The sequence below is a fragment of the Limanda limanda genome, chromosome 13 (assembly GCF_963576545.1).
Source record: "Limanda limanda chromosome 13, fLimLim1.1, whole genome shotgun sequence".
NCBI lineage: Eukaryota > Metazoa > Chordata > Actinopteri > Pleuronectiformes > Pleuronectidae > Limanda > Limanda limanda.
This window is the reverse complement of record NC_083648.1, coordinates 15,937,696-16,081,874: the sequence shown is the minus strand read 5'-3', so window position 1 is coordinate 16,081,874 and position 144,179 is coordinate 15,937,696. Positions and strand designations below refer to the sequence as shown.

General features: G+C 43.5%; 2 protein-coding genes across 3 annotated transcripts; one reads left to right on the top strand and one right to left on the bottom strand.

Moving 5' to 3' along the window:
* Positions 1-47,462: 47,462 nt before the first annotated feature.
* On the bottom strand, positions 47,463-127,713 carry epha4b (eph receptor A4b). Of its 2 annotated transcripts, XM_061083843.1 has the most exons (19): positions 127,599-127,713; positions 112,191-112,255; positions 106,023-106,223; positions 104,327-104,434; positions 103,549-103,900; positions 85,479-85,634; positions 81,701-82,036; positions 80,654-80,766; positions 79,464-79,626; positions 77,393-77,501; positions 64,487-64,554; positions 63,304-63,429; positions 62,862-63,047; positions 54,258-54,319; positions 51,307-51,516; positions 49,269-49,418; positions 48,809-49,002; positions 47,742-47,882; positions 47,463-47,562 (listed from the first exon to the last, which is right to left on the bottom strand). In XM_061083843.1, the coding sequence occupies exons 1-19, from the start codon at positions 127,711-127,713 to the stop codon at positions 47,463-47,465; spliced, it is 2,955 nt and encodes a 984-aa protein (XP_060939826.1). The 2 variants fall into 2 exon arrangements, with proteins under 2 accessions (XP_060939826.1, XP_060939827.1); XM_061083844.1 differs by lacking the exon at positions 127,599-127,713 and having other exon boundaries at positions 47,742-47,879; positions 112,191-112,247.
* Positions 127,714-140,692: 12,979 nt separating this feature from the next.
* Positions 140,693-142,381, top strand: LOC133017693 (integumentary mucin A.1-like). The gene is made up of 3 exons (XM_061083845.1): positions 140,693-140,815; positions 140,904-141,018; positions 141,423-142,381. Exons 1-3 carry the CDS (start codon positions 140,752-140,754, stop codon positions 142,096-142,098), a joined length of 855 nt encoding a protein of 284 aa, XP_060939828.1. The 5' UTR covers positions 140,693-140,751; the 3' UTR covers positions 142,099-142,381.
* The last annotated feature ends 1,798 nt before the right edge of the window (positions 142,382-144,179 follow it).

Below are 144,179 nucleotides of genomic sequence, written 5' to 3'. Positions count from 1 at the left end.
TGGCTATGAGGCTCATAAATAGTTTAGCCACCCAGAGCAGATTCATCAAGTCGCGTGAGGGATAAATCATATTCCTCCCCTCCTCCTCTTTTACCCCTCCTCACCCATCCTTGGCTTCTCCCTCACCCCGAAGAGAAGGATGGAATAAAAGATGCTGGATGGTAATCCTGAGACTGTGGAAATTGAGATAAAGCACATCACAACTTCCATCCAGTCTGGAACACGAGTGGTGCTCCGTTTATTTAGCATCAGTTAGCCTTTTATCAAAACAAACAAGATGGCGTTAAATACCCCCCAGCATGCCCCGGGGTCCCGGACGTCATTACGTTCCCGTCGCGCCGGGCCCCTGACGTCATCACGCCACCCGGCATGCACTGGGGTCGGCGTCATCACCCACGCAGGAGCCTGACGCCGACCGCATTAAGTAAACAATGGTACGAACACAAACTGAGCGCGGAGGTTGAATTATGTAAGTCCCCCACTCACTACACACGTCCCCCCAGAATTCAACATAGCAGACAAAAAATATCACCACACAGGTGGTTGTATTAACCGGCCAAAACGACTGCGTTTTACAGGGGGTGGAGGAGACACTACCGTGGCAGGTATCCCGCCCTGACAGGAGTGTGGGGCATGGAGTGTGGGAGGTTTGATAAGGGGAACAGGGGGTGGATGCCTAACTGGAGGCCGCCCGCGTCGTGGGGGCTGGGCTACTTCAACGGGCTTAGCCACGTCCAGATGAGCTGGTTTGAGGCGGTCAATGGAGAGTCGCTCCGGCTTGCCTCCCATGTCCACCACAAAATGTTTGTCCCCCTTCTCCAACACGCGAAATGGGCCCTCGTAGGGCGGCCTTAGTGGTCCCCTATGAGCGTCGTGGCGAACAAAAACGTATTCAGCCTTCTGAAGCCCAGCGGGGATGTGCGACTGAGGGAGGCCGTGCCGGGAAGTAGGGACAGGTGCGAAAAGCCTCGCGTTGTCCAGTAGCGTGGCCCGCTGGGGAGCCGCAGACCAAGGGACGTTGGAGGTAGGAACAAAATCCCCTGGGACCCGCAGAGGCTGGCCATAGACAAGCTCCGCGGATGAGGATTGCAGGTCTTCCTTTGGTGCAGTTCTGATGCCCAGCATCACCCACGGGAGCTTGTCGACCCAGTTGCAGTCTTTGAGGCAAGCCCGAAGTGAAGCCTTCATCGACCTGTGAAACCGCTCACAGAGTCCGTTAGCCTGCGGGTGATATGCAGTCGTGCGGTGGAGTTTCACTCCGAGGCTCTGGGCCACCGTGTTCCACAGCTCAGACGTGAACTGCGCACCCCGGTCAGAGGATATGTCCGAAGGGGTGCCGAAGCGGGCAACCCAGGTGCCGATAAATGCCCGTGTCATCTCCACGGATGTCAGTGATGTCAGTGGCACAGCCTCAGGCCAACGGGTGGTCCTGTCAACCATGGTGAACAGGTAGGTGAAACCATGAGAGGAGGGTAGAGGGCCAACCAGATCCACGTTGACATGATCAAACCGCCTCTCTGGCACCGGAAACAACTCTAACGGGGCTTTAGTGTGTCGGTGCACTTTGGCCCGTTGGCACTCCAGACAAGTGGCAGCCCAGTCTCTAACGTCCTTTTTGAGGCCGTGCCAAACAAACTTCGCCGCCACCAGTCTCTGCGACGCTTTTGACCCAGGATGGGAGAGGCCATGGATGGCATCAAAAACGCGGCGTCTCCATCCCGTGGGCACGATCGGCCGAGGCCTGCCTGTGGAGACGTCACACAGGAGCGTGGTGTCAGCCTCCCCAAACACGACGTCCTCTATCCTCAAACCTGTAGTCGAGGTCATCAGGGTGTGTAAGTCTGGGTCTGTGGTCTGGTCCGCTGCCATGCGGCCGTAATCCAGGCCAAGATGGACTGCTCCTGCCACAGCCCGTGACAGGCAGTCCGCCACCTGGTTGTCCTTACCGGCCACGTGCTGTAAATCCGTGGTGAACTCGGAGATGTAGGACAGGTGACGTTGCTGGCGGGCGGACCACGGCTCAGCCACTTTGGCCATGGCGAAAACCAGCGGCTTGTGGTCAACGAAAGCGGTGAAGTGCCGACCTTCCAGCAGGAAACGGAAGTGTCTGATGGCGAGGTAGAGACCCAACAGCTCCCGATCGAACGTGCTGTATTTCCGCTCGTTGGTGCGCAGTTGTCGACTGAAGAAAGCAAGCGGCTGCCAGGCCCCGCCTACCCACTGCTCGTAGACAGCCCCGACAGCGTAATCCGAGGCGTCTGAGGTGATGGCGATGGAGGCTGTGGCAGAAGGATGTGCCAGCATAGCGGCGTGCGCAAGGGCTGCCTTAGTGTCAGCAAAAGCCTTATCCCTGCCCTCAGTCCAGGCCACAGCGTGCATGGGCTTGCCTTTCAAGGCCTCGTGCAGGGGCTGCATGAGCTGAGCGGCTCGAGGGATGAACCGATGATAAAAGTTCACCATGCCAAGGAATTCCTGCAGGGCTTTCACGGTGAGCGGGCGTGGAAAACGTGTGACCGCCTCCACCTTTGATGGGAGAGGGACTGCGCCGTCCTTAGTGACTCTGTGTCCCAGGAAATCAATGGTGGAGCGACCAAACTGGCACTTAGCAGGGTTAACAATCAGGCCATGTTGGTTGAGCCGCTCAAAAAGCATTCGGAGGTGCGACCGGTGCTGAGATTCGGACGTGCTTGCCACCAGAATGTCGTCCAAATACACAAAAAGAAAAGGCAGGTCACGTAAAACAGAGTCCATGAGGCGTTGAAAAGCTTGGGCTGCGTTTTTAAGTCCGAACGGCATCCTTAGGAACTCAAAAAGCCCGAACGGCGTAATCACCGCTGTTTTTGGAATGTCCAGTGAGTGCATAGGCACCTGATGATAGCCCCGGACGAGGTCTACCTTAGAAAAAATCACCATCCCGGCCAGGTGTGCTGAAAAATCCTGTATGTGCGGGACTGGGTATCGGTCAGGCGTTGTTGCCTCATTAAGCCGCCTGTAGTCGCCACATGGGCGCCAGCCACCACCAGGCTTGGGGACGATGTGAAGGGGTGACGCCCACGGGCTGTCGGATCGGCGGACTATTCCCAGGCGTTCCATGTTGGAAAACTCGGCCTTAGCCACGGCAAGCTTGGTCGGGTCGAGGCGGCGAGCACGGGCGTAGACGGGTGGACCAGTAGTGGCGATGTGGTGCTCCACACCATGCTTCACGGCAGACGCGGAGAAAGTGGGCTGAGTGAGTGATGGAAAACTAGCCAGTAAACGGTGGAAGTCATCCGGTGTGGACAGCATGCTAGACAGTCCTATGGAGCCAGCCCCGCCGAGTGTGCACGTATAAGAACAGAACGTGACGGCGTCGATCAAACGGCGGTTCTTTACATCCACCAACAGTCCATGCGCACACAAAAAATCAGCGCCAAGGAGGGGAATGGCGACCTTTGCCGTGACAAACTCCCAGCCAAACCGATGCCCCCCGAAACACAACTCAACGTACCTCAGTCCATACGTGCGGATGGGGGTCCCATTAGCCGCTTCCATAGGGGGCCCGTGGCTGTCGGTCACCATATCCAAACGGGATGCAGGCAGGACGCTCCTCTGTGCTCCCGTGTCGCACAGGAAACGTCGTCCGGAGATGTTGTCCCGGATAAACAGCAGCCTGCCGATGTGGCCGACACTCATGGCCACTACTGAGCGCCGGCCCTGGCGTTTCCCGACCCGCCGAACCTGCAGGGCGGCCGACATCTATAAGCCTTCGGTCCAAACTTCTCGTGGTAGAAGCACAAGCCTAAAGAAGACTGCTGGGGGCCTGAAGGTTGCTGCCGACCTGAAGACTGCTGGGGGCCTGAAGGTTGCTGCCGACCTGAAGACTGCTGGTAGCCTGAAGGTAGCTGCCGACGAGAAGAGGTTGCTGCGATGAGTGTGGAATCCTCCATTGTCACTGTATCGCCGTGCTGTGCCAGAAACGCGGCCATTACATAGCGCTCTTGACTCGCCACAAAAAATTTATCAGCCTCTTCAGCCAGTTGTCTACAGTCTGTGATTGTGGTGTTGGCCAACGCAGCTCTGACTTGGGAAGGCAGCTGACGCAGGAAAAGCTGGGTGAAAAGAAAATGGGGGCTGTGCTCCCCCAGGAGATCCAGCATATGGTCCATGAGCTCAGATGGTTTGCTATCACCCAGTCCTTGGAGGGAGAAAAGCCTGCTGGCTCTCTCAGCGTCTGACAGTTCAAAAGTCTTTAACAGGTGAGCTTTGAGTGCCTCATACTTGTCCGTAGCTGGAGGGTGTTTCAGCAGACTCACCACCCGGGATGCTGTTGAACTTCCAAGAGCTGACACAACGTAGTAGAAACGTGTTGTGTCAGCTGTTATGTCCCGCAGGGCAAACTGCGCCTCCGTCTGGGCAAACCATGCTGAAGCTGATGCTTCCCAGAATTCGGGGAGTTTGAGGGCCACAGCGTGCACAGCCATGGTCAGGTCCCGTTTGTGAAAAACGTCAATCAAACGAACGTCAGGGTCACCAGTGTGGAAATTGAGATAAAGCACATCACAACTTCCATCCAGTCTGGAACACGAGTGGTGCTCCGTTTATTTAGCATCAGTTAGCCTTTTATCAAAACAAACAAGATGGCGTTAAATACCCCCCAGCATGCCCCGGGGTCCCGGACGTCATTACGTTCCCGTCGCGCCGGGCCCCTGACGTCATCACGCCACCCGGCATGCACTGGGGTCGGCGTCATCACCCACGCAGGAGCCTGACGCCGACCGCATTAAGTAAACAATGGTATGAACACAAACTGAGCGCGGAGGTTGAATTATGTAAGTCCCCCACTCACTACAAGACTTCAGAGAACCTAATACCTACTGACACTTTGGCTACGCTGATTCAAGATAGGAATTTAATTGCACAGTCCGACCTGCTTAACACATGCATACACACAAGCAAGTGCACACATATGAGTTACACATCCACATCCACACACAAATTGAACAAGCTGGATCAGCGCCCCTTCTGACTTTGCATATCTGTATCAGGGAATGGAAGCAGACAATATTGACAGTAATGAAAGACCATCATCAGCATTTAGGTTAATTTACTTCAGTCTCTCCTCACACACATATTTGAGCTGACATTCTCACAGCAACACCTCGAGCCGTGTCACATAAAACCCGAACCGTCCAATCGATAGTGATCTGTTGCTCTGGATCGTCTGGTGACGTGAAAAATATCCTCGTAGGCTGCCGCGAGCAACAATTTCCCCCAAATTGAAAGGCCCCGAGGCCCTTCAGGCACGGGTGTTATTTGGCTGCTGTTTTCTCCTCATGGCCATCCGTGAAGGATGAACCTCTGTATAGATCATCTGTCTCTTTGGATAGAGCCCAAGCTCCATCACCATAGCAATGGGTGTTTAGCCTACACCCCAAGAGACAGTCATTCCACAGATTGCCTGAAAGAATGAGATTGTGTGTGTGGCAGTGGATTTTCAAAGCTTTATCAATGTGTGTGTGTGTGTGTAGACGTGATTTTTGTGTTCCTTCTCGTGTGTCACCTCCATTTGTCGGTATGAATTATAGATCGTGGTTGCCTTGGGATTTATGATAAAGGCCGAAGAGTCTCCCAGTCACACACCTGAGCCCTCCTCTCAATTTTGAAACAAGCAGAAAACAACTTTGAAAAAACCTGTTCCATAACAAACAGCTCAGGTGGACACCTCCCTGCGTCCAAACAAGATATTGCTTTCCTGCGAATCTTCATGTACCCTGACCTCCTGCTTCGTCGTGAATGTGTAATGCATGCAAATGTCTTTCTATCCATCATGGCTCCTGTCTTACCACAGTGTCCACCCAGCCCCCACTGCTCTCTAAGCCACAATCTCCCCTCTTTCTCTAGTTCCTCCTCTCTTTCTTTACCTCCCCGACTCAGCCCCTTCACAGAGGGAACTCTACCCCCGAGAGACGCCCCTCTCGCCAAAGTGCGAGTCTCGTAGCCGTTTGCTCCTTCATTACTTCACTCTCTCGTCCCCCTTCTTTGCTCTGTCTCTCCGGGGGGGGTGGGGTTTCATTATTCAACAAGTCAATCTTCATCAAGGTGTCCTCTGTGTGCTCTCATTGGCTCAAACATGCATTGTGTCTTGTGCACACACGCAAACACACACTTAAACAGGTGTGTGCCGCCTGCATCCTACCTGTACTTCAAAAGAATCTTCAAGGCAAATCTTTACTCACTGTCTGTTAATGACTTTGCTTTACCTTTTGATTAGATCCAGAGGGAACAGTAGATACGGAAATAGATGAGAAAATGGCCGCTATTATGGTCTGAATGCTGTGAAAAAAAAAGGAACCAACTGTGGAGGCTTATGCAGTTACACTAGATAATATAATAGATAATATGCTAATGTGAAGCTTGCTGTCTTGTCCCTGAAACCCATTGTTAAGTTGTGGTTGCAGGCTTACTTATCTGCATCGGGCCTGTGGGAAGGTAAAGCTGCCATGCAGAATATCAAGTAAGGGCATATGCATGTTTACACTTATTCACCCCTGTTATCTGCCTGCAAAAACCACCATTGCCTAGGCTTATTGTTGAATCAGGGAGCTGATTTCACTGCCTGTATGATTATACATGCAGCGTGTTGTGTCTGTGTTAGCTGCAGCAAAACATATTTCCCACCCCAGCCTTTTGTGTGCTTGTATGATACGAGCAATATATTTCTCTTCTCTACCTTCTCTACCAATTACTGATGGAGAAAAAATAAATTCTGACTAGTCCCTTTTTTCAATCTGACTGAGCGGTTGGGGTCGTGAAAATGAGAAGAGGTTTTACTGAGCTCGTTTCCCCTTTCCCCAATCTTAACTAGGACCTCAGAAATTACATTTTGTTCTATTAGATCAGGGATTTGGACCCCATTAGGACTACGTGTTCTGATGAGGTTAGTGTTTATACCTGATAAGGTCCCAAAGAGGCAACAAAAACATGTATTCACTCACACACACACACACACACACACACACACACACACACACACACACACACACACACACACACACACACATGCACATTCATTTTTATGTCCCCTTGTTGAGTGCCTCTAGAGAAGAGACAGTCTGCAGCCAGCCAGTAGTTTACTCCTGAGACAGATTCTTGTTTAGCATTTAGATTGGCTTGATCAACCACCAGTTAGCCAATATACGTGAGTGTGCATGTCCATGTGTGTGTTAGTGCATGTGTATAGGCATCTGTAAATGTGTGTGTGTGTGAGTGCAGATGCCTTCTTGTGTATGTGTGTGCACTTGTCTGAGGTATGTGTGTTTGAATATGTGCATCTTTTGTGAGTCCACTTTATGTATGTGTGTGTGTGTGTGTGTGTGTGTGTGTGTGTGTGTGTGTGTGTGTGTGTGTGTGTGTGTGCATGCTTGTGTGTGATGAGCCATGGCTAACGGCTCTTGGTGAACACTTCAGGCCAAGGTTGCCAATGAGACGTGGTGAGGCAGTGAGCCAGGGTCACACAAAGTTACACATTAATCTTTTAGAGGGAATCCCGCCGCCATTACCACTACCACCACCACCACCATGACCAAAGTATCCCAATATAACAACTGCCCACATCATCATTCATCTTAATCACATATAGGAATAAAAAATAGTACAATTGTTCAAGTAATAAATACATTACATTATTTTTAATTATAATTTTTTACCATTACATTTGGGAGTTGACAAACCCTTATGTTTCTGATGTATCAGGAGAAATTTGTGGTGCCCTGGTTTGCTCAATAATTTAAAGAAGATTTCAGAAACACTCAGTCAGTCAAACTGTATCTAAGGAGGCAGTTCTAAAAGACTTAAGGGATCCTGACTGTTAGCACTGACATCACATGTGTACACACACACACAGGGTCGAACCAAGTGTGTGTTTTCCGGTCTTGTTAGATATTAAAGTCAGGATCATATTCTTTAAGCATAAATTGTCAAACACCATCTGTATATTGTTTTTGAGCAAACTATATACCTTTGCTGCAGGTCCCACTGTTATGATACTAGTTTGTGTGTATGTATCCGTCTGTGCATGTGAGTAGCACTGCCTCTCACCTCGCTTTTACCCCGAGTTCAACCAGAGTTCACAGTCCCCCCCATGCCACTTAATGTGTGTGTTGGGGAAAAGAGAGAGAGAGAAAGATACTGTGTGTGTGTGTGTGTGTGTCTTCAGTTCTGCGCCTTGAGTCTCCCCAAAAGCCACTTATGTGCTCAGAAAGTTATGACTGTGTAGAAAGAGAGAGACAATTAGTTGGTGTATGCGTGTTCACATGTTTTTATGCCTCGCCCAAATGTGCTTGTGTGCATTTATGACAGATGTCCGGTCTCTGATGACTGGGGGTTCTGTGATGTTGTTGCCCCTGAGCGTCTGTTTTATAGCCCGCTGTGACATTATGATTTCAGCTCTATTTCCCGCTATTACACAGGTGAGGGATATGTGGTGACAAACTACATTACCCGTGCTACTAAAACAGCATTCAACCTGCTAACTACATAGAAATCTCACACGAAGGGAGGACAATGCATTTACTACATGTGCACATATGTGTGTATTGAGCCTTAAATAATTCAGTGAGGGTGTGATGTGCTGGTAATGGTGCCCCCAAGAGCAAGCTGCTTTTCTCTTTCCTTCAGAAAAACACAGAGAACTGATGCACACCTGTTGTGGTCTGAGAGAAGTCAGCATTGTGTGTCGATGTGTGCGTGACTGCAGCGGTGTGCAGAGAGGACGGAGAACTAAAGCAGATTTGACAGGCTGTCCCAGGCACTAGCGCTACAAATGGCTGCCTGGATGGAAATATCTTCATCATCCCGAACAAATGTGCTGTCACTCAGCCCTCCGAACTCCTGTTCAGTGCCATCTCTTACAGATGCGCACATTTTGTTGATGTCATCACTTCAATTTTTTCTATTTTGTCTTTCCTTCCACCGGATAGAGCAAGAGCAGACAGTTTTCTGTCTCTGAATGTCTGTAAGTGTGTGTAACTGTGAGAGGAAGTGTATGTGTGAGCAAGACCATGAATGAGGCTGACGCTTGGCCTTTGTTTGAAATATGAAACTGCTCTCAGATGTGTAATATTACAGCAATAGAACAGCAATCAGACGTTAATTGAATCTGGGTTATGACTTTTCGATGTTCTTGCTCAGCTGAGTGTCTCTCCAGCTTTCCCGCTGTCTTTCACCCTCCCTCCCCATCTTTTTTCTCTCAATGACTCTCATTTTCTTATTCCTCCTATATGACTGACTACACCACTTTATTCTTTAGAGTGGCTGGATCTCTCTCGTGTATTTATCATAATTTGTGCAGGCCCACTCCCAGAAAAAAATTATGACTACGGGTGCATCTAAAATTTGTGGAGATCCTCTAGTGCAGACACCTAAAAGATGAGATGTTGGGCATGCTTCTGATGCTGTCTAAAATGCACAGTTCAGTATCAGCCACATCATGAAAGTATATTAGTTTCCACAAGATAAAACGGCAATTTTCCTTTTCTGGAAATCACTTCTTCTTCACCTCTCTAAAACAGCAGTTGTGCTTTACTGCCACTGGCAAGTTCTTCTTTTTTTGAGCCGTGAAGAAGAAGTGATTTCCTGGAGTGTAGTGTTGGCCAGTGCAGCAGCAAATTTAAGAGGCAACATTAAAAAGATGTGATAAATTTCACCATAGACAGCTCCAAAGAAAGAAGGATAACCGACATACTTATCGAGTTTGAGTTGTTCTGGATGATCAACATCTGTCGAGTGTTGAAATTCTGGGACTTGGCTGCTTACTAGAACAAGTTGAGCCACAGTACAGTTAGACAAATCTTGAAGTAGCTCTTGCACAATTGTTTTCTCCTATTACTGTGAAAGATACAGGAATTAAAAAAAATAAATGTGGCAATACTTTAATTTTTTTTAAAGAATTGTTATAACTGTACACTCTACTGTTTAAAACCTAGATGTATTTATTTTTGTTATGCATAGTCCATGTATAGGAATCAGTGTCAACTGTTATCGTTCTCTAAAAGCCGATAATCACCCAATTCATATTCATCTACAGCTGCTCTCATCCGGGAGAAACATTCATAACGTGCAAACACAAATAAAATTATGTTGATCTTTGGTAATGGCAAAATAATGTTTTTTTAATAATTCTTTGAACCAAATGATCAAAATTAAAGAATGATGAGATTACAGCATAATCAGACTTGAAATTGAGGATTGATAATTGACAGTTCAATAGTATTGTTCGTAATCAACTGATCGTCAGATAGGCAGCTGGTTTAACAAATAAATTCAGCAGAGGTGACAGCAGCTGACAATTATGAGTTTTTTCATAAGGTGTTCTGCAATGATTGAAGAGTGGAAATCTCCATCCTATTCACATCTCTCACACATCTCTCCTTGCACAATGCTGATTGATTGCTTTCATGTTCTCATCTTTGCTGCTGGTGTCTGACTATGGCCTCCCCAACCATTTCTGAATATCCGTGAAACCATATTTGGACAGTCACCAAAACCAAGTAGATTGAAGTTATCCAGCTGTGACCAAAGGTGCGGCTGCACAGGCTGACAAAATGCGGCAGTTTTCACTCTCCACTCACAATTAAATGAAGAGCATGCCACATTTTAAACTAAGGGCGCAACGCATGTTGGTAAATCCCAGGAGGACCGAGCCTGAATTCTTGTAGCATGTTTCACCTTGTGCAGCCTAACAACCCCCCCGCCAGCCCCTTTCTCTGCTGTTAACTGATGCCACAGCATGCAGCAGGATCCCCCTCTCTGCTTCAGTTACACCATTCACGTCTCATTAAAAGACCTTCTGGTGAAATGTCACCATCTTAACTACCCTTCGACATGGGACACTGGCTTTCAAATATAGAAATGTGATGTGCATCTTTGTGCAAGTAAGTGTGTGTGTGAGTGTGTCGCTGAACCTACGCTGCCACACTATCTGTTGTTCTGCATCTACATATGTGTGTGTGTCATTTTTATGAGGACAAAGCTCACAAAAATATAATGCAAGTAATATCACTTACTCTGTGTGTGTGTGTGTGTGTGTGTGTGTGTGTGTGTGTGTGTGTGTGTGCGTGTTCATGTTCATGTTCTTGTGTGTGCTTCTCCTCCTCCATGAAATGGGAGACCATCTATCCAGCCTGACCTTCTCCTTAATTGCTTGGTTTGGGTTCTGTCTGTGCTCATTTCAGGAACAGCAGTCTCCCTGAAATAACTGCTGACTCCCAATTGTCTCTGGCAAAACCTCGCTTTTACCTGTCGCCGCTGACAACCTACAGACCCACATTTTGAAAATGCAAACGTTTAAGCATAGGTGCCAAGACACATACATGTGTATCAGCCGTTGCTAAGGAAACTGGAAAGTAATGCAATTTGTCCTTAAATGTCACTCAAGGTCAGGTGGAAGTAAACGCTTGGTGCGTTTGCAGGGACTAATGTCGCCTCTATGTCCTTGTGGTCAGAGACATTCTCAGTGCAGTAACATGTTTAGGAAACCTCCGTATCTTGATACGTCTTACACTGCTTGTCTCTGAGTCACCTCACTTAAACATGGACTTCTCATACATGGACAGTTTGATCTTTGAAAAGAACCAGCTATTAGAAGATAAACTGATCCCAATCAGAGGAATTGAACAGCGGGGGTTCATTTACTGGGGACCTCTCATGGGAACCACACGTGCAATTTTAGAATCTGGGAAATACCACTTATTGCAGGGAGAAGATCAATATTTCTCTCCTGGCTGTAAGCAAAGTATGTTACTACTGCCAGGCGCCAGATAGCTTAGCATAAGAAGGGGAAACATGAAGAAATGGCTCGACTACCATCAATCATTATCAGTTACGCTGGATGAAAATGTCTGAAATCAAGAACCAATGTATACAAAATTTGTTGATGATTAGTAGTGTACGTGCAGTGCTGGAACGCTAATGTTAATGGACAACAGCAACATAGTCTATGGAGGGCGGGGCTGAAAAAATGGCCAATTTGTATCATTTAATCACTTATGCTCCTCAGCCAGCAAGTATAATGATAAAATGTAGCTATAAGTTCATTTAAATGAGTCATTTAACAAAACACCAAAACAGAAACAAACTACGTAAGTGGATATTGAAATTAATTTCCTTAATTTAAACCGTGGCAATATGTTGTCTAAAAAAAACAACCTTAAAATATGAACGGCACCTTTCAAATAAAAGTAATAGAGGAAAAAGTAAACTTTTACTCTGAAATGTAGTGTAGTCAATGCATGAAAAGGAAATCACAGATTTGATATTGCAAGAATGACAGAGAGACTACTGATGGGGAGCAAGTACAACTGTCAGTTCAATCAGATTTAGTTTTATTCATTCTAAAATATCTCTTGTGCTCCATCAGTAATTATTTCGTAATGTCTGAATCCTGCCCACCCTTATATCTGCTCAATTCTGTATGGCCTGTTGGCTTCAGCTTCAATAGGCAACTGCCCCCTTGTTCCTGTTGTCTTTTTTATAAAGTAAGCCTAGAAGAAACCCTCCCCTGTCTGAGCTCACACAGCAGACGCTCACTAATAAGCTGGCCTTTTATTAACCCTGTTAGCTGCACCTGTAGCACGCTGCCTCCTAATCATTGGCTCCGCACCAATGTTTAAGCAGCAGCACAACCACTGGGAGATGATGTAATGCTTCCAACTGATCATGAGGTTCATCTGAGATTATGAGCATTAATTACTAATGGAAAAATGTAACCTACTTTTAACCGACATCATTTTATATCTTTATTATTCTCTCATGCAGGACATGTCTTACTCTATTGAGACATTGTGAGATTACTTGCTTAGTCGTTGCAGGATCTATTCCCTGTGTGTCTGGACGGCTTATGCCGACCTCACAATCAGGTGGTGACATGTTGGAACACACTTTAAACAAACTATTTCTAAGTGGCAATTCCAGAGACTAAGGAACTCTCAGAAACTCGCATATTCAATCATAACAGCAGAATAAAAACCATCATCAGGTTGACTACCAGCATCGCAGACAGAACTTTTGTCGGGTCTGGTCACTGCATCCTGATATAATGCACATCACTTTGGACCATTATCATTACAATATTGATAAAAACACTACAACGGTTGTTTGCCACAGCACATTCCGGCATTAGCAAGAAATGAAGTAGAACAAATATGATCACTGATGTGAGCGCTTTAGAGTAATCCTTCATATTTGTGTGCACATTCACACTGTGCATCCTACAAAATAACATTGGTAAAACAAGAAAAGACTCTGGATTTAAACTGCAATTTCCTCATCCTCACACAGCCATCTAACATCGTAACAGCATTGGGATGCTTTCCAAAAACTTCCTTTGTTTGGACATCTGCAGACTGTAGACTTTCCCAGCGGTCATTCATCAGTCAACTAAATTACTGCAGCGAGTCTCACTCTAAATATTTTCTCTGACTGTTAACATTTTTCATACTTCAGTGTTTTTGGGGTCGTCGTCTGTGAAAGCCATAATTCTGGGCTCTTAGACAGATTTTCTCCCTGATTAATTCTTCAGTAGAGACGTTACGAACTCTTTTGCACTCATCATGAATTTATTTCCTCTGTGGCAGCTGAACATGTTACAGCAGCCTTCAGAAACCCCTAAAAGACCAGGGTTACACTGTCTCCTTGAAAGAGCTGTATTGTGCTTTTATAAGATTTCCCGTCCCCCTGGTGTGTTATATAGGTTTTGTGTGCATGTAAAAGTTCTTCAAAGTTAAAAAGCCCAAAGTCCTCAGTAAAGGGAGCTCCTGTCTCACAGAAAACTGCTACTGAATCTCCTCAAATACCTCGTCATTATTTCGACTGATACTTTTGTATAATGCATATAGCGGTTACTCTTGCATGCCTTCTAACAAAGCCAGGTAAAGCATGTGGAGAGTGGAAGTTTTCTACACACTCTGAAAGCAGTTCAGTCCAGTCACAACAGAGTGTGTCAGCTGGCCAGTTAGAGGAGACTGGGCTTTATAGGGGGAGGGGGCGCCGCCTTAGACAGACAGGAGCTTAAACCAAGCGTTTGAGACAGAGGCTGAAAAGAAGAGCTTCAGCAATGGACATTATTAGGAAAGTAATTAGAGCATGTAAACCTTTTTTTCATGAAATAGCTCAAATTAAAATGATTAAGGTGAATATTAGCAGGTAATCCTTGGGAGCTGCACCCCAGTGTTATAGTGGTTGGGAAAACCCTGGTTAGACTGAGATGTGATTATTAAAATGTTGGCTTTAAATGAGAGTTTGCTGGTAATCTGAGCCGAATGTGGTCTCAAAGAACTACAAAGCACCGGGTCTGGCATATTGTGCGGGTTTTGGTTTACTGCCCGAAATGAGAATTTCAGCACTGCCAACTTACCTGGGCTGTGTTCACTATCTCGTCTTCCCCTCTTTCTCTATCTGGTTGACAGTCTAATTGTCATGTGGGCAGCCTTTGCCGCATGGATTTAGTGTCGTGCTTGCCTTAATTTAATTGAAAAGCGGTGGAAAGGAAGGAGGAGGGAAAGGAGGGAGGGGATGGAAAACAGATAAATAAGAAGTGGAACCAATCTTTGCCGCGTGCGCTGGGCGGTAAAATGGCTGTGCGCGGTGAATAATGCATGGGGGAGATGGATAGGTCCGCGTGGTTAGAGCCCAGGACTGCCGGAGCTTCATTACCGAGGCGTTTGTATGCTGATGCTTTGATGCCGGCTCCTTTGCTCGGTGACAGAGAAGTGGCTGCAGAGGTCCCACCTCCCTAAGCTATCTAATATTTTTGTCATTCATTTTCCTTTTTAGGCTCTTTCTCCCTCACTCTCCCTCTGTAAATTTTAACGCTTGAAAACCCCCAACACACCCTTTCCCAATGTCTATCTGTGTATGTGTGTGTGTCTGACTCATCTCCCTTATGGTTACGATAGCCAAGCACAGGCAGATGGTATTTCAGCCTCCCTCTTCTTGGAAGCAGCACACACACATACATCCACAGAGTTATAGCTGGCTGCTCACAGAGCTGGTTTACATGAGAGACAACTTTTGCACTTGACCTTTGACCCATGCTGCACCTACCCTGTCCATCATACAAGTGTCTTGTTAATGCAGACCTCTACCCATTATTGTTCTCTTATTTGTTATGTTAGACCCTTCAACCTCTTGTTTGCTCATGCTTGGTGCCAATGTTTGAACAAATCAACCAAAATATCATTATTATATTTTGTAGAGCTCAAATATGAGTAGCAGCTGCAAGAATCTACCTTTAGTTGGGCTTTCGGAGGTACCCATTTACCGTGTGTAGTATTACTGTTTTCATTAATATGACTGCTACAAATAAGCAGGGAATTCCATGTGTTAGTCAGATGTATAAAAACAAACAACCCACAGTGCACCCTCTCTGGGGATTTCTGCAGTTGTGGGGTGACGTTGTTCCAGTGTTGTTGAGGTTTCCAGGATCTCCCATCTCTCTGTACATGAAAGTAAAATTCCAAGGAGCTAAATGCAAATTTAGAGAAGAATGTCACTCTGTATGTGCTCTGTTCACATGCGTTGCTTTTAATTACCTTAGGTGCTGGATAATTTTCTGTACCTGGCAGAAGATGAAACAAACCTGCAAGAGTGGAATTTTTTCCCTCAGTATTTATTCTGGGAGCAGCACAACATCAACAGTCACATCACAGACTCTTGTGAGGTAGTAACTCTGTCCTAAAAGAATAGATTTGAATAAAAAATAAAATCTATCCTGTAATGGCAGCAGAATTTGGCACAAAGCTCTCGACATGTGATGGCAGGGGCTCTGGAAGGCCAGGCCTATGGTGCTCCGGCATCCTGTTATGTATTCTATTTCATTACATTCAACCTCGCAGCCTGCTCTCATCAGTGGATCAGGAGTGTGGCGTCTCGCAGGCACACTGAGATATAATTACTTTCTTACACACGAAGAGCGGCGTGTGAGAGAGAGAGCGGCAAAAAGACAGACAAAGGGTGAAGGAATGAACAATGAAGTTTAATTATGCTTCATGGCAACAATTACGGAATGAAACATAGCGTAAATTGGCAGAAACAGTCTAATTTTCTCTGCTTTGGTGGACTGCGCTTTGCATGAGGCTTGAGGCAACCCAAAACAAGAAACAGTTGAAACAGGAAACAGAAAAGGCCTGATCATATTTATTAGAGAAAGAGAAGCGCTGGTGCAACTCCAAATCCTCCTGTGATTTCCTTTCCCCCCCTCTCATATTTCCTTTTGCAAGCCCAGTGCACTATTTCACTAATTGCAACCTTTGCAAGTAATTAGGAGAGTGTAATGAATTCCACTTGCACTCTCATCACCTTGATAATTGTGGATGCATAGGTTTGCCCTGTTTTTGAGGTCAGTGAAGATGTAGAATTCAAGGAGCTCCTCATGCTGCGTGAAACTCAGCCTGACATTTTGTTTCCTATCACTTACTCAGAGAGTATCAGGATCAGTGGGATTAGCAGTTTGATTATCATGCCTCATTGGCGCAGACACACAAACACACACAAAGCACACACACTCACACAAAAAAACACAAGCTCAATCAAGGACAGATTAATTAAAGGGAACAGTCTAATTAGCTTCATTAAGGAAGGAATAATAGAAAGGCTTGTACATAGGGACAAGAACTGAGGAAAGCTGTCAATGTGTTTACACACACACACACGCACACACAAACGTACACACGTACGCCTCTTTTAGGAACTAAAACACAAACTATTCGGTCATTGATGTCCTCATGAACCAATAGTATGTGAGTTTGTTGAGGTTTTAATGGTGTAAATCAATATTTCACCGCTGAACATATTACCTGGAGCACAAAACGCTTCCTTTTTGCTCTTTGTCTGTGATCTCGTCTTTTAAACGACGAAAGGAGAAGACAAAAGTGGACACAGCTGAGTTGCCATGAGCAACAAGCTCCTCATGGTAACCCGGAATTACTCCAAATTCAACACCAAAAATGCCTTGAGTGGATTGTTGGGAACCAAGGAGCCAATCATTAATTTGTTGTAACACACACATTCACGCTTGCACAAAAATACACATGAATACACACACACACACACACACACACACACACACACACACACACACACACACACACACACACACACATGAGCTGTGATTGCAAGAGCCAAAATTTATAAGAAAGTAAGTGGTTGAATGCCCCGTAGCAAAAAACCTCTGAATACCATTTTTTCTCCTCTTTTTCTCGTAATCCCTCTCCGACACACATGGCACAGAAAAACGGAACATCACACACACACTCTCATGCACGTACATACACCTGATTTTATGCTAGAGGCTGCATAAATATGAATCAAGGGTTACAATGGCGTGCCGAGTGGAGCCCTGTGCATCCTATTCTCATCATTTACCTAAGGCTAAATGGATTTGGAACACTGTAGGATGGCTCACCCCTCACACTGGTTTTCCTACTTAAATGGGAAAAATGGTACATTTCCAAATCCAACCTTACCTTCTTAGATTTTTTCAAACTTGCATCCACTCACTACTAGAGACTCTATGACTGAAAATTGCATAGTTTTTATCACTACAATAATATGCTTTCACTCTGATGGCAGTGGTTGTGCCATCAAGTGTTTACTTTTTCATATAGTTACTTTTTTTTGAAAAATGGTTACGAAGCAAATCATTTGTTTCATGGTCACACCATGTTAAAGTCTTGATCTCACTTGGTCCTATTGGGCTTTCTAGTGCTTTATTTCCCCAAATTTAGAACTATGTCTTTCTGAGATTGATGCCTTCACCACAATACACTGGATGTGAATATAACATTTTCTTTGGCCACAGCTTTCTGAAAAGAAAAACAAACCCAATGGTGTTGGGCCTTTGAGAGTCAGTGACTGGATTCCTCCTGCTACACTTCACTGCGATCACTTTCAGTCTAAGTTTCTTTCCTGTTGAAATCCATATGGAAGTTGTTAGAAGTGAGGTCTGTGGATTATATCTTAATGGAAGGGAACATTGTTTTTGGGGGAAACAACCAAGTTACTGTTGATTTTTATCTGTGAACATCACAAACTAAAAAGTTTTTACCTCTTTTGTATTGGCAACAATTCTGAGCAATAACAGTGTTTGGTGGGGGGCTTCAGGTTTGAAATATGATCGTCAAAATCCAGGTTGAGCAGTAGATTAATTCTGCAGCTGTATCGTAGCTTTGCAGCGTTTCCCTTGTTGTTGGGGTTGATCAAAAGTGGATCACATTGCCTTCAAAAAGAAATAGCTCAAGACCTAGCTTGTGACCTGGTATTTTTTTAGTTCTGCACCTAATTAATTACTGTTTTCAGATCTGCCCAAATTAATCATATCAAGGGAGGAAACCACAGTCAGATTCCTGTGGACAAAAAAAATGCAGTTTTAAAAGCACTGTTAGAGGGGCTTGAGAAATCTAAGAGAGAGAGATCAAGAGCTCAAATCTTTCATCTAAGTTGTATTTGATGTAAAACCCGGGATTGCAAATCAGATTATTCGGTGCAAAATCTACACATAGAGAACACATGTATCTGTCCCTGCACCCACAAAAATTATTAATTTAAAGTATAAAAATAGATGTTAATATTTTATACCAAATTAGAATGGCCTAATATAATAAAACAAGAAGTCATTGTCTCCAAATTCTGAGTCCAAATGCCGCCAATGGCCAAGTTCGAGACCAAATTTGAGTCTTCTGTGTCCAAGTCTGCATCACGAGTCCTGAGAAGCAGGATTCCTGGACCAGAAAACAGCTCCTGGGCAGATCAACTTTTTGCATGGTCAGCCATCACGTGAGATAAGTAAGAAAATACGTTTTCCTGATTTTGGTGAACTGATCCTTTAAAAGCTGAAGCTCTTGGTGCATCTACTTTCAGTCCTCTGTCTTTCTCTCCTCTTGTCCTTTGTTCTCACTCTCTACCCTTTCACTCAGGTCATCTCTCCCTCTCTCCACATCTCCCTCAGTCCCTCCTGATGGCAACATGTTTATCCATTATTGATATTCTGACTGGGCTCGCTTCCCGCCCCCGTCGCCCCACTTTCATACAGCCTGCCCTACTTCACCAGAGTCCTCACGAGACACTTGCACACACTCTAGATGCACAAGTTTGTGTGAGACAAAAGTTGTGTTAGTGCTTATTGAGGTGTGTGTGTGTGTGTGTGTGTGTGTGTGTGTGTGTGTGTGTGTTTTTGTGTGTGTGTGTTCAAGTCGGTGAGACAGAAAAAGAGAGACTAAGTGAGCGTCCACACATATCGAGTTCCTATATTTAGATCCATATAAGAGACTGTTCCCAGCATCCAACTGTGCATCCACAGGGCTCAGCAAGGTATTACAGTCTCTCAGGCATTCAATTTCTAGTAGTCGACTATATAGCCCTGTAGCACTTTTTATATGGGCCTGTGTTTACCTACATGTTTTGAAGTAACATCAGCCTCCGTTTTCTGTGTTTTTACTGTTGAATCTCTTCAGCTTCTTTTTCCACATGAGATCTGTGTTTAGTGTGGTTCACAAAACGTCCTTCATTAAAGGACACACATAATGCTGACATTCAGGTTTGATCACTTTAATTAAGGTCTATACTTGAACGTGTAAACATGCTCTAATGTTCAGAAAATGCTTTGCTTTTCTCTGTCCATTGCTGCAGCTCCTTTCTTCAGCCTCTGTCTGAAACACTTGGTTTTAGCTCCTGTCTCTTTAAGGCAACCCTCCCACTAAAGCCCAGTCTGCTGTGATTGGCCAGTTGGGCCACTCTGTTGCGATTGGTCATCTACTTCCGGTGCTTTAAGGAAATGTCAGACTTCGTTCTTGCTTTACCTGACCTGTCAATGGGCGAGCCACAGAAGCTACTTGGTGTCCATTATGCAAATTCTGGGGTTTTTGTGACATCACAATGCTTTAGAAGTATTGGCTGTACTACTGGTGAGACGTTTCAGAAGCTTCTGGAGCAGTGGTTTCTGTGGGGAAGAGGAGCTCCCTTCACCGCTGACTTTCACCTCCCTTTACTAAGGCAGATCTATCAGAACATGATTATTTGCCTCTCTACTCGGCTGCTTCCCTTCTTATATTCAAGAACGTGTGTATTTGATTCATGTATATACTGTACGTGAGGCTCGGGAAGCATAGATATAAATATAGCATGTGTACATGCAATCACATGCTACACACATACAGTACTGACTTCTGTGTCTAACACAGTCTGAGAGCTTTGATCGGGCAGACTGGGGAGTGTATTAGCGTGTGATCCTTTTGAAGAGAAAACATGAAAATGTTTGTTATGCTTGGAGCAGAGGTTTGTTTGGTGCTGTCGCTCGACTCGGCTCCGTGGGGCTCTCGCAGTCGTAAGCTGTTTTGAAGCCGTTATCGAAAAATATTTCTCGTGTGCTAACTTCCTTTAGCGCCACACTGGCTTTAAACTCAGTTGAATCCTCTTCCAATCCATGATGTTTGTATGTTTTCACCTTGAATCTGCCCTTGTATGTGTGTGTGTTTAGTCATGCATGTCTGCTGAATAATTCCATCCGTGTAATCTGACACGTGTGTAAGCACTTGTTAATTTCTGCGCACGAGCATATTCATGTTAGTGTGCTGTTCCAAGTTTATTTGTGTGTGTGTGTGTTTGTGAATGTACGTGACTATGTGTCCATGTTAGTGTGTGCAGGGTTTTCCCCTGTGATGACTTTTAATTGTTCTGTGCTTCTGAGAGTGTGTGTGTTCAGTTTAGTCCACAGCAATTGATCCGGAGAATAATGGTTGGTGGAGAATCCCAGGTCTCCTGAAGCATTGTCTGAAACTGCTTGTAATTACCTCAGGGAACACTGACAGTGACGATGGGAGAGAAAGAGAGGAAACTGTCAGAAAAAACGACTAGGAGAAAGCAATAATATGTGAGCAAATACACCTTTGACATTTACCTAATATGAAATCTGTAAAATGATACCTTCACCCAGGATGTTGCTTAAAAAAAGAAAAATAATAATTCATAGCCTTGTCAAAGGGGCCTTGTCTACACTACTGGGGATCTTTTTGGAATGGATATTTTCCAATCCATTTTTAAAAGGATCTTCATTTAATAAAATGTCTCCATCCAAACGAGTACGCAAAAGCAACAACAGACAACTCTCAATTTGGTGGCAATAAAGTTTACATCAACCATCCATCCATCACCAGGGAAGAACATTGTGAGCATTCTCAGTCAGTCTATTCTTCTTTGACGTTGCGGGGACCGGACACTGTTTGTGTGGGGAAAAGAGTCTCGAACGCAGGTAGAAACGTCTGGTTTGCAAAATATTTAGAATGGAAAGGGCATAAATATACCAAAGGTCTATGGGTCTATGTTAGATGCTGCTTATCATTAATTTTGTGCCGTAGTCAGCCTGAGTCAATTTAAAGATCTGCAGTCTGTCCCATAAGTTGTTAAGCTGTTAGCAGCAGAGCAGCTCAGCCATTATCTGCTTGTGTGTGTCTGTGTGTGTGGTGATTCAATAAACAGGAGACATGCTCGCCAAGAGCAGAGGCCAGACACAAACACACATGCTTCAGATGGCGCTAACAAGTACAAGGCTGTGGTGATCTCCCAGCAGCCTTTCGAAAATCATTTATGGTCATCGTTATTTCTTTTGTCTGCCTGAACACGTCCTTTTCATCCTGAAGCACGGCATCCATATCTGATGATCAAATGAAATAGATAAAGGAAAGAATTGATTTAATGTTTCTTGCAAAGTGATGATGCTCATTTCAGGAACATATAGTCTTGCATTCACATGCTCATGCAGACAAAAGCACACACGCAAGCTCATATTCACCTGCAAACATTGGGAGATGAACATGATCAGTATAGCAAATAGCTTTGTGTCGTTGTTAAGGTACCATCATTGCTCTTTCTCATTCCATATCCACAAAAAGATTAAATCGGAAAGCGTGCAGATGAAACTGGGGAGCAAGAGAGCAGGGGAATAGGGGTTAGAGAAAGCGGTGGCGCTAAAATGAAAACAGGAGATTACTGATCAACGGGTAACACCGGATGAATATTTGATTCAGCCTGTTGTGATGGTTTTTTTATCTGAAAACACATATTGCCGTATTATTGGTGCGTAAAGAACACGCAGAGCTTGGGTTCAACGCAGGTTCAAAGGATTATTACAAGATTGAACATAACAGCCAGCAATTCTTAATGTTAGTGTGCCACAGGAGAGTCTGTTGGTATCAGGGTGAAATTTATTTTCAGCTGACAAAGATTCAAGTTAGTGCCTTTTTTCCGTTTTGAATGGAGCAAAACCTTTTTGTCTGTTTGAGTCACTTAACGCTGAATCCTATTCTTGTTTGAATTTCACAGTTAATGAGTAAACATTTTTAAATAATCCACAAAACACATTAAAGAAACTTTACTGGAAAGTATTGTGCTATGTGTGTGTTAATGTTTGGATTACACTGGATGGATGAGGATTATGTCCTGGTACTGGAGATCATCGGTAGGCAGTGGTGCATGTCCGATGGCTGATAACATTTTAAACATTGATGCGACTTTGAAAATAACCCATTAGGAGTTTATTGGCTTTGAGAGGTAAATGCTGGAAGGTATGTTTGCGTGCGTGGTCGCACACACACATTAGGACACTCACACACTACATATCCCTGTCCTTGTAATTGCTCCTCTCATTGCCTGGAGGCAGCGTGAGCTGGCATATAAGCTATATAATAAAGCATATTATCGTGGCTGGTAATGCATTTCTGCCTCCTCCAGCCTGATGACAGCTGAAATTGAGCTCTGCGTGTTGCAGAAGGTGATCCATACTAAATTCCTCCAGGCAGCTTGGAGGTCTGTGTCAAACCGCTGACCTTCTCCTGACAACTAGCATAATGAGTTTTGGAATAGCAGCGTCTTCCATGAATGAGCAAGGTTGCTGTTTAGGCTCTACTTTGATTTCTATACATTGAAGATGCTGTATTTGGGGTTTCAAGCAGAGACAGTCCAAAAAATGTTTATTGTGCAGCTGTATGTGGTCCAGAGGTATACTATGCAACCATATTCATCTGTAACAGGCCGTTTGTCTGTCCATCCGTCATCCATCAATCCAAGTGTATAACAGAGCCAACATACAGAGACAAACAACCATTCACTGTCACATTCACACCTACATTCGACCTAACCTCAGTCTGCATGTCTTTGGACTGAGGGAGGAAGCAGAAGAAAACCCAAATAGACACAGAGAGAACATGCAGACTCCAAACAGAAAGACAATGCTAACCACCAAACCACTGTGCCACCATTCCATTGAATCAGCTTCAAATCAAGTTCCGCCTCCCTTTTCTTTATTCTTTTTTTTTTTACAGTGGGGTATTTTTTGTGTAGGCGCTAAGTCACTCATGACTTACAAACAAAAAAAGCAGCAGCAGGCAGGTGAACAACGTAATGTGTACCACTTCCTTCTGGCCTATATTTATTGAATCAGAAACAGTGCCAATCTGTCTGTCAAGTTGTAAAGGGAGCAATTGCTTATGTTTTCCTGACTCTCACTCTGAATCCACCTGTACTCATACTAAACAGCTGTGCTTAGACAAAACACAACACTTGTCACTGCATTGTGGGGATTCTTTTAATCTGAGCTCTGACAGACTGAGATATTTGTGAGTGTTACGACAGGTGAAACCTGCCACAGCCTGTTGGAATATTGCAATAAATTAAGAAATGATATACTGTCAGCTCTCCAGGAAAAAAGGATAAAATACTTTGTCTAAATATTTGCTGTGTGTAAACCTGCTTCATTATAGAGACTTCAGAAATTTTCCTGTGGGGGTTTATGTCATAATGCAAAAATCTTTTTCTCTGGACATTTTCCAGAGCTTTTTCTGTAAGCCTCCTAGTAAAAAGTCTTGAAAATATCCACCAGTAGTGTTTAAGTGGGTCTGTCAACGACGTTTCTAACAAGTGATGGATAGAAAACTGGAAGAAACAAAAAAAACACAACTATGCTAAAATGAAAAAGAGGTACCATACACGTAGAAGAAGCAGATGAAGATGCTGGAAAGACAAAGATATTCGAGAGCCTTTGCTGATAAGGACCAAAGCCATTATTGATTTCCGCTGCAAAATTGATTTTTTTTGTCCTGCCTCCATCATTCTTTACCTACAGTCCACATGAATGTTCCCAACAATTTTCTGTTGTAAACACGGCTCACGTGGAAAACCTCCTGCAGCTCTTCATGACTGAAAGGAAACCTCTGGAAAATGTCTGGGATCCAATTCTCAGATGTCTGTAAATGGCTTAAATGTAGGATTTACATAGGTATGTCCCTCCAAGTTGCTGCTTATTAGTGCAACACATTCAGGACCTAAATCCATATCTGAACAGCAGGTAGTGAAAAGATGCTGATGAAGAATAAGTAGTTTTTTTCCCATTGCCTATTCATGCTAGACCTCCACTGATTTAATTAACACTTATTTTTACATATGCAGTGAACGTACTTTGTGCACACAATTAATGAAAAATAAAAAATGAACTGTCATGTATACAGTACATGGAGTATTCCCCTGATACACAGGGTGGTTGTGGTCTCTAAAAGAGAAACTAAAGCCTTGTTGGATCACTGAGCCTCACTATAAGCAATGGAAGGATTATCACAGGGGGGGGGAGTATGTGTAAAAAGTATTCTATAAAAAGAAGTGTGGCCGACACCAAGTCTGTTAAAATTTCAGAAGTTGTGGAGGTGTGTGAATCTCGTGCCATCGTACATTGGGGTCTGTGTGGGCTGCAGCTCGTGTGTGAACCCGTGGTGTAATTTCAGCGTGCACAGTAAGAAAGTGTTGGGCGTTTTCAAAGAGCGATGGAAGCAGGAGAGAGAAAGTGTCTGAGAGAGAGAACAGGGGTTATTTAATGATCAGAGCAGTGTAATTACCTCCCAGCGAGGTTCAGCCTTTTAGACAGATGATTATTCAAGGGGAGAAATCTCATTTGCATCTTGTACAGTAATATGTAGAAGTGTTCAGTCTACACTAAATTATACTACCAAAGTGATCTCTTTCCTCTCCTCACTAAAAGTACATTTATGTCCTTTTTCAGCAGAATTATGGTTTTCACATGTAGATGAATTTATCCGCTAGCATAAAGGAGAAGATGGTCTTTCTGTGTCCTGCAGCACTTGTATCCACTCATGTCTCTGGGGTTCAGCTTGAAGCTCATTAACAAGTTGTTAGACATTGTACCCTGTCCTGTGTAATAAGGGGCTGAGAGAAGAGAGGCCATGCAGTGTCACAGCCTCACACTATCACTCTCTGAAACAAGCCAGAGAGTCTCGGTATAAATGAAAATTGTCTTGAAGTAATTATCCAAATATTTGCAGCACTTTACTCCGCGAGTCCACCGGTCTTCACTCTTTTCTTTTTATTATTACAGATTCATCATAACCCCCACCACACACACACACACACACACACACACACACACACACACACACACACACACACACACACACACCACCCATTGGCAAGCACACAGCTATCACTGTCTTCAAAGTATGAAATCAAGGACCCTACTTTCATTTACAGCACCTCCAATTATGTCAGGAGTGAAATAGCCCAGAGTGAGTGTAATGACCGCAATCTACGCCGTGTGGGGGAGGGGAGAGCAGTGGAACACCTGACTGAGCTCGTGTCACATTTGCTGCTGTACCACCCGGGGACAAATGCAGAGATAGAGGAGAAGATAACGATTTGGTCGAAGCGATACAAGATTTATAACAATATATTGGATTGTCTGGGTAAGAAGAGAATGAGTAAATGAAGGTGTGGAATTGAGAGAAGCAACAGAAAAAAGAAAGATGATGATTGACAGAGAGCCATCTGTTGATCTTTATTCACGTTTGTGTTGCTTTGAGCCTTTCCCCTCCCAACTAGTCCCTTACGAGGCTGACTTGGGGTCAGCTGTGACTGATAGCCTGCGCTCCTGTTTTTCGTCTGACAGATGGGCGCGAGGACAGTCTGGTGCAGCCTGAAAACGGATTCGCTATGCCTCTGTGTGCTGCCACAGCCATTTTACCCAGCTGTCAGTCACAGACAGCATGGTTGACGTTATCAGTTGTATCCCGCTTAACAGTGGAGGTTTGCTCAGAACTGCTGCTGGGTAGGAGTCAGATGGAAGGGAGGGGACGGAGGAGATGGAGGCAAGGAGCAAGCTGATGGAAGTAAAAAAAAAAGAAGGGAAAATGGATTCTGTGAAAGGTTTGAAACATGAAGACAGGGAAGTAAAGTGAGGAATTAAAAGGAAAACGAAGGATAGCTTTGTCATGCCAGATATGAGTGCAGGGTAATTAAAAGGAGATCAGATGAAGGGCCACTAACATCGTCTTGGCCTGTAGATTGACACATAATGAAGATGGCTTCTGAGGCCCCCTGGCTCGGCACCAAGAGCAGAGAGGTTATAGATGAAGTACAACAAGAGAATCAATTCTCTTGTCCCTCCTCTCCTCTTCCACTCAGGGAGAGATTTACAGGCTCAGTTATGACAGCGCACAATAACGACAGCCATATTTTTACTCCTGTGGCCTGACAACAGCATCCGCAGCCAATCAAATCCACCACAGAACAAAAGTTGCTATCTTCTAGTCTCTTTCTGTGTGTGTGTGTGTGTGTGTGTGTGTGTGTGTGTGTGTGCGTCTGCCCCATGCGATTGGGTGTTGAAAACTGCTTGTCAACGCAAAATGTGTGCTACATTGAGGTGATCCATTCAATTTGTTGCTGTCAGACATAAGGGATTTTGAGGATAAGGAGAGAGACTTTTATGGGAGACACATGAGAAAAATAAACACCCATAAAAGAACCGGTTTCAATCACTCAGAGATGAAGTGCATGGAAACGTGATCAGGAAATACTGTATGCTCTTAAAAGTTCACCTAATTCCTAAAAGGGTGTCAAGGGAGATGGATGAAAAGAAATACGAGACTGAGAGAGGGAAAATAAGGGACACTTTAGGCCTGGAAATGCGCAACAGGCTGAGGAGAAAATAAAGGATGAGACAAAGAGATGCAGAAAAAAGAAGGTTAGCAACCAGAGAGTTACTTAAAGCAGGATGAAAGTGTGCATGAATCGATAGATATGGATGTGAATAGGGAGACTTTTAAATAAGGCTCTCACTGGTGTTCTCAGATCCTGTTTCACATAGAAACTAAAACTATATAGATCAATACCCAGCTCTTCTCTCTGGCCTGAGTCCTGTACAGCCCGTAGCCACTGGCTCCTCATGCTGCCCTACACTGCTGTCTGTCTGTCTGTTGCTTTTCACTGCACTTGAAACCCACTCAAAAAGGCTATCCAACAGTCTCTTTATCTTTGCTGTCCCAAACTCCCCCAACATCTACACCACCTTTGCGTTGCTTCAATTTTTCTGCCAAATCAGAGCAATCTGCCATGTTTTCATTTCCATTACAAAAAACACCAGTTCTGCTTCTTTCTATTGCAATTTGATATAACAATAGCAAAACACATAGGGATTTAATATATACCCAATTTAAGAAACCTTTTATATTTGGTTTGCTGAACATCTGGTACTGGTTAATGTTTTTCCTGGAAGAATTTCTTCATCCGTTGTTTTTTTTCCTGGCCTGATAGACACTACTGAAACTCAAGAAAAGTTAACTCAATGGACTTTTTTAAGGAGCAATAGGTTAATGTTCTTGTTTAAAACATTAAATATAACTCAAATTAATGACAGTATGTGAAGAAATAACAGTCTTGACATTATTCTAAAGACGACTTTATATTTGCAGCAGCGGATTTAGCATGGTGACTCGCTAGCCCTGGCCTGTCTTGTAATTAGGGCTGGGCAACGATTAAAAGTTTTAATCGCGATTAATCGCATGATTTCCCTGATTAATCACGATTAATCGCATTTGTATACGCAAAATCCAATAATTAATTAAAAAGTAGTGTATAGCGCAATTTTATTTTCAATGTTCTGCCATATGAATGAACGTACCATAACATTTGTTGTGCAAACACTTTTAACATCAGCATTTAATACAGTAGCAGTTAAATAAAATATTCAGTGTAAATCTCAACTTAACAATGTTATCAAAGCAAATACAAAATTAAAGCTCAATGCCACTGCCAGGGCATTAATGTTATCCTCTTCGTTATGAAAAATCTATACTCCTCCCTGCGTCTAACGTAGTCTGCCGAAGCCTCGCTCCGCTCGCTGTTTCGTTGAGTGATTTGCTGATATCAACTGTGTGTTTTGCATTCAGGTGATATTTTAGACTGGAAGTACTCGGGTGATAAGAAATTTCACCTTGGCAGTGGCTACAAATAACTTTGGTTCTGTCGACTCCGCCGTCTGGAAGAACTTTAAAATGAAAATGGCCATGTAAAAGCTCCGTACCCTTATCCATGGTTGTTTATTCGCCAATTATTTTATTTTTTCCGGTTCCGCAGCAGTCAGCAACAGACTTTCACAAAATAAAAGCCTGACTTTCACAATAAAACAATAACTAATCAAACCTGAGTTAATGCGAGATAAAATAATTGTCTGAGTTAAATAAGTGATGAGTTAACTCGAAATTAACTAGTTAACTTGCCCAGCCCTACTTGTAATACCACTCTTTACCTCAAGAGGAGATAGTGAGTCAGTGTGCCCTTAGTTCAATATAAGAGGATGAAAAAGTGTTCGACTTACATTGGCTATAAACCTGTGTTAAAGTCGTCCTCTGCTCCTGCCACCACATCACCCCGGTCTGTCTGAGAGGGCAGACTGGGTGTGAAATTGTCCCCGTCAAGGCAAAGTGAACATGTGAAAAAATATTATCCGAATATAGCGAATTGCGAGCGATCTCCGTCCCAGTTGGGTGTCATGACAGATATCCTTAAAACACTAAGTTGCCCTCAGTTAAGAATGTGCCCATTATAATTTTCTCAGAGTTTTCAGTTTATTTAGACCTATAGCATGTTCTCTCCCACTCATTACCACCAAACTACATATCAAAGCATGACCAACGTCTGAATTCAACACTGATGAGCTGTCTGTTTGTCGATCAATCAATGTGTTGTTGTCAAGGTTGTTGCTGCCAATGAGTTATCGGCATGGTAGATATGGGTAAACTTGTATCCATCAAGGGCTGTTTCCATTTTTATAGTATCTGTAATTACTGATCACATGTCGTATATATATCGTCAATCTCTTTGATGCAATGACTTGAATGTTTTCTATTGCGTCTCTTTCTGAGGTTTCTGAGGTTTCAGCCTCTTGGCTATTAGCTTGTTCACTGCAAAACTAGCCTCATCATTGTCTTGTGAAAGCAGCTTGTTGTGAACACAAACTGTTCAGCAAAGCAGCAAAGAGAAACAACGAACCAGACACAAGGACTTGTCTTTCACTCTACTCCAAAGATGCAGAAAGATGACCCTCACACTGATTCATTTATATAAACAGACAGACAGACAGACACACACACACAAGCAGACACACACACACACACACCCAACACACACTCATGCACAGACGCACACACTTTTCATTAATTCCTGATCAGCAAGTGTGAGTCATCGACAGCCCTGGGACATCTGTTATTGAGATGCAGAGAGACTGCCTATGCTCCACTGCTTCACAGCAGCCATTGGTCAAGTGTGTGTCGACACACAGAGAATTAGAGCTTTGTTTGACCGGAGGGCTTTTGAATTGGTTAAGGTTTAATTGTGTGTTGTTTTGTTGTTTTTTTGCCAAAGAAAAGTTGTGTGTATTGTTGATATATCCTAAACCTGAAACAATGAATGAATCCATTATCTGTATCAAATTTGAATTACACAGTCAATGAGACTGTATGTCACGGACAAAAAAGTGTGAACATTTGAATTGAAGCACGTATTGATTGAGTGTGAGCATGCAGATGTCAGAGTGGCTCTCTGCTCACATCCGGCTAGTTTTTCTCATTAGTAAAAGCAGACCTTGTTCTTTGTTATGCTGTGATGGCCGGTTCCCACTGTGCAAATGTCACCAGAGTCCTCTCCCTGCATCACCTCTGTCTGCTTCCTGCTGTCCCCTCTAACACCTCTGGGACCCTCTGTGCCCTTTCTCTGACAAGGAACCCTGGTGATTACAGTCACACAGACACACTCACACATGCACGCTGCACTACACAATGTGCACACAGATGCACACAGTCAGACACACACACAAAAATGTTGTCAAAAACATCACACATTATATGAGATGACACCTGATAAGATTGTGCTCCTGGTTCTGCACTGTATATACTGTACATTTACTGATATCTAAAAAGGGTATGCAGAACACGCTCTCTCACTCTTTTGAATCCTACCAATCAGTTGGAAGCTCTGCATTACGGCACATCTGACAATGTTATGATCCCAACAAGCACATTATTCACTATGAACCACTGCAGCTATTCACACAAATGCTGTATCCTAGCTTCACAGATGCATTTACGATCGCAGCAGTAGCTATTGTACCTCCATTAGTTACGACGCATAGATTTGCAGCGTGATTTAGATGCACTCCATCCCACTTTGATTGCCATCTCTTGAACAACATAGAGCAGATTTGCATACTGTATGGGGATGAGGTAAGAAGTTAGAAGCTTTTTAGCAGGATGGGTGCTGTATGGATATGAATAAGTAATTGCTTTTTCAGTTTAACAGGCTCACATAATGTAATGTCGATTATACCATTTCCACACAAACCTTACATGTTTGGGCTGCATTCAAACCACCACAAGTTTCCAACCGTAGAACAAACGAAAGGAATGATGGGGAGTCAGGAAAGTTCAATTTACAGTAACTTTTCCTCACTATACACCAACCACTCAGCGAGCTTTACAACAACGCCCACAGCCTGATAACAGTAAATGAAAATGGCACTACTGTGATGTTAGACTGGCAGCGACAACGCAGAAAAAAACCTCCCACAGCCTCAGCAGGAAATAACAGGTCCTGTTCTCTGATCCTCGTGTTGAGCGGGGGAAGAAGAAGAGAGCCGCTGTTATTGTGAGGCTGTGAAATATTAGCAGTAGATAAAAAACACATTTGTTTTTTAACATTCTGGTTACAGGTTTTGATATGTTAATAAAGGAGCAGGGTAATCGCTTTAATAAGGTGGTGAATATATGAAAGGATTTGTGTATTTAATAAGCACTTAAAAGGATAAATCAACATCTCAATTCGTTCAATTTATGCAAACTAATTACACCACAATTTCCTTTCAAAATGAATAAAATGCATAAATGGAAGATATTGTTTTGGCGCGAGTCAGATAGTGGCCCTGAAGTAGAGAGCAGAGCAGCTCTAACGATAAAACCTCAGATAAACAAGATTTTATTATTATTTCACCATTTTATTTTCCTTTCAACATTTGCAGCCGTATTTTTTTCTGATAATAGTACGTTGAGAGAAGGCGCTGTATACACCTGAGCTGACACCCCCTGGTTACTCAGGGGAGACGAGTGTATTTGACTCAGAGAGTTGATCAAAGCCCAGCTGCTGGGCACCATGCCCTTACTGTAGTCTGCTTTATACCTTCCATCTTGTTCATCTCTGCGGTGAAGCGGATGCCCAGAGCAGAGTACAGAAGACAAGACAGCTGTAGAGGGAACATTTTGCTGAGAGCGAACTTGCGGCAGACTGTGGTTTAACTAAAGATTTAGACATCGGAGAAAAAACTTACCAGAGGGTTATAAAGAAACAACTGTTTAAAATTGCTGTATTTTTCCTCGGAGTCCGAAACTATGATAAAAAAAAGATGAATTCCTATGTTGAAGAAGCAAGCGCACGTAGAAATGAATCAAGCTTCTTCAGGGTTTTAACAACCATCGTAAGACAATGAAAGCTTAAACTTAATGGCACTAATATATCATAATATTTATAATATATAACATTATTTATTAATTACGCTAAGATTAAAAAACTGGTTGTCCTATATTTAAAAATAGTTCACAAAAACGTAACGGATTATTACAGGACATAGTTCTTACTTCATGAATGTACGTGTTTGTCTCAACGATAAAAAAACTATTGAATTTCAGTCAGTTTCTCACTCACTGGTCACAGGACTCACACACATACCCATTAGAGGCTTTAACTGAATCGCTGCTCATTTACTTTGAATGGGGTAATGTCATGTGTTGCTGAATTGCATTGTGCCTCTATTTTGTCGGCAGAAGATTAAAGTTCACAACTCAACGCTATGTAGGTGCCAGCCAATCAAATCAAGTTTAAACAAAACACTCAAGTGCAGGCGCTAGCCAGTCAAACCGCATTAATGTGAAAGAGGGGGCAGAAGCAGCTGGTCTGGTTGTGGATTTCTTTCCCCCATGCACATTGAGCATTGTATAGATAGCTAGCATGGCACGTTAACATGAAAGCCAGCTGTGTTGTGTGTCCCAAGCATGAAATTGTCGTTATGTAGAATTGCACTGACACCAAGCTTGATCTCAACCCATACATGTGCATTTCGTAGGGTTTGCAGGGTAAATTTTGGTCGATACTGTTGTTGGAGTAAGCATGCTTAATAAAATGTCAAGTAAAAAAAATATGTTGGCGGCATTCTAGCGGCGTCCCCTGATAATCTGCATTCCAGGCAACCACTAACGCAGCTTCAAACCACGAGCCTCGCTCTGATTGCAGGTGCTGTGTTCAGGGTCAAATGTCCCTTGAAGAGACAAAAGAGAGAGCTTTGTGAACTTCAAATGAATTTAACGGTCTATCAGGGTTTTGTATGAGTCTATTAACCTTTCAACTCCAGGCAATTATTAATTTCCCTATAGCATGTTTAATCAATGATATTGATTGCTCTTGTTAGGTCTGTATTAATTAGACTTGTCAAAAGCCATAATCCCAGTCACCGTGGTGCTGTGTCTGCCCAGGAGAGGTTATCATCAAGGATCAGAGCTGAATGTTAATGAGGGTGTATGGTCACAAAAGATAATACCTGTGTGTGTGTGTGTGTGTGTGTGTTTGTGTGGGTGTGTGTGGGTGTGCATGCGTGTGTGAGGAAGAGGGTCATGTGGTTTTGTGTGTGCTTGTGTGGTGTGGAAGTGCACTGTGGTTTGTGTGTGTGTGTTTGGAATGTTAATGATGTCACCACCTACTGCAGAATACACTATTGTTCACAATCACAATACGTCTTCTAAATACGTTTCCTTGCTCATTGTTCATTTCTCTATTTTTTGAGCATGTGTATTAATCACAATGTGGTTGCACAAATTGGATCACATGGTCCCCATGAGATAAACCATTACATAACTTATCATGAGGTCTTTACTTGTGACTGTATAATCAATACTTTTATATAGTGTGCACCACATGAGAACTTGTATATGAAAGGTATCGCTTGCACTGAAGAAATCCAAATCTGCAGCCACCCCCAGCTCTACTGAGTGATTTGGCTTCTTTAAGTTCATTCTTTATCTGTTTGATACATTTTCATCAGTCTCTTCACTGTTGTTTCCTGCACCAGCAGCTGTTTTCAGCCAAAATCATGTCCTGTATATTTGGACGGATGACACACTATCTCCCAAAAAAGTGTCTCTCACAGTATTTCTTGCCACACTGATTCTGATTTAGTTAGTTATTTGATACTATGAAACAGGGTGATATGTCATGAATGACTGATGAAGCCGACTTGTATCCTGGATATTTTTGCCTCATTTCTGGATAGTGGGTGGATATGGGGCCGCGCCACCCACAGTCGCTGGCTACAAGATGCAACCTTCGCGGCACCAAGGGAACACATTTGGTTACTAGCTACTGAGTGAAGCAGCCTTTTTTTTGGTTAGAATTATTTCAAGGTTCGCACAAGAGTTGGAATTCTGTCTGGAACGGCTATGGTTAATGTCAGTGAAGATTCATGGGAATGAACACATACACCTATATGAGTGTCTTGGACCATACGGTATGATGGTATACAACCCCACATCTGCTGAACAGCTGGAGTTTTACACTTTCCACTCTATGGCATCAGCAGAGAGGCATATTGACTGCATACAGGTACAAAACAGTATACGCGGAGCAAAACATGTACATACATTGATTTCTCAGTCAATTTACCATTAGTTATTGATTGAGGCAAGAAAAACAACGAACCGGTCTCTTGTTGTCTTAAATGGAATTAATCTTATACGCTGAAAAATTATATAATTCCATAGGGTAAAATAACATAGCTGGTATTCTTGTAGTTTGATCAGTTTTATCTAATTCCCATGGTTTCCAGCTGATAATAATAGGCTTCTGTTCCTGTATTGGAATAACTTGGGTGAGAACCATTCCATCTTAAGGCTTTGCTCCTGCTCTTTGTTCTCATACAGCCGACAAAACCCTCTCTGCCTCGCACACATACACAAAAAAATTACACAAACATGACTGATACCTGATCAGGTGCAGGGCTCTAAAATCTGCCCTCACCATCCATCATACTTTATCGTGCATCACGCATAATGCCCTGACAACGAACAGAGAGAGACGGAGAGAAGGAGGGACATTCTGAGAGAGCCCAGGAGGGAGGCAGAGTATTAAATACAGCGGGGGGGGGGGAGAAGAAAAAAAAAAGAAGTGAGGGGGAGGGAAAAAAAGCATCAACCTTTTCTAATCAATATCCATTTCCCGCAGCTGTCATGTTGTTGTGAGAGTGGCTGTTGCATTACCAAACAGAGAGCGTCTGATCCTAAATAAAATATCACCTTCATTCCAAACCATCACATTCATCTTCATTTAACAAACACTCAGCTTTTGGCAATACCTTTTATGCACCCTCTTTGCCATAGTCAGAATGAATATGTCAGAATGACAGCGCCTGGCACCTGCATACAGGAACATTTCTCCACTGAAAGCCTTCCCACTGTTAGCGTTATTGTTGCACTGCAACAATTCAGACGGCTGATCCCAATAGGGCTGAATCGCAACGGGCAATTGAATAAACAGTTTATGACTCATGAGATTATGACGGGTAGATTTCAAGAGGCGGATTTTTAGAATACACGTTGACTATGATGTCAATCCAAAGCAGAACGAGAGAAAAGAGGTGAATCTCTTTCAACACAGTCCTTTCCTGAAAGTATGAGTAGCTATGCTGTCATCACATTAAACAAAATACAAATGTTTAAGACACAAAAATGGGTTTTAGTTTGTTTTTATGTGCTGTGATGATGCTCAATCAGTTTAATAATCAGTTTGTGCATACAGCACCGTATGTGTGTGTTTGTGCATAGCAATTTTTTAAAACACGTCTAGACTGACAGCTGACCTTATCAGCAGAAAGCAGGACCTAATTTGCACGATGATAAGTCTGATAAAAACGTGAACGCACAAATTGTCTCTCTCTGTCTTTTCATCCCTCATGTGTTTTTTTTCCCTCTTTTCCCATCCTCTCTTCCCCCTCTCAGTATCTGTCGGTCATGAGTCTACGGACGGCATTAAGCAAATCATCTGACTGTGTATCAGATGAAGAAAAGCGCAATGCCATGTCTGATGCACTGCTCATCTCTGGGATTCTCATGGCTCACCCTCAATGGACTCTTAGTTTTCTGGCTGTGAGAAAAGAAGAGGAATGACTCTTGTACTGTTTTGCACTGGTTTGCCTCTATCAGTGAATATTCAAAATACACTTTTCCCCCCTCCATTTTGGCCCACAGACGGGACTGGGTAAATTTTCCTAGAGAGATAAATGACCTTGCATTTAAGTGTGGAGACAAACAGAGCTTTGAGAGAGAAACGATGTGAGTCTGCTCAGAGAGAGTCAGTGGCTTTTTACCTCCAACTAACTCTTAAAAATGATTGTTTCAGAGAATGTTGAAACCCAGGGAAATCCACAATTATATTCAAGGTAATGGCAAGTTTGGTCGCCTTTTTAATTATATCACATGCACTTGAGCTGTGGCGTTTCTGCAGTAACTTCTGGGGCGAAGGATGTATGATGAAGGAAACTGTTATAAAGTCGGCTGTTTTTACCCTTCACTGTTTGCATCGATCATTAATCAGGATTATTTGTGAGGAATGGTTGTGTTAAAACATTGAATATAAGTAACAGCCCAGACTCAAGATTGTATTTGTCCTGGTCCTCGCCAGATGTTGGCTGTGATGCACAGTGTAGTTTGCCATCTGTAGTAGGGGCTCAGCTGTAATCTTGTCATTTGGAGAGGACATGAGATCATTGGCAAAAAAGACTTGAAAGTGCTTATATGGATGTTTTGTTTTCCAGTTTGACTTTGTGGACATAATCAGGAAAACGAGAGGGCGAGGATAATAACCTTGTGTGGAGAAAGTCCTCTGTCATCTCATTTGTCTGTCTCTGCCCTCTCCTCCTCTCTCATGGCATCCCATCGCTCTGTGCTCTGATCTGTGGAGCCATGACACGCGTCTGATCCTCAGAGCCGCATCTCCACTTCAAACACTGAGGCAAATGACCCGCTACAGTGCGGGAGGGTAGCACACGGGATTACATGCTTGCAGACAGACACCCACTTACACACACACACACACACACACACACACGCACACACACACACACGCACACAGTTATATCTGTGCTTAGGATGTCTTAACTTGTCCTTTGGGTTTGCCTGAGATGTCATCTCCTCCAGAAGCCGCTAACTGTCCATTTCAGCCTCTAACCCTGCCTGGGGCCAGCGCCTTACAGCAGAGTACTAATGATATCTGGGCTTCAGTCTGTCTCTCCTTTTCCACCTCAGTTATTGCACCCCCTCTCTGTTTTTTATTGGATCTCTTTTTTTAACCACGCCCGTCACTACCTGCACTGCTTTAGTATTCTTGATTGTGCGCACGCCTGTAATTGTGCGCACAGCCGTGTATTTGCAGCTGAACATATCTCTGTAAACTCAGTGTCCATTAACATTGTGTTTACTGTCTCTGTATCATTAAAAACTCCAGACATGTGTCCTAGTAAAAGACTGGGACATAAACTGAAGTGAATGGGCACGGTCAGACTCACATTATTCTCTGTTCTACTTCCATGGCTGCCTGGTAGCCTAAAAGCCTTCATAAATTACAGTGTTATTTGGGTCAAACCTCTGTTAGTAAGCATGTGTCTCTGATGTAGAGCCTCTACCGCCTCCCTTCAGCTCCGTGCCTGTGCTCTACACTGTACGTGGGCACATAGCCACACACGTGCACAAACAAAATGCTCAATTAACACTCATTCATATCACACATATGACATTAAGAGGTGACGTAAAGATATAATCAGATTTTTTTGGATTAAACCACAAGAAGAGGCCCACATGGTTTTAGTAACATCTTGTGTGGTCAAACATCAGCCATCAGTGTGTGTATGTGCTCACATGTGGTTATGGATAGTGTGTGTCTGTGTGTGCATGCACATGTCTGCTTGTGTTGGTGTGCCTTCAAAGTTGCTTTTCCATGAAATCTTACAAACCACGTTATTGGGGTTTTACACTACTAAAACCAACCAACTGTTTTTTCACTTCCACTTATAATCTGTTCGTCCTGCCGGTTCTCCCAGTCTCCTCTCAGTGTTTATTTTATTGAGCTCTACCCGAGAGGTCTTAAATACTGTGTTTGTGCATATGTTTGCTCTGCATAATGTTTGGGTTTTTATAAATTCTTAGTGATAAATACATAAAAACATTAGTTTTGCAGGTGTTTGGTCATAAACCAAAGAATAAATATTTACAAGTGCCTCAGATGGTCTTCTCTAGAAATGCATGTGAAGAACCTTATGTCTTCGATAGGATCTTGACCCTTGACCCCAAAATATAAATATTAAAGAAAGTGTCATCAACCTCAACTCATTGACCAGTCTGTCGATTCTCCTTTTTTGTCATCCTCGTAATTCTTTTGGTAGTCACAGGAAAGTCACTGATGGCTACTTGTTCTTATGTGAGGGTTATTTACTACAGACATGCCCACCTGTCAATGGCAGCCATTGCATAAATGACAGAGTGCCTGGAGACACCGAAGGCGTATCTCTCCGAAGGGCATTAGAGGAGAGAAAAGGTGGTCTTTTAATCGTTCAAAGAAATCCAGCATGTGCCTGTTATGTAATTCAAGGATCATCTCAGTCCCTCGTTTCTTTCCACAATCTAGGTTCCAGACATAACCAGAATGAAACCACAATATGGATGATCTTCAAGTTTTTAAGCCACAGTGGCAGTTTCTCTCAGTATAATGATGCTCTAGTGAGACCGTCCTTTTTCATGTCACTCCAACCCACCACTAAAATGTTCTGTGCTTTCCATTCAAAACCCTGGAAAAAACATCAGCCATTATCTTTGGAATATGGTGTGATAGTGTCCTGCCAAACCTTTTCTCCTGAGGTTTCATAGCTTTGATAAAGAAATGGGGCTTTCTCTCAAAGATAATAATGGTTCAAATGATTTTTGGCAAAGAAATTCTAATGGGTATCCTTTTATTTTGTTTTAAACACGGAGTACAAATAGGTGGTGACGTTTTTTGATACTAATACATTTCTATGATGTTTTAACTTAATAACAAAAAAATCTGATATTTCTACATCGCCAATCACACACTTTAGTTTTTTGGCTCTGTCTCAGGAACAGATTTTAACACTGTTGTCTTAGCGTGTGAGTGTGTACTTGTGCTTATATCTGAATGAGGACAATTTGAGAATAGACTTTATGGAGGAAGGACATTTTTAGAAGTTCTGAATGAGTGCTTCAAGGGGCACAGGTAGACAGGGAATGTGGACGTTAAAAAACACTGAAAGTCCCTTTTTGTTTTAAATCCCACCATAGAAGGAAGGAATCAATGAAAAGGTAAATAAAATAATGAAATAAGAGAAGGTTCAACAGCCAAAGGTGAGACAACTGGAGCTTCACTTCTTATGAATACTCTCTATACCTCCAAGGACTCTCCCCAGCTGTTAAATAAATATTTATAATAAAATAACAGCAATAATAATAGTAACACAAATTTCCTAACAGAAGAGGTATATTTAAGATAAGTGTTAATCAAAGTCAAGTTCTTAGGGATGAAGTGCTTGTGAATATTAAAGAACACACAAATTATTAAAGAACACAAACAACACAAGTGCATTTTTGTATCTAAGTACTATAAACATAAGTGCTGGTGCATGTGCATTAAGTTGTTATGGACTCATGGTTAGGGTTAGCCTGGGGGGTTAGGGAATGCATTATGCCAATGAGTGTTCTCACCAAGATAGGTGTGTGTGTGTGTGTGTGTGTGTGTGGCTGGTAGTGGGAGGCATATTTCTAAAAACTATATAAATATAGTTAGTTAACAGTTATTCTACTGTCCAACAACAGTATTTTCTATTTTATAGACTGGATCTGTAATTATATACCCAACACTCTCCCACACGTACGTTGGTGTTGTGAATGCAACCTCATGGCTCTGTGTCCTCCTTAGAGGAGAAATAAAGCAATAGTTAAGTACTGTGGCAAATGAAGAAGAGAAAGAACAGGATGATGAAAGGAGCGTGAGTATGGAGAGCGACGTGTAGAACACAACCATATTGTTTAGATGCTTTGATGTTGCAGAAAACTGTGCAGATGAGAACCACAGAAACATCTATTTTCCCCAACCCGAGACATTACAGAGCACATTTCTGATGAGTTCCATAATGTGCATGGTTAGTTACAGGCACCTACTCTTGGTTTAGAAAGCATTTCCCATGTTTCCAGCGGCACTGGAGCCGCCCGGCCTCGGCGCATGGAGGGGGCTGCTGTGGTTCCTTGACTCTCCCCTGAAACATCAAAGCTTGATTGATGGCACTTGAAGAGCTGCGTTTGATTATACAGGAAAGAAGACACACATAAACACAGCACGTACAAAGGAACACTCATGTCTCTCCATCTTACAGCATGTACACATGTACACACACAGGCTACAGGCGACGGCAAATCATGCAATCTTCTGCAATCAGCTGTCACACCGGGTTCAAAATGGGGTTTCACAGAAAGGTAGATGTCGTCCTGTATCTCTAGGAAGACATTAGCTAAATTATTACTCTTTAACACAGTAAAGAAAAGGCTTCTATTCAAACTATCACTTCATATGAGTCACTGAGCCTTGTAGAGCTGTTCAGCCAGTGTGTTTCTTTGTGTGTAATTTATAGTCCAGCAGATGTGGCTATCCTACGATTGCTCTAAATTTGGATTTTCATCGTCTTTTCTCCATCAATAGCAGACTTGACAGAGAGTGAGTTTGTCTTTGGTCAGAGTCCCTCTTGAGTCATCCAATAGCAGTTCAGCATGTCATGTCTGCCAAGCATTAAACTGTGATTTCCACATCTGTAAGGGATTATGTGGTCAATATTATCTCAGTTCCTCCAAAACTTTTTCTTCACCTTTTTTTCCCCCCAGTCCCAAAACACTATTTGTTCTCCTCTCTCTCCCCGTCTGTTCATACTCTCGTCGCTTTCTGCTCCATTTTCCAATGTATTACTGATTCTAGCTGGTGACTGCTTCCATCACAGGCAGTGTCTGTGCTTTTTCACTTTGCCTGGTTACACATTTGACTTGGGACGACAACATTTAGAAATATTACAGTTTTTAGCTCCACTGTTGCCAAAAATTATGAATGGATTATGAGACAATGGGCCTCTGGACACAGCCTGTTATCAGTCATTATCTTGTTAGATTTATTTCTCATTCCTTCAGTAAGTCACTTTTATTTCAAATTCAAACATTAATTTATACTTGTGAGGGGAGGGGGGCTGTTTGAATTCTAAATATATACCGTGTACAAGCGCGTCAGTCTCTATCTCCATAGTTATTCTCACGATCCAACAGAGGGCGCTCACTATCAGCTTGATCTATTGCATCTCTTCTTGACCGATCAGTAAAGTAAGAATACATTTGAACGAATTGCGTTGCATGTCAAATTCGTTCTAACTTGATTTTTGGAATAAGTACAGCGCAGAGTGCACTAATGTATTATAATGAGAGTAGGGATGTGCATCTCCACCACTTAAGCCAATGTGATAAACGTCTCAATGTATTGCCAATGATCTCATACATTAAAGATACAGATGACTGCTAATACTATACAATATAATTCCACCTTATTACGATGTAGTGTGCTCAACACTGTTTAAAATACACAATGTGGGATATGATGCAATGCAAAGGAATCGGATACTGTGAAAAAAATATGACCGTTTCTTTTATTTGGACAGCAAATAATACATTGACCAACAAGTGCAAGATTATTTCAAAATATGTAATAGAAAACTAAGGAAAAAGGAAAATGTTGGATTGGACCTGGTCCCTAATCCTTTTGTCAATCGGACCTGCAACCGTTAGGCCAATTTATTATTTCATCCATACTACAACAAAGGCATCCAACAGTTTGTTTCAAAAAATTCACTTGATTTGAGTCGTACAGATCAAATAAAAACTAATATGGATATTTGCTTGATACTAAAATAAATTACAAACTCTTTCCACTCACAATCTGACCCAGATGTGTTATCTCTACTGTTATTTTACCATTCCTCTACCCTTTATCTATCATCTGCCCCTATAAAAAAGCAGCATGGATCAAATCACACCTCTGCAAACATCCATTTTCCAGATCCACAGCAAACACCACACACACACACACACACACGCGCACACACGCACACACACACACACACACACCTAGCCTAGCCGTACACCCAGGGTGGCGTCTCGTTCCTGTGGCTGATGAGAGCAGGCATGATGGGAGTGAGGCATGTAATGTGATTTATAGAGACTGGCTCACTTTTCAAATTCAATCAGGAACTTTGATTACTGATGAAAATTTGAGACAGGAAATCGCTTTGATAGCAAACTAAAACCTCATGAGACAGAAGAGGACTGATGTGTGTGTGTGCGGACTCGGAAACACTGAGCCTGTCTGAACTTGGCCATATTTGATTAGCAAGGACACGCAATGCAATCAAGAGCGACAAAGCAGGAACTACAGCAAATTTAACCAATGACTGATGAAATTTTACCTCTGGTTGAGATTTTATCAACTTCTCTCCATTTGTCTATTTAATACTCACACTGCTCACTCATTTATCCGTGAACATTAGTTTGGCTTCCACAAGCATTACATACACCCGGAAGTAACAGTCACACATCTGTGAGCAAACACACTTAAACACACACACACACACACACACACACACATACACATACACACATGGCTAACCCCTGCAGAGGTCACGGTGGCAGTTTGCTCTCTTGTGTTATTTTAATGTCTGCTGTTGCACATGAGGGGACACTCAAACCCACACCTGACAGCATGACGGAGGGGCCCAATTACCAATCCCACGGGAGTGTGAATGTGTGTGTCACGGAGAGAGAGAGCGGAGAGTAGAGGAACAGAGGGAACGTCGGAGAAAGAGTGAGAGAGCGCTTGTGCATGTATGTGATACAAACATGACAGGCTCATCAGTCACCAATGGCCTTTTAAAGTGTTCTCCATAGGGACTCCTGACCTTTTCACATGATGCCAATAGCAGCTGCATGATGAATCAATTGCCCAAGCCTTTGGCTCTCTGTCGCCTCCATGTTATCAAGAGGAAATACGTGAGATGACATTCTCCTTGTTGAGACACCTGGAGACAAAAGCCCCAAGTTATGGATTGGCCTTTAATCGTGAAGCGAGACCCAGTGGTGGTAGCAGTGGGACAGAAAGAGGCAATGGACCTCAAAAAGAGTGCTGCATGAGGGGAAAATCTTCGGATGGATGGATGGACAGATGGATGGATGGAGGTAGGGGAAATTAGAAAGAGGGAGATAATGGGGTAGTCAAGGTCAGAGGACTAGCCACAACCTCTGTCTGCACAGGATTGATAGAAAAGGAGAGAAGAAAAAAAATGGGGGTGCACAAGGCCAGCAGAAAGATAAAGAGGAGGCCGGTGGGAGGAGATAGATACTGAGGAAATGGAGAACAGCCCTGAGTTGTGTGTGTGTTTGTGTGTGAGAAAGAAAGAAATGGAGGGAGAGGTAGCGAGCGATAGGGGAATATGGAACCTAATATGATGGGCTAAATGAGGTGTAATGGCAGTAACATAGAGTGACAGCAACTGGGCCAGCGCATTAAGGGGTTAACCAAGGCCAGGAGTCATTGACCTTCCTTCTCCCCTGAGACAGAATTATCTCTTGGTAAGGAACATACACACACCACACACACACACACACACACACACACAAACACACACACTAATGATGAAAACATGGTTTCAGCCATATTTTGCCATTCAAGAATGTAATGATAGGAATTTCACCACCACAGCCAGCATCGGGGCAGAGCTGAGGACAAATGAGACTACGCTTGAATTGTCCAATCAGTCACTGGTTTTCTGCAACACTGGTCAGATGCGCAACATAACAAAAATAGCTGACCTCAGGCTTTGTTACAGGCGGCATTAAAAAAATTGTGTTTTTTATTTCAAAACATAATATTCTGTAAGTCCCAGCGTAATTCTACTGTGGAATTGTGCACTGAAATACATTTACGTCTTATGTGTATGTGTGTGAGAGAGATCGAAAGAAAGAAGCGCAGGGGATGTGTGAGGAGAAAAGGACACTGCAGGCGTCAGGTGAGAAATTAGAAATATTAGCATATTTATTACAGCGACATGAAAGACATTAGAATGCCTACACCCTTTACAACAAGCAACGCAGAGGAGACTGGCATGGGGACAAGTAAGCACTGTACGGTGGCCAAAGAAAGAGAGAGGGCAGTAGAGAAAGAGACAGAGAGCCGAAAGTCCCAAATGAGAATCACTCATGAACATTGACACTACAGGCCTGGTGGGCAAATGGAGAACAGATGCCCTATTGCAGATCAAGCAAAACAACCCACATATTTATAGGGTGAACAGTGGCACAAACCTGGGATTTTGAGTGTGTGGGTTTGACTTTTGTATTCTTCATTCTTCTAAATTGGAAGTGTTGAACAAGCTTGAAAAAAAAAGAAACACGATTAACCATTTTTTTTGGCAATACTTTATCTCTTTCTAACCTTGACTTTGTATGAGGAGTTTTGTACATCAACACAATTAAGCAAATGAAAGAAATGTAAGCCAATCACAATTATCACTGATTATATTGTTACTTAATAAATAAGGACAATATTGCCATTTTCTCTTTCAACTTGACTGGTGAACAGCTTTTAGATTTATTTTATTTCAGTACAAAATGACTTTCATCTGCGTAGAGAGTGAAGGTGCAGTTGGAGGGTGTCTCAATGGGGGGTTATGGGATGTTACAAAACCAGGGTGTTGATGTGAGGTCATATTAAGAACACAGATAAATACTACCTGGACATACACTTTACTCTTAATATCGCCTCTATAGGGCAACGGAAAAGAAGAATAGCTCATCTAAAATAAGGCATCTAAAAGGCCAGCGGTCAAGGGTAGTCCGCTAGAGTGGAATCATAGAGTTAGCAAGAGTAGAATGAACAATATCAGACTGTCTGAATTGTACATTTGTCTGGGATTTATGATACAAAACAGCAAAGAGGTTTGGCAGGAAGATTTTGATCTTTGAATTAGGTGATTTCAGCTATAAATGTATCTGTATGCTTTTTTATATTCAAACACATTTTCCAAGCTAGTAGAGGTGAAGGTTTTGGCATTTTTTCTTTATCTTGATAGGCCTCTGCCCTTAGTTGCATTTGCCTGGCACATTTGACCTAAGTACTTAAGCTCACCTATCCTTTCATTCATATTTCCAACTTAAATATGCACTTGATGGTTTTGTACAGGATATTCTACTAAAAGATTGAGGATAAAGCTGCATGCCCTCGAAATATATTAATATCCTCACCAACTGACAATCCACATAGAGAAAATGGAAATAAAAACTGCATTGTACTTGTAGTACCTTGTAATTACTTATTCTAATAATGGGTTTCTCTCCTGCTAACCATTTCTCATCCAGAACTGGATCCAACCAAGTGCAGAAATAGAACATAGTAGACGTGCTACGTTCTTCGTTTTTACATAATTAATAACCCCATAACCTATCTTAGACCTACAAGGTTGCTGCTTCTTGACCTTTTGGAGTATTGCTTGGGTACCACTGTAGATAGTCAGCCAGTTAGCCAAACAGACGGCAATTGTAGGTTATGTAAGAAAAACATAGTTACATTTTTTTCCTATATATTTTGGGAAGGCTAAAAATTAAGTCTTTAAAAATGCTTGTACTCTGACCACAACTCCATTCACACCACTTCCGCTTGTAAAGTAATTTAAAGCTTGACAGGTCTGCAATGCCTAGGTTGGGTACAGTTCTTAAACTAAAGTTAATAAAATCACTGTTTTGGGCGAGGGGGTTTCATGAATATTCAATTTGTGCCGAAATCTCATCTGAGGATTTATCTCATTTCAACCTCACTCTGCCCCTTCCCTCCTCATCCAACCAAGCATTTTCAAACATAATGCTGTATGTGAAGGAAATGTACATGTTATTACTGTTTGAGGTGGAGTATGCCAGTGTATCAATAAAAATAGTACATTCTACTCATTCTAACGCTATGGAATAAACTGCAGTCACTGTCACCTGTCAATCAAAGCTGAAGCTTTGCACCATGCTACATTCCTTTGTTCAGACCAACAAATAACCTCCCTTCGCTTTTCTCCCGTACGACCTGCCGCTGAACAAGTACTTCAGAAATCTCTTTTTCACAATAAAAGTACATCATAGTTCATCATCATCATCATCATCGTTATCATTACAAACATTCTAACATTGGAAATCAACACTGTACATATTTTACACTATGATACAATCATATATACTGTACTTTTATGTCACCGTTGGTCCTATAGAGTACCACATATATTAAAAATGGGTTTGGGATTACACTCAAAGCAGGTTCAGTGCCATTAATGCAGTGAAGACAAAACGGGTCCCATCATATCTAACCTTGTAATTAACGTGATAAGTAGCTGCTTCCTTCTGCAAGGAAAAAAACATCAAATCAATTTATTTATTTTTTTGCTGTAAACATTGTGATTTGAAAAATTGACTTAAGGGTGTTGGTTTGAAACAAGGGATGCTTTAAATAGGTTTACCTGACTTATAACAATAATTTGAGATGATAAAAGACACACAAATCGCAATTTTTTAAAAGTAAGTTTTACCCTCTATGGTGGCTCCACTGAAAATGATCACTTCATATATTCCATCTTGCTTAAAAGGTTTCAGTGCTCTTTTTTTATCTGTCAAACTATTCGGGACAAAATACTGTCAATTGTGATTGGTCTAGTGATTGGTGCAACCATCGAGCCATTGGAGCTGTTGTAAAGGAAAGTGAATAGGGAGAATGTTGGTATGTTGCCCAGATGGACATCTCAATGTTACCTTACTGTACATGGCACAACACTGGGAAAACAAGTTACACTTTCTTAACAGTGTCAACTCTATCATGACCTTTGTGTCACCTTTGCTCTCCACAAAACACCATGTATTTCTTCACACACCTGAAACATGGGAAGGCAAACTCTTAGGCTGAAATATCCCGAGCAATATCATACCGTGCTGACTGAACAGACAAGGTTGTTTGGAATAGACAGTTATGGAAGAGTGGGAAAAATGTTCTCTGTGCTCTCTTCACCTTAAGCAGTTCCTGCTCTGACTTTGCACTGAGTTACATCATAGGTGCAAGCAGACAAGCAAACGTGCTCTGGGTCTAGTTGCTATGGAAGTGAGTCTGAGAGCAGTCGGCAGGGAAGCCCTTGTTCTGGTCAAATACTTTAATACTTCCATCCTACATGAACTAGCGGAATCTACATCTCTCTCTATCTCTAAAGGTCCTTTTTTCGTCCCCCTCACCCCCTCACACATTCATGCCATTCAGAATCTCGGTTCGTTCACTGGCGTTCTATGTACAGAGAGCATTGGAAGGGGCCATACATAAACCAGGTAATAACTCATATTAAGGTTGAGTGATATAAACCTCACCACCAATACAAACGTTAGGTCCATCTCTACGGTTGTGGGACACACAGCCCATATAAACATATATCTACACATATACATATCTTCTGACCCAGTTTAAACTCTTCATCGTGAAAACTCAAAACAAACAAAATGACAGTAAAAACCAACTGTACACCTCACAGACAGTGATAATCATATTCTAATTTGTTTTTGTCATTTCTTTTGTTAAAAATCTTTTTTTTTTAAACTTTTCTTGAGCTGTTATGGTGTGAAATGATCTGGGATGCTCTACATGTTGTCGTGTCTCTCAGTTGCTCCGTAATGGTGGCTGTGTTGTTGGGACTCTTGAGTGCTAAAGCTGGTAGTGCCCATCGAGGATGGGAAGAATGGTGAAAACTGCGAGAAGGTGATGGAGTCAAGCGTCCATGTTGTCTTCATCACGGTGTGTTTCAAAATCAATGGAGGCCCAAGCACAGAGTATCCGTTGCAACTCCATATCAGGGGGTGTGAAACTCGTCACAGGAGCATCCATTTTGGCTCTGTCTCATTGTGTTTATGTGGACACTGTTATACTTGGACGTGCGCCCCCTGGGTCTGCAGACTCTGGACAGTGGATAAAATCTTCTTCTGGTGGCCAGCCAGAGTCACGCCCATCTTAGCCAATTCACTACAAGGAGGACACAAAAAAAAGGGTTTCTTTATATATTCTGAGCAAAATTCATCTACAGTGTCTAAGATACTTGTGCAAATCCTTCAATTGTAAATGACACTCAAGTGGAATATAATACCATCTTTTACTGGCAATCTTGATGGATTTAACAAGGATGAGACTCAAGCCGCCTGTACCTGACACTGATGTAGAGGATTGAGTCCAAGCTGACGTATCCAGAACTGGAAAAGTTCTCCTTATACTGGCCCATTTTGATGGCCTCCAACCACTCATCCACTGTGTTTACGCTGAACTCTGGGGGGGACAGGTCCTCCCTGCTGGAATACAAAGCCACACTCACGTCTCAATCATGTTTCAGCCTGTTGAGAGGCTGAATAACAGCTTCCGACTTGTGCTGATGTCAGTCATTTGTCCTTGGAACTGTTATTAAATCTGAGTGGACGGTTAACACTTATTCATGCTGCTGGTTGTGGATTTGGACAGAATGGTTTGAATTATCCTATAGCCGCAGCATCAGAGACTCAAAACCACAATAAAATAAATAAAAATAAACCCTAAACTTTAAACCTACCCATTAGTGGGTAAGTATGATTAATGACCTCTCTCCCTTCCCCCGTTTTGCTTGCTTCCTTTTGTTAGAAATTGTAATAAATGATCTCTGTGTTTATTCATTTTCACGCTGAAACTTGATTAATTCTATGCACAGAACTAATACACAGAACTAATTACATCTGCATTATATGAAATATGGTCTTACATACAGTGCTGTTTGTGCTTTATGTAGAGCCCTACATGTCTACAAGTTTTCTGTATGAGAATCTTCTTCCTTGTCACATTATTAATTCTGCTTATAGGTTTTCTGTTTAAAGTCTCTTCGGTCGCCTCTAAAGCTGACAGAAATATCTTGTGTTTTCTGGTCTGTTTGAGGACTAAAATTTAAATGTGAAAATAATGATAGTCTGGATGTAAAACAGTAGTACAACTTGGGAGGCACAGTTTCGAAACTGAATTTTTAGACTTTGGATATGCCAAGCCACAAACCTATATTTATATCATTTCACTGACAAAAAGAAGAAAAGAATGTGATTTTACCTAAAAAAAATTGCAACCGACATAGATTTACAGTGTAGATGTAAGGCAGTGATCTCGTCTTCAATGCATGTCTCATCCACCAGTCTAACCAGTCAATCTCAAGCCTATATGCATGTTTCAGCTGTCAGAATCATAGCTTTCTCCCACTGACCATTCTGAGCTGTTGGCCAGCTCCCTGAGGCTGGCAGGGTTTCTGATGAGCTTGTCGAGGATTGTGACAATCTGTCCAAACTTTGGCCTGTCGCTCCGTCCCTTCTCCCAGCAGTCCAACATGAGCTGGTGCAGCACCACAGGACAATCCATTGGAGCGGGAAGACGGTAGCCCTCATCTATTGCTTTGATAACCTATTGGGAGATAGAGGCGGATGTTAAGATCTGTAAACAATAAATGAATGAGAGATAAAAATGTCCAGGGAAATTGATTATCATATTTTAATTGAATAGTTGTATTTGTAACGTCAGATTACAACATGTATGGTCTCAAGGCCGTTCACGTAGTAGGATCGAGATCTAACAATAATATACAGAGTCAAGGCCAACAGTTGAGGTCTGAGGGAAAATAAGGTTGTTATTGCTGAAGCTGAGACGTGAGGCATGTGTTTGTGACTCACGTCCTGGTTGGACATCTCCCAGTAGGGTCTCTCTCCATATGAGATCACCTCCCACATGACGATACCGTAACTCCACACATCGCTGGCTGAGGTGAACTTCCTGTACGCTATAGCCTCCGGAGCCGTCCATCTGATGGGGATCTTCCCTCCCTGTAAAAGGTTCACATCACAGTTTGCACATTGTTGGCATGCTGATTACGAACTTGATGTTTTAATCTGTTGGTAATAGTTTAAATATTTAAAGGTTGTTTTATATTGTTATTTTTCTTGCCAAGTGTTGAGGTAAATCGAGAGTTAGATCTGAAAAAGCAGATTACAAGATTGTGCCCACGAGGAAGCCTGGTGCGATAACCATGGAGGTGAGATTATACACCACCTTGACAACAGCACTTCTCTCTGATGTACCCACAACATAAGGTGACTTTTGAATTTCGTTTGACATCAGTTTCCTTTTTTTACTTCAACGCAGCTTCTGCCTTTGTTGTTGATGCACAGATCAAAAGGATTCCATAGAGCCCACTGTATAGACACATTGGGCAGTGCAGTACCACCACTCACTCACTCTCTCTCTCTCTCTCCCTCTCTCTCTTGTCTAGCCACAGGCTGTACCTCTATAGGGCCCGTTTCAGCTTTTTAACATGCGGCAGTTGCCTCTGCACCACCTAGCATTCCCCATCTCTGCTCGGTCAAAGTCAAATAAAAGACAAAGCTGCCAAGTCACTCAGCACTGTACTTTTGTTTCCGCCGCCCCCTGTCCACCCCTACACCATCTTCTCTTTTCTCTTAACTGCTCTCTCTGGATCCTTACCCTGCCTTCCCTTATTCTCTCTCTCACTCTCAGCCTCCCTAGATCTCGGTCTTATTTGATATCCACTCCTTTCTCCTCGTCTCTTTCTCATCTCCACCTCGGCCTCTCCCTTTTCTCTCCCCCTCCTCCTCCTTGCCTGCAGCTCTCCATCTAGGTCTCCTGACATCAGTCGGAGGCTGTGTGCGATTGCAATAGAGCAGTCAGCGGCTGATACACTCCTCCCAGGGCAATGCTAATGCCATATTAAAAATAACATCCCGACACTTCCTATGAATATGAATAATGCCATCTCCTTGTGGGCATTTTAGATGAGTTACTCCGCAGTGGTTTAAGTCACTGACGTTTGAGTTTGTTCATTCTCTCGGAACTCTGTGGGAGGAGGGTGATGTTATCAAAGACTTCTTCTGTACAACTATACTGCACATACACACTACTGTAAAAAACGACCGTTCATATATTGGGTACATATCTTTTGTAGTTGAAACTTGACAAGTTGAACGAATGTCCTGCTTCCTCTGGTAGTTGCACATTGATATACTGTATCTTTAAATGACCTTAACTCAGTGATCCACTTAACTGACTTGACTCACTAACTTGTTTCTATACGCCCTGACATCCTCACTGCTATTGTAGATATTTACAATATGGAGAGTTTTTATCCCATCATTTATTACCATACACTATTGCCATTATTTATCCATGTACTCTCATAACAGAGGCAGTGTTGTAGTACAACATGAATTGTTTGATTTAATGTCAGCTGTCATCTCAGGGGTCGGGCCTGGTCGCTGCCAAGATGACAGGTTGGTATAACCTTGCAAGTGGATCCTCCATAAGCATTATGGTATTAAATCAACAATATATTTAAATATCTAGATGGTTCGTTTTTCAGCTGAAAAAACTACAACAAGGGAGAACGTATGTGTCTCTCTAGACTGAGTGCAGGTCAAACTGCAACTGCGTGCTTGTGTACCTGCTTTATCTACACAGATGGAATCTATTCTGCAGGAAACACTGCATGACTTACATGACACCAATTTCCATAGGTATATTTCTTTTACTCTTACTGGCTGTTTTCGAGCCCCCATAGGAGTGGGTCCCTTAATTTAAAGAACTTAATTTATGCACATATGGTTTTCATTCGGGTTCAGGCACAGTGATGTAGAGGTCAATTTGGTATCTGTAATCAGAAACGATGCGACAGAAGCAGCATGTGAAAAAGTGTCTCACCCTTGTAGTGTAGGCAGCTTCTGGGTCGTCCTCCAGAACCCGACTCAGGCCAAAGTCCGACACCTTACACACCAGGTTGCTGTTGACCAGGATGTTCCGAGCTGCCAGGTCTCTGTGAACGTAGCTCATGTCTGACAGGTACTTCATACCGGAGGCGATACCGCGCAGCATGCCGACCAGCTGGATCACCGTGAACTGGCCGTCATGTTTCTGCAGAGAGACAAGGAGAAAGATGAATTAATACAGAGTGCACAATGTAAATGCTGACATGAAGCTGCAGTACGGGTGGCATGGTGATCAGTGCCAGGTCCTTCAACAACCTCAGCTGGAGGGGAAAGTTCAAGCCAGGATTCAAGTGCCTGCGATGGCAGGACTCCATGCCTCTTAAGACTCCCTGAGCAGGAGTCTGAATCCCTTCCAGCCGCTGCTAACTCTGCACTTTGACCTCTCTCTGGAGGGTGGCGAGCAAAAGATGAATTAGTCCTTCATGGGATCAATCGCGGATCACAAAAAAATCCTGCTAGCAGAGGATCGTTTGTGACAGAGACAGAACTCTCCTCTCTAGCTCTGACCATGTGCCCAAGCAGGGCTCACTGGATTTCAGATTTGAGCTGTCTTTGGCAAAGAGCAGGGCCTGTTGATCGATGGTGGTCCAACTCACCTTCTCCTGCCAATTATTTCTGCCCTGGGCCAACGGTCCCCATTGAAATGTTATCACTCACCTTCTCTTCTTTATATCATCTCTCCTTCTCTCTGTCTCTTTGTTCTCTCCATCTCTCTCCTCAATCTTTGTCTCAGACAGAGAGAACTCTGTATTACTTTGATTCACTCTATCTATCTCCCTTCATCTTTCTGCATCTGTGCGGCCCCCTGCACTCCCCTTCCTCTATCGTTCTTTTGCTGTCTCTCCCTCGGCAGCTGTGGAGTAAGTTAATTAGCCGGTGGTTTTGTGAGATGCTGATTGATTGGACTGTCTAACAAACCTACAGACTTCCTCTATCAATCTGCCCACCACACCGCCTTGCCAGGAAGGAGGAGGGAGGGTGTGCAGGGCAGGGGAAGAGACAAATGTGGGGCAGAGAGGTTTGATATAGAGACAAATGAGAACATTTGGATTTTATTTGGCAAATTTCTGGCATATTAGCAAAGTTATTCCCTCAAAACTGAGGTGGAAAAGATAGAAAGGTTAGATAAAGACAGTGACAGGGAGACTAAGAGAAGATTCTCCCTGACGGAGCAGTGGTTTTGTTATTTCTAAGGGAGAGCTGCTTGATAAATGGACGGCATAATTAAAGACATATGGATGCCAGAAGCACGGATGAGCTGTAAAACCCATAAAAGTGAGGCTATAATTGTATTGAGCCACTGCAGACGCGATCTATGACCCTCATTATAATGCATACTGTAATACATAACATGTCTGTGTCTGTATACAAGGGTTGTTTGTGTGTGTGGGTGTGTGTGTTTCAAGGCACGCTTCAGCCATTTTTCATTTGTCAGGTTTAATTTAATTTTGCTTCGGTGTTGCTGATGGAATTGGCGTCTATTTAGTGATGGGCCTATCATCGCAGGTTTAACGGCTTTGGAGCTCTGTAGTGATTTTAGTGGCTGATAACAACTGTGAACAGGAATCAGGGGGACTTTAAACATGACACACACAAGGGCTGTAACCATCTACTCATCCAGGTGTATGCAAATCTCAATTCACAGTGTTATTGTCACCTGTGCTACGTGTTGTATCCGAGCGTCATAAATCACTTGTTTAGATGCATCTCACATTAAATTAATGAAAGTACAAAATTGACATTTTAAGAGATGCTTAAAAACCTTCTGTCAAATCTGAGAGAATATTTTTTAGATGAAGTAATTCTTTAAAAACATCAACTCTTGATAATGACGCATAAAGTGACAGCCTCTTCTATGATGTAAGCTACTTTTTCTGCCTTCATTTTGCAAAACTCTTTCCAGAATTTAAACTATGCTACATAACCTGCTCTTCAAAACATTTATGTCAACCAGTCTCTTTGTTTTCAGACTCTGTATGTGTCTCTACAGTATATTCTCGCTGACTATATTCCTCTGTTTATTCACGGTAGTGTTGATATATTTTGAATCTGATTGTGGCGGTGGTGTTTTTATTTGATTTGCTACCTTGACACTTAACAATATGACTGCAGAGGTATTAAATTTCATTTGAATTGAACTGTTAATTGTCAGGTCCCCTGACAGTGCATATATCGCACACAAAGCAATACACTTTCTTTGTTTAATAGCCTGTTTGTCAGCAGACTCCTGCTTCTGTTATGTGCTCTGAAGAGCATGTGGTCAGAGTGTTTGTAGGATATGCATCTGACTGAATGTTTCTCACCTCCCCTCAGTCCAAACTAACAAAAGGAAAAGTGTATTGTGTGCGATTGTGAATGACTCCTTGTAGTGCAGAATATTGGCATGATCCAGAAACTTGTCCCCATATTCCTGAATCTGAATTTTTTTTTAGAATGCGAACATTCTGACCTGTTGTTCCCAGCTGCACACATTTCATGTTTTAAACAATAATCACGCCTCAGCAATGAAATATTTTACTCTCTTTATGTGTTTAATACATATAAAAATGTAACCACCTCAAAATCTCCCATCAGCTATAATAGTGTGGTTTCTTTTTAAGAATAATGTTAAAATAAGTCCTTGTAAGACTGAACTTAAGGCCTTGGTGAACTTTATAGATTCAATTCTCCAGATCTGAGGGATGAGAGAGATTTTTCATCAGGTGTTTTTACATATTCTCAAAAGAATGTGTCTGTGAGTAAAGCAATTTGGGGGGATAAAGTCAACTATTTTAAACACTTTACAGCTGTGGCATACTTTTCCACAGGGCTTGACTGAAGACTCGCGGCCCTGAACTTTGGGGCACAGCAGAGCGCTGTTTTCCTTCCATCTCAGCAGTGACTCACCTTGAGGAAAGTGTCCAGGGATCCGTTTTCCATGAACTCTGTTATGATCATCACTGGTTTACCTACAGAGACACAGAGCAGGGCAGCTGTTAGTTGGAGCGTAATTACAAGGAAAAGAGACACAAAACTAAGAGAAGAGGACAAGAGAAGAAGTGGAGTCCACAGCTGTGACCAGCCTTCCTTTCTGTCTCCCTGCGACTCTCTGGGGGATTACATGGCATGTCGTCATCAGTCACACTGACAGCTTCTAATCAGCGCTCTCCATAAATGCCAGGAGATAATTAGAATGGACCAATCCACTAGAATATGTGTGTGGGTGAGTTGGTGTGTATAAGGGGGGCCTCCTGAGATCTCATGAATACTAATCAGCCTCAAGGGGAAGGGGGTTGTGGTCAGATCACAGTGCACCTGCACCTGCATGAGTGTGTGTGTGTGTGTGTGTGTGTGCGCACGTGTGCGATGAAGGGGTGTTTGACTGACGGGCCCTGTGCACTATGGTCCCCTGCATGGCATCTGGTGGGGCTTACAAATGATTAACAAAGTACCTGCAATCAAACTACACACACACACACACACACACACACACACACACACACACACACACACACACACACACACAGAAACACACACACACACAAACACCAAAACCCTCAAAACAGCAGTTATCCCTAGTTTACAGGCTTCTTATAAGTACCACCCCCTACAGCTGAGCTTTACCAATAACAAACCAACAGGCTACATGTTATGTATGTATGTGTGTGTGTGTGTGTGTGTGTGTGTGTGTTTTGTGTGTGTGTGTGGCTGTGGCTGTGGCTTGTAAACACACTGTCTATGTCAGCTGTGATGAATAGGTCAAATTTCCCCAATCAGACCTCAGAGATCCTGGGAAAAAACTTGGGGGAGATTTAAAGGCAGCGCACACAAGAGGGGAAGAGAGACAGGAAATCGTACTTTAATTCAAAGTCTCCTGATTCAGCATCTTTTTATAAAATATGATGCTTTCATTTTTTCTTTCTTTCTTTCCTTGTGGAGTACCCTATGTATTTAATATGTATAATGTAAAACACCATTAAGCTTTATTTAGTTAGACAGAAAAAGAAAGGGACACATGAAGGCAAACTTATATATACATAAAGAAGTGAAAGGAACATAAGTATAAATATATAGTGTACATGTTAATTTAAATGAGATGCCAAGGGGTTGTGAGATGAGGGTGAACAAAGGAATTCTGATCAGAGAAGAGGAAGAAAGGTCAAAAGCTTGTCACGGGAAGGCAGGAACAACACCACCAAGGCCTACAGTGAAAATGTAGGTAAAGACAGCAATACATCACCTTAAATGAATTCACTATCTCACTGCAGCACGCATACACACACACACACACACACACACACACACACAGAGTCGGCTGGTCTCTGGTGGCGGTGTCTTCTATGACAGTAACATTAGTCTCAGGGATAAAAGTGAAAGAGAATTGGATTTTCCTCTGCTTGGGGTGAAGACTGCCGGTCACATTTATCTCCACAAGGGGCCTGTGTTGTGTGTCAGTGTGTGTGCTCGTGTGTGTGTGTGATAGAGAGACGGCTGGTTTCAGGGCATTGAAGGTGGAGAGGGACGGCGCAATGATAACTGCCTGATTTCCGCTCTGATCAGAGGCGGAGAACACATGTATGCTTTGTGTGTGTGTGTTTGTCACAGCAGATTTAACAGCTGTCAGGCCGGAGTGGAAGGAGTCTTCACACCCTCTTTCTACCTATAGGAGAGATAGAGAGAAAGAGAGGTAGAGTGTGTGTGTGTGTATATCTTTAATTGTGTCACAGATTGTAGACCCCATGAACGTTGTGGTTCTGTGTGCCTGTGTGTATCCATACAGAAAAGCCAGGCATAAATGTCATATTGTACAAAGTAGACAACCATGATATGGAAAAGAGGTATGAAAAAAACTCAGAAAATCAATTATGTGTGTGAGTGTGTATATGTGTGTGTGTGTGTGTGTGTGTGTGTGTGTGTGTGTGTGTGTGTGTGTGTGTGTGTGTGTGTGTGTGTGTGTGTGCGCTTCATGTGTATGTATGCCTATGTATGTTATCAAGGATGGAGAATATTACCTTCAGTGTTGCATGCAGTCAAGAGAGAAACACAATGATGAAACACATTCATCCTGTTGTCTTGGCTTAGAGGAGCATGTGAGCCTGGCATGTAGTCACACGCACACACACACACACACACACACACACACACACACACACACACACACACACACACACACACACACACACACACACACACACACACACAGACTATCACCAGCCACCATCTAGACACCTGCCATACAAGATTATCCCTGCAACTGTGAAAGATAACAGAAGTTACCAATATACCAGACCACATGCACTCATGCTGTATATTAGCTCATTCTGTCTCGATGTCAGGTGCCAGTGCAAACACACACACACACACACACTCAACAACACAATAAACCCCTTTTACTCCTTGTTAGGACTTCTTCACACGTTACCCACACTCCAGAGACACACTCACTGGCAAGACGAAGCCTCTCTGGCTCATCGTGGAGCTGAAACATTCAGAAGAGCGCTCCTCAATTTCCTCCTGAAAGCGCATAATTAACTAATCACATTCGCATTCATTGCAATGTATTGCCTCTCATCGCCTTCAGGAATAACACACAGCCGCTTAAACCACCAACTCTGTGTGTGTGTGCCCGCAGATTGGGTATTGATGTTCTGCCAGGTGGAGTGTGTTATGGAATGGATCAGAGAGGAGTTTGCTCCCTTTTACAGCTCTTCATTAAGTGAAGGTAGAAAGTGATGCCTCTGCTTTATCCAGGATCATTCCGTGCCTCCTGTGTGTGTCTGTGTTCCTGTACATATATCTTTATGTAGACCATTTCAAGCATAGACCCCGAAAAACATTTTTGGAGAGTGAGGACATTTTGACCGGTCCTCACTTTTTCTATGAGCTGTTTGTGGGTTAAGACTTGGTTTTAGGGTTAGAATCAGGTTTAGGTTTGGGCTAGGCATTTCATTTGGATGGTTAGAGTAAGGGGCCACGGATTGTATTGTGTCGATGAGTGTCCCTAGAAGTACAAACGTGTGTGTCAATTACTGTGTATGTGCATGAAAGTGATATCAAACACTTATAGTATATCTAGGACATTCACTATGAGAGGCTGTTTGGTTGTATGCTGGTGTGGATGTATAAAATAGTGGTAGACTCTGTATATACATCTGGACAATAACATCTAGTGGCCATCACTGTTTGGGTGTGTGTGTGTGTGTGTGTGTGTGTGTGTGTGTGTGTGTGTGTGTGTGTGTGTGTGTGTGTGTGTGTGTGTGTGTGTGTGAGCGAGCGGGCGCACTGGTGGGCTAAATTAGCCCATTATTGAATGAGGCAACCCAAGGTACAAACGAGAAAATGAAATAACTGCTGTATTGATTAATGTTAAAGGTCTGAACTAAATGATACAATGCTTTTAACACAGGACAGATCTGTGTTCTGGGAAGTGCCATGTGAGGATGCAGGGGTGCGTAGAAACAGGGAGACAGAAACTCAATAACCTTATCCTGGGCACCGACATACACTCCACACCCCTCGCTTCTTCTTCTGCGCTCATTTCCTCACGTTTGTCTCTTCGTCGTCTCTCCCCTCATCCATCCGCCCCTCTTTTCCTCAAATCTTCGCACACATCTTTCCCCCCTCTCTGCCTCATTTGTTCTCAAGCCTCATCTTCTCTCATTTCCTCACTCTTGTATCCTATCTCATCCATCCATCTCCCCCCTTGTCCCCCTACATCCCGCCACCATCGTCACCTTTTATCCACTTTCCCCTCCTGTTACTCCTCTTGCTCATTTGTCTCAAGATCTGCATACATATTCAAAATCGGAATCGTTGGGCATATGTGTGACTCCACGTGTGTGCGCGTGTGTGTGTGTGGTTGTGTGAGTGTGAGTGTGTGTGCAGTGGGGGCAGATGAGATGGAGCTTGGTAATTGAGGGTTTTCCAAACGAGCCGATTGTTGCAGTGATTGTAAAACACATAAAGGACGGATGGATAAAATGAGGGAAGGGGGAGATGAAGGGATGATAAGGGGATGGAGTAGGGGAAAGGGGAGGGTGGGAGGAAAGAAGGGGCAGATTGCTGCACTCTCCTGATGTGTAGAGAGACAGATAAAGAAAAGAGATCTATTTTTTCTCCCCTCCTCTCCTGCATGTGGCACTCCAATTAGCATGACAATAGCAACAATCAGGTGACAGACAACGGAGTCGGTTATTAGAGTGGCACATGGCGGGTGCTTGAGTCCTATGAGGTTTAGAACGCTTGCTCGCTCACTCACTCACTCACTAACTACTTACTAACCTTAACTATCACAATTAAACCCCAACACCAGAAGCCGAGTCTTTCCCCTAACAAACTGTCTACTGTCTGGACAATTTCAATTTCTGTCCCCATAGTGTCATGAGTCCTGATGGGTAAGTTTGTGTTAACATTGAGTTCCCCTCTTGAACATTGAGAGGGCATGCAGACATCCAAAAGTAATTCATGCCAATACAACCATTTGTACTTTTATTGCTGCTACAAATAATACAATCCTGACAGTGTTACTTTAACTACTTTTTCTCTCACATCAACAAGAACAAGAACTACAACTGTCCACTAACATTACTGCTCCCTGCACTGTTCTGCTTCAGAGCTTAAATGATTATTCTAATTAATTGACTGTTTGGATAATTGCACAGCTTGAAAACAGTCAGATCTCACTGGGGAAACTGCAGGAAACCCCACAGACCATTTGGACCTTTTCATGCCACAGATGTCCTTGCAATTTAAGGCGACCTTTTTGATCTAGTGCTATGTTGTTGTACTGTAACTTACTTTATTTTACGGTAAGGTACATTTTATAAAGCCCCAAAGAGAAACTTGTCGTGGGCTCCAAGCCACTGCATTATACAACATACAGCACAATAGTGCACGTCAAATAAATACATCTACAGTTGCGGACAGCTAAAAGCTATGAGACAGTGGTAATGATGGAATATGGAGATCTTCCAATACCATGTTTTGCTTCCAGATACCAAATCAAATACTTGGACTTTGAGCATCAGCCGATACAGAGTACCGGTGCAATACCAGTCCATTTAAGAACATAGGAACATGTATAACGTAAGTTAACAGCTGTTTGCTACTAACCCTGTATGGATGTTATAGTTTCTATCATTGTTGGCCTAGCTCAGGTGAACTCCTAGTGCTCTTTCATTTGATGGTTCTTCAAATTCGTATTGCCAGTGTTGTAATTGGCTACACTACTGCCACCCCTAGTGAAGACTTGCATACGGTACACAACACAGTTTCAAGTGGAAAATATTAAAGCTATCTCTGGCTAAGGAGACACGACAACTGCTGCAGCAGCTTTTGTGTAGCAGCAGAGCAAAAGTGATTTCCGGGAAAAGAAAATTGCAGTTTTATCTGGGTGAAACTAATATACTTTAAAGATGTGGTTTTGGATCAATAGAATCACTTATTTCTCTATGCCCGACCCGGCATTTTACAGAATCTGTATTAGACCATCTCTATTTAAGAGTTACTCAACTAATCATCTTTAGGTTTTGGATTAATAATCACACAAAACACTACTACTACTACTACTAGTACTACTACTACTAGGGCTGATTCTACTACAAGAGTTATTTCTGCCGTTGCTGATCCTACGGTTGCTCCCACTTGCACAAACCAGTCCAACACCTGAGCCCAGAGCAGTCAGGGTCAGTCTGCCTGATTAGACTGAGGGCGGTGTGAAGGGACCAGCTGGTGCTTGAGAGAAAAAAAAAAGCCTGAAGGAATTATTGACCCATCTCAACTCTCACCCCCTCGCTCGCACATACACACTCTGGGCTGTGACCTGTGAAATTACTGCTCCGCTAGTGAGATTTGTTTCTGAGGAGCTCTATCAGCTTCTCAATGTGCCGTGAAGACAGGTGAGAGGAGAGGCACAGAAAGAAACGCATTTAGAAGTAGACACAGACACTCACTACATGCATACGCCATAAACACAACACAGACACACATTTTTTTTTATCACAGAAAACAGAGAAGTTAAGAGCTCCTTGATTTATGGAAGAAATTTGCTTGAGAAAGCCAGGGTTCTACAGTTTAGCTGTGCTATTGTCCCTTGTCAGGAAACGTAAAGTATTTTGTGGCAATTTGTAAATGTATTGGGGTGTTTTGAATCAGAATAGAGTGTGCCAGAAAAAGGAGAAAAGAAAGTGCCATAATTACGTGTTGGCCTGTCAGAATAAAATAAACCCATTTGTTTGTTGCTGCATTACTTTTGCAAACTGCCTGAATCCTGCGAACCAAAGGTCACAGTCATTAAGCATCAAGCATCATTTCGACAATGAGAGAGAGAGTTAGAGTGAGAGAGAGAGGATGACGGAGGAAAGGAAATGAATAAGAAATGCAGAGGGGTCTCATTGTTAATATGCCTGCTGCTGAATATTCATGAGGCTAAAAAACACATCCAATTAACTTTATGAATTATTAATATTCATGATAAAAGCCCATGCATATGCATTTGCTCTTTTGTTGTTGGCCTAAGTGCCACTGAGAACCACCGGGTGATGGACAAAAAATCTTTGCGTGTATGTGTGTGCGTGTGCGTGCGTCCGCGTGTGACAGAGGGAGAAAGCAGGGAGGCAGAGGTTTATTTGTCTACCTGCATGTTTACATTTCTATTTCTCTGTACAAACTCTCTCTGTCCTTTTTGCTCGCCCGTAGATCTCCTGACAAACAAGTGCATAGCAAGGTGTCAGACCAGTTGCAGTGAGGAAGGTGAATACGAGGGAGGAGGGAGGCCAGCTGATGTGAAAACACATTTTATGCGTGAAAAGGTTACATGTCCACACAGGCGTCTCTCCCTCGTCAGAATGAGCAGGAAGCAGGGTTTTGATCGAAGGTATTAAATGTTAAACACGTGTTAACGAGTTGCTACTGCGCTGAACGTACAGCTGTTGTGACGACACCTGTTCTAAGCGATCCCTTGTTTTGACACTTAAAATTAGGGATGGAAGAATGAATTACTTTAATGAATTGCCACACAGCCTGTGACCATCCAGCCTCACATAATCTTTTTCCAAAAGCTCTGACTCTTAATTGATAAACTATTTTCAAAAAGGGAATAATCCAGACTAGCACCACATGCTTAATACCAGGCATTGTTAGATCAACAGAGACTAATTGAATTAATTCCAATGAAGGCTGAATCACCAACCATCGACACTACTGGGGAGTTTTTGGAAGCACTGCTGGGCCAGTTTTGGTTTGAAATGTCCAGGGCAGCGCGACAACATGCATGGGTAAAAACAGAGACACTTGGAAATGAGGATGCTGACACGTTGGGTTTTTATCAGTCACAACTCAATTTCTAGCGGTAAAAGCAAAACATCACCAACCATCCAACTCGTATGGAACGATATCACTTCGAAGAAGATTGTTTCAGTTTGGATTACCTAAGAAGTGGGTGATGCCCATTGCTTTTCATCCCAAAAACTTGAATCAGGGTTGATGATGATGATTATAATGCATCACGTTTTTTTTCCAATCTGTGTTCTCCAAAATCTATCTCTGCTGCTATCTGTCAACTAATAACAAATCAAGCTTTGCATGTTGGTCTCATAGTGACTGTCTGTGGTTTGGCCCTGATCGCAGGGATGTCTAGATAGAGCAAGGATTCAGCTTTCCTCCGTATTTCATTGTTCAACTTTGTAAAAGCTCCGGTGTTGTTGGAGATTGGATCAACAAAAGTGGTCGAAACAAGCAGAGCGAGCTGTGTGTGCTGTGTAAGTGCGGATGTGAGATGAAAACCAGCGGAAAAGGTGAAAAGGATGTGTTTATGTGGCTTAGTGTTGATGTACTTTGAGATTTAGTGAAAGCAATCGAGGCAGAGAAGAGAAGAAAAAGGAGATTAGATGGACACTGACTGAGAGAGAGAGAGAGAGAGAGAGAGAGAGCGAGAGGAGAGTGAGATAGGGACATTAGAGGAGAGCAGGATAATGTGTGTGTGTGTGTGTGTGTGTGTGTGTGTGTGTGTGTGTGTGTGTGTGTGTGTGTGTGTGTGTGTGTGTGTGTGTGTGTGTGTGTGTGTGTGTGTGTGTGTGTGTGTGTGTGTGTGTGTGTGTGTGTGCGTGCGTGCGTGCGTGCGTGTGCGTGCATGTGAGTGTGCGTGTGTCTGAGAGATCGAGAGAGCGAGACCCAACGATAACAAATCAGCTCTTTTGTTGAACCAGGATGTCTATCTCACCTACATGAACAAAAACCCACTCTAATTGCCTAACACAATCATGTGAAGTACACAAGTGGCTGTTTGGGTTGCGAATGGACGCCATTCACATGTACACTGCCATGCGTCATCAGTTTGTTACCATGGTAATGGAGCTTTTATCTGATCAAGGATCCCCGCCAACATCGCCATCACACACACACTTGCACACCATTATTACACCACACTCAGAGAAGAGAAAAGGGAGAGTACACAGACCACACACCTCCTTCAATCAGCCACCCACCCATGCAGGACGGTTTTATAAGACTCACATCTCGTCACGACGCCTTCCAGCCTGATGATGTTCGGATGGTCAAACTGTCCCATGATGGAGGCCTCGGACAGGAAGTCCCTCCTCTGTTTGTCAGAGTATCCCGCCTTCAGACTCTTGATGGCCACGTAGATCTCCCTCTTTCCCTGCACACGCAGCCGGCCGCTGCACACCTCCCCAAACTCTCCTACACACAGGGAGAAGATACAAGCTTATATTATGAGAAATTATTTTACATGACTAAAATAGTTTAATTTTAAAGGTGCTTCTTTGATATTTAATCATCAGTTTCCGGATATAAGGTAGACTGTCTGAGCATTTAAATACGACTAAAAGGAGTCCCTAAAATGAACCACAGTTTAAGTTCTTGAATTCACAAGTTGCATTTTTAATACTCTTTTGAGTTATTAATACAGCCCACTGCTGTTTTACTGCCAACTCACCAGCTCCAATGACTCTCTCTATGCGGATATTGGAAGCATCGATCTCTTTGGCAAAGTCTCTTACAGCCTGGTTGGGGTCTTCGTAGGTGTGAGGATGGATGTAGGTCCTGCTGCCTGGAAGCTTAACTTCAGGAGTGGAGAAATAAGGAGATGACCGGTTAATGCTAAATGAATTATATCATATTCAGCTTCAGTATTTAATAATAAAAGAATAAAAAAGGTTAATACTTAATACTAAAGAAAATAATAAAATTAGTTTTCTCCAGGAGCTGACACTAATTCCTCCTTTATGCTTGCGCCCGTGGAAATGTGAGCTTGAGTGTGGGCGCTGTGTTTGAGTGACATTACAAATCATAACATAATAAAACACATAACTACTATGCTAGCAATGGTGTTAAAATTACTCATAATTTTAACAGGAACCCATAAGGAGCTTCACTCTGCCAGCAAACATTTGTGCATGAAAGTGTGAAACAATGTGGTTTAACCACAGTGTCACAGAGATAGAGATTTACACTGCAACTGTGTGAATACCTATTATACATAGGAAGGTGTGTAAACGAAGTATAGGTGTTGTATTTGAACAGTGTTTTTTAAGAGTGCTTCCATTTCAGAGTGCTTCTGCGCCTGAATGGTTCAGCTGAGTTCAAAATGATAAAATATTCATCCTTGTGTCTGTTGTTTACGGCCATAAATACAGTCAGTGCTGTGATTCAGTGCAGGTGGGTGTGAGGTTTGGCTAAAGCCATGTTGTGTGAGTGTGTGTGTGGGGGGGTGGTGCTTGCATAAGCATAAACTTAGATTTAAAAATAAGAAAAAGTTTGAAAAATTTAACAAACAACTTCAATTTGCTGAAGGAAATGACAGTATTTAATGATGCTTTCACACCTACAGTCTGACTTAAAGAGGTGGTTTGGTCTGTATCAAATTGAAACATGGTTTGGTTCATTTGATCAGACCTTAGGCCTAGTTGCAGGAAGTTGAGCCACGTCCGATGCACGTCTCTCTACAAACCACGTAAGTCATGAAAAGTCTTTAGTGCTCTCCCCTAATTGCTTTGGGAAACCAAAACTAATGGGATTCAATGTGAACACTAAAACAAAGACAGAAACCTTGTATTGGACCATGTGTGTGTATGCGTGAATGCTTGTGTTTCCATTAGTGTGAATGCATGTGTCTTCACCTCGGCCGTGCTGGAACTGCATCTTCTCCTCATCGGGGTCCTGCTTGGCTTTGATATATCCACAATGCCTGAAAAGAAACACAAAGGTGAAAGATTATCCTATTATTCAATGCACAAACAACATTTCCCTCCCATATGAAGGATCACATAATCTTGGTTGCATGTGTTTTCTATATTAAAAAGCTACTGTGTAACATTTCCAGGAAAGTCCCAAACTACTCCGTGCACAGCCGACAGCGGTTTGTATGAACAACTAGATAGTTCCCTCTGCTCTGCACGCCCCACTCCTCTATCTAAGACAAGCCTTTAGGAGACAAAAACAAAAACAAACTATTCCTCTTTTTCTCTGTCGATTCCACACTTCCCTCTGAGCTGTTACGCCTGGGGATGAGTGAGTGAGTTATTGAGTGAATAATGTGTGTGTGGTGTGTGTGTGTGTGTGTGTGTGTGTGTGTGTGTGTGTGTGTGTGTGTGTGTGTGTGTGTGTGTGTGTGTTACAGAAGTCCCCATAGAGGCAGACCCCTGCATTAAATCACCCCTCTCTTTTTGTATCTCCCCTCTGGCCTTTAACCAATGGCTCTAACATTATCATGGGTCACAAACACAGCCTTTTATGCCCTCTCCCAACCCCCCTGTGCACACACCCTGCAGCGTGGGTCAGTTCAACAGCCACAGCAGAATATTGACGAATTGATCAATTCAATCCTGGCGTCCTGCCGCGAGGAAGTGTTAGACTTATTCTGTTTTACACACCTCACAGGGGTTTTGCTGCCAGTGTGCGTGTGTGTTGTGTGTATGAGTGTGTGTCTTGCTGGATGCTGTGGTGCCCTATGTTTGTGTCAGTGTATTTTCTCTCCACTTTGTTGTGCTACAGTCTTAAACAGTGTTTAACAGCTCTAATCAACCCGCGGCTAACTCTGTCTCTGAGATTTACCGCTCTCTTAAATTTGGAAGAAAATTTTTAAGCCAAAAAACATAAAATGTAACAGCGGTTTTATTTTATAAGGTACTAAACATGACATTAATACTATGGCCTCCTCTCCTCTCCTCTCCTCCTTGACTGCTGCACAGGTAAAGCACTAACCAGTCAGTATGTCTGTCCATTATGAAGACAAATTGATTTGGGTTAAGAGCCAGGAGTAACTGGGAATTTGATTTGGGGAAGCACCACAGAGCAGGAAAGGATAGAAAAGGAGACTGAAAGAAAGATAAAGAAAAGGGCGAGGAGACATGAAATATAGACAAAAAGTAGTAGGAGAGAATAGTAGTGAGGCCACAAACAGAGAAACCTCTTATGTCCAAGAATAAGAGACACGCGTAGGGACAGAAAGGGTGGGGGCCTCGGCAGGCTCAGTAAATCTCAGTAGTTTGGTGTTTAATCCTTCTGTTGATTTTACACAGCTGAACGCATGGTATAACCCAGACATCAATAGGCTGTTTTGGGAATACACACATGGGGCAGACTCATTGCTGGTGTTTGGGGATAAAGAGGAGGGGGCATAATATTCTAATGAAAGGGGAGCTGGGCCCCACCTGGTTATCAGCTGGGCTGGAGCCAGTCAAACACCAAGGGACCATCATAACCCCCTTGACACACAATGCTTTGGGGCATGTGTTTAGAGCATATGGGGAATGGGGACATGGGTCACACCTCTGCTCCATGTGTGATAATCCTGTGGGGATGGACACACACACACACACACACACACTTGCACCTCTGCGAAACATCAAGACCGATGTTTGAAACACTTCCCCATCACTGCTGGATGTGTGTGTATGTGTGTGTGTGTGTGTGTGTGTGTGTGTGTGTGTGTGTGTGTGTGTGTGTGTGTGTGTGTGTGTGTGTGTGTGTGTGTGTGTCTGATGGGAGATGAACACATTTCCATAGTAATTACAGAGCGACTCATTTCTCCTCTCCAGTTAGAAGTGTCATGAATCATTAGCGCTGCAGTCTAAAGCTTGGTACAAAACCTGACATGGCTGTGGCTTTTGTTTCCCCTCGCCAGCTGCGCCGGCAGTGTGTGTTTGTGTGTGTTTGTGTGTGTGTGTTTGTGTGTGTGACATGTATATTTCAAAAACTTTTCAATCCTTAAATTCAGCTGACCTGAAATCAGCAAACTGGTCAATGCCATGCAAAATCCTCTTTACTCGTGGCATCTAAAATGTGAATTATGTTTTTGTGTGTATGTTGAGGCAAGGTTAAAGGGTTTCAAAGGTTAATGAAAATATTGTGGTGACGGCAGCTGCAGGTTCATGAAACAAAAATGAGTTGTAAGTTGTAAAACTCCATCTGACGAGGACTATTGTGTGATATGATTGAAGACTGAAGGTTATGTTGAGATTTTTATAGTTAACAGTTGTGGTTAAGTATTCGCAAAGTCAATGATTGGAAGAGCAGCATGGGTTGACATTTTTTAACTTTAATTAAAAACGCCAAAGTAGCTTTAACCTATAATATCAAATGAGTCACAGAGTGAGAACTCCTGGTTGTGTCCTTTGTTTGTCATAGAAAATAGGTAAATGTCTTTTGCTGGGGACAAGGTTGCAGCCATGGCATGTTCCCTTTCAGGCTTTAGAGCAGTGGCAGATAATATTGTTCTGTAAAACAGTCTTGGTGAGTGTCCAGCTCTCTGCTATGGATTTGTATTCCACAGGTATTTACTTTACGGTATGAACATTCATAGGTCCTTGAGCCGGAACAGGTTTTGTAAAGAGACATTCGCCGTTCGCTGCTTCTTTATCCTGCTCGTCTTCAGTGTGGAGTTAGCGCTCCCCGTCACTGCAGGGGGAAACCATTGTTCCATTTAGCAGCCATCCAGCTGCACTATGCACTGCTGCTGGTTCATACAGTGAATATACGCATCCCACCCACACAGATTCACGCTCATGCAGATTGAAAGCACACACACATGCGCCAATCATGCAAAAACACACACGTTAATGGAGTGCGGTATCAGTATCACACCCGGCCTCACACTTCTCTCTCTGTTCCACCTCACTGAGGACAACAGGCTATCCCTGTCCTCCAAAGCCACACACTCCACATTTGCATATCAATTTACTTTTTAATATAATGCTCTGTCACTCGAGACCCATTTGTCATTCTGCTAGCAAGCTTCCACCTTCACAGAACTCCATCCATATATTATTATCGCCATAGCCCCTCCCCCAGTTTCCCCCTCTCTTCCTCTCCCCCGCTGCCCTTTATCTCGGGGGTGGTTTATTCTTTTCTTAATTCTTCCTTTCAGTGAAAACATTCCCTTATCAAATAACCCACATATCCTCTTTTCTTTTTTTTCTTCCTGCTGTTTCCATCAATTTATCCATCCCCCAGCAGGCCCTGTCTTCCACTCTTTGTCTTAGCTCTTCTTTTTTTTGAAAGAGGGATGGACATCAGGCACTGGAGAGAGAAGTAAAGAAACGGAGAGCAGGAGAGGGAGATGGAAAAAGAGAGTGCTGACAGGCAAGAACACACAATGGGGGTCCAAGCCTGCATACCAAATAACAAGCAATCAGATGGAGGGGGAGTGTGGGGAGAGAAGGGAAGTATAGGGATGGAAACTCGAAGGTTAATGTACAGAATGGGCGTCAGAAAAGGGGTGAGAGGGTGTTTGTGCTGCGACAACAGAAGCTAAAGATAAAGCAGTGATGGAATAAGATCAGTGTAAAAAATCAGTGTAAAAGAAGGAGGGATGGAAATGTTGAATACTGGATCAGCACATAGCTCAAACTGAAAGAGAGTAAGAAAAGGAAGACTCGATAGACAAAGAGTCAAAAGTGTTGCTGCTGGAGAGAAAAAAATTGTGTGTTTTTTTACTTCATCCCTGCTAGATAGATTCTTATCTAGTTTGCGCTCCAATAAACCAAGGACACATCTTCAACAGGTCGGCGGTCCATCACAAAGCTAACCCACGACAGATCAATACGCTCAAATTCAGCCAAACAGACAATTTGGAATATTCAGTCCACTCGATACGGAACTACAGTCTGTCGTCCTGTCAGGTGATAGCTCCGACTACAAACATTACAGGCACAGCTGCCAAAATATTCAGTTCAGAATGAATGTAATCACTTCTACAACCTCTTTACTCACTCCTTTTAGGCAGACATAATTGCATGATTATTTAGGCATAATCATGCTAACAGTCAGACAAACAACACTAGAAAGGTAGTCAGAGAGCACACACCTCCCTCAAGGCTATTCCCCTATCTCACCACGTTAAAGAAAGTGAAAAGAATTCATCCACTCCAAAATTGAATGGGTTCTTTCATGTGTCGTGCCCAACTCCTCCACAACATTTCATGTAAATCAGTTCAGTGTTTTTTTTTGCTACAACTATCAAATAAATGCTGCTGAAAACAAAAGTCCTTGATCAAGGTTATTACCTTTTTGGAGTAGGGAGAAAGAACCTGCCTGCAAACCTATTCAATATGCACTGTTTCATTATAAAACCCACTTTACATATTATATTTTTTTATCAAATATATCTTCTTTAATTTCTATCCTTTATTATTTTATGATTCATCTTGTTACTCTGCCCTGTGATTTGCCACCCTGCATTTCACTGCAAACACTGTATGAGCACATGACAAATAAAGTCTTTATCCCGGTGGTTATGCTGCTGGACTGCGTCCAGTATGACAACGCACAGTGATCCATCCTGATTGTGTAATCTTCTTGAAGTTTTACAAAATGTGTGACTAAGCAGGCCTTCCACTTTTTCCTGATATTGTCAGTGTTATGCCAAGTCTTCATTTATTGGCTTATTAGCCTCAGGCAAGATTGCTGCTTCCATTCCCCCTTCAGCCTGACTCTGGGCTACAGCGAGGGAGACAACATTGACTGCACCGAGTTGAGCTGATTTGTACTTCCTCTGATAATTAAAACCAGCGCTCCCTCTGTTATTTTAGTTTGCCGGGGTGTTTGCAGCTCGACAGCGTGCTGTGTAATTAAGAGAACGACCTCTGTCAGACACAAGGTTGTAAAAGCTGTTAACAGCCCGAAGCTTACAAAAAGGGTTATCTCATCACAAATGTCAGGTGAGCCGCTGGAGTCCCTATATCTGAGCCGGAGAGGAAGAGACAAGGTGAAAGAGTAGAGAAAAGGAAAGCGGGGAGATGACAGTGACTACAGAGGAGATCAGACAAAGGGAGGCTTTGGCAGGACAGAATAAAAAGCTTGATCATGCACTGAAAGAAGAGAGAGGTGGGAGAGGAGAGAGCTGTGGGGTAAATATGAGTGGTGGGATAACCTTGGAACTTAGTGGGACAGAACCCAGACTTTAAATCGTGTAAGAGACAAACACAGTTGTGTGGATGTTAATGTGCTGGTGACAAAGTGGCACAGACATTTAAAAAAAAAAAAAGTCTGGATCATTTCCAGAGTTTGACTTTGACATATGAAGAAGGAAGCAGGAGATCATCCAGGTCAGACGTGTTCACTCCAACAGGAAAATGCCTTTCAGGAGAGGGGGGGTTGGTAGAGCATTCAGGAGGCAGGACATGACACATAACTTTCTTATGGACATTGCATGTTGTTTTTTGTTTTACAGCACATCAATAACCGGCATCTACCCTTGTCATCAAAAGCCATTGAATCTTGTTGTCTTTCCCAGTTGATATATTTCCATCCTGTGGTATTTTTATTCTTTATTTTTGTAGTTTTGCATTAGTCTCATGCTAGAAACCTCGTCCATTTGCCCGCTTGCTCACTGTGAATTTCATCTTTCTACTGTATTCTCACTTGGGCTCACTGGGATTTCCAGACATTTCACTAGGGGGCTGATAGGAAAAGTTCTTGAAAATGTCCTGAGCAACTGACTGAGACATTTGTGTTCTCAGGTACAACTGCTCTAAAAAATGTTCAGTGCATGTCAGAAAGCAGCTAAAGTCAGAGACATGGTTTATCTCCATGTAAGTGAATAACCTTGGACTAATGCTGACCTGAGACATGGAGGGAGCTAATAAAGTGTGGGCCGTTCTGAGCTGCTGGTATCGCCCAGTTTGCTTTATATGAGCGGCTGGCTTTTATAGGATTAGAGGCCGGCTGCCGGCTGGAAGACGAAAGTGGAAATTGATACACTCAGATACAAGACAGAGTCAGAAGGAATGGTACGCTGTTTTCTCTTCCTTTCCTTTCCTCTCATTTCCTTTCCTCTTCACTCCTTTCTTTCCTCTTCTCTTTCATTTCCCGTCTCCCCGCATTATATTCCCCATTGCTAATCAGAATGACTAGAAAAATGAAATCAGTAAATCATTAGTCACCCCCTTCGGCATGACACAATAAAATGACACATCTATCCCCTCCACCCCTTGTCCTCCCCACCTCACGCACCCTGCTGTGGGTATCTTGCTGTAATCATTACTCATGATAATGGCTGATTCCATTTAATATCAAGCTATTAAATAAAAAATAATTACTGGGAATGAAATCAATAGATTAATTTCACTCATTATTTCACAGCAAAATGAAGCCTCGGTCTCCAACGTAGAAAAAAACAGAAATGCAGTCGCTGCTCGGTTGCTAATAAACAATGAGGTTTATGAAAGCTGATTGTGGATAATTAATTAAGAGTCAAAACGGCATGAAAAAACAAACAAACTGTGCGTGTGATGTAACGGAGTGTTCGGGAAAAACAAGTGAGTAAGATTTCTCCATCTGTCTCGCTCTCTTTCCCTCTCTTCATCTGGGCCGTGTCTGGCTCTGGCTCAGCACTTTCTGACCACAGTGTAAAAAGATTTACTCAGCTCGAGCTAATTATTAGGAAGGGGAAATGATTAGCTGAAGAGTTATGACTAATAAATCTGTCTATGTTTCATTAACACCCTGTTTGGAAGCATTTCATTCGGCTGCCGCTCATTAAAGAGAGTGGTAATGAAAGGAAAGGAGAGGAGAGGAAAGGTAAGGAGAGCAGAGGAAAGGAAAGGAGAAGGGTGTTGGTGGTGGTGTGGGGGGGGGGGGTTCTGGAGCTGGCTGCAGTAATTGATGTAATGTAGCAGAATTTTTAACAACCTGGTGCGAAGGTCAAATGAGAGAGGATGAATTGGGGTTGATGGGGGGGGAGCAGAGGTGCACGTCATCTGAATCATTAAGAGAAGTGTTTATTTATATTTGCATATACACATCGGTGTGTAGATCAGCGTGAAACTAATTCCCTTAATGATGTTACTACACTGACGCAACTTGATTAGGTCATGATCCTATTACATTTCCACATATGTTCATATGTGTGTGAGTGTGTGCGAGTGTGTTTGTGCGTGTGTGTGTGTGTGCGTGTGTGTGTGTGTGTGTGTCCTGTAAATGGATTTAAATGTTCTATAAACTTGAAAACTCCGGCCTAAAACAGCCTTGTCTTATATTTGTGGGACATTTGATGAATTTCCTCTGCAACGTCTGCTCAATTACATGAAGCCTCTGTAAAATAGTTTTTGCACCTGCGGCAACTCGCTGCGATCGCTGCACTGCTTGTGAGCCACTTTCTAGACGTTCTGCAGACGGAGCTGTATTTGGCGACATGTGAGAAAGCATAGCAGCAGTAATTGAAAGCACCGGCATCCAAGCATCACATAGAAATCTGTCTAATGACATTATGCACATAATCACCACCATCATCATTGAATATATGCCCACACACACCTCCGCTCACTGGCCTGCTCTGTATCCGGTTGGTATGCACAAAAGCCTTTTGGCTGCCAAATCATTATTAGCGCCATTATCAAGCAAACAGATCAACACCACCCACAGGGATAAGATCGCATTAGCTGATTACTGCCCCCACCAAATTCACCATATTTGGGAATCACGACTTTATTATTGTGCTTTTGTTCCTGACCCTTTTTTTCTTATATATCCTGTTTTTGTTATTTTGTGGTTTAAAACAAAGCATTTGAAGTTTTTTGTATTCTTTCTCACATACAAACTAAAAAGAAAACCCTCTCTTATTCCTCTTACTTTCATTCTTTGCTGTTTTTTTCATTTAGTTTTCTCACGTCTTCTTTGAAATCCAAACAACCAGGCACGCTCGGAACATTTCGAGCTGTTTCACACTCAATTAGTGTCCCTCGGTCTCTTTCTCTCACTACCTCTTAACTCCGCGTTCTGCTCTCTCAACAGCATGTTTCCATCAGCGCGTGCTTTCCCGTCCCTTTTAATTTATTTTCAATCAGGCTTCCTCTCCCCCCTTTTCTGTCATTAAGTTTTTAAGAATAACCCTGGGCTGCACAGCAGATGCTGCGGAGGTGAAAGAGCTTACGCGCACAAATGTGCACATCAACAGGACGTGCTATTGTGTTAGGAAGGTAGAGCTGTTGCCGCTCTCTATTAGTGAGACCGAGGAGTCTTTCGGCTAGAATCAGCCCCGTAATGACATCTCACTTTCCTTTGTGCCTTTCTCATACGACCTTTCACTCGCTCAGAAATTGTTGTTTTTCTCAAACTTGAGGGATCTCTATTTTTTTCTTTTCTCCTTTTTTCCATCTCTGAAAAAAAAACTAAACCTGCAGGAGAGTAATCAATGAAGATTTAAAGCCGGATTTAGTCAATTATACAGCTGATTTTACTAAGTATCTAATGAATTACTCCTAATTTGGACATTTTGAGGCATCTTCTGTAACAGATTGCAGCCGATAAACCCCTGCTGAATATCTCCAGCTCTGGCGGCAGATGTAATCCATGAAGGCAGACTATAGCTGTTCTTACATATGAACTTTGTAACACATGAAGAGCATAACCAGAGATTTTCCATGTGAGACACGTTCCCACATACTGGAAATAATCTGTTTGGTTTCAGCGCAGAGTGTCGTGCATGAGGCAGGAGAGAAAAAAGACATCAACACTCGCCCCCTCGCTCGCTGCGAATTCAGACAATAACTTGCTCTATTCACACATGGGCTCAATTGGACATTACACAAACTTTATTCTATCGGGCTGGCAGGGTAAAGTCTGCCCAGTGTCTGGTCCAAGTGAATCAGACGCTTGCCTTCACATTTACAGCTCCTTCGAGGAATGTCTAGAAAAGTTCAGGGTTGGTTATGTGAACGCAGCTTTTTAAGAAACGCACAGCAGACGATGGTAGAAAAAAACAAAACATAGATGGAACAACTTCATGTTGACGGTTTACCAAAACTCCCACGTTAAAATCAAGACCCACGGGAATCTGGTGATCAACCAAAGCCTGCAGCGTTTCAGAGGAAGAGATCATGGGCATGAGGGTGGAGAATCATTAGACACACACACACCTGCCTACATACGTGTTTGCTGGCAGCCAGAAGCTGTACCATGTTTAACAAGGAGCGAGAAAAAGTGAGGACCAAAGGAGAAAGCGCTTTTTGAGTGAAAGGCCATCTGCTGAATCCACGGCCATGCCAGGTGACAGCTATAGCTTCCCATCGCTGGCCAGCCTGCCAAAGCACCCTCAGGAGGACAAAAAGCACCGACTTCACACACAAACACGCACGCAGGCATATACGCGCAGCGGAGCAATAATCGCACGAACACAGCAATAACTGATGTGATTTGTCAGCGCCGTGCCGCGTCTGAGGAGCTTTCAGCTTTTCCCCCCCCCCCCATGTTTTCCCTCCTGCGGTAACAATAGCATAACAGCACTTTATTAAACGAGAACAGGACAGAACAGAATGGCCTGCAAATCAGCCCGTTTATGAGGCATGGCTGTTCAGCACGCTGCCAGCGAAGGCTGCAGGAAGTGCGGCGAGCGTGTGTATGTGTGGGTATGTTAGAGAGAGGAAGACAGAGAGACTGTGTGGGCGCACTGTACATTGTTACATTATAGTTCAGCGATTCAAAAAAACCTTCAATCAGGCTGTTCGAAATATGCTCTACCAGGTGTAAAAGGCACCAGCACTTCTATCCAGTCTAGTGAACATTGGGGGAATGATTAAAACAGCTGGCATTTAGGGGGGGGAAAGGGCCCTTACCAAATGTCTGGCGGGAAATCATTTCAACCCTGGCTGCCTCCCGGTGTCAATTTCAATCCCAATGTAATCATTGTCCACATTGAACTGGTCTCAGCACATACATCAGATTCTCGATACATTAGAGGGGTTTTTTTTTCATCCGGATGTAAATTTGGGGAACGGAACAGGAAATGAAAGCTGCTGCGCCAAAAGACGCACACAATGAAGAGAAAAGCAGAAGCACACAGAGAGAGAGAGAGAGAGAGAGAGAGAGAGAGAGAGAGAGAGAGAGAGAGAGAGAGAGAGAGAGAGAAAGAGAGATTGACGGATAAGATGGAAGAGATGAAAAGGCATGAGGTATGGACAACACAAGAAGAGGCCGACCAATCATTATTTTCAGACCTGAAGCATGAAACTCCTATTGCACCCAACAGTGCAATCACCAACCCATCATCTCTCCTACCCTTCTGCCCCCCCCCCCCCCACACACTCCACCTCTTTCAAACGCACTTCTAATCTACCTTTTCATCTTTCGCTCCTTGCCCCGCTCTCTTTCCCCCCGCTGGCTCTGCTTCTCCCTCCATCAATCTGCCCTGTTCTCTCTCCATCCCTCTCAAGCTGTCCTCTTCTCTCTCTCTATCTTTCACACCATCTCAAAATGTAGCTCTCTAGCGGCGCAAACGTGCTTCAGATGCACTTCCTCGGTTCTCCTCACTGGAGTCTGTCATTCCCAGTGCCTTTCTAATACGTTCTTATTTCATCCTCCACTTGTGTCTCCCCTTTACTTCACTTCTGTCCCTATGTTTTACCCCCCCAGAGTTCTCTCTCTCTTACTTTTTCCATCTCTCCTGTGTCTCTAGTGATGCAGCTTTGATCCTCGCTTCATCCCTCAGTTACAAAGACTGTACGCACTCCGCCGCTACACTCACACACACAGTTTGACTGATGTGCACATGTTGTTTAGTAGAAAGCAGTAATCAACACTATTTCATCCCAAGCGTTCCAACCTCGAAATTAAAAAAAGACAGAAACAGAGACAGAGAGGAAGAGGAGGACCTGGAATTGATGGCGGTGCATCGACCCCTCTGTAATACCTAGTTAACACCCCTTCAGCCTGTGAAGCCTGATAAGTCGAGTGTGAGTGTGTGTTTGTCATCATGTGAGTGCATAACACCGTGTACCGATTTCTTTCAGTCTCACAATTCCCCTCTGATTAAAAAGATGTTGATGTGCTCCTGTTCACCTGCCATACGTGTGTGTGTGTGTGTGTGTGTGTGTGTGTGCGTGCGTGTGTGTGTGTGTGTTTGTGCACACACCACACTGGACAGTCTCCACTAATTACATCCCTCTTCGTCAATAGTGAATAGAGCACTCAGCCTGATAAGCAATCACCTGAATCAATACTAACGTTTTTAGTATGTGTGCATTAGTGTGTGCATGGTGATGTGTGTGTGTGTGTGTGTGTGTGTTTTTTTTGTGTGTGTGTGTTTGCGTGTGTGCCGTCCCTAACATGTCGCTAATCTAGTCGGAGCTCATAGAGGATAAACATTTAGTTATGGTCACGGTAAATCACAGATGCCTGTCATCCCTTTCTCTCCTCTCCTCTCCTCTCCTCTCGTCTCCTCTCCTCTCCCATTGTTCCTCTTTTACTGATCCAAAGAGCTTTTTCGCTCCAATTCTTTCATCTCCTCACCTTTTACCAATCGGCGTTTTTTTATTTTCCTTTCTCCCTCTCATCTTCCTCTCCTTTTTGGCCTTCTTTGAAACAGAGCATTAACAGCAGCCTGACCTTCAAAGAGAGTGATCATAGAGAGGCTCTGCTCTTATACGGAAAACGTAGCCTTTACTTGGGCTTCGGCAGCAGGATAAATGTCAAAGTTGGAGGCCCTGCTTTGGTACACCCACATCCCTCAGCAGGAGGCGGAGGACCAGACCAAGTGGGGGATCTCCAGCCCGTGTATGGATGTGTGTGTGTGTGTCTGTGTGTGTGTGTCTGTCTGTGTATGTGTGTGTGTGTGTGTGTTAACCATTGTGTCTAAATGAACATTACCCACAAAACCTTTTTACATATGATAAGTGGCAGATTAGCTTTGCACCTTCAGGAACTACTGTTTTCCTAACGGGAGAGTGTGGATGCAAATCTATCAGCGCTAATCAGAAAGTACCGTTTTTCTTGGTGACCCTATGCTGATTACAGCTGTCAGTAGCATTCGCTGTAATCGACAAAAAAGCTCACAGTGTGTATATAAGCCGTCCAACACCAGCTCAGAGCTGTGAGTATTCTGCTGCCTTGTTATTTTCAGCAAATCCCACAAAAAGACCAAACCTGACAAAGCGTTAATATGTCTCTCAATACTTTCCGCTTCACTGGCTTGTCTGTAACTGTCAGCCCCAATCCCACTGTTTCCTACTTTAAACACAAATCTTTAGAGATAGACTGTGAATGTAAGACCCCGTTCAGACCTGGTTGATCCAATCACAAGTAGACAGTGCTAAGTACAGGTCTGGATGCACCCAAATGTGTCCACTACGTGTCCTGTGATCTGATCACTCAGACACCATTAGGGGATGATCTGGGATGCTTGTGGCCACATTATTTTCACAGTGTGTGTTCAAATGTGTCTCGAGCCACACATGAAGGACCATCTACTCAGCAGCCGTCACTGTCAGCCAACACACAGACACACACTGGGTAAAAACATCATATTTTGGTCTTTGTGAAACCAAATGACAGACATGCTTATTTGCATGTTGCACGGGGAGAGAGATCTGATCACAAGTGGTCACAGGATACTTTTTACCTTCTACTTTTACCTTCTTCAAATACATAATTTGAAATAGCCTCTGTTAAATTGTAATTTCTCAGGACTTAACAGCTGCCTGCGACATGTTGGTGATATAAACCTGCACTTCACCCTGTGCTCTCTGCCTGATCCTGTGGTGCAGCTCAATCATGTGTAGAGGGCCTCAGTGTCTCTTCAGTGTTGACCCTACCTGCCGCTGACAATGAAGCAAGTCACCAGGAAGATGAGGAGGACGATTCCTCCAGCGATGGACACGGCCAGGATGGTGGACTGGTTGGGGTCCCCGATAGCCAGCACATCTAGACAGGGACAAAGAGCATACAGCGTTTTACTATAACCAGCATAAAGGAGCATGAAAAGAAGCCGGGGATGTTTTTTGTGCACTAGTAAAGTGAGGGATGAAAAGACTAAGAGAGGCTGAGAGTTAAAAAAGACACCAAGGGGGACGGTGAGTGTGGCGGTGGCAAAGAGAATGAAATGAAATATGATAGCAATAGAAAAGGAGATAAAAGACAGAGGTTAAAGGAGAGGAGGAAAAAAAAGATAGCGGCAAATGGGTAAGAGAGAGCAAGGGAGGTGGGTGGGTGGAATAGTAAGTAAGGTCCTTGATGAAAAGCGCTCTCCCTCGCTGCATTGCCTATGAGCGTATGAGAGTGGACGTGAAAACTATTCCCGTTCGGCCGCGCTGTCCAAATGGATATGTTAACACTGCATGTAACAAGGCTACCGCCGAGAACTTTCTGCAAAGACGCATCGATTTTTACGCCACACCTATCGAGCCATTACTCAAAACAAATACCCCATTTATCTGGCTTAGCTAAGCATGAGTGGGTACGTGTGTGTCTGTGTGAGTGCCCTGTATATATGAATACGTGTGTGTTGGAGGTAAATTAATGCCTCAAGGCAGCCACAGAGAAGCATTGATCTCCTATTACATTTACTGGTGCACCCATACACTAGCCTTCCATAACAATCAATGGAATGGATCTGATTAGATAACCTTGAGATGATTGCCAGGGGGTTGGCTGAATCAGTCAGAATCTGTATTTTTCAGCACTGAACTTGACTGTGACCCTCTGCTATGAAGGTTCAGCAGCAGCTCTGTATACAATGATACTCAACCTGGATCGTGAGCTCCAAGCAGAGGGTTGAGGGCACAGTCCCAATCAGCTTCATAGTCAGATTCCTTGTTCTTGTTGCCAGATGGGAATAGAAACGCAGCCCAACTTTGATTGATTATTGAATGATTAGTAGGTTAATGTGTGCCTGCTGTATGCTACACAGACAATCTATAGTGCAGTGCTATACATTAACTGATTTATCCCCCTCCGCCTGCCTGTGCGGGAATCAATGCGTACATTGAAGAGCACGTTATGAGGCCTGTAAAGCAGAAAATCCTGGAGCAGATAATGAAGCGATAATGAAAGTGGATGACAGCAAACAAAGGAGGAAAAGGAGAAGTGACAGAGAACTTGAAAACATGCCAGCGGTACCACGCAGCATGCATGAAGCTGTCTGTCCCCACTGGGCTGAATCAAACTCAGCATGGATTTCTCTTTTTTGTTCTCTGCTCCCCCCTTTTCCCAAAGTGTGATTACAGAATACATTCTCAGGTGGCACTTTGTTTTTGTCCAAACACGATGGAGCCAAATACAAAACTATCGAAAAACAGACGTTTTGCTTATTGTGTCCGAACCCAAGCCAAGCACAAGGTTTTCAGGCATTTGCAGTTTAACAAAACCCAAGAAGATGTGCACAGACCTGACCCGACTCATCAGGTCAGCTCACCTGGCTTGGGTGGGGTCACCGAAACTCAAATTCCTTTATGTCAGTGTCCAGCGTCCTTCATCAATAAAACAAATGTTGCTCTATACACAGATCACGGTGTTACAGTGCAGTTGCAGGCGTAGAAAATAGTCTTGAAATGTAAGTCGCCCAGGCAAACCAGTCACGTTAAAACCAATCCACCAAATGGCAGCAGAATATATCAGACGTCTGTGACCATGATTTGTGACGGGGGCAGACAGATTGTTTTTCCTTTGTTACGAAATTGGGTTGTCTCCTTTTACCTGATATGTATTCAGGGATGCTTTTCAGCATTCAGATACTATTGCTATTTCACAACCAAGCAGAGGATTGATTTAAATTGCAGGACGATGAATCAGGCTCTGACTGCAGTTGATGTAATATGGTTATACTCATCGCCAAAACAATAGATTTATATATTAAAGAAAAGAGAAATATGTGATTCATCCTTTTACCTTCGTGGCTGGTTTCCAATTCGATCTCTCCACCGTAGCTGCCGTAGCCTCCGTCGGTTCGAGCCCTGACCCTGAACACGTAGGTGGTGCCTGGCTTCAGTCCGTCCACTGTCATCATGTTGGAGCGAGTCTTCAAAACCGTATAGTTCTGCTCCCGCTGATTCTGAAGCAGAGATAAGAGTGAAAGGAGGAGATAATTAAATACTTAGTTTCATAGATAATATTTAGTGTCTGAGAAATAAGACGATCGTGGGTGAAAAGGGGGTGAGATTATAGATATACTCTGAAGGGTTATAAAAAGAGGAATGGACTGTGGTATCCACAGACCGTGCTGTCTGGAAATAATAGAAACTTCAAACTGTTGAATCTAAATGTCTCCCGGGGCCAAATACACCTCACAAGTTTTCATTTGTTCATCACTGGACCATTTGGTCTCATTTACACATGAGCACCTGCCAAGTCCCAAATCTTATCCTCTTGGGGGCCAATATGCAGTTACTCAAGTCCCACTATGCCTCATTACTCGATTACCTTGTAGGTGCGTGTGCATGCATTTACAAAATATGTGTGTGTAGGTAGGAGGATGAATAAAGAATAGTGTGTCTGTCAGTAAGCTGATCCCCTGCAGTGAGGCTGATACTCTACCTAATGGAAGACACTCTACAACACGGATTAACACTATTTTACGGCTAATGCCTGCTAACACACGCACACACGCGCTTAATTTCATCACCCTGGCCGTGTTTTACGAGGCTGGTTCGACAGATGTGTGGTTAATTGGCTTGGTGTGAGCAGTAGGGGACATGTGAGGGAGAAGGTGATGGAGATAAAGAGATTGGAGAAAAGAGAGAGAAAGAGCGAGAGAGAGAGAAAGAGAGAGACACATCCTGAGACTAAACCAATATCCAATATGACATCTAGGTGAGGAGAAGGAAAGCATTTTAAATAACCTTCACATTACCTTTATTTAATGTGTAGTTCAAGCTGCAGAAATGATGGATCCTACAATTCCCATAACCCAAACTGATAACATCTTTCCGAAGGGTAACAGCTTCGTGCCTGTTAAACACCCATCCTCACCTCAGGTCTGTAATGCAGGCTTTGTGTTCACTTTGATCGTATCATGCTTGAAATTATTGGAGTGCCTCTTTAAACGCGTGTGGGTGTGACTGTGCGTGGGTCTTTCTCACCTTCTCGTAATAGATGACCTCATACTCTACTATTGCTCCGTTGGGCCTCTCTGGCCCCTGCCAGGCCAAAGTCACGCTGTCCTTGCTCCGCCTCTCCTTCAGCACGACGCTCACTGAATGGGAAACAAAAGGTAAAAGAGGGTGAAAACATGAGCGACAAAGAGAGAACGGAAAGTTCAACGAGATGTGAAAGACAAAGCATGAATAGAGGGAGAGAAAGAAGGCGAGAGAGCACAGGCTGCGAGGGGAGAGATGGATACCCTCTGTGCTATAATGAGACAAACGGCTCATATTTGAAATGCGTCATCCCGCTAATGAGGGCGCTCACGAGGTGTTTTATACATGTGTGATTACAGTATGTCTATGATGTGTGTATGTGTGACATGCGTGTGCCTTGTGTGTGACCTGCTCGTGTTACTAATGCACAAATCCAAAGCCCTGTGACTTCCTACCCAAGCCTCCCACATTGGAGCACATGCTCGAGCGGGATGAAATTGTGTGTCTGTCATGTGTTTGTGTAACTGTATGTGTGTGTTGTGCTGTGGTGGAGAGCAGCACTTGGGACATGTGGGGATCTTAATGAGGTTAACAACCTCCTACACCTCTTTCACCTCCCCCCCTTCTAGTGATTGCACACACACATTCGTAGTGAGAGGCCTATTAGCTACCACCACCCTGTCATATGCACTTCTCTTGCACCAATTTCCCACACGTCCATACTGTGAGGGATGCACATATGATTATATATGTGCAGCCAGAGGTGCAGAGGTGTCATTTTGTGCTATCAGAGTGATGCAGCACAGCAGTAATTTTACAGTTGCCATGTAAAAGCCTGATCTGTCAGGACACTGCAATCAGGAGGCGATTTTTGAAAAACACCCCATTCCCTTTGCCCCGAAATTCCCAGTTCAAGCTGATGAGTATGTTCTTCCCCAGAGGATTTAATTTTCTTATCAGCCTTTAAAGGCAGATATCACTGAAACCCTGAAGGAAAATATTATTTTTTTAGGAGAGCCATTACCCCAGAATATGTGTGTATGTTCTCACCTGTTTGGGACGTGGTGACATTGATGACGACTGTTCCTCTTGGCGTTGGACTTAAATCTGACACTCCGTTCTGGCTCTCCACAGTGAAGCTGTAGTTGGAGTCCGGCTGCAGGTCAGTGACCAGCACCATGGCTGAGGAGAGACCAAACTGCCTGGGGACAAAATGGACGCTGCTACCACAGGGAGCACACTTTTTGCCGTCGCCAGAGCACTTCCTGCAGTGCAGGCTGTAGGTGATGTCCCCTCGGCCTCCTGTCTCTCTGGGCGGAGACCACTCCAGAGTCACACAGGTCTCGTTCACTGTGGAGATTGGGTTCTCTGGAGCAGACGGGGGACCTGAGGTAAGAAACAGGGCAAAGGTTTATATTTCTGAAGTTGTAATTTTGTTATTTTTACATAAAATTAACTATTTAACTAAATAAGCTGTTGTGCATATTCGTAATAAACATATTGTAAAAATGTAGTTGACCGATGGGAGTTCAGCCCTTATAACATGTCCAGACTCACGTTAGAAAGAAAGATATTAAAAAAGGATAAAAGCTGATGCAATCAGAGAACCAGGGATTTCTTTTTTTTTGATTTGACATCCTGCAGCTTGAGTGCTGACAGTTAGCTCAGAGTCAGGTGTTTTGTAGCCTTGAGCCACTCGCCTCAGGCAGAGCTGAAGAGCAGGCCACAGAGGTCTGGTGAGAGGTCAGTTTCAGGCCAATCTATGCTGACTAAAGCGATATTGCTCCAGGCCATTTGTCAGATTCTGTGCAACTTTCCCTGGAGCCACAAAAGACTTAATACAATTTTTTTTCCACCCTTAAATTGCTCAACAGCACTACTACTGGTCATTTCCCCCCCCCCCCCAAATGTACATTATCTAAACGTGCATTGTCTTCTTGTTCATTAGCGATTTAATACAGTTCCTCTCTAAAACACAATTCACATTGATTGAATTAGAAATGAATGAACAGACTCCAGCCAGAGTGTGGACACTTAGCGCTCGATTAATGGAACAGACAGTGATGAGAAGAGTCTGGCTGATTGTAAACGTGACACTTTGAGGATATATTACACAACCAAACTTTGAATTCATCTTCAGAGAGACTTCATGAGATGTTAAATAGCAGACTCCAGGCTGCAGGTTTCTTTTTCACCATGTGAATGTAACTGATACTCTTTGGGCGCTGCACTGCAGACAATAAATAGCGAGTGGACAATGATCTATTGAAAGTGCTCTGAGTCGTTTTTCTCATGAGTCAGGTACATTTTATGATTTAGAGTAGTTAATATTGCTCTCAACCTCCACTGGAATGATTAGTGTAGCGTAGAGTTGGAGACCAAAAAGGGTGTCAGTAATCATTTTCAGGCAAGTTCACAAATGTTCTTTTATTTTACATATATTAGACATTCAGATTCAGTCTGTTTCCATTGATACATACATTTAAAAAGTCTAGAGTGTTTAAAATAGGACTAAAGAAGCATTTAGTCTCCAAATAAACCTGAGAGTTTGAATTCCACTCTTTTATGTGAGCACTAAATTCTAAGCCTCGTGCTCACCCTTGTGGATGTTAATGCATGTATATATTATTTTATTGTGCGTATTTCAAATAAAAGACTCGAGAATAAATTAAATAGGACAGATCATAGGGTAGCGTGCGTGTGTTAACATGAATCAAAGAGGATCACCCTGCGTTTTTCTTGCCGTGGGTCCTCTATGCTGGCAACAACAAAGATCCTGTTCAAATGAATTAGCGGCCTATGTGTGTGCAATTTTGTTTTAATTTACACAGTGATGTAGTTTCACAGATTTAACAGGTTGTGCAACCACTGGTAAGTCTAAACATGGGCCTCTGTGCTTTTTCATTGGCAGATCAGTTTTACATATTACCAAGATTGTCAGCTTGAGCAAACCACAAACCACCCGCACACCATCGAGGTAAGTGTTTACCACCTCCTTCTTATTGTATGAGGCAAGGAAATGGCTGATTGTGGTTGCTCACAGTGCAGTAAGGGTGCAGACATCTCAACCATATGGAGATTTGGCCGTATGGTTGCCCATTCAGCCTGACATCTCATCAGGCCTTGGCTAAGCAGTGGGCCCCAGGGGGCCTGCCGGCAGGGCCTGGGACTTTTCTGATTAGCCCTCCCAGCAGCAAAAGGCCTCTGAAGAGCGGGTAGTGATGGGGGATGGCTGAGCGTGGGCATCAGGGATCGAAGCCACGCTGCGGATAATTGAGGCTGTCGGTCATAAATCAGCTGAAAGGATGTGCTGACTGGGCTGCTAATTCTGTCTTTTTCTAAACCATACCCTCCCACTGCCCTGGGCCACACCTAACTGTCCATCATCATCGTTTCTACTGATCGGCCCTTTTATGACATTTAAATTATATCCCTCCGATAGTCCACTATTTACCCCCAGTGTTCTATTCACCGACTGGGTCTTAAGTGTAATTCTCCATGTCTTTCACCCGCTCCCCTCATTTTCTCCTCTCCATCCCGCTCTGTGCTCTTCACCAGTCAAGAGAGCATGTGTGTGCGTGTGCGCCCATACATATTTGAACAAACCCTTACTCATTTCCAGCTGATAATACCTGTCACATCTCACCTGCTGCACTGATTAATGCGTGTTACCCATCTGATAATGGGTTTGGGTTATGTGTGTGTGCGTGTGAGAGGTCTTCTGTATTTTTTCAGTTCAGGATCTCTCTCTCTCTCTCTCCATCTCTCTCTCTCTCTCTCTCTCTCTCTCTCTCTCTCTCTCTCTCTCTCTCTCTCTCTCTCTCTCTCTCTCCATCTCTCTCTCTCCATCTCTCTCTCTCTCTCTCTCTCTCCATCTCTCTCTCTCTCTCTCTCTCTCTCTCCATCTCTCTCTCTCTCTCTCTCTCTCTCTCTCTCTCTCTCTCTCTCTCTCTCTCTCTCTCTCTCTCTCTCTCTCTCTCTCTCCCCCACCTGTCACTGTCCTTTCCCCCCCACATCCCTCTCAGTCTACCTAGATCCATCTCTTTCTGCCTCTGCCTTTTGCTCCGCCTTTCCTCCTACTCCTTTTTCTTTTCTCCTTCGTCTACCTTCGTGAGGATGTGCTCTGATCCCCCTGGCTCTTTGTTTGTGTAAGTTTGGGTTGTGCAATGTGTGTCCACTTCCTCCAGGCGAAATATCCTTGGAACAACCGCTGCTGTTTTGCGCTGGTGATGTAATTTGAACATGGAGGGGGCAGGTTATATGGCATTTACTGCAGCCCGCCAAACAAGCAGTGATTGAGATGTTTTATTATGTTATGTCAATCTTCATATACAGTCATTGGTGTTGTGTGTGTGTGTGTGTGTGTGTGTGTTTGTGTGTTAGCGAGCGAGAGGAAGACAGAGAATGAGAATCACCCATATCAGTTTTCCCATCTGACATATCTGTGTGCCATAACCACACAACTGGCAGACATGGATGTGTGTGGGTGTGTGTCATATAAATGTCTGTATATCTAGTGCTTAGTAATCCAATAGCAGACGAAGGAGCACATGGAAGGATTATAAATAAATAAATGAAAAACAGCCACGCAATGTAAATTCTTCGAGGAACACACCGCAGACTAATCAAATGAAATGTAATCCAATCATTGTAACTGTAAGCCATTGTACAACATGAAATGTAAACATCTAAATGCAAATATTTAACTGTGTATGCAGCATGTAGGCCCGGAAATCTGTCTCCATCTTTTTTAATGACTATGTTTGTGGCCAACACGATTTACATGTGTCTGAGTTATTGCCTGTGTGTCTGATTCGATCCAACTCACGTGTGCAGGCCATCGAGCGTGGGTCGTTCTCAGCGCGGTAGAAGCTTTTCTCACAAACACACTCCACTGCTTGTTCCTGTGGGGACGAGCTGTGAGGAGGGCATTTGGTGCAGTAGGCGTCCGTGGCTGATGCTTTGTAGGTGCCAGGTCTGCAGGCTGAACAAGGAGACAGACAATAGAGAAGTTAGACGATGTGATAATGCAGCCGCACGTGCCAGGGCATAATCATCGAGACACTTCTTTTTAAAGTTTTTAAATGTTCCAGACAGAGTAAACTGCTGCTAAATGCTCTCAAGGGTTACACATGTAAAATACCATCTAAATGTTCTTTGTAATATATTGCATGAGGATGACGAAGGCCAGAAGCTAAAAGCAAAAGTTTTCCTTAATGCTTCCCCCCCTCTCTATACACCTTATAAGAGGAGAAGAGAAGTTGTGCCAGAAATCCCCACATGGTTACAAATGCTTTTAGGGATAATTCCAGTGTATTACAAGTCGGTTCTTGTTTTTGTAGTTCGGGCCATCATTTACGTTGGTTCCCATGACATTACACTTGCCAAAGTAATCATTGAGTGTTTGGAACACAGCAAGATTGCCAAAAACAATGTCAGGAGACAAGAAACACAGGAAATCACATAATCTGAGAGGATTTAAACAAATGGTCAGGGTTTTCCAGACTTCACTGAAAGAGAGCAAAGAGGGGAATTACTACGCAGACTGTCCGTATAAAACAGTCACCACAGGTTACAGACAGAGTTCCTTCTTCCCCTGTAGTTGTGCTTACAGACATCTCAGGTCGTTTTTTGGGGCCCAGCTGACTTTGTTTGAGCATTGTCTCCATTTTTCCATGTTGTCAGAACTGATAGAGACGATTAATGCTAAAAAAAATAGTTCCTTAAAATAAAGGATTCAGAAGAGTACAAGGGAAAACAGAAACTTGAAAAAGGTACAAAACGACAGGAGGAGTTATGACACAACAGGGACACAACAGATACTGATAGGTCATAAGAAGTGCCGTGCAGCACCGATGGCAATGAAAAAGAAAACATAGTCTGATTTGATATATCGTGACATTAGAGATACATCAGGCTGAAGGCCCGTATAACCACAGGGTCGTACTGTGCAATAACAAAGTTCAACAGCAGATCAACTGCCAGTTCTGTTATATAAAACTCAGATCTTCGGGCAAAACGGGGAACAAAACAAAACACAGCTGCACTCACACCAATAGTCACAGTACCATAATATGAGTATTGCTATGGCTGTTTCACAGGCTGAATATTTAGTCATTATGTGGAGTCATAAAACTGGGGAGGGAAAACCGTGCGGTGCTCAAAAGCAGCAGCATGTGGAAATAGACTGGGGACTTGAATGATTTCCCTTTTGAATCCAAGGCAGTAAAATGGAATTCCTGACTTTCCCTTTAGTAATCTGAATATAGATTACACGAGTATTTATTTATACATTCATAGGCTGCCTGGTATTCCCATCCTCGCAAGCCTGCTCTGCCACTGTGGTAAATAGTATTGCAGTGCACAAACCCCATGTAAGGGAAATGAGGGTGTCTCAAATACAATCCGATAGCTTTGTGTGTGTGTGTGTGTGTGTGTGTGTGTGTGTGTGTGTGTGTGTGTGTGTGTGTGTGTGTGTGAGAGTGTGTGTGTGTGAGAGAGAGTGTGTGTGTGTGCCTGTATTTTGTGAATCGATTGGATCAATGATGCGCTACAATCCACCAGGTGCTGATTGCATGTTGGTATGCTGAGCGCCCGTGTGTGAGGAGGTGTTAAGTATGCGGCGTGTGTGTGTGTGCGTGACTGAGTGAACGGGTGTTTTTGAGTGAACGTGTGTGTGTTTGCTTGCTGATTGCTTGCGCGGGTGGTGAAGGTCACGGATTTAATCAAGCTACATGTCACTCGTCCCAGAAAGGCTGTAAATTATTACACTCGCACACACACACACACACACACTTACACACGCTTTCTCAACGCTGTGGTTAACCTGCGGATAGAGGAATTTTAAAAGTGGCCTAAAAGTAGTGTGATTTCTCACTGTGGAGGTAAGTTGCTCCACCTGGACGCTGTGCTCACTCGCTTGCATGCAGACAGTATTTTTAGGCAAATCATTCATCATCGGGGAGCAAAGTCCACTAGCACAATCCCCAAAAGACTTGAGAGAACACTGGAAAAAGGAATGAGTGTGTGTGTAGGTGTGAAATAGAGAGAACAAAATAAAGGAAGGAAAGAAAGAAAGAAAAGGGAGTGATAATTCTCAAAGGGTTTGTGCTCTCTTTCCTCCTTGCTGTCAACTTCCAAGGTAATGGGTGCCTATGTGTTGTGCTGGTGTGTGTGTGTGTGTGTTAATGTGTGTGTGTGTGTGTTCCTCTTGGCTGGGTTGTGCGAGCAGGGTGGAAAAAAAGCAGCTTTTTCTCCGGAGACATTTCATCCGGAGAGTCCTGGCTCTGGGTGCAGGCCTGCCACAGAGGCACAAAGGACCCCGGTGCTGAGAGGACAGACAGGACGCCCCATGCCAGGCCTGGCGTCCGAACAACTGCCCGATCAAAAAACTTTGTTCAAGAATGGGAGCTTGGCCTTCCCCGAGTGGAGCTTCCATCTCTTGTTCTTCTGTTTTCCACTTTGCTTTTCCACCTCGTTCTCACTCCAGTTTTTCTTTCTCTCTCAAAGTCCCCCCTTCCCCCCCCCTCTCCTTCGCTCTCTCTCCTGCTTTTCTAGCCCTTTTTTCTCTCTCGAGCTACTCCCAGTGTCTGCCCCATGGGAAATGTGTTACTTGACTTGGTTCCCCCATGATTAATGATTTACCGTAGATATGAAAAAGGGACAAGAAGGCTGAGGAAGTGAGACAGTGCTCACATAAACATACACTCACACAGGAGAGGAAAAGTTTAGTCGCAAAAGCTCCTGTATGTTGTCAAACTGTGAACTAACTCTAAATTTGCATCATCTTGAGAGTAACAGTTGACTGTGTAGAGTGTGTGTGTGTGTGTGTGTGAATGTGTGAGATGTGAGTGCACGTGTTTCTTCTAAAGACAAAGACTGGCCTCAGATCCAGTGTCTTATTAAATATTCATCCAGTCACCAGAGAGACTCAGTGTATTTATGCCAATCGATAGCTCTTAGATATGATATAGTACTGCTACTCAGGACACACCCTCAGTCACCACACACTGATTGAGAAGGGAACAGCCCAACTTTCTCCTCTGGGGAAACGCTGTACACTCGGAGATGACTGACTGCTGCTCTATTCCGAGGCTTTTCTGTTGTTTTTCAGTGTCGCAACTACTGATTCTATTCTTTAACCATTTATAAAATGACTCACAATAATTAAAAAGTCCATAATCATTTCCCAAACTACAAGGATATCTGCTTAAAGCACTACAAATCCCTATATGTATATTAACAGTGGGTCAAATACGTTGTACTGAATTCTTATCAGATTTTGGTTTATATGCATCTTCTGCCTCATTGCTATTCTCAGTGCTGCTTCTGGTTATATTATATCCACCAACACTGCAAAGCCGAGGATTTCTGAGAGCGGCATATCGTCACATTTCTGAAACTGGAACCGCTGAATTTTTTTCCATATTTGATTAGTTTGACGATGATCAAAATTATGGTCGACTCCTCCAATGTTCCCGAAAATGACTGACAGATTGTTATACGCACTTCTCCTTCTCACTTTCTTTCATAAGCTAGGATTAATTACATAGCATGACATGAATGTGATGTGTTAGAACAAACCTCTCCAGAGAAGTGGGCCAAAATTAACTGCAATGGGAGGAACATAATGTCTCCTACACACATGGACCCACACACACACGCACAAGCAGGCACATACTTATAAATGCAGCCTTTACGCTAACTCAAATAAGGGGTCATCTATAGGTATGGTACGAAAAGAGTGTGATGTTTCATATTGGCGTACACTACGAAACCACGCTGTTGTGAAATCTGTAGCGTGTCCTGTGATGAGCTGCGTGTACGTGTGACTGAAAGGTTACAGCACACTATAAAACATTTTGGAGCTGCTTGTATAAATGACAGAAGATGCTGACTGTACAGGGTTCAGCTCAGGGAATGCATTTGTACCATTTGCATGAGAAAAGGCCAGTGCAGATTCTCACAGGAGTGCACGCACATAGAAACACAAACATCACATTCTCAGTTGAAGTTTAAAATATATTCAGCCAGACAGCTGCATGCTTACACAACATCTGCAGCAGCTGCACTTCTCTGAAACCAACATTTCCTCGGACTTTCGCTGTGAACTTCGTCTTCTGCTCCACACGTCTTAAAAACATCATTTCTGGATCTTCTACCAATTGTTTTGTTCTCTTGCTTTCTGCCACATTTGGTCCAAGATAAACATTGGCTCCCCTTCGGCTTTACCATAAAGGGCAGAAAGAGGAGACAACTCGTGTGTGTGTGTGTGTGTGTGTTTATGTTTGTGGATGGGTGCGGGTGGTATACCATGAGGGTGAAAGTTTGTGTGTGTATGCACGTGTGTGTCCTTCTTAGAGGGAAGTTGTGTAAAGCTTGCTGGCCCAAGGGAGATGAGCTCCATAATGGTCACCATGGCAACAGGCTTTCAAGATGGAACCCTTCTAGTACCCCTCGAGTGCCACAGCTCCAGGAGCACAGAGCGGCTTGTTTGAGTGTGAGTATGTGTGCTCTTGTGTGTGTGTGTGTGTGTGTGTATGTGTGTGTGTTTCAGTGTTAGTTGAGGCCAACTACTTAAAAATTGATACATCAAGCGTCACTGGAGAAATCTGACGAGATTGAATGTGACGTTCTTTACGGCCACCGGGGTCGCATACGCACAACGTATGTGTGTGTGTGTTTGTACTTGTGTGTTTGTACTTGTGTGTACACGCCCGTGAAACATGCTTTTGGTCGAATTGACATGTCTTCATGCTGAACAAACGTATGTGCCGAGTAAAAAAAAAACAACACACATCTAGGTACGAACAAGTCATTGTGTGTTATATGGTGCTGTACTGAATATTGGTGTGTGAACAGGACATGAGACTTTATCAACTGAGAGTGTTTGTGTCGCCAACAATTTCCCTTGTTAATAAGTGGAAGTAATGTAGTGGTGTGTGTGTGGTGGGGATCTTTTTGTAGAGAGCAGAGTATAAAATGTGTGTGTGTGTGTGTGTGTGTGTGTGTGCGTATGCGTATGTGTGTGAGGAATAGAGATGTCAGCACCGGGCTTCAGCCCCCTGCTGACATCCTCTAATCCCTAATCGGAGTTCATAACAACCTTTAACACCATAATATTCACCATAACTACTAATCCTGTGACGCGCGCGCACACACACGCACACACAGACCCACACACGCACACCTTCTATCCTGTAAAAATAGTGTGGATGCTGCAACCATCCGAACCAATACACAAGAAATCATCAACAAAACTCTGAAGTAAATCACGTCAACCATTTGTTTTAGCAGATTTTTAGGGGACACTTGACATAAAAGTCAACCAACCATATCTGTTACATAATTATTTCCCAATGCTTATAGCCCAGAGGATTGATTATTATGAGATACACCAACAGACATTACAAAGTCATGATCATGATCTAACATGAAATGACAACTTCAAAGATAAATTATCAGAAAAAATCATATTCAGTTCCTTCAAAATATATATAAAAAAATATTTCAAAAATTATCAAATACATGGTTGACCATCAGACAGTGATGAATGATATGATGTTTCACTCTTTGCCAAAGTCATGTAAATGCAAGTATTTAGAATTAATAATATTTGTGAATGTTAAAATTATTGCTAGAACAACCATTTAAACTGCATTGAAGGGCTTCTTGCCATATTGTGTGTTTTAAATGCAAGTTTGCAACTGCAATTTGATTATAATAGCCACCAATCTACTGGGAACAAACAGTATTCATGATTTTCAGTGCTGCAATTGAGTTGGTGCTCACTGGTACAGAACGTCAGCACTTTGGGCGTCTGCCTTCCAGAGAGATTCAGTGGAATACATCCAACCGTCAACTTACTTAAATTTAACATCTGATTCCAATGTCTGTTAACAAGAAATAATTAAAGATTCACTATTTCCACTGGCATTTAAGGGCAGTGAAGAACAGTTTATACCAGGTAAGGACGCTATGGACCACACTGCCTCCTGAACAATTAAAGGCATGTACAGGTATTTAACTGCATTGTTACAGTTAGTATCACATACTCAGAATATATCATTTATATTACTGCAGATTTATTCCATGTGGTGACAAGACCTCCCAGAAATGATTATAAGTGAAGACTATTGTCAAATGAAAGCCTGAGGTTCTTATTATTTAGCTGAAAGAATTTAAATGACTAGCTTTAAAATATGACAGTTTTGTGTTTGTGTCTGCACATTATCAAATGATTGAATCATGGCCTGGTGGTTATTTTACCGTAGTTCATTGACTGCTGGTCATTATATTAGAGAGAAAGCAAGAAACAGTGATATCTGTGGGATAAATATCAAATCATATACTGAAACTGAAAAAATGGCTTCGAAAGGTTGAAACTGTGCGTTTGGAAGCTTGAAATAATAAACAAGGTTTTGTATTATTGAAACTAATGTTTTAATAGGAAGAAAATAATTTTAAATCTCTGCAAACAATATTTTGTACTTGTAACTGCAGTGCTGTTTTTACAGTGTTTCTCAAACACATTTCAAATTTCTCACTGCTCTTCCGCTGTGCCTCAGTTTGTTTTCCAGGTTTGAAACCTTGTAAATTGTCATTTGAAAACTGGAGCACGTTAGTTGGAAAAAAGTTCTGAAATGTTGAAACTAGAGCATAGAAAGAGTGGATATTTATTTTAAAACTTTGCCGTTGCACACCTGAACTCCTGTGGTTGTTATTTCAGAGTTGAGTTTACAAAACCAGCTTTTCAGATAACCCCATAAATTTGCAATCTTTCTAATCCAAAGTAATTTTCGGATAGTGTCAAAAACTGTGATGTATTCTGTAAAAACCGACCCTGTAAAGACTGGATCACTTGGCTGCAGAGTGGATGAGAGACACGAGCTGTGTCCACAAAGAAGACGTAGGCCTCCGTGATTGACATCTCAGGACAGAACCTCGCTGTGTTTATGGTATCTTATGACTTCTCTGACTGGCACACACACACACACACACACACACACACACACACACACACACACACACACACACACACACACACACACACACACACACACGCGGTCAGACCGGATATGAATTGGTTTGTGATGTCCAGTACATGAAGCACATGAGTACACTCCGGCTGCTCTCTGATCTACTCTCTGTTCTCGGGATACCAGCCAATTACTGAGAGCAGCCAAGGAGAACTATGGGACGATGCCCCCCACCACCACCATTTCTCATTCTCATTCTGTCCATATTTGTCTTTTCTCTGTCTTACTCTGTCTTCCTGTTTTTCTCTCTGTCTCTCTCCGTCTCCCCCCCCCCCCCCCCACCCCCAACTCTCTGGTTCTATTTTTCTGACTCTTTCTGTGTGTATCTCTTTTTCGTTCTCTCTCTGACCATCCCTACTTTATTTGTGTGTGTGTGTGTGTGTGTGTGTGTGTGTGTGTTGAGAGAGAGAGAGTCTGTCTTTGTATGTGTGTCTTATTTCCCAGTAGGCTGTCTGTCATACGTTGACCCTGACCTTCTGCAGAGCCCCTGCACAAATATTTACTCTCTCGCTGACAGGCACACACACACACATACACAAACCCCTCCAAAAAAAAAGAAAATCACAGGGATAGATTTCTCAATTTCATTCGAATTAAAGCAAATACACATCTACACAGACACACACTTCTCTATAGGGGTAATTCAAGTTGATGGCTCACTAATTTTGAGCCGGTGTTGTTATACTGCAGTCTAAAAACAGATTAAATAGATACCAGGTGCATGTGTGTGTTCTGTGTGTGAACGGGGTCATGGGCGAGGGACAGAAAGACAGACAGACAGAGAGAGAGGGAGAGAGAGACATACCATGACAGGCCTATAGAAGGAGTCTGTTGGGAGTTAGCTGCACAGACTGAATAACGAATTCTTCTGTCTATTTTGCCATCAAGACAAAAGGCCAAAAGAAGACAAAGATGAATATAACCAGCAAAGCAAAAGCATACACACACACACACACACACAAAGATTTGTATCTATCTCTATAAGTACACACACAATGTCGCTCTCTCTAGACACATATATCTTAAAGATTCCTTAAAACACAATCTGCAGAGTTTTAACACACCATAATCACCATCTCCTCAGATCCGTGTCTGTCCCCAGATACACTCCAGCACACACATACAGCCCACACACACATATACACACTTTGTGCCACACACACCAGTAAACGTGCCCACATCGGCCGGCCCCGTGACCAACAAAGTGTGTGTAGGAGGAGCGCTGCACCACCTTTCCTCAGCCACGTTATTTTCAGTTCATCACTCTCAATAATTCATTCTCACAGGCGGAGTTGGAAAGGAGAGCCCCATGCCTTTTTTCTCTACGTCACTCGCGCACACACAAAGATTTTGTGTATTTGCGTTGTCATTAATCTCAGCGTAGAATGATCAACTTCATCATTGTGTCGTGAGTCCGCAGGAGAAGAGCACAGCCGCGTCGTGGTCCGTTTATAAAGAACAAACACACAACACACAGAGGAAACGCTAAGAAAGAGAATGCTGGAGATCGCTGCCCCACTCAGAGTCATGTCAAAACAGATCTGCATGCATTCCTCAGTAGATGTCCTCAAGTGCCATGTCCCACCTGACAGATACAGCGCCCATTCAGCGCAACTTAGGAAATCAAGGTTGTCACAGACAAAGGGATCCCCTCTTGGGAAAATTGTCACTGCACGTTCCTATCGTTTTCCTTTGTGCTCTCCATAAAAAAGACACACAAGCTTTTCATCAAATAAATATCGACCAAACAATTAGATATATGAGCAGATGTTCTCATGAAGCAGCTTTAAGAGGCAGTGATACTCACGGACCTCAGTGATGATGTTAGTCGTCTGTGACATGTTATCTTTGTCCTCATATGACATTTGAATAATCTCAGGCTAGGTCAGGAGTTATAAACAGCCTCCTTTTTCTGCGAGTTATATTTAATTTATTTCACTATATACCAACATTTGTGTTTCTTCTTAAAGGGATTTGCAGATAATTATATATTTTGAAAGGCTGTGCTTGATGTCTGAATGTAATATGTAATATGTAATATTTATGATTGTGAGACGGAGGATTTTTTTTTTTTTTGCTTCATCTGCTGATCATGTGGTTTACTAACCAAACAGGCTAGAAGACAATATCTAAATCCCCGTAATGTGCAGAGCACCAACCTGCTCCTGTCTCTTTCATCTCATCTTTGCCTCATGTCTCTGCAGCTATCATACAAACATTCAATGTATACCTGTAATACTGCAGCAACTGGTCTAAATCAACATATATAAAAATAAAATGTGTTGCATCACTCATCAGGCTCTGTGTAACCTCATTTATTCACATTTTCTGAAACGTTCCCCTTGGCTTTAGAATAATAGTGCAGCAGGTCGGCAGATGAAAGCAGCAACAAAGTGGACTTTGACTGTGGCTATATCCGTGCATCGTGTTTGTAGCTGAGCAGGAACATAATAACTATGCAACAGCGGCCCAATCAGTCTGACAGGCCGATCGTACATCTGGAAGCCATCCATAAACTAGAAAGAAAGAGAGGGAGGGGCCAGAGGGGAAGGGGTCAATGGCTGCTTTCCTGTTCCTGTGCCTGCACGCCTCCTCCGCTCGTCCGGCTCACGCACTCACCTCTCCTGATCCTGAATGGAGCAAAAACTCAACACGAATCCAACACTAAATGTTGAGATTATACTGACTTTCCCAGGAGTGCACACGTGTTTATCACTAACTGGAACACAACAGCATCTGAAACGCAGCCAATTAATGACAACTGTACCCAGAGGAGACACACTCTGCCCTCTCCACCTCCCTCCTAGCTCTCTCCTGCGTCTGCCTGTGGGGAATAGTGCTAAATAAAGATGTTGAAGAGTCGAAACATGCGTTAACAGTTACTCAGTCCTTGGCCTGCTTTTTCCTCGTTTTCTCTGCGGGTTTGTTCACACAGCACAACCCACTGCACCAGACTCCACGAGCTGCACGAGGTCCCGTCTTCCCAAACCGTCTCGATGTCCGTGGGTTTCACGGTGGCCAATGCTTCAGTGGTGCAAACGCCAAAGGTGGCTTTTGGCAACTCAGGTTATGTCTGGCGAGTGATCGGCCACAGTGAGAGGGGAGCTGCTGGGAGGCTTTGCGTGAATATTATCTGGGTCAGCGCTGTGTGGGTATGTAGACGGGGACTATGGTGTGCTGAGGATATAGCCAGAGCGCCTAAGCCTTTGTAATTTTGTGTGTCATTTATTCAAACACAAAAGAGAGGAGATGAGAAGGAGGGAGAGGGAAATGGATGGAGTATGAGAGAGTGGAGATAACGGCGAATAAAGGAGAAATGAAGGCAAAGGTGGCTGTCATTATCCAAATGAATGAAGAGGGAAGTCGGACAAGCAGAGCAGCAGAACGACACACACACAGACAGGTAGAGGGACAGATGACTGGCCTTTACTTGGCCCATTTATCCGTTTGTCCTTTAAGAACATCTGTCTAGTAATAACACCCCGCTGCCTAACACTTCCACAGCTTACTGCCCTAATGCCTACAGCATTGGACCGACACACTCACACTCACATACACGCACATGGGGTGAGGACCGTATACACACAAAAGTCTCTTTACTTGCTGTCTAAACCCTTCTGTTCACCGCCCACTCCTTCTTACCCACACCTTTGTGCTCTCAAGCTCCCCGAGCTGCCACCAAGAGAAGAGCAAAGAAAGGAGAGTGTGTGTGAGAGAGAGAGAGAGAGAGAGAGAGAGAGAGAGAGTGAACATACTAAATGCAGGAGGGAGCCCTTGACCTTCAGAAGTCTGTATGTGATCAACATAAAAATGCTCACTTTACCTGCTGCCTCCACTGAACACACACACACACACACACACACACACACACACACACACACACACACACACACACACACACACCTTTGTTGAAAGGAGAGAGGCAGAGATCAAGCTCTGAGTTGGAGAGGCAATAAAGAAAGGCAGCTTCCCTACTGAGCTTTCAGCATCGCGCACACACACACACACACACACACACACACACACACACACACATACATACACACACACACTGTAAATGAGTAAAGCTCTTTCACAGGTGCAAAGATTAGCCTTTTCTACATCTGTTTCCAGCTCAAGCCTTTCATTATGAACAGAGACTGCAATCCTCTTATGAGATATAAAGTCTATTGTTTCTAGGTGGGGGTGTGTGTGTTTGTGTGTATATGCAGTCTTTTGTGTGGTCATATTCTTTGTTTCATTATATTCTTCTTAGTCCATATCTACAATCTTGAGCCCTTATAGTACAAGTATCATTTTACTGGCACATATCTGTTTAAGTGAAAGCGAAATAAGGTTTTTATCGCAGCGCCGTGGTCAGAGCCAGTTTTGATCGGCTGACTGGTCGAGCAGGAGGCCTCAGATCGCTGCTGGTCTCTGGGCAGACAGAAAGCTGAACTGAACCCTCTACAGGTTGACCAATGTTATGTTAAAATCAAGCTACAGTTGTTTTCTCTCTTAAAATGAGATTGTACAGGCTTTATCTATCCCTCCCAAAAGTAATGATCTCATAGTCGCAGTCAAAAGGTTTGGAGAGGGTACGATTCTGTGAAGCGGTGTGAAGTGATGTTTGCCTGGCTTAAAGGTTACTTGGCTTTGCTTCAAAGAAATAGTTCATCACTGGAGCTATTCTGTGGCAGACGGCAGGTCTTCTTGCTTTGAGAATGAGCACAGACTTGGTTTTGATCCCTGCAAAGGCACAACGATCCCAAACCTGGCAACCAGACCAAAACTTTACTGTGCCCAGCCAAGTAGTCTGACACAAACCTCCCCTTAGACTGCAATCTGTTTTACTTTATAATAGAACTTGATTTAGTAATATCAAGAATAGTTAGTAAATGGGCCAGCTGTCTCAGAAAGAGAAAACTATACTGTTCAAGTGGACGGCAGTGATCCAGTGATAAACACTGTCGCTTCACAGCAAGAATATTTCTGAAAGTGTAAATTGTCTGAAGGTGTGAATGGTTGTTTGTCTCTGTACAGTCCCTTTCAGACATGAACAGATTTGGATAATGGGTCTGGAGTTTCCCAGGAGTTTTCCTCTCATATATGAACAACGCAGAAGGAGAAGGCCCAGGCCAGACATGTTCACAACAACAGGAAAAACTCTGGTGAGGGGTAATCTTGGCAGAGCTTGCAGGAGGCAAGACATAATGTATAAATTCCACTGCAGAAACAACTACTTTTTCTCTCTCGAATCCTATTGTCTTTTCAAGTCGATATCTTTTTCTGAGTATACGTGTACGGCTCCTCTTTTTTACCACTAGAAATGTCATCAACACAGTGATCCTTCCGGGATCCTCCAGAGAATCTCCTGCTGTGTTCTCACATGGGCTCATTTGGACATTCTCGTTGAGTATTAACCCGGGGTTGTCAGGATCAACTCAGGAGAATATCCAGAGGTCAGTTCATGTCTGAGAGTAAACAAAGTCGGCCCTGTGACTGCTGGCTACATTTCCAGGGTGTATCCTGCCTCTCGCTTAATGACAGCTGGCTTCTTGTAACCTCCCACGACCCTGAAAGGATAATCAGTATAGAGAATGGATGGATGCCAAGTGGATTCTCCAAATATAAAGTAAAGTATTTATAAGTTGTAACCAGTAGTGTCTGTAAATAGACACAAATCTGACAAGGCAATTCCCACCGGATTGGAGGCACATTGGAGTTTTTCCTACTCTGATTGACACTGGTTTTACTCCAATTTGATAAGTGAAAAGAGCAGCAGGAGAGTAAGCGAATCAGTTGAGCAACGTGTGGCCCGACTTTCCGCTCCTAAAACGAGTTCTTGCTTCATACTGGCAGCATCAAACAGACAAATGAATACGAAGAAAAGGAAAGAAGGAGACCATTAGACAGGTAGAGCCGGCGGACTGACGGACGGACGGACATGTCATGCTGACCTATATACTTGAGAAGGAGAGAGAGAGGAGATGAGAGCAAGAGAACTTGTGTTAAGGTGACAGGTGTCTGTCCTTCTCCACTCCGTCTCCTCCATCTCTCCGGCATCTGAGGCAGTAATTGGTGCTGTCAGACACACAGCGAAGGACAGAACGCACACACACACAAGCACATACTTAGTCACAACCATACACACACACACTCACATGCACCCGACACACACTCCTGCCCTTCAACATGTACCTCTGGGGCTTAAAGCAGGAGAGGTTTGAGAGAACAATTCTGTACATCCTCCACCAGCTGTGAGACAGAGAGACAGCGGGAGAGGGCAAGGGAGTGCAGTGTGGAAACGGAGGGGGCAGAAGGAACAGTGGCGGACGGAGACAGAGAGGGAGAACAGAAACAGAATGCACAAGAGACCAAGACACAGAGAGGGAAGAAAGCAAAAGAGCTTACGATGCGGGAGGGCTTTGGCTTGCACAGACAGAGGCCTCCGCTTGGAGGGAAGAGAGAGATTGAGGAGAAGTGACAAGGGTGTGCAAATGTATGTGACAGAGAGGGAGAGAGTATGTGTTCGAATAGCCATGAGGGAGACGGAGAGATTACGCAACTCCAGCAGTGACAAAGCAGATGAGTAGGATTTTGTGTGATTGAGCAGCAGAGTCACAGTCATCGGAGCGGGGGGGTGTTTAGAGCTCACCTCAAGACACATAGAACTCACAGCTCTCAACAAAACAAAGTAATAATAATGGGTTTAAAAGTCGCTGCAGCTTTATATATTAAAGGATGAGGCTTCACCTTTTATTTTGTCAATAAATTCCATGAAAAGACCAAAGCCATTGTGTCGATCCAAAAAGCAAATATGTGTCCTTTGCCACATAGTCCAAGTGTCCAAGTTATAATGGATATGAATTTTTGGGGGCTGCTACATGTCTTCATCCTTTAAGACAAAGACATGTACTGAATGCTTGATATTTTACAGTTTAACTAAAAACTTTATTATAACATCCATTTTGTTTGACTCACAAGTCTCCGCTGTGCAATATTATCACATGTATCTTGTGCAATTTTATCACATGTATCTTGTGCAATATTTATTAATCATGTTCATCATGTCATGTCAACACTGTTAAATTATTATCGTATTTGTCAAGTCACAAAAAAAACTGTGCAATATTCATATAATTTATATAATTTATTCATATTAGTGATATTATTCATCATACTTATATCAGTCACTTTACTCTGCTGCTAGTGTATGCGCTTCACCTCCTCTTACCTCGACTTGCGTTAACTTATGATTTAATGAAGAGCTCTATTTTATACTTCTTTGCGTATTTTTATTTTTTCATTGAATAGTTGCGCATTTTTTATATTTGTATGATGTCATTTGTGAATCTTTAAGGATTTACGTGGATGTGTCATTTCTGCAGTCAGTTCTACGTAGTTCTTTCAGGAGAATTTTACAGGAACTCAATTGAAATATGCTGACGATAAGAGAAACATACAGAAACTTCAACCTTATCTCGAATGAAGAACAAAATATCACTGACAATCACAAACAATCAGAAGCTTCTGCCACAAACTGTGGTTTGTTGTTGATCGTGTTTCAATAAATCAAGACCACATTTCCTGTTCACCTTTTCCGATCACATCATCTGCCGCTGCTTTCTCTGTGTACATCAACACATATATAAACACAATGTGCCCGTCACTTTAGGGGACAAGAAGCAAGCAGGGGTGGGAAAATAGAAAAAGAGAAAGATGAACCCGTGATCCATAAATGTTTAACGAGAGCGGACAGAGTAGATGAGTGCTGTGCCGGCGGGGAGGAGAGAGGAGGGGGGGACAGAAGGAAAAATGGTGAGGTGAAAAAGGAAGACAATATCAGAAGAGATGGGTGAGGAGCAAAATAGGGGGGCCCGCGGAGGGAGAGAGGTGGAGAACAGTCCCATTATAGAAGCAGACACCAGAGCAAGGTTAGAAAATAGCAGCGAGGAGGGGACTGAGAGCCAGAGATCGGGGAAAAAAGGCTGTAATTGGAGGTGTCTGGTGTTTGTCTAACACAGAGAGCTAGTAATGATTCCATTAGCGCCTCACACCGAGAGAGAGAGAGAGAAAGAGAGAGAGAGAGAGAGAGAGAGAGAGAGAGAGAGAGAGAGAGAGAGAGAGAGGGAGACAGAGAGAGGAGGAGGAGAGGGAACGAAAGAGGGAGAGCGACATGGAGAACAATAAAAGGCTAGAGAGGCCAAAACACTGTGAAAAGATTTACACAGAACATTATACGTGGAAAACAATGAGCGCCAGAGCAGCTAAACGGTCGGAAAGAGGGAAACAGGCGCGCACAAAAGGAACAAGAGACAAGAGAGAATTCGAGGCATCCCTTGAAAGGCTTGTTCACCTGCACAATGGTAATAATTACAAATGCCCTCCACAGTCCTTGCTCCAGCTCTCTCCCCTGCCTCACCCCTTCATCTCTTTGTGTGACAGCAAACGGGAGAGGAGAAGGTGATTTAAATGCATTAGCGGTGTGTGTTTTCCCTATGGAAGACCCACAGCCTGTGTCAGGGCAGGAACCTTTTGTTTGGAGCCGACGCAGAGCGATGAGGAGACTCTTTAAAAGCCCGGCCCTTGTTCTCTCTGGGACACATTAAAGCGCAACGCACCGGGTTGCCGCACGTCTCCGTGTCCTCTCATGTCTTTGTTAACAGCAGGCTGATTACAGATGCAGTTTCTCAGGTTGGCTGAGGGAAATTTTGACAAGGGAAGGGAGCAGTATGGGAGCAGAGGCACGTGCAGGAGTTCGTTTTAACCAGCAGCCAAACAGTCCCCTTAAATCCAATCAAGGTGCACCAAATAGCACACATGTATAGAAATGTGTCCCCTTAATAGTTTTTTCATTAGGATTAATAAATGATACCCCTGAAAATCTGTGGAAATTTTGAAAAATGTCGCAGTGTCTCCGAAAGTGATAGAAGATTCCGGGATCCACACCAAAATTAAATGGGTTCTTCCCTGACCCAAACCACATCCCTCCACCAAGTTTCGTGGTAATCCTTCCTGCATTGGCTGCTTAATCTTGCTCAGAATTAAACAAACCAACCAACAAACAAATGGACAAGGGCGAAAAAAAAGCTCCCTGGTGGAGGTATCAGAAGAAAGCTGGTTTCCAAAGGCGTTTGGCATTATTTCACAGGCTACAACCAAATATCAGATATGTTTTCACATTCTCCATCTCATTGCTATGCAAATCTCTCCCAAGATCCCTCAGAAATGTTTTTTTTCCTAATATTGAGGAGGTGGCGCATACAACCCTGCAGCAGAGAAGCTTCAGTTCCCCACAAAGGAATTAAAAGGCTTTTTGATTGTTTCCAGAGTAAATTGCCACACCAGAAAATCAGCCTTGAAATGAAGGGAATTCCAAATCCTGGCTTTTCCCCCAGTGTTGGAGACACCAGTTTTCCACACACACACACACACACACACACACACACACACACACACACACACACACACACACACACACACACACACACACACACATACACACACACACACACACACACACACACACACACACACACACACACACACACACACACACATCTGTAGTGGCCATAACTCGTTAGACAAGGGACCCATATATCTCCTGACCCCTGACCTCAGACTGACAATAAGACTTCATCGTTACTTCTCCACACGGCTATAGCACACATGCACACACACAAGCACTGTGTTATTGAGTTAAAGCTGGCTTGTGAAACACGCTTACATCGCTGTATTCATTTTCCGCGGAGTGATCAGACTGGGGGAGCAGACTGATGAGGTCATGGAGATCACTGAGGTCAACCGCTTTGCTGCGTCAGACCCATTTTAAATAAAGTTTCAATAGAGGGAGCGTGACATTGACCGACACACTCGTGGAATCATGTGAGATCACTGCTCATATAAAGGCAGCGTGTCGTTTTACAAGACAGACGTGTAGCTCCACAGCCTGTGTTCCATGATTGAGATGCAGCCGGAGTTCTGCCACAATCTGTGCACATTACCAGTCTGCAAACTGCAGAGTACAGCTTGTTCTTATTCACTTGTCTCCAAGGCCCAACTGCCAAGTTCTCTGGGTATCTTGGCTGCTGCTCCTCCAAAACAAGTGAAATTGCATTATGTGCTCCGATTCCAAGTTTGCAGTGATGAATATCTATGATTCCATTTTCTTTTCGGGGAGGAAGAGAGCCCGTAGGGGCAGGTGACACTGGGAGTCTCATACAGCTTGCTCACTCAAATGCATACACACACAGTCTACACACACAGACACAGCGCACACCATCTGTGGAGTTTTACGACTCAATAATCTGCTTCCTAAGGCATACCTTTTCCTCTCCTGCTACAACACTAACACACGTCAATGAGCACTTTTCTCACACACACACACACACTCACCGCTTTCCCCCACTCAGCACGGAAAATTAAATATTCAGTTCTGACACACACACACACACACATACACACACACACACATGGGAAAAGAAGAGGAGATGCCTCAAAGCAACTCCTACCCTTTCCTCTGTGAGAACTGCCCTGGCAGTGTTGGGAGCTGTGCAAAAGTCACTTGGAGTTATGACACCCATGATGACACACACTGAGTCTCACACAACACACACACACACTCACACTCTCTTACAAAGACAGTGCATCAGCAACCTAAATACAGTCATAGCATCCATCGTCTCACAACAAAATTCTTAAAGTGATGCAATAATAAAGTTCCTTCACATACAGAGGGCATTGAAGCATGCACATGAAAGCACTGTGCACATTTGCCTCTAATGTTGTCCTTCTCTCTATCTCTCCTTCAAACACCAAACCATTCCCACACTTCCAAATACATCCCACACATGTCCGCGGGACCCCCACCCCACTCACGTTGGCAGACGTCCTTGTTCTCCTCAAAGCCCGGTTTGCACACACATCTCCCGATGGGAACCAGCCAGCCTCCGTCGGCGCTGCAGTACATCTTGGGAGCCTCGAACTCCTCCGAGGCATTCACGCACGCACCGTGGACCTCCACCAGCGCCGTGTCTCCGCCCGTTATCGTGTCGGGGAACTGGGCCAAGTTGAGCACAGTGACGGGACACTTCTTGTAGAAGACCCTGACAGAGACCAGAGCGATGCAGGCGCCCAGGTCCTGGAAGGCCAGGTAGAAGCCCTTTTTGCTCAGGTTGCTGATGTCGCGCACTTCTGTGTTCAGCTTCATGACGCGGTCACCAACATCCACCTGTGGGCAAAATTTTACACGTCTTAGGTAAATGGGAACACTCAACCTTAGCACTTTTACTTTTTGATATATTGTCAGTCCAAAAGGTTTCTGTTCGATAAATGCTGCTAGAAACTCAGAGATGATATTCCCATGATGTCCTCAAAATCCTGACAATTTTACGGGCAAATAGAATAAGGTAAAAAACATTTTACATACAACCCACATTCAAACCTTGATTAATTTTCTAAGGGTTTGTGGTAAATGATGAATATCTAATTTTTGCAATGTAGCTCTGTTATTAGGATCCTATCACCACATACACCACAATCTCAATTCACAGTTGCATTATTATGTATTTTGTGATGCCCTATATTCAATGTACATGTCAGAGTGTATGTTTGCATGTCATATACACGATACATGTACGTGTGTGTGGGGTCATACCTGTGTAAAGCTCTCATCTGCAGCAATGGTATCAATCTTGACATACTGGCTTTCCTTGATGAACCACAGGTTGGCATTGTTGGACTCATAGTAGTACATGTTGAATGTCTGCAAGACAAACACAGCGTCCATCACCTTTTAGAAATCTAGAAATGTCAATAACACACTGTAAAACCGACGTAGAAACTTCAAACAAGGTTTTTTCTTCCAATCTGAAATGCCAGTTCCCTCTGAGTCTCGATGGCCGGTCAGCATCACTGACTGTCTGCAGCTTGATGAAAGCGCAGCTCTACACTGTCTCCTATTATCTCCACTGCTCATTCTGGAGATGTAATGAGAGTGAAAGGGTGCAGGGAGATAGAAATGAATACAGCGGAGCAGTGATAGTGGGCTGATATGAGACAATGGGGGGGACTGTAAAAAATATACAGCGCCGGTTAAAATGTATGAGGAGCCAGAAAAGAGGCCTCTGGGGTGCCGTCTGTTTCATTCTGCAGTTATTCTCTTGTGACGTTCTTTCCCTCTCTTCGTATTGTTTACGTATCTATTGATCAGCCATCAAAATGTCTGGTTTGTACGAAAAAGACATAGATAAGATAGTAAAAAAGATATATAAAATGCAGTTTGTTGCATTTCAGTGTCGTAATGTGGATTAACAAGCATTTATATCGTATAAAGCAATAATTACAACAACCACCTTATGTCCTATTAACTCCAGCAAGCAGGTTATGCCTGCTTGTTTGATTGTTATCAGGATTAAAAAAAATACAGCATGAATTACCATGAAAATTATGGCTCAGGGAAGAGCCATGTAAATGTCAGTGAAGATTCGGATCAAATAGCAAATGCAGGATTTCTTTTCACTGTCGTTGACATTTTAAGATGTGAAGCGTTTATATACAATATATTTAAATATAGGTATATCAAATTTTCATCGATTCCTCAAATAAAAATTCATGGATGAGTGCCTGCAATTTGTTTCTAATTCAAATGAAAATCCGCATCTATATTGAAATTAAATGTGGATTCATATTGGAATGTTGGGCCTTCCAGTATATGTTACCTAAAACTGCAAAATGCTGTCTTTCCCTTATCATCAGTAATTTAACGTTGATTTGCTTTCTTCTCTTGTTTTTTGTCTCTTGAGTGTCGGCATTTTCTGGTGCAGCAAAAGCAAACAATACAGTGTAATTGTATCGGATTGAAAATGGGGCAGGTTTAATCGAAAAAGCTGAGATTTGTCATTAAAGATAATTTGCTGGTTTAGCTGATTAGCTGAGCACCCTAAACAAATTTAGACAGTGCAGGTTCTGCAGGATGAATTTGTTATAATTTGTAAATGTGAGGTCTAATTAGTTTATAATTTTCATAATAAATACAATATGTATCTCCTAAATTATATATTTGAGAAGTGAAGAAAAGACTGATTGCATTATTCAACTTAATTTGATTCTAAAGGCTAAGAGTTCACCGTCAGAGAAGTGATATTTATGCGTCAAGCCGCAGAATTCAGTCGTCTTCCTTCCTTCACTGTTTTACTCAATATTGAATTTATTCCCCCTCGACTCTACTATAGATGTGAAATAAATAGGAAAGAACTGGTACCTACTGCCCCTCAGAATGAATTCAGAGAGCAGACAGCCACGCAACAGCCCCCATGGAGGTAAAGAGAAATTTCTATGTGTGAGATGCAGACCTCTTTGCAGGTACCAGGGACCCCGGGCAGGCTGTTACAGTCCCTCAGGGTGAACTTGATCTCGATGTAGACGCGCTGCGCTCCTTCCCGGCTGATGTGGCGCGTCCTCAGCCAGTTGTTCTGGTTGGCCTCCATGACGTTACACACCTGATACGTCCTCATCGGGGTGTTCCTCTCGTCCATCACGCTGATTTCCTCCCACTGAGGGTGAGGGGTGGAGGGAGAGAGGGAGACAAGCAAAGCAGGTCGATTAGATGAGACGGATGTTTGTGGTATGTTTGTTGTAACATGGTTGTTTTACTGTTGTTAACATGATGTAAAGTCCTCCACTTTACGCAAATGCCATAATTTGAGGGAGTGCAAAGTGGAAGAGTGGGATTAAGAAAAAGGAGGAAGGGAGGAGGTGGAAAGAAACGTGAAAGATGGAGAGTATGAATTAAAATTCAAAACAACTTTATTTGTCCCCAGAGGGTAATTCTAAAACAAATATAAATGGAGAATGCTGGGAGAGAGAAAGAGAGAGAGAGAGATAAAAATGTGAGCAACTAAATCTGTGCTCAGCCTCCAGGAGGTTAAGAATCCGGACCGAATTTGAAATCGGGCTGCATCACACACTATGGGACAATATTTGAAGATATTATTCTCTCTGATCTCAAATATATTCACTAGATTCAATTTTTGGGAGATCTGCATTGTTAAAGAAAGAGGATGTCCTTGATCCTCCCCATGGGTCATGTTCCACCCCTCCACAAAGTACAAGGAAATCCGCTAAGTAGTTTTCTAATCTTGCTAAACAACAAACAAACACAGAAGAAAAAATAACCTCCTTCTTTGATAATTATCGGGTTGGCCCTGATGATTCAGCTCTGTAATCCTTCACGCTACCAGATAATCTGCACCAAACATCGGAACAGACTATGGCTGTAGCTGGTTCTCTCCTGTAGTCTAAGTCCAGCTCTAGGTAGACAGACATTCAAGTTGACAACAACAGCACTCAGCTGCAAGATCATCTCACTTCAGGTATTCAATAGACAAAGGATATCTCAGTCCAAGTACTGCTTATGAGAAACTGGGCCCAAGTTCACTGAACTGTGGTTTAGTGGAAACCAACACTGAGCCTGCATGTTCTGTTTTCATGTCTGGGTGAATATGAGTGATGATCTGTGTCAAGATGACTGAAGGACCGTCTTTGTCTATGTTGCACGTGTGTATAGAGTGAGCATGTTTTCCTAAAGTGAATGGGTGATTTAGTGCTTAAGTGTGTGTGTGTGTGTGTGTGTGTGGGAGTGTGCGTATGCGTGTGCGTGTGTGTGTGTGTGTGTGTGTGTGTGTGTGTGTGTGGGAGTGTGCGTATGCGTGTGCGTGTGTGTGTGTGTGTGTGTGTGTGTGTGTGTGTGTGTGTGTGTGTGTGTGTGTGTGTGTGTGTGTGTGTGTGTGTGTGTTTGTATCAGACACACACACACACAGAAAGAGGGAGTAGGTAGGACAGAGCTACTTTGTCTCCCGTCATCTGCTACCATCTGTTTCCACTTCTGGCTAAGGCAGTAATTGAGAACACTTCTCGCATGAGCAGGAAAACATTTCTATCTGCACACACACACACACACACACACACACACACACACACACACACACACACACACACACACACACACACACACACACATACATATGAAACCACACACACATATATCAACACACACAAAAAAGAGAACATTTCTATTCCTTAAAGAAACGGAAAATAAACCAATGTGGTTTCAGTGTCTCAAGATATCTGATCTAAGCTAACTGGATTCACACACACACACACACACACACACACACACACACACACACACATACACACACACAACTCATACACACACACAACCCACAGAAACAAACTAGTTGAAGTTGTGGTGAGGGTCAAATGGACCACCATCTTTGTTCTGAGCTCCTGTCATCGTCTTAATACTGAAACTTTAATCTACCCAGTGATGAGCACATGTGATCTGACAGGAGTCAAATCATGTAAATACATAATACCGGTTCATACTACCCAATAGTATGAACACATTCTGCAAACACAGCTGCATGCATTGAAGCATGCACACACGCAAACCAGATATACGCAAAAGGACCCATAGAGGAATCTACCTGTCCTCCCTAATGTGTCCTAAAATTCAAATGAAACCAGACAAAGAGAAAGAAATAAAGAAAATAATGAAAAGGGAGAAGACAGGCTAATAAAATGCAAAGAAAGCAGTGAAAAAAGGGCAAAGAGAAACTTTCAGACAAGTCCAAGCCAAGGATGGACTCTCAAGGTTAATCTGATGTGACGGGCCCACAACCCAGCAAATGCTTGATGCATTTCAACTCCACGTCCTGAGCACTAAAACAGATCCGCATAAAAAAAACACACCTTCTCACATAGAATCACGCTTTCTCCAGCTCGCTCGCACTCTGAGATGCTTTTAAACTCTACCACCTTCGACGAAACGTCTACTGTGTAAGAACTGGAGCTTGAACAAAGCCAGCTCGGACCCAAAAGTCCCTCAAAAACAGAAACACAGACAAGAAATAGGGAGAAAAACAGGGGAAGACGAAGAAGAACAAGGGAAAGGAGGCGGAGGGGGGAAATTGTTTAAGCTGCTGCACTCAGCTGACACAAATGTCCCTGACAGCCAGTTCAGAGTTTGAAGATTACATATACGCAGCATATCACTAGAGTCTTGCTTGACATTGCGCACACACAGCGACTGTGAGTCATTTAGATCAACCACACTCGATTCAATTAAAAGAACAAAACACCAGACGGAGGGAGAAAGAGAGAGAGAGAGAGAAGAGGGGAGAGATGAATGAATGTTGGTAAATTACAGGCGCGCCTGGCAGCTAAATAGACCCATCTGTGCAGAGCTGGGACCAGTCGGACATCACAGGACCGTTGCACACACACACACACACAGACACACAAAGCTGAGTCCCCGGGGAGTGGTGATTAAAGCATTTATGGGAATAGTCATTGAGGGATAAAGAGGGCTTTATGATGTCTTTGTTTATTTCTTTGTAGGCAGAGTTTGGAGTGGCTGGATTACTGCCACTTCCTGGCGAGTGACTTATTTCCCATGTCGGCGGGTCTGTTCACTGTCACTTCTGCCTGGTATAGAGCACAGGTGTGTTTATGATCATGAAAACAACCTGCTGGCCTCGCTGTTTGCAAATGATACACCGGCCGCTTGAGAGCAAGTCCACCAAAAACACAAGTGGGAAGATGTTTAGACAGGCTGAAGAGTTTAAGCTCTCCTCCGTATTCGCACAAATACACAAAGAAAAGTGTTGCCTGTGTTGGTTCAGGCTGAACGCTAATTAACATTCAGAAGGAAAACCCTCCTCCCTGAACCCATAATCACCTCAGCCAATCAGCACGGAGCCGGCTTGAGCGCTTTGAAGTGAGGCAGAGACGTCAGATTGGGGTTAGGTTCAACCATTCACCAGCTTAACATAATATCCCTCCTCCTGCAATCATCTGATGGGCACACCTACCACGACATAATTGGCCCCCGATCTCTGGCCTGGTGAGGCTGACGGACAGAACGATGGGGAAGAGGGGTGGGGGTGGTCAGTGGGGGAGCAGAGATGCTGTGGGGGCCTCCTGTTTTCAAAGATCATTAAGATGTTCTGTTTTGTGTCCCCCATGAGGAACACCCCTGCCCAGTGACAGAAGTGGGTCGCTCCACTCTCAGGCACATCCGACCCTGCACAGTGTGGATTAAACGTGACCTTCAAGGGTCAAGTGGGGTTTGCGACTAATTCACGTAGACACTGGTCTCAGATTGGTGGGAATTGCCTCTCGATGGGTCCAATCCACAGGTTTAGGAGCCAAAGGTCAACTAGATAATCCCCTTGATATGAAACATAAGACCTTCTCACAGCCTCTGCACCTTCCAACTCTCAGTCCATCACTTTCTGATCGCTTTTCTTCTCCTTTACATTCGATCCAAGGAGTATTTGATGACAACAACATTCATTTTCTGACCTGCAGTGTCAATATATTTATGATAAATTAACAATACTAGTGCCAACACAGCATCCATGGGGTTGTTTGAAATCAAAAAAGTACAAGGAGGAATGTTTTAGTGATGAGCATAGTCTGGCTCACGTTTATAAAACTACAAACAAGACCACAAGGAAATGATAAGTCTACAAATACCTTGGTCTAGGGTAAAGTATCTTTAGTTTGAAAAATCCACTCTCCATCTTGTTACAATGATCTTCTAATGCTTTTTTCCCCTGATACAGGTAGGAAACGGTGAGAGCTCACCACCCTCAGAAAAAGTATCCACACAAAACAAAAACTCTGATGGAATGTTTGGGTCCAGGCGGCATTTTGGCTAATCTCTAGTAGCAGCTAACTGCACATGAATGCACATAAATTAAAAAGCTTAACTGATGAATTTCGATCTATGTGTTCCGCATATTTAGCTCTACAACGTTTAAATGGTGGCAATGATAAAACTTGGGTAGATATAAAACCATCTTCTTTCCTTGCTTTCTCCTCTTTTCCTATATGGCGGTGTTGCTTTAAGCCTGTCTGCCTTCTGGCTATTTCTGAGTGACACAACTTTTTATTTTCAGGAAAAGTCATAGTGAAGCGAAGAGACAGGAGCAGCTGGTTATCGCAGACAATTTAGCCTTCTGCATTTGTCTCCTTTAAACTGGCAGTGAACAAACAAAAACAAAGCGGTAGGATCATTTTTATTGGCGGAAGATAACATCAGCTCCGGGTTCCATAATGCACACACAAATTGAGACCAACCATGATAGAGGGGAAAAAAACAGCTTTAAACAATTAAATAATTTCCTCTGTGCGATAAAACAGCTGATAGAGCCTTAACCCAAAGTAAAGACACTAAAACTAAACTCTTTTCTTATGTCTCAGTCGATGCGGTTGTAGTTTATTTAACAGACGAGTTGTCTTTGCGTGTGTGTGCGTGTGTGTGTGTGTCTGTGTGTGTGTGTGTCTGTGTGTGTGTATGTGGAGGCCCATGTAGAGCCAGTCTCCTCTCGGGTTCTGTGCACACTCAGGAAGGAGACGCCAGATCCCCTCCATGCTAACAGTTCATGAATAAAGATATACAGGATGGGCTTCATTTCATATATTTTACTTTTCTAGCCAACACACATCTTTGAGGGGTAAACCAACAACACATGTGCCTTTTTTCCGAGCCATAATTAATCCACCCCGACCTGAACCATATTTTTTATAAAACTAACTTGGGTAATCCACTTGTCAAAATGTAGACTGAAACCTTTTGGCTTGGACACAGATGGAACACAATCTGCCTCAGTGAGGAAGAAAAAGAAACACATACACAAACATCCACAATATGGTTCCACAATCAGCGCATTTCAATTGGGTGAACTTGATACCCTTGATTGCCTGAGAAAACAAAACCTTGCTAGCTTCAGCTGCCTCTTCTCCGCTGCGCACAACCATGAAACTGCGTATGGCATCCTGCAATTTAACACACTGACCCTGAATAGTGGAGAAGGAAGTGTGACTCAAGGGGAAATAGAATTAATTCAGTGCCATTCAGCAGCTCTATTGCTTGAGTGACATACAGATCCCGCTCTTATTTCTTTATTGAATAAACTTTGTCACTCTCCCTCTCTCCACTCTCCACTCTTCCTCTCCTCTCATGCTGGCTGCACTCCCTTGGTCCCCATACCTGCAAAAGGCTAGTTACATAACCCCAGTCACGCACACACAAACACACACACACATTCAAACACACACGCAAGCGACACAACATGTACACGTCATATCCTCTCGTGTAAGAATATCTACCCTTCCACCCCGTCCCTTCACTCCATCCCTGAAAAATCACAACCCGTAATAAATGGAGGCTCCGGTGCCACGGCGTTCTCAGCGCAGCAGAAATAATTTGTAAATTCCCCCTGCAGACTCCCGATTTAGCAAGGCGCGCTGAAGAACCCAGTGCTCTCTAAAACACACACTCCAGTGCTGCTGCTGTGGCTCTGAGTCGCTGCCTGTTCCCTGAAAATACAACGAGTCAACACAACCTGCAAGCTTTGATCAGATTTACGCCTCTGATGCCAGCTCCAACATAAAGAGAGGATGTTTTTTGTGGTGTGTGTTTGTGTTTGTGTTGTGCAGCGAACACTCACCCCCTCATTAGGGTAAGCCTCCCAGCCCAGGTCGGCCAGAGCTGACATGGAGTCCAACAACGTAACTGCAAAACACACAGAAGAGAGAGAGCAAGCATGTTAACACAGTGTAAACAAACTCATACATTACAATAATATTTTTCTGTCTCCAAAAAACATTAGGTTGTAAACCTCCCATGTGAAACTCCAAGATGTTTTCATCTTTCATACAAGGGCGTGTTTTGTTGCATTGAGGCACAACAGCAGCAGAATCACAAACACTGGTAAACCTATACTTTCAGCTTTCAGATTACTGCGGTCGTGCTGCAGCTGCTGTGGTTCAAGGGGACATGAAGCGGCATCAAGGCACCAAGGCCAGAGTTTATTTTAAAGGTGCATTGACACACATTTACATAAAGTGACAACCAAGCCAAAACCTCGCTCTCTCTTTTCACTATCAACCTCTCGTCCTCGGCAAGCATGAAAAAACGTTGTTTTCATGAAAGAGAAAGAAGGCTGTGGGCAAAACTTATATTAAAACACTGGATTCCAGTGCTGACATGGCCTCAGTATGAATTAAACATATCAGACACTTATTAAACCACAATCAGGGTTTAATAATTCTCACTGTTAATTTTCAATATATTCAATATTTTCCATACAATCATATTCCTTTCCTTTTCCTTAAGGCTTAAAACAGTGCTTTTGTCTCAATCTCATCACCCTTTCAGTCCAATGAGCAGGCTCATGTGTTGGACTGAACACATCAAGGTCAGAATCCATTTTATGAATCAATCATTGGCTATAAAACAGAAAATCTATTGAGCTTCTTGTGAACACTTCTCCAAACTGTGTGGATTATCCAGACACTGATAATTAACTCAAAACCTGGGCACACAAAACAAAAACTATAACCAAGGCCACATGTAGTAATCGGTGAGTAACAATGCGTGTTACTACGAAAACACACAGTAACCCTCTCAACACACATTTAACAACAATGTACAAACCTAAAAATGGATTCTTACAACTACGAAAAAAGGTTTTGTTGAAATACCACTTGAATATGAGTTTGTCATCCAGCACCAAGTGCAGAGGTGGGGGTGTATGTGCACATGTGATTCAAATTACACCCGTTTCCTGTGTGTGATCTCCTGAGTGACAGGAGGTGGAAGTGGAAGAAGGATGCAGGAAGGTGAGAATGAAAAGTGAGAAAGAAGGTGGCAGGTTGACCAGCGGGAGGCATAATGAAAACCTGCTCAGCCGCTGGTGTGCGGTTCTCCACCTGCGTGTGTGTGTGTGCTCTTGCACAGCTATCTTTGTGAGGACCAGCATGTGTGAATGTATGTGCGTGCCTGCGTGCGTGTGTGTGTGTGTGTGGTCTAGGTATGGCGGATGCTGTGGGGACCTAAACTTTATAAAGTCGCATTGTGGGAACAAAAAGCATGTCCCCATAACATGAGGACATATTTTCAGGTGAGTTTTAGGCTGATAAAAGTTAGCAGTAGAATTGTGTGGTTTGACATCTTCGTCTCTGTCTTCATCGTGTGTGTCACCGCTTTTTCAACGGGAGATATTTGTTTTCTTTTATTTTTTTTTAATTTTTGCGTCTGTCGTGTGTTAGAAGCATCATCTACCCCCCCCCCCCTCACTGGCTCGTGGGCTGTGTTCACACATCGACTTCTCCTGGATTTCTACAGACTTTATACCAGGAGGTCAGGTGGATAAAAATTGTGGAAACTACGGAGCGTCACACTCCGACATTTACGTTCACACATGCACGTCCTCCAGAGAAAATAGGATCTGCAGAGTCCAGTTCATGTCTGAAAGCAGCTGTGTGTGTGTGTTTGTGTGTCTGTATGTGTGTGTGTGTGTGTGTGTTTGTGTGTGTGCTTGCGCTTGTTGAGGCTTGGCTCAGTCAGGTCCTAATCAAGTCTTCAACACCGCTGACCATCAATATTTAATCAGTATCCATCTGCAGAGACTGCTGCTTATCTCTTTCTTCTCTCTCTCACTCCAGCTCTCCCAGGTTATCCTCTTGCCATTGGAATCTTTGAACCTATGGTTTCAATCCACAGATCACAGATCAGACACCTGGGTCACTGACCTGACACGATGCAACGTGACGGCATCAGTTTTAAATTCAGACACATGCATATTCCCTCCAATCTCATGCAGGGACCATGCAGCAGTGACCTGGAAAAAACTACTCCAAAGTAAAAAGAAAACAGTTTGCTCTCCTGCATATAAATGAGACTAATCACTCAATTGAGAGAGGGAGAGAGTGGCTGTTTACAAGCCCCTCTGTGTATCCATACTGCCTGTAGGTATAACAAAGAACTGTAAAATTGGTCCAACCTCCTCTTTTCCTATCTATCCCTCTTTTTCCTCTCGCACTCACGCTGTTCATCAGCCCTAACTGAATCCCAGCCATTCTCCTCAGCTCAGCACACCATGGCAGCAGGGAGGCATGTCATGCTGCATTAGTGTATACGTGCGTATGCGCGTGTAACAGCGCACATAACTGCTCGTGTCCTGCAAGCTCGCACACAGCAGTGTCTGCGTGAGAAAACAGCCAGAAAATAGTGCACTTGGTGTAATGAAGCAGGGAGAGAGGCTGCGTAGCGGAGCCAAGGTGAGAGAGCGATAGATTAAATGAGAGGGCTGAGACAGAAACAGCGGAGGAGAGATGCTGAGCAGGGAAAGGTCAGCGGCAGCCTCCAGTCCGCGCGTGTATTCAGAGAAACTAAAGACCATTTAGACTTTTTCCCCAGCTCATGTGCATTTGGAGTGGCGTACGGAAATTGGGCATAATAGCATAATAATATGTGATTTCAGGGCCTGACACAGGTGAACACACACACCCCCACACTTCTCTTTTTGTCGGTAAAAGCTGTTTATCAACAGGTATTTGGTCAAATCGTCTGTTTCACATACACTCAATTATACCAGTTATTTTCTCTGTGAGTCAATTACTGTTATAAATGTTCTTGTTTTTCACAGAGTAGGCTATAGATAAGTACAAGCTTGATAGTTTTTTCATTTATCGTTCATCAAATGACACTAATATCTTGGCTTCCAGATAGTTGTGATTGTATCCCTGCAGATTTTCGGATATTTGAATACAAATGAGGTAAATATAATTTCTGGAGCATTATTTTGTTTGTCTTCACAGAAATTACGATTCCAGGTAACACACAGGCCTCACTGTGGTTATTTTTCATTGGACCCTGGTTGACTTGGTACTCACTGACCATATGTGTGTGTCTGCATCTTCTGCCGTGATTTTAATATCTTATGAACTCAATGGACAGAACACCACATTTCCGCCTTGTTGCGTCTGTCGTCAGGCAAACATCTCAAGGGATAAAAATAAACCTGTCTGCAGGGCCGGACACAACTACAGTGACTTTTTTGCCTGTGTAGTTTCTCAATGTGTAGAAATGTACAGGCCTAACAGAACTGCCTTGTAAGCCAAACTGTTACAGAGGCCATTACATGTTCTCAAACCATTTTGCAGTCCACTGGGAAAACACACAAACGCACACATACATAAAAGTACACATTGACACTTTTTCTCTTCTCATCACACCTCCTGTCAATACCACTTATCACTTGACTATCACTAATCAATGACTGGACACATCAATTATGTATTAGCTATAGCTTCCTGTCTGCTGACACAGTGAAAATGCATATAGGCTATATATATAAACATGTGTGTGTGTGTGTTTGTTTGTTTATTTGTTTGCATGTGTCTGACAAAAAGAAAATACAAAGCTTTCTTGCTTAAACAGACATGAATCTCTTTGAATCTATTTTGTGCTAAAGTTGTATATTTCGTTCCATCCATCTAAATTTAAAGCTCTTACCCTCTCTCTTCGCTTTCTCAGGGGAAATGTGAGTGTGTGTGTGTGTGTGTGTGTGTGTGTGTGTGTGTGTGTGTGTGTGTGTGTGTGTGTGTGTGTGTGTGTGTGTGTGTGTGTGTGTGTGTGTGTGTGTGTGTGTGAGAGAGAGAGGGAAATCTAAGCCTGGGCAGGCCTGCTTTGGCCCAGAACAAAAACACCAAGCTCATCATTCACTCACTCAAGCCTGGCTCATGTTCGATGTAATGACAAGTCTCCCTCTCTCTTACACACACACACACACACACACACACACACACACACACACACACACACACACACACATAAATGATAAGCAGCTAAAAATGATATCTCATACTTATAGTCGAGCACATTCCAAAATTGAACACTTAGGGACAACAATGGAAACCAAAAAGAAAATCTATCTACACACACGGCTTTCCCCAGCACTCTATCTTAAAATAACACGTTTACACAAAGCAGTTCACACATGGGCCCTCGTGCTCATAATATTTCCAAAGCTTCTATCAAGGGACATCAATGCACCGATCCATACACGTGCCCATGTGGCCTGATTACTGTGAGAGTTGTTCTGTTCCTGATGGACACGCTGTCCTATCGATCTTCAGCACCAAACTGTGAGTTTTACATTATGAGAATGAAAGAAATTCCTGTACGGGAAGCAGCAATATGCTGAAACGGCACCTTCTACCAGCCCGGAGCCAAATACAGAAAACCCAAAACATATCCTCAATCTCTTTGCCTCTCCATCTCCTCTCTGTGTCTGTCTGTTTTTCTTCTCACTCCTGTTTCCTTGCCCTGGGGTGTCTGTCTCTCCCTGTCTTCCTCTCTTTTTTCTTTCTCCTTCTCAGTCTCTCTCTCTCTCTCTCTCTCTCTCTCTCTCTCTCTCTCTCTCTCTCTCTCTCTCTCTCTCTCTCTCTCTCTCTCTCTCTCTCTCTCTCTCTCTCTCTCTCTCTCTCTCTCACTGCTTCAGCTGGGCTGCAAGAAGCTGTGATCCACCTGCCAAGAATCAAACGCCACTGCCAACAACCAGACTGGCGCACAAAGAGACCGGGATGCTTACACACACTCGCACTCGCACACAAAACTGACAAACACACAATTTAGGATGGGGCCAGTGCCACGAAGAGAAAAGGCTGCACAATAAGACCACCACGCAGACTCAATATAGAGAACAATATGAGACTACATAATGAGTTCGTAAGATTTTTTCTGCTCAGAGCAGAAAATATTTAATTGAAATCAGTAGATTTGGTGGGGCTTACTGATCCTGCATGAAAAAGCCTCACTGTTTTTCTTTCTTACTGATTTTAAATACAAGCCCTGGGTTTTTCTTATAGGTGCAGATCGGCTTAAACCAATTTCCACCCAGGTTTTATGTTCCTCACACCAGGAGGTTTGCAGAAAGTAATCCAGTAAATTAACGTGAAGAGGAAATTGGGGAAATGCAGATGGAATGCTGATCATGCTATCTTGTAGATGATGTTTCAGATTAGCCAGATTTTTGTATTTGTGAATTTTTAAAGATTGTTTTTTTATTACTATTCAAAATGAAAACCAGTGATTCACTTAAATTCTACATATTCAATAGGACATAATAGTAACAAGTAGTCAAAAACCACTTTTTATAATGTTTTTATATATGTATAATTTTATAATGTTGGACATAAATACAAAGTGTAACAATATCCATAAATTATGTTCACAATATTTCCAGCATCAGAAAATGAACCTCTATTCTGAGGTTAAAAAGCTGGACGGCACATTTAATACTACTCTCACATCTGTATGCTGAGTTAAACTTCAGATAACTTCTAGTTAGCTTAGCATAAAGCAGTGTCCAATTTCAGAAGCGCCTGCTTTGGAGTAGAGATTTCAAGGGTCCTTCAATTGTGACAGACAAATGCATCCTTCCATTCCAAAGCAACCAAGGCTCCAATGGTTGGACCTTTCTTCGTTCAACCTATCCCGGGTTTCATTGCCTTGCAATGAATGGCGATGAAACTGAGCTGCAGTAAGAACAGTCGCTAGAGTAGCTATTGATGTAATGCCAAAGATGGTGAAGCAAATAGGAAATACGCCATAGACCACACCGTGGGTCGAAGGCCTCCTCTTTCGTGAGCTGAAGGAGGAGGCCCCTGAAAAGGGACACCGCTCCAGACTGGAGAGTGTGGGTAGCTAGTCTGTTTTTGTATGGATTAAACAAACTAGATAATGGATTAGTAAACTTTAAAGTTGCCGTTAAAAGATGTTATGTCCTTGGAATGGAGCCAGGCTAGCTGTTTCCCATGCTGCCTATATGCTAAGCTCGGCTAACCGTATCCTGTTAAAAGCCTCATATTTAGTGCACAGACATGAGAGTGGTATCGATCTTCTCATCTAATTTGCTGAAAGAAAGATGAGTGTATTTCCCAAAAGGCTGAACTATATGACGTTCATCAGAGGGACATTACTACGGAGACTGAAATCACCTCTTTAGAAAAAATAGCCGGCTTCAGTAAAGATAACTTACTCTGCTCAAATACACAACTGTACACACACACTCACACACACACACACACACACACACACACACACACACACACACACACACACACACACACACACACACACACACACACACACACACACACTCACAGCCTCTTCTGCCTCCACTCCACTGAGATTGCAGTTCAACGAGTGAGAGTGTTGTCAGGGCAACAAAACAGGCCGACGGAGAGCAGGATGAAGAAGTGAGAAGAGTTGAGCTCTGAACTTTGGAAGCAAACTGGTGTCGAACGAAGACTCGCAACATTTTCTCTCATGCTGTCTTTCCATCAGTCCTCTCTCCACTCATCCACAAACCACCAGAGGCTCTCAGTCCATCTTTTTTCCTCCAGTTTTCTCTCTCCATCGGCGCTCTCGTCCGCTGTTCATTTCATTGAAGTTCTGTGCTGCTGTATATCCTTCCTGTCCTACCTCAAGGCCTGTTTCACATCATAAATATGAGATACATCCTTTGTCATAATTTAATGAATGGAACTGAAGATGTGAAATATTCACTTATTTCCTCAGTATGTGAATGTCGGGTGTATTTCTCCTGCCATTGGCAAATCCCAATATGCAATGTTTTTAATTTCCTCTCACAGTGGGATGAGGTTCAGGATTTAAGAGTGAAATTAATATTATTTTTCAAGTGTGATTGCTATCTGCAAATTGTCTGCTCTCTACGATTATTTAATTTTAATATAAATTATTATTTGATTCCGTTTTACTGCTCCTCCTTTTTACTAAGTATTCTGATCAGAGAAATATAATATTGATCCTTTGCACTTTGACAAAGACAACATAAATTCCACATCAGGCCAGACTACATGGTATAAAACCTGATTTTGTGAAACACATGAAGAAAGCATGGTGATGTGGTAATTAGGAGTCTGGACCATCAGTTGTAAATACTGATAAATAAAGTATTAAACAATAAACAAAGACATAAAAAACAAAATCATTTGTCTTAAGACTGAAAACCAAAGTTTATAAAATTACATTTTCATTGATTGATGAAATAAGGAATGAATAATTTCCTAAAAAACAACAAGCTGACTTTGATGAATGCAGAAGATAAATTGGTTATTATTTGCTGCTTTCCTCTTTCGTTACGTATGTTAATGATGGAAAAATGTAAATAGATCAAAGAAATAAATGCAGCAGCCTCCAGGAAACCAGAAACCAGAGGGTAAATCATCAACTGGTGAAATAACAAAGAGTGGTGGGAATATTGGAAAGTCAAAAAAACACACAATCAGAAAACCTGTATTTGGTTCATCAATCATCTAGATAACTTAGGATACGGACATTTACGAGATCAAGTCTTCAGTATAAGAAGATATTTACAAGCCAGCTGTCATCAGTTCACTCTTGTTCTTATCTACTTTTTCTGTGTAACACACTCTTACACACCTACAGTTATAGACTTACTTAGAGGGAGACTACTCAGATTAACCAAGAGATTTTCATGAATAAGGCAAATGACAAATCTTACTCAATTTCAGGTTAGAAAAAGTCAGTCTTCTATGCAGCTGTCGAAGAGGTAAAACAATGTGATGACGCACTTTTTCAATGCTGCTGCTTTAGAGAATTTTTATTTTAAAGAATGTTCAATGGTTTATTGAAAATCGTATTCCCTACAGCCTTGAAAAAAAAAGTTGTGGCGACCCAAGAGGCAGAGCGCGAAAACTGAAAATGTTTATGAAAATATTCATGTATGTGACGAACTGTACCTCAATGAGACCCCCCTGCCCCTCCCCCTTCCACTGTGGAAGAGGGTACAAGCCTACGCTGCTATTTCATATAACACGTGCAGAGGAGTAAAGATGCCTTTCTGACAGAAGACTATGACAGGAGGGCTGCCCTAGTTTGTCGCTTGAAGAGGCTCCGGAGTGTTTGTGTGCATGCGCGCGTGCATGTGTGTGTGTGTGTGTGTGGGGGGGGGTTTGTCTGTGCATGCTGGTTGAATGCTTACAGTGTTGAACTGTGACATCCAGTCAGATCCAGACACTTGTTTTTTTTTAATAAGATCCCTCCGCCAGTGGACCAACAACTCATGAAGGGCAAAAAGCAAAAAACACACACACACATTGGTCCCCACAAGGTCTACTGATCCTGACAAGGTCAGTGTTTACACTGGAAAATGTCCTAAAGAAGGAACCAAAAACGAGTACACACGCATTACAGTTCAGAAATGACCTGATAGAAATAAAACCACAGCTACCAGTTTGTAAATACTCTCTAAACTGTGATGCATAGCTAGTTAAAGTAGAAGGTGAGGACTGATTAGAGTTAATGAGCAATGACTGATAAAGAGTTTGTTTTTCTCAGTAAGAAAAGGAACAGCTTAGTTCTTCCCCCCAAGTGTATGTTTTTCTGTCCTGGGGCTTTTCTCTACTTCTTTGTGCTCCGTTAGTTCTTAAGGCAATCTTTCTGATGGGACAAGAACACACACAGACACACACACACACACACACACACACACACACACACACAGACGTATGGCTGTCACACAGTGGTTGGTCACATGAGGGTAAATTGGCCTGGAATCTCTGGAGTGTGCCATGGCAATGGAGACGGATAGGAAATCACGTGTCAGATAAAGGTGTGCAGGATGCTACTGTCGATACACACACATAATAAATACGCAGTCACACACAAACAGCTCAGTGCCTGTCGATACCACACATACAGTAATTGCCCGTCCAGCAACTTTGTCTGGCTGCCCTGCTGCCTCTATAAAATCTAACTTAAACCAATTTGCACTGATGTGGACGGCATCAAGTACTAAATAGACGAGTTAAAACTGGTAAAACATGGGAGCGTAAAAGGTAGGGGGCAACCCTCACTCAGAATGCTTTGGACTGTTAAACATACAATATGTAACTTAAGCAACTAGGGGTCGCTCAGTCAAAAACAATAACGACCTAGTTTGATAACGATACTTATCAAAGTTGTTTTCAACACCAGTAGTATGTTGACGAAAATCAACCTCACACAACCCAGGCGCAAATCATGTTCAGGAATGAGATAATGTTTTTAAGTTTTACTCACGTTACGCAGCTAACGGCAATTAATATTTGTGATCGATACAAACAGTGGAACAGTGTGGCGCAGTTAAAAAGTGACTTAAATGAAACTGTGGGATTTATCTGGGTTTGAACATTGGTGGAAACATTTTAGATAATGTAATTGCGCATGTCCAAAACATTTATAAACAAAGGTCTTGAAGGAATGAGAGGACGAATTGTTATTTATTACATCTTTAACATTTTGTCTGTTAAAGGATTAATTTAGGTTTTATGCTAATCCACCCCCTCTGTAGTGTTTAACTTTATGCAATTGCTTTAATAAGAGTTGGAAAAAGATCGTGGTCATTTAAAAAAGAACAGTGGTCGCTGGGTTTTGTCAGGAAAACCTCTGAAGCATTCTGGAAATTAAAATCAGCGGCTAGCCTAACTGCATGAATATTTCAGTTAAATCTGCGTTTAAAAATTCTTAGGTATTTGGTTCTTGTAATACCTTCACTGCCTTTCACTAACCGCGGAGAGAATATTGGAGCGGCTGGTCAGCAAACACATCTACAGCTGACCCAAATCCTCGGCTGTTTGTTTGTGAAGCGGCCTAATGCAGCCTTTCACAATCATGACACGAGCCAAACCAGCAGAGCAAACAACAAAAGGAAAACAGAAAGCGAGGGAGAGAAAGAGGAGGAGAGAGGGGCAGGAGGTAAGGAAACAACCAAATTCAATTTAGCCAAATTAAAGGTCAGGAGGTGCAGGGGTGAGAGGAAACCAGGAAAAGAGGAATTTGTGTGTGTGCGTGTGTGTGTGTTTAACAGTGGCCAAGGCCCAGTGATCAGTGACTGGACCAGCAGTTAAGGGCCTGTTCAGAGGGGGAAGGGGTCAGCAGACACGGCGGTGGGTGGGGGGGAAACCCACTTACATCCAAACTTCACTTCAGACAGCACACACTGAGAGAAGACTTCTCTGACATTAATGAGCTCTGCATCTGACGGGAATCATCCGAGCCTAAAAACTGTTCCAAGTTCTGTTCAAGCTAGTTAACACACACACACACACACACACACACACACACACAAACACACACACACACACGTACGTACATTCACTCTAACAAAGGAACAGAAAAAATTGTGTTTAGTTACTTTCTGTCATGTCAGCTTGTGGAAAGAAGATAATTGAATTACAGTACACACTGACTACGTAATATAAAAAAGGTCTGTATATTAATCTAAGTACACTACAAAAAAAACAAGTAAAACAGATAATAAGTAAGAATAATTCTTCACCCTGTGGCTGTAGACTGTATCTGAGGATGTCTCCACTTCCTCCCACTATCCAGAATTAAAGCCACAATATCTTGGATATGAACACCTCGTCCTGTGCATTTGGAGCCAGGGTCTGTTCAGTAGAGATCGGGGGATGGCGCCACAGCAGCAAGGTCCCATCAACGCACGTGCTCGACCAATCGAGAGTCAGTCAAGGTAACAAAGTCATTTATTACGTGTTAGCCCGTTTATATAGCATCAAATAACTAATTAAAACCAAACTCTGGAAAACACTTGAACAGGAAGGCCACTTGATAAGAACTACCTAAAAGACAGACATGAGAGTTTTATAGAATCTCTCTCTGCGAGAAAGAGGAAAGCAAAAATACGAGAAAATACAAGGCCATATTTAGCCACCACTGACTACCGTCATGTACGACACAGTGGCTCTGTGGGCGCTGTTATTGGTGCTCAGTTCAGCAGGGCACGGAGAGATGGCTGGGTTATTCAGTTTGTCTTGATCTGCTCCTCTGTCTTTGTTCTCATTTTCCTTTTTCACTTTGTCTCACAGATTCTCTCTGGTGCATCTGTCTTTTTGTCTTTTATTTATCATTTGAGTCTCGGTCGCTCTCTCTCTGTCTCTCTCTCTCTCACACGCACACGCAATCAATCCGTGAGGTGAAGCCCTCGCAGCAGAATCATTCTCTGTCACTGAGCTGTATTTATAACCCCATCTATCAGCCAGCCCCGGGAATACGTGACACTCTTCTCAGGACCGAGACCACCAAACTGCCCCCCAGCCGTGTATTAGGGTAGAATCAGTTTATGTGGGAGCGTGTGTGCGTGTGTGCATGTGCTCATATGCCCATTTGTGCTAGTGCATGGGCCTGTGTTAAGCAGATATCAGAGCCCAACCTCATTACAGAAAACACACAGCAGCACACAACTCCTGTCCAACTGTTTGGCGACCAGCGGAAGAACCAGCGTGAGAGAGGGAAAAAAAAGAAGACGACAAGAGGGAAACCAACCAAGGAGAGAGAGATGGAAGGCGGGAGGGAGGCAGATGGAAAACAGAGAAGGGCAGAAATGGTTTAAAAGCAGGATTGGAGATGGAGTAGTGGCGGTAGTAAAGAAAACCGGAGGGTGCTTGCGCTTGCTGTCTTCTCTGCTGCTCTCTGATGAGAGCGGAGATCTATATCCTCTTCTGTCCAAGGTCACGGTTGTTACATGGGAGCAAAGCAATATCTCGGACCCACACACACACACACACACACACACACTATGTGAGATATGGCTCTGCCGATAACTACAAGCAACCATTATAGATTAAAGCAATTAAACTGGAAGCGACCTTTAACCGAACATTATGCCACAGTCAGGATCTTGTGTGAATCATAAGATGTGCGTGTGTATGAGAGTGTGTCCGCATGTGTGTGTGTGTGTAGAGGGCATGCTTTACATATGCTCGCTGGCTGCTCAGCCTCATGTTCACCTTACGAAGCACTGCAGCCTTTTCCCACCCAGCATCCTGAGGCCAGTCCAATAAATATACTTGTCTGGTTGCAAGATTACATTAAATCTCAAAACTGTAATAAAACTGAAATAGGCCAGGGTACCGCAATCCCTCACTGCCGGTACCTAAAGGGCAGAATCACAACGCAGATTTCGGTGCCTTATTAACATTACACTTAACTGGTGGCAACACGGCTCTGGAAGCACGCAAAATGATCCTATAGTTACCTAGTAGCTACCTCAAACTCCATGGACACAAAAACAAAAATCCTAAAGCTAAACGGTCGAAGGTGTGGGTGTATTCCCCAAAAAAAGATACAGACACCGGGACGTGCTGCAAACGTTTGAAAAGGGAGGAACAAGTCAAACTGAATGAAGCACCTGGCGACACATGGGATACTTTTCAGAGCAGAGGGATTTCATGTTTGTTTGCTTGTATGACCCATCAGCTGGCTGGGCGGACGTCCCAACTTCAAATTTGCCTCGGCAACAAAAAAGCCGTTCTTCTTATATAGAGGGTTTTAAAGAAAAAAGTGTAGCATCTGTCCCCGTTTAAGCACCAGTAACATTTGAAAAGCATCTTTTTAGCATCCTTTATCGGGGAAAAAAAACAAACGATACCCAACCCTAAATATATTCCCCGTTCTGTTGTTTCACCCCCCTCCCTCACCCTGGGCAGAGGAAGGAATTTAAACATTAATTTGCATCCCTTATAGTCAACATCCCGTTGCAGCTGAAGGAAGCACAGAGCTCCGATCGTGCTTCTGTGTTTTTCTAGGCTTGAGGAGGTATATTTAGATACAGATAAATAGAAGGAAGTAATCTGCTCTATTCCCCAGCAGGATTCTGCACTAGAGGGGGAGCAGGAACAAAGTAGGCCCAGAGAAAGAGAAGACAATTGTGGTTCCACTGGGTTATCAGGAGGGTAAAGCAGGGATGAGGACAGACCTGTGAGCGTCCACCCAGCTGTTACATCAGTCTGCCCCCAGGGCCGGGGCTGGTTGTGTGTTGGGCTCCCTCTGCTGGCTCACAGAAACTCACCCCACTCCTCTTCCTCCCTGTTCTGCTGGCAACAAAGACCTTCAGAGGATGCTCTTCATCACAACAACTTATGAATGAGCCCATTTCCTCCACAGATCATGTTCCCCAAGTCCACAGTTAGCAGCAATTTGGAGCAATTCTCTCAGTGCTGCCAAGGCACAGTGTTCCAGCCCACCCTCATAACTGTGTTTCTTGTAAACGCCAACAATTTTGGAGCAATCAATAAGCCCATGTAGTAAACTAAGCTTGTTGACAGCTTAACACTGTTTTGCTGCTAACACTATCAGCTCTATCAAAGGGACTGTGCTCTTAATTGAGCTATGAGAGTTGTATTTCTCCGTTTATGACAGCCACGCTTTTCGCTATACACGAGACAGACTCAGAGGGAGGATTTCCTGGAATAACATGACTGCCGAGATGCGTGGGTGGGGAATATGCACACTCATAGACTAACACAAGGTACACACACACACACACACGCACACCCAAACTGGCACAAAAGAAAAGCAGTCCCTCAGCTAAGCGTGCAGTCACAGCATGAAAACTGGCAGGCTGAGAGGTAAAAGCAGAGCATAGAGCGGCGGACAAAAATGGCTTCATTGGATTACTGTCCCACTGGGGCACACACACACAAACACACGCACACACACACAACACTAATACACACACAAACACAAGTCAGGGGCTTGGCTAAAAAGTGCCAATTAGACCAATAGGCTGAAGCAGCAGGACAGAGACATGACCAGAGGGGGAAGGACAAAGACACTATACACACAATATAAAAGGTGTGCATTGAAAACTCTGTTGACCTGTCAGTCACCTCAAAAATGCTCAAGTCGAACATCAGACACACACACGTGCACAGCAGCTCACAGATGCCCCCTGTGCGTTTATCCCTATCAACAGGAGTTTCCTTTGGCTTCCAGGGGGTTACATCATTCATGCTCGTTTGAATGAATATTTCATCGGTGTGTTAGTGTCTCCCTCACATGCATTGTCTCCTGCTGTTAGCGCACTGCTCCTCCTTCTCCGCCCGCTGCCTACCTCACCTCCAGAGCTTTTGTTCTCTATGAGCTCCTCCGGGCTGTGACACACACTCAGCTCACACACAGTGGAGTCAGCCAGAGGCACGCAGGAGGTCTCCCCTCAAACCTGAGTGTGGCCTGGCCTGTGCTGTCCCCTGTGCGTGGGGGGTTGATGTGAAATCATTTGACTGTTTAATCTACTGTGAAAGTAGGAGAAAGGTAGAAACCATGCAGCTCGTGACAGGGATGCAGCCTTGTTGAGCTGCACAAAAGGAACACGACTGGAGCTGTGAATGAAAACGCTTCACAGGATGACAGTCAAGTCACAGCTGGTATCACCTGCAGTCAGACCTCCTGACAGCAAGAGAAGCAACAAACAAACACTCACAAAACCTGCTCCTCAAACCAGTTACATTTTGAATATGCCCTGCTGTGCTCCTCTCTCCTCTTAGAAGTTCCCATCTGGAGCCAGCTCCCATGTCTCAGTCCAGCAGGCAGTCAGTTAGTGAGTAAATGCATTGGCTAATTTCAGGCACAGCATCGATGTTAATACAATAACCAGGAGAAGCTCAGCAGCAGCGTGTGACAAATCTAATGTAATTGCTGCTCCTCATTTGCAGACGGCAGCAGAGGGGAAGAGCATCTATCAGTGGCTTATAATGAAGATATCTATAATTCAGAAGCATTGTGACACAGAGGTCAATATTGCTTTAGCATAATCATTATAAGTTGGGCTGCTTGAATGCAAGAAAAACAAAACAAGAGTGAGACAGATGTGGAGCTTCTCCCAGATGTCAGAAAGTAAAATTGTCCACATCAGCCCTCTCCATCCTCCGCATGTCAGGGATGCATGTGTGTATGTACGTCATGCAAATTTAATTCCAATATTCCCGGGAAAGAAAAAAAACGTGACGAACAGTTTCCCCCCCCCCCCCCCCCCCCCCCCTCTCCCCTGCTTCTCTCCATCTCCGCTTTTCTTTATGCATCATTCATAACCGAGCCGAGCACTTTCTGCCCGGCTCCGCTCCGCGCTCTGCCCGGCCGGTGGAGCCGCGGGGACCGGGAGGCTGCTCGTCCGCACAACAGCCCCAAAGTCATCTCTGTACACACGCACACTCACACACCCTCCCGGGTCCAGGACACCCACCTTCATTCTCCGGGTAATTCCGTAAGGCTCGGCACGGCGACAGGAAGAGCAGCAGGGAGTAGAGGAGGAGAGGGGATGGATAGATCCACAGGACGCGTGGTGGTGTCGGTGCCATGTTTCAGGCTGCGCTGCGCCCTCGCTGCATCCCTGTCGGCGGTGTCGAGTCCGTGAGCGCAGCCCTGCGATTGAGGAGAGAGAGTGGGGAGAGAGAGAGAAAGAGAGAGGGGGAGCGTCAGGAAAGGAGAGAGAGAGAGAGAGAGAGCAGGAGGTGGAGGAGGAGGAGGAGACGCTGGGAAGGAGGGTCCACAGTCAGCCAAGTTCTGTCAATCAGCCGCCTGGTCTGTGGAGACTCCTTGCAACGGGTTACACTGCAAAAAAAAGAGAGAGAGAGAGAGATAGAGAAAAACATCGGAACAAGTGATTTTAAGTTTGAAAGTATAATGTGCCCTCCAATTTAGAAAACAACAATTGTCAGGGCTTCAAGGACACAATGAAAATTCTGTAATCTCTTTCAAAGCACAGTGGAGCCGCAAATTTATAAAGTATATATGTCACAGCAAAATCCAACCTCTAATGGGATTATAGGATTCAAATTCTGTAATTCTGTAGAGCCCATTCATTTAAAAAGAAATACGGATATAGCAAAATAGAGAGCAAATGAGACACTGCACTTCTTTAACAATACACAAACCAAGTGCGTCGCCATTAAAACAGAGCTGCAGTCAGACAAACAGTGATCTCTGGAAGCATTAGATGGATTTATAATAAGGGCATATTCGTGTTTCCATCAACCCATTAGGAACAGACACACTGTTTGACATGTTATCACTGAAAATCTAACCATGGCCTCCACCTGCAGCACTTAAACTGTGTTCACAGTGGCCTGTATTAAATTCCTTTACAATAGGCTATATGCAGTTAAGAAAATCATTCCACTGTGTTTTATTTAGTTTTACTCAGATCCACATTCTATGGAAACCACAACAAAACCAGGCTTCTCGTGCTGTTTGGATCCACAGTCAACAGTCGGTAGCGCCAGGATAAACACTTCCATCTCACTGCAGAAAATACTGTCAATTATTTTGATAAGCGACATGGGCACAAGCCAATTACAGCATTAGTGTCAGCTCCAGCTCGCCTCGCTCTGTCTTCGCCCAGTTGTGGATATGGTTTCCTGCAGATGTGACCGGCAGTAGGCAACGCTGACATGCACAACGGCTCCCAATCAAACCCTTTATGGAGATTTATTCAGCCTATATTACATGTATTTGACTGCAGTATGGGACGTCAGGAATGCGAATGTGGCTGTTGGTGTGTCTCGCGCAGACTTGTCTTTAAACATGAATAAGTAATGTGCACAGCCTGTCATGTGAAATGTGTGAGGAAAAGCTGTGAGTGTGCAAGGTCAACCTTCCAATCTTTCCCTTCTTAAACACAGCCACACAGGACACTGCTCCTGTGGCCAATCCCCGGCAGCACAGCGGTAGAGGGGTATTATTCTTCTCATGGAAGCTTTAGCGAAAAAGCAAATGAGCATCGTTCCCATAATGTTAAGCTTTTCATTTAATCCTAACACCTACGTATACATTCTCCGGATATAAATTGGGTGAAATTAGAGCCCATTTTCGGATCTGAATCAGTATTTCTATTGCTGTGGACGCCCGGCACACCGGAGAGAACGGGATAAAGAGATCCCAGAGGTCACCTGATGCACGGGGGGGGGGGGTTATTTCCCTGCAGGCGACTGTGATGCAACGGGCGCCATGATCTATGGAAAGATCGTGACCACAATTATATTTACCACGGGTAACGCTCTTCTATCACACTTCTGTCCCAAATGAAGCTCCTGAAAGAGCCATAAAACTGTCAAACATACTCTGATTTATGCTGAAATTCAGTTTTAGCCCCCCCCCCCGGCCATGTGTGCAGCGATTGAAGTGTGTATCGGCTTTTGTGTTCCTTCCTGCATGTGTGTGAAGCAGCCACCTCCACAGATTTGTTAAGGGTCCAATTATGATGATGATTTGTTCCCTTGCAATGGCTTTACTTGGATGACCTAATTTGCTCATTGAGTGTGTGTCAGTGTGTGTGTGTGTGTGTGTTGGGGTGGGATGGGTTAAAAGTACTAGTCTGTTTTCCTCTCCTCCTCCTCCTCAGCCCTTCCTCTCCTTCTTCTTCTGCTGCCATGACGCTGCATTCATCCGTACGGCCGACAAAACATTGCTGTCATGCATTCCAGCAGTGACAGCATGACATGGCCCCCTAAGCCCGTGTCACTCCCTCCAGCACACAGACCACCCCCCCCCCCCCCACACACACACACACACACACACATCCTGCATGCCTCGTGGAGGAGTGATTGCGTCGGTGTAAAACTCTGCTTTTGCATAAAGACATTTCAAGGCCCGACACGACTGAGCTGAGTTACAGTCGCCCAAAACAACTTTTTAAAATGTGTTTCCCGGTGCCCTCGTGTGCATAACTTTGTCTGCCTGCACCGTTCCCTCTCTTCACTTTACTTTACAAATGTATTTCCACGTGGAAGTGATCTCCTCCCAAAGCCTTTCACTCGTTTTGGGAAGACTCTCTCCCTTTCATTCCTTTCCCCTCCTCTTTTCGACCTCTACATTCTCAACCCTCACCCTGCTTGGCCTATGGCTGGGTCAGCGAGTCTTTGTGTCGGTCTGCTAACCAGCCACAGTATACTTCTCTTTCTTATTTCCTCACAAACACACAACCACAGTGAATATATAGACTCACAACTCCTCCCTATGAGAAAACCCAGGACAGTTACAAACTTGGCTAAGTGCAACAGGCGGCGCAACAGGAGTGTGTGCAAGGGTTTTGTGTGTCGGGCACATGCACCGTTTGCTTGTTTGACGAGGGGCAGAGGTGATGACAGGGTCGTCTGCCTTGCCAGGAACACCCCCCCGAAGCCACCACACTCTAAATACACACACACACCCTTAGCCCCATTCAAAGCCACTCACTCATGTAGTAATGTCTCTATTGTGACAGAGTGAAGGCTTTATGGGCAACAGCTTGGTGCTGGCATTTGGGCAGGGGCATTAGTGTGTATATGAGCATGTGCGTGATTGTGTGTTAGTGTGTGCGCCTGCGTTTGGCTCATCCGCTGTGGAATCTGCCCTTCCAGCGCTGGAAGTGTTGAAGCCTCCACTGCTCTGCTCCAGACTGGTGACAGGCGAGTAGGATAGAGGACGGGAGCGGAGGCAGTTTCAGGCCCGAAGATTAAAAGATAAACACGCACGCACACACGCACACACAAACACACACACACACACACTCAAACATCCTTCCTCTCCACTCTCACTTTCCTTACTGCCATCGTCTCAGTTAGCAGGCAGAGCGATTCGTCATGTCAGAGAGCCCCGGTGCTGCCATACAAGAAAGGTGAAAGGGAGTGTGGGAAAGGGCTGGTGCACAAAGCCCTCCCTGCCCCCGTCTGTCTCCCTGTGTCCGTTGCATACGCGGGCCCGAGAGCCCCTTCAGCATCCCCCCACCCCGTGGTCTCCAAGGCCACCATCTGCAAAAACACAACCGATCTCTCCACACATAGATGTACTTCGATTTCCCACGTGTACTTGTTAATGTTGTGGTGTAGCTCAAGGCGCCAACGCAGCCAAAGAAAAGTGAGGCTACGATTTTCTACTGTGGCCACCAAACTTAAAATGCATTGAGTACATAGATATCTGAACATCAGGTCTCTGGAGCCCCCCAAAAACCCTTTAACTCAGTCCAGACAGCCATCCAGCCGGGGAGATGGAGGGAGGAAGAGACGGAGGGATAGAGGGAGGAAGGACAAGGGTAAACACAGCTATTCAGAGAGGAAAGTCAGCCAGAGATACCTTCAAAGAAAAGAGTGGGAAAGTGAAGGGCGATCTTCTTGAGTCTGATGCAGACAGAGAGGCAAACAAACAAACAAACAAACAAACAAACAAACAGAGAGACTGACAGAAAGACAAGCTGAGAGAGGACGATGCTCACACTGTTCCAAAATGTCTGCTCATCTATAGGAACCAAAATATAAACACACACACACACACACACACACACACACACACACACTCACACACACACACACACATACACACACACACACACACACGCACACATATCCTATATATATATGTATTTGGACAAACTGCTGACTCGTAGGCAAAGTGAATGTTGTCTGGCCCAGCTGAGCCCAGCGGAAGGATATTTACTGTAAGCCTGCCGGGGGAGAGCAGTCAGTGTCTTACCATCTCAGTCCTGTCCTTCTCAAACAGAGGAGTGATTTAACAATCAATGAAAACCGACCTTGTCTTCCTGTATCACATTCCTGCCGGAGCTGCCCCATTAGCCAATGGCGAGAAGGCACGCAGATTCACCTGCGGCAAGGTGAACAACAATGAGAAAATATCTTTATGAATCATCTCGAGGCTGGTAGAGACAAATGGGAGCAAAGTCAGGGAATTTATGTCACTTTGTTCAGCCGATGTCACATCATATCCAAAAGTGCTAAAAGAAAGAAGGGGAGATGGATGAAGGGAAGAATGGAGTCATCATGAGTAACTGGAGTTTGCCCAAACAGTGACAGTCTGCTGGCAGAGCGAGGACGGAGAGAGGCCCGGCTCACAGCTCAATCATTTCCTGCTTGTTCAGTGCTTTATATGGGCTGGCTCAGATCAAGGGGAATCTGAATGGGGATTTAGGCGTCACTGTCATATGGATCGCACACTACTGCTGCCATCCGAGAGTCTTATTATGACCTGCAGTCGCTGCTGCTTCACAGATCGTTCATCCTTTGTGTCGTAGTGGTCAGAACTTTGCAAGGCATCGTGGGTAGAGGAGTGAGACTGTCGCTGAGAGAAAGTCTTTCATCCCACATTATAGCTCAGTCAAAATGAATCATTTTCTAAAGTAAAATAAATTAAACCATGACAAAAGAAAACCAAAGCAAAGCGATAAATTGCATTAAATTACCCTTTTTCCTATTTCAGGGCGTCAAATAGCAGCAGCAGTCGGCTAAACAGAACGACTCCATTTAAAGGTAGCACAAAGGCAGCTGGATTTCCTGCTGCGCTGACTTCATTCAGCGGAGGGAAAGGCAGGTGTGGACTCGGGGAATGTCTGTCAGCGTCTGGCGGAGGAGAAACACTGCTCTCAAAGTGGCTGAAGGCCGCACAGACCGTTTCACATGACGTAATTGGATTCAAAGTTAACATTTACAAAAAAGGCCTCAGCCTCAGTGTGTGTATTCTTCCTCCACCTTTCCTCCGCGCACACAGACAAAATGACTTGCACAGAGCAGATCCGCGTGTCGGTGTGATTTGTCACCATCTCTCCCGGCACGGAGACAGGCCCGCGCTAATGGACGGACACTCTTTGTGTGCTAAACAAATTAGCTCCATTACTATGAGGCACACACAGCGGGGGTGAGAGAGACAGATAGAAGGAGAGAGAGACGCAAAGGTTGTAGATAAGGGATGTAGAAATGCAAACATAAAGAGAGAGAGAGGAGCCAGGAAGAGATTCATAGAGTTTATAGGAGAGGAGTTGTTGTGTGGAGCATCATTCTGTGCGAGTGTCAGTGTGTCTGTGTGAAACAGGCGAGACATCTAAGCGCTTCGAGCCCTTGTGAGAAAGAGTAAATGTGCATTATCGTCCATCCATCACTCACTCATTAGTCATTCACTTACTTACTCCCTCAGACACACACACACACACATACATACACACATGGAGCACATACATGAATGCTGATAGGCCCTAATACGTGCACTTAACACCAGACTGGATGCCAGTGAGACACATTTATCTCCATGCAACTGTGAAACGATGCTGAGTGCATCTTTAGCGTGTGTGTGTGTGTGTGTGTGTGTGTGTGTGTGTGTGTGCACCAGCGAATGTGATCCGCCAGGTTTCAGGTCAAAGCAATTCTCTGTCAAATGATTGGTTCATAATCTGATTGACAGGCATTCTCCCTCCTCTTCTGTCTTCTCCGTTCTTTCCCATCATTTGTCATCCATTTCACTCTTTCTCGCCCCCCCCTTGTTGTATGCATTTCTCTGATCCTTTTACAGCCTCTCACCTCGTCTCGTCTGCTTCTCCCTCCAACGTCCTGTTTGCCTTCACCTCCTTCTCCTCCTCTCCACTCTCCACTCTCCCTCCATCCTGTCTCAGTCTGGATGATATAAACACATCATTCCGTCTGCCCTGTGATCACATTACCTGTGGTAACGCTGCTCACAACCACACACCTCCGCCATCTGGAAGCGTGTGTGTGTGTGTGAACTCATTTTTGTTCCCTCTTTGGGACTTTTTCCAGCCTAACCCACACCTTGTCAGGACCAAAGCCCGGTTCTCATGAGGCAAAACATCACTACTTCGATCCTGACTAAAGGCAGGGTAGCTAAGCCGTCTCTGAAACACTTTTTAATTTATATGGTGAAATCATCCCGATAGCCATCAGGAACATAATAAACACATGGACAGAATTAAATGATTGGCTGCCCGTGCTCTCACCGTGCATGACTTGGCAAGTGTTCGGCAGGGAAGACATGCACTGCTGAAGCAGCAACAATATCCAGAAGTAAGGGAGCAAGTCATGGAAAAGTCTGCTTCTAGCAGTTGTCAGGTAAAGTGCACGTTCATGTGTTTTTCGGGCCGAAGCTTTGACGAGAGGGAGGATGGGAGGGAGTGGAATGCATCTGTATCGTTTTTCCGAAGCATAGCCTGCTTTTTTTCACGTGTCCAGGATAACCGACCCTAGCTTTAAGCTTAGTGGTATGGTGTGAATTGTGGTTAGGGTTGGGCATAAGTGGTTAAAGTTAAGGTTAGTGATTAGTTTTGGTTAGGCTGCCCTCAATGAAGGCAATCAATGCAACTTTAATAAGGATAGCTGCACAAACCTGTGTGTGTGTGTGTCTGTGTCTGTGTGCAGGCTTGCGTGCGTGCGTACGTGAGTGTGTGTGTGTGTGTGTGTGTGTTTGTGTGTGTGTGTAAAATCATGCCCTGTGTGGTAAAATGTAATTGAAACAAAAGCGGACTTTCAGCTCAGTGTTGTGGCCTTGAATCCTTTCTCTGGATTTACAATGCTCACACGGAGTTGTGTGTGAGAGGTTAAGTTGATGCTCTTCAGTGCTGACATGCTGCATCAATAGAGAAATATCATCTAGCATCTGAAGGTTATAGAAGATTTCCTGTGCCATAATAATCTCTGACTCTCTTGTTGTTGTTTTTTCAAATGGAACTTTTGAGGTTAGGGTCATCTGTGTGTGTGTCGTCCTCTCTCCCTCTCTCTGTCTCACTTATTACGTTTGCCAAAGAGGTTATGTTTTCACCCCTGTCCATTCATTTGTCAGCAGGTTTCTCCTGTTTACATTTGCTGATGTGTAGTTAAATGTAGGCGAGTTAGGAGTGAGCTTGACCTCTGCAGCCATAAGGTCGACTTACTGTACCCCGATCAAATGGAGGGTGATCGATCAGGTAGTCTTCAATTATAGCAGGGCTTCCTTACCTCTGGCCTTGCGACCTCTGACCTTTATATGGATGTTTTTACAGTTAGAGGCCAAGCAGCCAGGAGAGAAAACAACCAGCAATGCAACACACACTCTCTTTAGGTCGAAGGACGCTTCTCCGAAGTCTCCTTTGACATTATCATGAGCTCTAATGATATGCTATAGGGCTCATTTAAACTCTTAGCAGCTGCCCGGGATCTATCGTGCCATGTCAGACTAGAATCAATATCCCTTACACACACTCTCACACACACACGTACAGACACCCTGGGAGGAATCTCTCTTATCGGGAAACATCAGATCAAGCAGATACACTTGAATGTCTATTGGGGGCAGATTGACTCACAGTGAGGGGGCTCAGAATCAATGTTTTTCCTCGCAGGCCAAACTCATCCTGTGCTTGTGTGTTTGTTTGTTTGTTTGTGTGTGTGTGTGTGTGTAGATGTGTGTGTTTGAGTGTGTGCATCCAGGGAGCACTTGCCTGCCCAGCCAGCTGTCTGCTTATTCACGACATATTAATATTAAGATGGTGGTGGCGAGGATCAGAGGACGGACGCGCAAGCCCAGAGCAGGCCGAGTGCAGCCGTGGACTGGCCTGACAAGAGAGGCCCCTCGTCGAGCCCCCCCGCTGGGCTCGGGAGACAAAGACAAGTGCCTGTGTTTCCAAACACGGGCCCCTCTCACCACCCAGAGGTCAGGAACTTTGAATAATCTAGCTCAAGCAGGGAAGGCCATGCTTTTCTCATGCACACACACAATCACACACTCAAACACACACATTTAGGGATCAGGGCTTTGATATGACCCTGCTTAACCCAGTAGGGAAACGAAAAGCAGGGTGTCACAGGGGGAAGAAGGAAGAAAGTTTCAAAGAGTGTGGGGTCTACGTGGGCCTAATGACAAAGACGGGGGTGGGGAGTGGTGGGGATGAAAAGGGCGATCATGGGACATATGACAAGAAGCAACAGGGTGAGATGGACTAAATGGACTGCATGATCAAAGCAGACAAAGTAAAAGAGAGATGGAGAGATGAAGAGTAAAAGGGAAACATCCCCTTTGAAAGTCTTCCTAAATATGTCCTTCTGGCACATCCTCGTGTGAGACGCCACCGCCAGTGAAAGACAAGAAAACTGACGTCCAGACACAATAATCATTCTGTCACTTGCCCACAAGATCAGACTGGCGGCCCACGTTCAAGCGATGTAGTGTCTAGAATGGGAAACCTCAATTATTCAAGGACAGCTGACATTTTATCTCTTTAGCCTCACAACTGACTGTATTACCATGAAGAGCAGAATAATGTCAGCTGTAGCCCGGGGGATGCAGTAGTTGTATTTTTGCCACTCCAGACTACTGGGCTAAATTTGGATGACTCTCTCAGAGCTTGTCAAGCGCAGGCTTCCCCCTTCACTCACTACAGGGGAAGTACGCCATCTAGTGCCCGAGCAGCATCAGGGCGCACAAAGTCCGGAGCAGCAGATTTTTTGTGTTTAAGTCATTTATTGAAAAGAAGTGAAGCTTTGGAAAATAAAAAAAAAGAACATAACCGTTGTGAAGTCTGACTGTCTCAAGACTTTTCAGTGGAGCAGCTCCAATTTTGTTTCTGTTTTCATTCTCATTTTTGTGATGGAGACCTAACATTCCTGATACAGGCCATTGTACGCTTCACAATGTTATGGCTTTAATATGCAGTTTTTCATATTTTCATCTTTTGAAATACACTTTAAGGTAAATGAACTGTGACGAACTTGATTTCACAATTACGACTGTGGGACTTTTTGCTTGAGAAAGTAAGTCCAGTCCACAGGAGCAACACAAAGCAGTAACAGAATAGGAAAAAAAAGACTCCCGCCTCCAAACTAATCGGCCCATTTGACCAAATCTAAGGAGAGGGCTGGACAATTTGCTGTCTATAATAGCATTGGCCAAAAGAGACAGATTACTGAGGCGGTGAAAACCAACTCCATCTGAAATGATGGTGCTGGATCAGCTGTGGCACTGTGCGTCTCCCAACCGTGAAGAACTGCAGGCGGAGAGCCGCTATAATTAAAGCGCTTATTGATTAGACTTTACGTGCTTCTGCGGCCTGTGGACCGTGAGCCAGAGGCACGGGGCGGGTCACTCACTCTCACAGACATTCAAATCACCCCAGAGCCATGAGAGCAATGTCTATGCTAATGCCTATGGTAATACGGCCCACGTTTTAAAGTCGATTATTGACGCCTCTCCTAAATGGACGGTTGATCCACAATTGAGGCTTTTCACGAAGGGGTCAATAGCAAAGAGATTGATACAGGGCCAAGAGGTCAGCTTCATTTCAACTCCACCGGTTTCAGGAAATGAATTGGAAATGACTTAGTTAATTGAAGTATTAATTGGAAAGCAAATGACATTTCTCAACTCCAGGAGGGATTTCTATTCATCTCCTGGTATTGAACAGAAATATGCTAGATCTATCTATAGAGGCCCTGGGGAACAGGTCAGAGACCCTCATTTGTTGAGGATCACCTCTCACAGGATTCATTTAAGCGTATCTGTTTTCATAGGTTTGCATAAGCAGTGTGTCTCTGCGTGTGTGACACAAAGAGAAAGATAAAACGAGCACAGCACAATGAAAGCCCCCAGGTAACGTAAAAGAGAGCTGGCCATACAGCCCACACAGCTGTGGTGATGTCTGATGGACCTCTGGTGGCTGCATGGTGCAGGGGACCGGGCAGAACATCATGCAATCTGTCTGAGAAAGGTCGGTGTATTGATCGGCCTGTATGGCTCCACTGTTACATATCAAAAACATCTCTGATCTTCCCAACACTTCTCCAGTTCTGAAAATGACCCCGGAGTGCAGTGTTCTTTACAAAAGTCCGTCCACCAGACAGACGCTCGACCCGTCACGCTCATGCACCGGCGTCTCTCAGACTCAAAGCCCAGACACATGGCTCTCTGAACAGCATACCTGGTCTTTAGAGAAGTTTTTTTTTCCTTATTGGAGATGAACTTATCAGAATGTGTACACAGAAAGAAAGGAGAGGGAGAAAGTTAATCAGACTGTCTGATGAAAATTTAAAAAAAACCTGAAGAAGACAGAATCACATATCCTTATCTTCCCAAATGAATCAATACAATTCCTCAGTGTTGGATGAAGGATTAAATTAAACCTTGATCTGTCTGTATCTGATTCTTTATTAAACAGAGACGGCCAAATATATTCATCTGATGAGACATTCCTTTAATTACAGGTCTTATTTGTAATATGCCAATCACATTGCAGCGTGTGTTTGTGCGTGAATGGGTGCCTGCTTGCATTTGTGTGTGTGTGTGTGTGTGTGTGTGTGTGTGATTGCTTTGAGTCGTGTACCAACCACCAATGTGTTTCGTTTGAGGAAGCTCTCTTCTCTGCCACAGTCTATCCCCATTTCTAAAGAAACAAAGGACACAAGCATGATGTAGGGCGTGGGCACGAGTGGGTGTTAATGCACACAGTGTGGTTAGAAAGCTGCGGTTTGGGGGGTTCTCCTCATTTCTTATCTCTGTGCATAGTAATCAGGAGGGGAAACAGTGAAAGTCTTTGTGCAGTAAAACTGTCTCTGTGCACGTCCTCATGTCCACATGCAGAGGCTGGACAATGTGCTTCTCATTCCCAGTTGCAGTCAATGTCAGATGAGGATATGAGAGTCAGTATTGATTGTAATTTCCTGCGACGCTAGGTTCCACTCTCTTGCTTTATCAGGAGACTAATTCCAATCAGCCACGCTGTCAGCGGACCAGCGGCCCTGGCTGCTGCCCAGGACAACAACTAATGAATAAGAGAGGAACGAATAATCCGCCGAGGTATTTTTTTCCTCCGACTAGCCACAGGGATGAAAATGATGAGACTGGGATGTTGGGTGTGGAGAAATGTGTGTGCGTTTGTGCCGAGCGCATTAGTCCAGGCGTAGGTCATGTGTGTGCTTGCTGCCATGAGTGCCTGCATACCTGTGAGGATTTGTGTATGTTCTTCAGTTTGTGTATCTGTGTGTTTTTTGTACAGGAACACACCAGCCAGGTTTTCACTTGTGTTAATGGCTGGACGTGTGGGATTTGTTGTTGTTGAATGAAGGAGTCAAGGGCATAAAGACACCATTTATTTTCCACACTGACAGCAGGTGGATGGCCAATCAGGTGCTATTTTCTTGCTGTCATTTCAGAGCTGGCATAATCATGAGCCTTCCTTGCATCTTTCTCTCTTGTCTTGAAAATGCTAACTCTTTTCCTGCTTATCTCTCTGCCTCTTTGTGTGTCCAGTGCCCTCACCCCTTCTAAAAATATAAATTTCACTCTTCTTCTGCATTTCTCACTTAATCCATCCTCTCTTTCTTAAGCATTTTAAGCTCTATGAGTGCATTACACTGCCAGTTTGCCTGCAGCTTTACAGTTGGTTAAATGCTGTGTTAAAACCCTCTGAGTCCCCTATGCTTGGCTCTTCTTTCCTCGGCATGTGCCCCTAACCAACTGTATAAATCTAATTTCGACATAATCTAAATCTAATCTAACCTTAAACCTTTTTACTTGGAAATTCTAATGTGGTGTAAAACGGAAACTGTCTTGTCACAATCTGCCATCTCTCTCAGTAAAGGCCATACACACTGTCATGTGGTGGTTTCACTCATTCTGGCTGATTTCATCTCTGCTAATGTCGTGTTCACATGGTGAAAGAAAAACATCCAATAGTATGATATGTTTTTCCAAATTGAGATCTGCGTCTGTGTCTTTCTACGTGTATTGCAACTCTTTTTTATCCTAAGCTATTTGTATTCTTCCATTTTGGCATCATTCACAGAAACATCATCACAGCCACTCACTCGCTATGAATTCTCTGGACATTTTCCAGCTGTATTCTCACATGGGCTCACTCAGACATTTTCTGGACACTTTACCTGGGGGGCTGGCAGAATAGGTGCCAGAGAATGTCCAGAGCAACTGACTTGGACATAATTTCAGGAAAATGTCCCCAGTACAGTGCAAGTCTGAAAGCCCCAATACCAAGATGGATTGCCCCAGTGTTCACATCACAATATATATATCTGCAAATTTCAAGTAAGTGGGTGTTAAACAACTTATGATTGTCAAACACAGTATCCTGTGGCTGGTGAGATAATCAGGAATATGCTAGCTACCGAATTAAGTTAGACCTAAAAACATGTATGATAAGTTCATCTCTCAGGTACCAGACCTTGTATGGCGTCAGAGAGTCTATAAGTGGAGGCAGCTTGTGGCTTTCCAAATGAGTGTGGAGGAAACGGACAAGTTTCTGTATGTTTGTCTATAGGGTTACTAACACCTCAAGAGTTTGTACTTTGAGTGAGCTACAGTCGTAAGTGTTGCATTGTGGGCAGGCCTGTGGTTGGATGGTCTGTTTCTCACCTTCAGCGAGTGAAAGGCAAAACTCATTGTTTCCTCTCCCCACTGTGTGGCCACCGTGACGATCCTCGGTGGTGACGGGTTGGATGTGAGGTGGGGGGAGAGAGGCGGATGGGCTGGTGGTGTATAAGAGCAGAGACATTTTACTTCTGTGAGTTGTCAGGTTGTAAATATTTGCGCTGAGCGATACACAGTCGGCTACTGAAAGACAAAGCCACGGTGCCAATTTGAAGATGAAACTCATCGTGGTGTTGGCGATTCTCAGCTTCATCACATGGATGAGCTCGGTCCATGCAAGTGAGTACAGAAAAAAGTTCTAAACTGTAAATGAGTGAATGATCTGAAAGTTAATTAATCTTTCTTTCTCTATGTGTGTCCCGCTCAGTGCATGGACCCGTGTCCGGCTGTTGTCTTCTTTTAACCACCACCAGAGTTAATATTGACCAAATTAAGAATTACACAATACAGGTTGAAGGTGTCTGTCATGTCACAGCCATAAGGTAAGTGCCACACACACACACACACACACACACACACACACACACACACACACACACACACACACACACAATGTCAGTTTGAGTTTTCATACCAAGTTTCCAGGTTTTCAGATAGTATAGATTATATTTATAAATTGCAATAGCAACATCATTTTCTAAAAAGTGTCCCTGTTATTCTGGATAATCTCAATAGTGTCCGCAGTTCATTGGATCTACTTTCTATTGGAAAATAGTCCCTTCGAAATAAGTTTACTTTGCATTAACCAGAACAACAGGGACTGTGAGTGCGTACAGAAAACATATTTTTTGTTAAACTTTTAAATAAATAATAAGTTAGTATTTAATTCAAATCAACATGAATAAAGCCATACAACTGCATTAACATCTCACACTATCATTTGCAGGTTTCAGACGGAGCGTGGATTTAGAATTTGCTCCGACCCCCAGACCCCCTGGGCCAAAAAAGCCAAGTTGAAGGTGGACAAGGAGGCAAAACGGTTGCTTGAGATTGAGCAGAATAAACAGGCATCCACAAGTGACTTTGCATCAACAGTCCCCAGTACAACAAAGAAAGCCACGGTGAAGGTGGACGAGGAGGCGAAAGGGTTGCCTGACATGGAACAGGATACACAGGCATCCACAAGTGACTTCGCATCAACAGTCCCCACTACAACAAAAAAATCCACGGGGAAGGTGGATGAGGAGGCGAAAGGGTTGCCTGACATGGAACAGGATACATCCACAAGTGACCTCGCATCAACAGTCCCCACTACAACAAAAAAAGCCACGGTGAAGGTGGTTGAGGAGGCAAAAGGGTTGCTAGAGATGGAACAGAATACTCAGGCATCCACCTCTGACCCCCAGAGCGATTGGGCAAAAACAGCCACAGTGAAGGTGGACGAGGAGGCAAAAGGGTTGCTTGAGATGGAGCAGAATACACAGGCATCCACAAGTGACTTCCCATCAACAGTCCCCAGTACAACAAAGAAAGCACCAGTGAAGAAAGGCAGGAAAGCCAGGAGGCGGAGGCGGAGGCGGCGGCTTAGGAGCAGATGTTTGAGGAAGGGGAAATGTTTCTGATGGCGTCTTTCAAACCTGCTATGTAACATTAACAGCAAAGAAAACTGAAATGTATTATTATCAAGATTAAACATCCAGAATATATATAGCTGTGATGTCAGGACTCTGGTCTCTAGTTTTATTCCAGATGCCAACCCCACACCATTTTTACTGTATTTCCCAGGTGTGTGGATTAATAAAGTTTTATCTTATCCTATGTTAAGTTTGTGTTGACCGTACCTTATGTAAACCTGTGCGTATGCCCGTCAAAGTATTTTGCACTGTCACTTCCCAATAAAGTCTTTCTGAGCAAATGGTTTGTTGTGTTTATGGAAGAGTATCTGGCTCTAAATTGGCGTCAATATGCAACAAATATGTACAAAGTGTCAGGAAGGAAACTCATAAAGATGTCCAGCGAAATTGAAACTAACACAAAGGTCCCTCTGTCCGTCTCGATCAATCAATCTACTATTTACTGGTGGAAGATGACGATAACATTTTCCGCCAAAACAAAAAAAATATCTATTACACTTTCAAAGTTGAGTATAGTGATGTATTGAGGGATGCTTGAGATATTTTGTGTGTGTTCTATTAATGCCCTTGTGTCTCTGTGTGTGGTTTTCTTTGAAACAGAGCGCCTGCCATACCTCCAGCACTTCCTGCGTTGTTTGATCGAGCATCAGCATGGGTGTGTTTGTGGCTAATTCGGCAGAAGAGAGTTACCAGAACTGTGTCCTCTCTTCTGAGAAAATCGTTCAGTTAATGCGTCACTGACCATGTAACATTACAGGACTGTCTAATACGAGTGTGGGGGGAAACCAAGTGATGCACAATATAAGACCTCCGACACACCAATCGATAGAGTTATTTAAAGAATATAAAGAAATACCATGTGTGATGCGAAAGGTAGTTATGCAATTCCCTTCAACATAAAGTGACCGTTTTAATTACTTTTAGCTCAATCGTTCACTTTGCATCACTCTCACTGTATCTCTCATATCTGTACCTCCAACCACATTAGAAATCAGATTTCTGAACAAACAAAACAAACAAACACCACTTTTAACATGCTCAGAATTTAACGGGAGACATCGACTGGTGAACGTAGTGGAGCTTTTATCTGCTAAAGACCCACATATTCCCTCAGGAGTCGGGTGAAACCAGAACAGAACCTTAATAGAGTTAATATTAGGCGTACATTCATCAAGTGGCCTTAAACATGACTCCAAATGAATGCTAATGTTGCTCCATGTCTGGTGGATGTTTAAATCATAAGCCCTTTGCTCACCTCTTTGGCATATTTACTGGGAGATAATATGTTAATGTTGTGTTTACAGCCTGTTGGGATATTCTCATGCTGCCAAGAAATTAATTAGTGCTGCTTTAGACTCACCTTTAAGATTAATGGAGGTTGTTGCTCTTAAAGAAATGAAACTGACCCTTTTAAATGAGCAAACAATCTCCGCAGCATCGTTTCATCTAAATCTAATCTAAAGATAATGGAGGAAATTGACAGTCAAACTACTCAAAAGGATTTAAAACGAAGTTTTTACAACATTAAATGAATTAAAGGAGCCACTGTGACTTACAAATGAACCCACGTCAGGGTCCGACATACACCCGCATGTATAAAGACAGGAAGTGGCACGTATGGAGATGTATGTACAGCATGTGTACACTGGAGAGCTGCTCTTAGTTTCAGGACAATGACTCTCACGCCCCCCTCTCTCAAATCCACACATCTGACTGAACATATCACTGGGGCCCACACACACACACACACACAACCACACACACACACACACACACACACAAAATGAAAGTAATGATTACTCCCACACCACAGGTTTCACATGGCTTGTATGAATTATTCATATTCATGTAGGTTCATGTACTATACTCCTCATTGTGTACTTTGATATAGTGGTAAAATAGCACTATCATGACACTTTTTTGGATTGAATATTTGACACTTATAATGACAATTTACTCATAGTTAGTTATTTGAGAGACAGCGCTCATTATTCAAGAGACAAAATATTGTCAATAAGCCAGAGTTAGCTGTATAAACTCATTAGCTTTTACAAGGCAACCTGACATAA

What these genes read in the sequence shown, in the direction of transcription:
- epha4b (XM_061083843.1), bottom strand. Translation starts at nt 127,713, where the DNA reads ATGGCACCGACACCACCACGCGTCCTGTGGATCTATCCATCCCCTCTC. An exon ending in GGGAGATGTCCAACCAGGAC is followed by an intron (nt 49,003 to 49,268) that starts GTGAGTCACAAA and finishes ATCTCCCAATAG; the next exon opens with GTTATCAAAGCAATAGATGA. An exon ending in ATCCTCTACATCAGTGTCAG is followed by an intron (nt 47,563 to 47,741) that starts GTACAGGCGGCT and finishes TCCTCCTTGTAG; the next exon opens with TGAATTGGCTAAGATGGGCG.
- LOC133017693 (XM_061083845.1), top strand. Translation starts at nt 140,752, where the DNA reads ATGAAACTCATCGTGGTGTTGGCGATTCTCAGCTTCATCACATGGATG. An exon ending in GATGAGCTCGGTCCATGCAA is followed by an intron (nt 140,816 to 140,903) that starts GTGAGTACAGAA and finishes TGTCCCGCTCAG; the next exon opens with TGCATGGACCCGTGTCCGGC. An exon ending in TGTCATGTCACAGCCATAAG is followed by an intron (nt 141,019 to 141,422) that starts GTAAGTGCCACA and finishes TATCATTTGCAG; the next exon opens with GTTTCAGACGGAGCGTGGAT.